The following is a 144179-nucleotide window of genomic DNA, read 5'->3' as shown; positions in this document are numbered from 1 at the left end:
AGCCTAGTCATGAATTTTTGTCTAATGATACTTTTGTTAGAACAAGAGGCTTCTACCAATTTGCATAGAGAGAAAGTATGGGAAAATATGAGGAAAGGTGTAATAAGTTAAGAACAAAGCATCTAGAAATGGAGGAGGTAGCCATGCAAAATCAAATAAAAGAGGAAATGATCAAAGAATTCCAAAATATAACCCCTAAAGAGGTGAGACAGATGGTAAAAGGATCTAATATTCTACTGCTACCCAATTGGGATATAGCAAATGCTCTAGCTTTTAGTTTTGTTTGTAATAAATTAAACATATAGGACCAAAATAAGAAAAAAATAAAAGGTGCCACCTTTAGTGAAGACCAAGTCTCCTTAGTCATTTGGTAATTAAGGAAAGGATCTAGGACTATCTCCTGATAGTTAGATGATAATAGATTAATGGGAAATATAATTGTGAAGAGAGTGGTAGTACAACCCATGTGGAGGCTACACATTTAAATGTTGGTACATCTCACCTAGCTTTGGCCATTGTAGAAAGAGATGAGAAGGAAAGGTTGGAGTTACAGGAAAAGTATGAGAAAGTTTGGGAGGCTTACAATAAAGAAGTTCAAAAAAGAATTGAACTTGAAAATAAAATGAGGGGATAGTCTTCTAGATGAAAGATCACATACCCTCGCCCACTAGTGGAGCCTTTTAAATCAACTCCCCTTATTGAGATTCCTGATGTACCATAGATGCTGCAGTACTATATAGCTGAAGATTTTGAAGAAAAGAAAAGTAAATTATGGGTATTACATGTAGAGTTGAATGTGTAGTATGAAGATAAACTAAGAAAGGCTCTGATTTATTTGGTTGAAAAAATTGGATGGCCATTATTCTATGATCAATTGTCAAAGGTAATAAACATATGGGAAGAAATGAAAGCAAGTGATGAGACTTTGAAACCCATTGTCAATAAGTGGAACAAGAGAAGAAAAGAGGTTACATTGTTGTGTTGCTCTATTATAAGATCTTCACATGACCACATTGAAATAACTTATGATGTTGCTAATGATATTCTAGGATTTGATGATAAAAGAGTTGAGCTACAAAGAAGAATTGTTAGCTACTTGGATAAGTTCAAAAGTAAGAAATTTGATTTATTCCCGCTTGCTTTGGATAAGAAGAATAAAGATGAATGGGCCAAAGAATTAGATGATTTATTTTGTTTGAGAATGAATAAATTCATTAATGAAATAGGACATGCATGGTGGACAACCAAAATAGAAGAAATGGTGAAACTCCAATTATTATTTGAATCTTTAAAACAAGATTTTGTTAATATTGATAATGAGGCTGAGTATGTGATTAAGAAACATAATGATATTCTACAATTAATTGGCCAGATGACACACTTTTTGACTAGTGGATGGAAAATATTGCTTCTAATGAGCAGTGGGAAGAAGTTGAAAGTGATGATGATAAGATGGATCAAGATGAAATGCAGATCATTGATGCATCTTCGATAGATTAGAGGAAAGAAGACAAAGAAGGGAAACCATATCAAATGGAAAGTATTATGGGCCAGATGGATGATGTGGTAGAAATAAACTAGGTATAACTATCACCTTGATAGTACATAATGATGCCAGTGGAAATGCCAGAGTTGAGGTAAATTTGTAGGAATCAGAGTCTGACACATGATTGGCAAACCTAATAGCTACATATGCCAAGGATTTAGAATAGCAAAAGGCTAATCATGCAATTTGTAACATCCAAAAATTTAACTGAACTGGAGGCTATCAAAAAGAATAGTATGATGAAAGGTTTTCTATTACAAACAATTTTGTCTTTTATGACCACAGAATATAAATATCTTTAGTCTTAAAGGACAACTATCATTTTGTCTATGCCTGAAGCTTGTTGCATCTCACCCTTTATAAGTGAGATTCTAGGGCTAGAGAAAGCGTCTGAATAGTTATATCACTTCTAGCTTCTTTTAAGTCTATCTTTAGGTCTATTTGGTCCAACACCTTGGTGTGAATATTATGATGGATTCCTCTACAATTGTTTGAGAATAAATTCTATCTTGTAGGATATTGTGCTTTCATCTCAATTCATCCTTATTTTGATGTCAATCGTGCCCAATTCTTGGAAGATATTAATACAAAATGGACTATCTCCACTAATGTTTTTGTTGAATCTTGTCTCCATTCTATTAACTAGTTATTTTGAAGTTGTACAAGCAAATCCTATCCAATTGAATGCAATTAAGTCAAATTTTATGTCAATTCACTATTGCTATCAATTCAATTGAACTAAATAAATGCTTTAGAGATATTGATAGGGTTTTCATGGTAATAGGAGGGATGTTTGTAAGTATGATTTTTATTAAGAACTATTGATGATATTGATTGTAAATCAATCAATCAGATCTAGGGATTGAATGAGCTTTGAATCCTAATAGATGAGGCATTGATCTATCAAATTCAGTCTACATATGAAGAAATCATAGGAAAGCATCAAGCTCAAATTCAAAATCAATTTTCACTTTGTTGTTTGAAAGATATCAATGTTGGTCAGCACTTGTTTGCAATTGATCTCTAAGCCTTAGTTAGCTACTATTGCTAAAAATATTTGTACATCTAAGAATAATTATGACCAACTCTACTTATAAGGGATGTGTATTATCTTAAAGTGTCATGGAATGAGCAAACTATCTCTGTGTCAAAAGGTTGGAGACAAGAATCAAAATGAAAATAAGAGATTCTTTTTCACTAGTATTTATTTCTTTGAACCATCCCTTAAGTATAGCAACCTTGGTTTTGTAGAGGCTAAAGAGTAGGAAATTTGTCTTGATTTCATTGCAATTAGGTCTAGATAAGAAACACATACAATTGTTTATAGGAAGTAGCTGATCCTTATATTATTTGTGTTTTCATTATCTTGTTATTGAGTATTTTGTTACTTAATAGTTGAAAAAACACCAACATAATCGAAGACATAGCCAGAGAAACATTACAAGTGGATCCTCAGATACACTAATATCCATGTCCACACACACGAAGAGCTCATTCCAATCATTGTCACTGCCAAAGTCAATAAGGAAAAATGAGAAAAGGGGAAGAAAGCAACACGATATTTCTCCCACTCTTTTTTTTTTTTGATATGAAATTGTAACTCATAATTGGCTTCTTACCATTTGTCATTTTTGAGAGGAAATGAACCAATTTAGCTACTTTTTGTAATGGTTCATCTCAAAATCCTATATGCATTGAATTGAGAGATTAATGAAAGGTTGGTTGATTTTTGGTGTTAGGTACTTCATGTGGTAGAGACAAATTGAATGTTTTTTGTATCACATATTTACTATTCTATTGCTTTTCTTAGTTAGAAGCATCTGTTTGATTTGAGTTGAATTAATGAATAAATAAAGTTTTTGTTCCCCTATTCAATGCCATAGACTAAAGATAATCATAGTATTGTTAGAGGTTAAAAGAGAATCTTTCCAATAGTTATTTCTTAAACTATTTCTTGCATTATAGAGTTTAGAGCATTTAGTTAGTGTGCAATTCATACAAATAGGTTTTATAACTACATCATCAAATTTTGCGGGTTCATAAGAGGTGTGGATTCAGAAATTTAGTTAGTTTTTACATCCAAATTCTACCTTGAGTTAGTTTCTATTTAGGCCTAACTTGGATTTCCTCTCTCATTTTGTGGTTGAGAAAATACCACATTTTAGAATTAGGGACAAACAAATTCAAGTGAGCTATACCTTCAAATTTAGAGGGAAATCAGCCACTTATTGCAACTTCCCAACTATTCTAATCAGTCATTATTCATGTATATTGGGAATTAAGAGAGTTAATTTAATAAGAAAAACCTTTTTACCAACAAGAACATTACCAAGTTTGTCTTCAGAACATGAGTTACAATAGTTGGGCTGAGTTTGTGAATTATGATGAAATTGGTATTGTAGCTGACTCCAGTAAGTTATGGTTTGGATTGCTATATATGTAATGCTTTGTATCATATCCAAATATATATATATATATATATATATATATATATATATATATATATATATATATATATATATATATATATATATATATATGAAAAAGAGATATGATGAGAAGAAGTATGAATTAGAGAAGGATACAAGAAGTATAAGAAACAACAAATATTTATTTATCATAGTTAGGTGATCATTACTGTACAAGGAATCTCAACTAGCAAATGAAATCCTTTAATAGGGTAGATTTAACAGTCTTTTGCTAAATATCCTAACCAAGTGCATACTTCATTGTATGTTTGTAAATCCATTAACAAGGTGGACCCCATAGTCCTTATTTATCCTAACATGCCAGATGACCAGAAGTGATCAATTGTAAGCCTTAATAGGTTAACATTATACTGTAGTATTAAATCTTGTGGTTATCATCCCCACCCTAGCTTTACTCTCTCTATTTGGAAGGTTTTTGGGTCACCATATCTTGTGTCAAAGTGTTATGAATGTTTATTTTCTTTCATTCTTTCATGAATACAATTAGATTAGAATATTATATGGAAGATTAGTTGGTAAAGTAAGATAAAGTTTTATTGGTCCCTGACTCACCTCTCCCATCTCAGTAACCTTTCCTACCTTATATTTCCAAGAAATATGTAGCTTAGAAATGTCTCAAAGCATTTCAAAACCTATTCCAATTTTTTTCCCACCCATCCTAATACTAAACAAAAATAATTAGTACCTTTATAAGGCCTACTATATCTTTTGATTCCAATCCTATATGGTGAAATTTAAAACATGTTGAAAATGTGTTTTTGGCATGTTCTTGTGTGTTCTTTTACTTCAAACATGTAGTTGATGACTTTTTTTGACCAAAATTTGATGAAATAAAAGTGGTTTCTTAAGAATGTTCTTAGCTTTCCATAAATGTAAGGTTTTTCAAATTATGAGTTCAATAAGTAATTAGTACTTATTTTCTAATGGAATTTGTATAAAGTGTTGACTAACACACTACCTTAAAAACAACTATAATTTTAAAATCATACAATATTTTTGAAATAAAAAGATGCATCCCATTCTATGTTTCTTCTACTATAAGGGAAAAAAATGTGGATTTTTGAATTAGTTAAGGTGGTCAGGCAATAGAGTTTTTTAATTCCAAAAATACTAAAGTAGAAAATTTATCAATAATTCTTTATTTAGAATAAAGATACCCAAAAAAATGTGTCACATCTAGGCACGAGTCTACATCTTATATCTAGAATATATTTTTAAAAATATTATCATTTGTTTTTTTATTAAGGTGGTTAGACATATATTTACTTCTTATTTTTGTCCTGAAAACTTTTTACTATTGCATTAAAATTCAAAACTCTGACCAATCAATTTTATTTTTTTTAGATAAGGCCTAGTAGTTTAGAAACTAAATTCAATTTCATAACAAGGATAAGTTTAGTGTAAAATATTCACCAAATGGCAAGTTTCACTCATCGAGGACCTTGAACTTGGCAAAAGAATTGCAATTTTGTGGCGATCATGTCACACACACTTTATGAAATTGGGTCCCATGGTTAAACCAATCACTAGTAATGATATTTCATAATCTTAATTTTTGTGATGACTTCTCTAATGTAATTTAATATTTCCACAAAATAGATTAAATGTTTTTGCCTATAATTTTTTAGGTGTGTCTTACTCGATGGTCATATTCACCAATATACGGTAAAAATTTAAGTAAGGTTGTAAGTAAACTACATAGAGTTGACAAGTGTCTCTATTTCAGAGACTTACTAAGGAAAATTTTATCCTTCCAATTTTTGGCCTGAAATAAATTCTACTATGGACAAGTGTCATTATTCTATGAACTTTCACTAAAATGTGTTGTTCTTTAATAGTTTAGCCCAAAATAAGATTTATACCATTGATTTAAGATCATTTAATGGTTATTAAAAAGGGTTATTGTATTTTGGATAATATAAAATAATGTTTCTAGGTATTTGTACTTTTGGTCATGATTTTCTAAAATAATTAAAGATTTAGTAGGGTTTTACAAAAATATTATATGATAGAAAATATTGCTAATAAAATTAAATTTTTTCTATTTTGAAAAGATAATAGCCAATAAAAGTTAATTTTTAGCCGCTAAAATAATGTTGGATTTTCCACAATTTTATAAATTTTTCCAAAGGGAGTTTCTTAAACTTATCTCTATTTTGTATAGATTCTTTTCTCTCAACTTTTTGATATCAACTTTATAACAAGTAGAAAATTGCATGTCAAGTTGAAATAACCTTGATTTTCTATTTTTTTATTACTACTTAAGAGCATAGTTTGGTTGACCATGATCTTGCGCATACACAACCAAACAACATAGGATATAAGGTAGAATTATGTTGACATTACAGTCAATTTTATTATTAGTGACACACACTTATTCAGACAGAAAGTATCTGCCAAGCTTATTGTAAAATTAATAGTATAAACCAAGCATTTTAGACACTATCAAGCTCTATAGTTGCTATCGAGTTTAAGGAATAGTATTTAGTTTGCCTTGACTAGTTTCGACCAAGATAAGATCATCACTGTAAACCAAGATTCTTAGTGTTTATCAAGTTTCTCAATGTAAATTAAGTTGTGTAGTGCTAACCAAGTTCACATTTATAGTGATGTGAATCTAATGTTGACCAAGACACTCAGTGTTAACCAAGTGATTCAGTTTATACTAAGCCCATAATGATAGCATTGACCAAGCTATGCAGTGTGAATCAAGTGATTCAGTTTATATGTCAAGTTTCATAGTATTCACCAAGTCACCACCAAGTTTAAATTACTTAGAAGTGATCAGTATGAACCAAGATTCTATGTCTACTAAAGGCATGACGATGTTGATAATTGAAGCAAATGTCGAGTATCAAAACCTCATCAAGCTAGTCTTTAGAAACCAAGTTCCTGTAATTGTGCCAACTTTCTGTATTTTTGTGTAAACTTATATTGTAGTTGACTTTGTTGAATTATAATTTGGATTGGTATATATGTAATCTATTGTATCATATCTAAAGACATGAAAAAAGAGATAAACATAATTGAAATTTGAAGAGCAAAACTGTGAAGTAAAAGGCTACAACAATATAAGGAGCAAAAAAGATTTATCTATAATAGTAAGGTGGTTATTGCACTAGAAGGAGTCTCTTTTAGCAAACCAAGTTTTAGATCAAAGATTAGACACTATTTCAGACTAGTAGGTGGATTAGTTATATCCTTTCATGAGATAGACTTAATAGTCTTTCGTAAATATCTTTATTGAGTGCATACTTCATTGTATTTTTGTAAATCCTTTTGCAAGGTAAACCTGGAAGTCCTTATTGCTCTTGATAGGGAAGATCATTAGTAGTGATCATTGTAAGCTTTAACAAGATAAATTTATACTGTGGTACTAAAGCTTATGGTTATCATCCCCACCCTAGTTTTACTTTCTGTTTGGAAGGTTTATGGCTCACCATATTCTATGTCAAAGTGTTATGAATGTTTTAATGTTTTTCATGTATCATGTATGCACTTAGTTCAGAATACATGTGAAGGATTAATTTCTAATTAAAGATTAAGTTTTAGTAATTACTAATTCACCCCTCCCCTCTTAGTAACTTAACCTATCATATATATTTCTAGCAATTGATATCAAAACTTTGTGGTTATCAGGAAAGAAGTTTAACAGCTTGAGCAAAGATCAGAGGCTACAGAGGTATTCAGACTTGACAAGGCTATTGACAATGAAAAGTTGGATCTAGAATTGGCTATTGGGAAACTCAAGAAAGAAAAGGAGAAACTCTCTAAATCCATGAGAAAAAGAAATAATCTTGCAGTACAAATGAATGACCAACTCTACATTGAAGAAAGAATTGAAGATATTCATTCGAAAAGCAATTCAAATAAAGAAAATGAATCAATCGAAGAACTATTAGAAAAGAATGGTAAAATTCAAGAAGCAAGAAAGTTGAGAAGAGAGAAAGAAATCTAGTCAATAAAATTGTGTGAAGACATGGAAGAGAAAAAAAAAAAAGAAGAGATAAAAGGAAAGAATAATGAAAATCAAAACCTATACCTTTAGTAGGCAGACCTCATTGATTAGCTCACCAATGAAGATGAAGAAATCATGAATATAAGATTAGAAAATGAAAGATTGAAGAAAGATCTAAACACTAAAAGAAAAACCAATGAGGGGATGATGAAATCTCAAGTAGGCATGGATCAGCTAAAAGAGCAAATCAAATACAAATAGAAAGGAAAAACAAAATTGGATAAACAAAAGAAGGCAAATCATCCAAGAAATGAGTTCAAAAGAATCAAAGCCCTACTTGTAGTCACTTTGGTAAGATAGGTCATAAATCAAACAAATGTTGGAGTAGTGGGAAAGCAAAATTCAATGAAAAATGCTAGAATTACAATCAGCATGGTGCTAGAGCTAATGAATGCAAAGAGAAACCTAAATTTAAAGGCAAATGTTACGAATGCAAGAAACATGGGCACAAATCTTTTGAATGCAAAACTAAGATATTGAACACAACAAAAAAAATTGTAAAAGCTATATTTGGTTGGGACTAAAACACTTGGTTTAGATGCTATTACTATGGAGAATTTTGATAGATTGGAATGAGCTATCTAAAATATCACACAAGGACAAGACACACTACCAAAAGATGTTTCATTTGTACAAAACTTGGTCATTTTTCCAAGAACTATATGAATACTAGAAGAATTGAAGATGAAAAGAAGGCAAAAGCTGGTAACATCAAAAAGTAAATGAGACATCAATGGATTCCAAAATATTCTGAGAATACCAATCCATGCAATGAAGAAAATGTCACTCAAGAATCAAGTGACTGAAGAATTTCCACATGATCTACCACAAGGGGAATTGGAACTAGGATTCAGAAGCATACATCTTATAGTAGCTCCAGACACTAGAATAAATAGATCCATATCAGTATTCGAGATGTAAAGGGATATCAAGCATTCAAGAAAATGTTAGTCATTACTGAGTAACAAGCTAAGTGAAAGATAGTCTATCATCTGTCAAGTAATCATACCAGAAATTTATGGTGATCAAAAAGAAAAATTTGATAAAGAGGAAAAATCAAATTCATTTGTCAATGCAATTTTCAAGAGCTATCTATGCAGAGTAATTTTTAGTCCATCTGAGTGATCCGAGTGAATTACTATTGAATATTTTTGCAAACCCTACCAAGAAAATGGCATCCTCTAGTATCAATACTAAGTAAGGGCTAGAGATGTTAGTTTAAGGTGTAGAATGGAAAGCACTAGACTTTAAGCTTAGTTCAGTCGTCACAAAAACCCTAGATCCAAGCAGAGTAGAATCACAAATTCAATCCAATGTACTATTAATTAATGATATTCTTTTAAATTCTCAATGTTTTATTCAAGATACTAGACGATTCATTGGGAAAATTATGTGTCAATGGGGTATTAAAACTATAACATCAACACCTTGAAGTAAAGGGTTTGACTCATATTCCTCACATGCCAAAAGACTTTAAAATAAAACATGGATAAGATTTGTCCTCAACCATGTGCATAATGGATAGTTGTACTTGGAAGAACCTATTGTGATAATGAAGAAAATGATTCATAGGATCATAGGTCTTCCAATGCTAACCAAGGCAAAAGTTTCTAAAACCCTAAGTCGAGTTGAGCTTGAAAAGAAAAGCCTTGGAAAATGAGATGGAAGGGGAATGAAAATCAGCTATGTCATAGATATAGAATTGAAGTTTAGTATACATGTGATTGCACATAAGATATATAGCTCAAGTAGACTCAACAGTGTATCATGTGAAGCCATGGATCTCACATACAAAGTGGTCAAGAACAACATGTCATTTGACCTAGCTAAGTTGTTGTTGAATCAGTTCTACAAGAACATGGAGAACATAAGAAATTCAAAGAATAATTTTTTTAATAATTTCAGCTCACTCTTAACTTGTCTATTTTTCTTTATGCAAAATTTCTTCCCATCAAAAGGTATAGTTGTGTGGAGAAAGGATGTGTATGTTCTATACCAAATTAATGAGTATATATCAAAAATGGGGGAAAACTATGTTAGTATTATGGTTAACTATTTTGATGCATTTAAGCACAAGATAAATAATAGGTCCATAATTCCTAAGAATCTTCTTGAAGATTACAAAATGATATTTGTTTCATGGTTGATTATGATAAAGTTTACATACAAGTAGTAAGAGAAGGAATTCTATGGGTTAATCGTCTAGGTTATGAAGTTAATATTGATAAAACTAAAGATATCATTGAAGCACTATTAAATGAGCCAATTTATCCAAAAGTCGCATATTTTGGCACATATGAGGAAGAAAAGGCAAGAATTGAACTTGAAATACAACTCCCTCAAGCAATTTACAAAGGAAAGAAGAGAATAGAAAAATTAAAATAAACCACTCTTCTGTTGGCTGAAGGAAAAGGAGATGACATTGAGGAAGATTATGCAGAAGATGAAGAATAATCAAAAGAAGAAGAGCCAGTGAAGAAGAAAGGTAAGGTTATTATAACCAAACCTTCAAAACCATCTACTATATTATTTGAAAGGAGCGCATCAAAAAAGAAACAAGGAGGAGATGTAATCTTCAAATAGCCACCACCCTCATTCCAAGAAAAGTTAAAAAAAAAAATTGACACTAAAGCCGATATGGAAAATTTCAAATCACTAAGGTATGAGATAAGAACTATAGAGGAGCAAGAATAAATTGAGACATGGTTATGTCTAAAATGGGCAAATGGAAATACTCTCTTGACCACTATTATCACTTAGGTTTGCACCCTTGTCCAAGGCCTATGCACGAGGAAAAACTAGTGAAACATGGAAACAACCTCCAAGCTGTGGGACTTGAACTGTGAGGTTGAGTCTTCCGAGAAGGCCGACTTCCTCTTACTATCAAGGTGCACCTATCTACATCTTGGAGAGGAAAAGTGAGAAGGAGAGTGCGAAAGAAAATCTACCTAGTCTAATCTAAGGAGGTGATGCACCAAAATAGAGTGTTTGGACTTCATTTCTGCCCATATATGCACTACAAAACAAGGATAGCATTCAAAGATGTACACACCCAAAATTATGTCAATCAATAACCACATACAGATTAGGAAACCAAACTGAATAACACAAGGAAAAGGATTTCTCTTATATATTATCCAATAGGCTGAAAAAAGATACAGTATGCAAGCCACAAATCTCAACAATACATCAATGAGAGGCAAAACAGATGCACATACACATTGATGGCTGAAGGAGATGATACAGAATGTTATATAGCTCAAAGACAGAGGGAATTTTACACTGCAGACCTATGAGTAGTAGTAGAGAAATCAAAAAAGGAGTCCCCTCACAAAAACTACAAAATCAGCCTTTATAGTTTAGGCATAACTGAGATTTTTTGCATTACATTTACTTCTCACCTACTGGCATTAACTTCTCACCCTAAAAATCCAATCAAAGATCTGGTGGCTTGAGTACCAAAAATTTGATATTCCTTTGAGAAAGAGCCTGGAGAAAATAGAATGGTGCCGACAAACATCCCCTGACATAGTAGATAGATCTGTAATGGTGATAGAATGTCCTTACACTTTTCATTCACTTCTGAGTCAGTGGCATTGATCATAGGATCGAAATCTCACAACAAAAAACCTGATTCATTATTTCTGGCTCATGAATCTGCAAGGTCAAAGCAAGTAAAATAGTTCCTTATGTACAAACTGGGCCACATGGGCCAATCGTTTCTCTTTATTTTGCCACCTCCTCAAGGTCCCATGCGCTGACCATTCCTTACATTGGACTGGGCGCTATGTTGCTATTGCTATCTCTAACCACAGTGGTCACCAACCTGACTGTGCCAGCTTTCCACCACCTAGCCGTAGCAACAAAATTAACTGCCATATTGACTGTGTTGATTGCACTGACTGTCAGTCGTTAGCCATCAACCCTGGTCTACAAGAAAAACACGTGTCAGCAAGATGCTATGTCACTATGGTAAAGATCGCACAACTTCACCATAGAGAGACAGTGCCTTTCATTGATCTGCCCTGATCTGACGATCGTGAAGACTCGTCATGCCACTGTGTCGTGCTTACCCTGGGCCCATGATATTTGGTGCCTACTCAAAAATGCACCACACTCAAATGACACCTGGCATACTTTGGTGAGACCTGGCCCTGCTGATCCATGTGGCAGATGGGCGTCATGTCGCTATGGTAAAGATCACACAACTTCACCATAGCGACATAGCGACATCCATCGCTCTGAATTGATTTGGTGGTTATGAACAACCCAAACTAGTTACTGTATTGGCTACATAAAAATATGGTCTGACCAAGACACGTGGCACCCAGGCACTATGTTGCTGTTGATATCTCCCGAGCAGTTCCTCATAGCGCGATGGCACCCATCATAGATCAATCTTAATCTAACAATCACGACCACCTCATACTTTGCACTTTTCTCCTCCACCATCAACACACTTGGCATCACCCCTGAGGTCTATGAGATAACATGGCCCCCCCTGACACATGTCACTGAGGTGCTATGTCACCATGGTAAAGATCGCACAGCTTCACCATAGCGAGATGGTGCCTGTTATTGATCAGAATTGATCTGAAGATGAGCAAGATAGATCATTTCCCTTAGTGCATCAATGAATAGGAACTGACCATGTACCAACTATTTAATGGGTATCTCTAACATCTGACAAAGCACATCTGAGGCTCATCGAACATATGGTGAGAGGGTGTTATGTCGCCATCTTATTCATCGTGCAACTTCTAAAAAGTGACATAGCACTGACTGTCGATCTGACTTTGATCTTATGGCCATGAAGACTTGCCTTGATCCTATTGATCACATTAGAAATCCTGGCCCCATAATACACGTGGCAACCCCACACTGGTCCATGTAGCATCATCCTAGCAACTTGTACTGCCTCGACTCATTGAGTAGCTCTTCCTTGCAAATGTGGCATGTTCTGATTTGCTAGCGTGGATCAAGGACCCTTCCAATTGGGCAAACAAAGTATGAAATAGGACCCAACCACTTGCTTGAAGCTCTCACTGTGGTGACTTATGTTGCCGCAAACCTTGCCCGCCAAACATTGGGACTCACTGTAGAACACCTTCCAATCGGCTGGGCGCTATGTCACTATCAGAAAACTTGTGAGTTTTTCGATGTTGACATGGCACCTTGCCGCCTTTTGAACTTTCTAGCCCATTAAAATTGACTGTACACCATAAAACTTTTTTCGTCAGGCACTATGTTGCTATGAAGATTTTACGGCCAACACACGATAGCGACATAGCGCCTACGGTGCCATGGAACATTTTTGACTCGCCAAAGAGTCTTGGATGACTTGTAAACTGGACCCACTAGACACGTGTCAATAGGGTGCAATGTCACTAACATAAATCTTGCACAACTTCACCATAGTGAGACAACGCAATTCGTAGATCTTCCTAAAATCTGATGGTAGAGAACTTGCAGGCCACAAAATATATCATAAGGTTTAAAAATTTGGTATTTTTTAATATTTCATGGGTATTTGACTATGGATATTTCAAAGGCAGGAATGGCAATATGAATTTTGAATTTTTGCAGGAAGATCAAAATACAACATTTCTGGTGACTTGCAGGGGGCATGAGCCTGCTCAATGTATGACTGATTGCCTGTAAAAAATCCATTGGGCTATGGAGTCAAAAAATGGGTCTGTGCATACTGTGAAACCCTAATCCCTCTGTGAGGAGATCAAAACATTGAAAACCATAGCTTTGCAACTGCAACTAGAAACAAAAAAAAAAACTTCCTCTGCAACCTGAGACACCTCAAAATCTACTACCTCACAGGGAGGCGGCTGTGCCTACGCACTTCTTGAAAAGAAGGAAACAATAGAAAAGAAACTAAACTACTTGTGTACATGGATTCCCAAATTTTTAGAAATAGGGCTTTAGATAGATCGCGTTGACTGGAATGGGCAAAACCTCTCCATTGGGCCGACTTAGCTGGAATGCATTAGCCTGTTTGCAACTGGCAATCAGATAGGGGTCACTCCATAGTGCATCAAATTTGAAATGTCTTCCTAGTTTTGCCCTATTTGCATTCCACTTTAGAACTAAGTCTCCTTCTCTAAAGGTTCTAACCCTGGTTTTCTTATCAAAACTCCTTTTCATCTTCTGCTAATGTATCTCTAGGGTTTGCATAGCCTTATTTCTCTTTTCTTCTAGTTCAATCAGCTCTACCATTCTTACTGACATGGCATTATCTTCAATCAATTCTAGCTGATGAGCCAATTCCAAGGATGCAAATTCCAATGAAATTGGGAGTCTGGCCTCCCTACCATATACCAGCACAAAAGGTGAATTCCTAATAGATCTCTTGGGTGTTATCCTATCAACCCATAGAGTAGTTCTTAATTTCTTATGCCAGACCCTTTGATTGTCTTCTATTGTCCTCTTCATGATTTTGATCAGATTCTTGTTGGAAGACTCGGCCAAACCATTACCCTAGGGATAGTAATTTGATGATGTGCTCAGGTAAATATTGTGATTCATTGCCCATGCACAAATTTGGGTTCCAACAAAAGACCTAGCATTTTTCGAGATGATAGTAGAAGGAGCACCAAACCTAGATATTATTCCATCAAGGAATTCAACAACTGATGGTTTTGTGGCATCCTTCAAGGCAACTGCCTCTGTCCACCTAGTGAAAAAATCAGTAGCAGCCAAAATCCATTTATGACCTACACTAGATGGAGGATTAATAGGGCCTATGAAATCCAACCCCCACTGGGTAAAGGGCTGATCCACCTGAATAGTATGAAGGGGGAGAGCTGCAAGCCTCTGTTTGCTTGAGAAGAAAGCACACTTCTCACATTTTCTCACATATCCATAACAATCATGAAATAGAGATGGCCAATACTAACCAGCCCTCATGATCTTCATGGCATTTTTTCTCGCAGAGAAATGGCCACCATCAGGGCCATCATGAAGTTCCTTAATCATCCTCTCAGCCTAATCCTCTTCAATGCATCTCAACAGGGTCCCATTAAAATCCCTCTTGAATAGGATACCATCAATTACAACATTGGGAATGGATTGTAGTCTATATTGTCTCCTTTTAGTTCTGTCCAATCCCTAAGGGTATCCATTCCCTGATAAGAAGCTCTTCATATCATTTATCTAGCTCCTTAGACCATTAGTATTTCTTACCTCCTATTGCTCTGTTATTACCATAGCAGCCTCTTCATCTGAATCCTAGCCTAATAACATTTCTTTGCACAACCCTTTCCTTCTTACTAGCTTGGTAATCTAAATATCAACATCATATTCCATTACCCTAGTGATCCATCCAGCTCTCTTTTCGCTGATATCCTTTCTTAATAGGAAGTCCTTTACACTGGCATGGGGCACCAACAAATGGATCTTATTATGGGATAAGAGGTGTTTGAATTTCTTCAAGGCTCTAATGACCGCAAGGGCCTCCTTCTAACCAAAGCTATACTTATCTTCATATTCCTTGAGCCCTTCACTAAAGAAGGCTATGGGCTGCTCCTCATCCTTGTCATTTGTTTGAGTCAAGACAACAAAGATACTTGACTCACCACCTAAAGTGTAGAGGATGAAATCTTTCTCAAAATTTGGGTTCATGAGAGTAGGGGCTAAGGCTATGGCTGCCTTGATCTCTTCAAAACTCTCCTTCCCTTCCTTGGTCCATGAGAAGACCATACCTTTCTTAAGCATAGCTGTGAGAGGTTTCACCATGGTAGCAAGATTAGGAATAAACCTTCTTACAAAATTTATTCTACCAAGGAAACTTTTCAGCCCCTTCTTGTGTTTCGGAAGAGGAAGGGCAGGTATTGCCTTTGTTCTTTCAAGATCAATGGTCAGCCCATCCTTAGATACAATGTGTCCCAATAATTTTCCTTGGCTTGTAGCAAAGACACACTTGGTTGGGTTAAGGGAAACCCCAAACTCTCTACATCTTAGAAATACCTATCTTAGATGATCAAGATGATCTTCTACATTTTTTGAGTATACAGTTATATCATCAAGGTATACTAAGACAAACTTGTCAATTAATTTTTTGAAGGCCATCTCCATTGCCTTCTAAAATGTGGCACCTGCATTTGTTAGTCCAAATGGCATCTTGCAATAAGCATAGGTGCTCCAATTAGTAGTAAATGTTGTCTTATGTCTATCAGATTCTTTAACCAGCACTTGGTTATAACCAGAAAACCCATCAAGAAAAGAGAATCTCCTTGACCCACTGACTCTGGACAAAATTTTCTCCATGGAAGGGAGAGGATGGTGATCTTTAAGAGAAGCCTGATTAAGGTCTCTAAAGTCCACATACAATCTAATTTCTCCATTCTTCTTCCTTACAGGGACAAGGCTAGCTACCCATGATGAGTGTTTGATAGGAAATATTATATTAGCCTCTATCAACTTGGATAGTTCTTTTCTCATTAGAGGTTCAATCTTAGGATTCACTGGCCTCTGTTTTTGCCTTACTGGTTTGGCCTGATCAGTTAAATCTATGGTATGCTGAAACAAACTTGGATCAAATCCTTTTAAGTCATCATATGTCTAGGAAAATACATCATTAAATTCTTGACATAGATGAAGGAAATTTTCTTGCTCAGTTTCAGAACATACGTTCCCCATATTCAGAGATTTTCCATCAGCAATTCTAACTGTGGCATGATCATCCTTTTTTGCAGCTAGATTCATTCCTTTGCCTCTTGTTTGATCATAAGGATTAAAGACACTCTCCAAGTTAATGAGACTCTTGGGCAACTTGTTAGAACTAAGATGAATGATTTGATCACCATACTAATCTTACAGTCTTGACTGGTTTCTATCTGAGAATTCTACTTCATTCTGCAAGAAACTCACAATTTGCTCATTAGAATCAAACACCTGCCAATGAGTTTTGTTGTCAGGGATGTCAGGCCCCACTACCACCTTTATTTGTTGCTTCTTTTCTTCCTCAAGATTCCCTAGTACATCATAAGCTACACCCACTACTGCAAGTCTATCAGCATGTTTATTTTCTTTCCTAGGAATGCTCTGAATATTAAATGCATTGAAGCCCTCAAGAAAATCCCAAACTTTGTGTTTGTAAGACTTGAGCAAGCCATTTTTGGTGATATTCTGGTTTCTTACTTGGTTAACCACCAACTCACTATCCCCATATACTCTCAAGGCTTGAATTCCTCTCTTTTGGGCAAGTAAGAGACCTTGAATCAAAGATTCATACTCGACCACATTATTGTTGCAACTGAATTAGAGCATAAAGGAGAAGTAGTATCTTATTTGTGTAGGAGAGATCAACATAACACCATCCCCTGATCCATTTCTATTCCTTGAGCCATCAAAGTACATACTCCATGTTCCATTCATATCATCATTAGTCCCAACAAGGTCAGGAACTTGAGTATCTTTCTCCATTATGCAATATGTACTGAGGCCTATCTCAAGAGTCTCTAACATAGGCTCAAACTAATATGCATTTTCCCACTCATCCAAGAAGAAATCAGAAATTTCTGCTATGGAAGTGGCAGGCTCATTTACTATGTCATTTTCATCCATCTCTAGAATAGGGCAATTCATGTTGATGGGATTGGGGGTGTAAGATTCAGCGTGATGAAGGGCTTGAGGTTCTACTCTAATTGAGGCGTTGGCTCCATATCTAGTCTTAAATGACATATATGACCAATTAGTAGACATGAATCCACCAATTTGAGTAGTGAAGTCTCTTAAAAGATAGATAGCAAAGTAGGGCTTGACTTCGGCAACCGATATATCTTGAATCACAGTGCAACCAGGGCATACATTTAGGGCCATCTCCACATTCCTAAGCATACCTATAGTTTTGACATTACTACCATCTAATTGTAACACATCCTTAACAATGGGCTCATATTTCATTCCTAAAGCATCAACAACACACCTAGGCATTAATGAGCTACTAGCCCCTGAATCTATCATGCAATTGTGGACTAATTTATCCCCTATAATTAGAGAAACATAGAATGGAGGAGGTCTAACCTTTTTATTTGTCTCCACATCCCTTGGTGGTTGTACTAGACTTGTGGCACTCTCCATGATAGATGGCTGATCCTTGGGTTCAATCTTCCCTAATTCTTGCTGCAACATCCTCTTCTGCATTGGTATGGTAGCAACAACATCCCACATAGAAATGTTCACATTGGTCTTCTTCATTTGTTCTACCACACTGAATGGTGTATTAGGAACTTTGGTAGAAACTTTGGGAGCTGCACTTATAAGAGGTTGAGATGGGGCAACATAAGGATCACTTATATCTTTCTTTCCAGAATCTTGCCTTTGCTACTATGAAGTACTTGGTTGTTCATTTTCTACTTGTATATGAGGTGTAGCACTTGAAATTGAGGCCTACATTGGAGAAGGAGGGGGATCATGTTCCATATCTCTCTTCTTACTTCTTGTGTTATGAGCAACAAAATCCTAGTTTACATTACAATGCTCCCCAATCTAATGATTCATGAAAGAGCAATCATCACGTCCTTGAATATATGAGGCCTCCTTGGGATGATCCTCCTTGTATGATTTCTTTGCTACAGGTTTTTGGTTAGTTAGGGCCAAATATGATTCTGCCTTCTGGCACATGCAATAGGTATAAGAGTAGTTGCAGGAAGGGCAAAAATCTTGATCTTGGGCCAAGTTATTTTGAGGGACTATAGCTCTGCTCTAATTTGAGCTTGAAGCAGAAGCATGACTATTTTTCCTACCCAGATCAAAAGAGCTATTCCACTGATTCGGAGGCCTACCACTATTTGGAGCTTGATATTGCAATTGGGGACGCTTGCCACCTTGAGCTTGCTGCCTTTCTAAGGCCACCACCTTGTTACTCATTTTTTGTATTATAGAAAAACTATTCTCTAATCTCTTCCCTTGGTCCTTCAACTCCCTCCCCTGCTCTTGCAATTTTTTATCCAGGTTCTTCTCTCTTTTATCTGTATTCAACACTAGAGCTTGGAGCATTTCTTTGAGTTCATCTATCCCATTTGAGGATGTGGAAGCTTGAGGGATTGGAGTAAGGGATTTTGATGTAGAAGTTGTAGGAAGAGGGGCCATTGCTGGTCGGTGGTTGGGAACATCAGGAAAGAAAGGCATAGGGGGCCTTGGAGCCAACTTTCCTCCTTGTATCAGGATGTTCTCAGCTTTTATGGCTATCTCATAAGCATTAGGCAAGGTATCTCCTCCCATAGTTTGGATTGTAGTGGCAATATCACTATTGAAGGCTCTAAGGTAATGCAAGAAGGCATTACCAGGGGTAGGTTTCATTGAAGTAGGTATTCTATCCCATGTCTTTTGAAATCTATAGTTAAAATCAGTCATACATTCATGGGGGGCCCTTTTTATAGTAGTCAACTACTCTAAAAGTGACAAATAGTCACTTTTATCCTCAAAATGTTTGCATAATCCTACTCCTAGTCCATACCAATTAGTTATAGAAGCATGAGTTAAGCCCCTATACCATTTTAATTCTTTTCCTTTTAAAGATGAGGCTAGAAGTCTAACAACAACATCATCCTCTGTGATACCATGAATATTACAGACATTTTCTACTTCTTGGATATGCTCTAAAGGGGAGATGGAAGTTTCACTAGTAAAATTAGGTATACTTTTGAGTGTAGATACTAGTATATCATGTCTTTGGGCTAACAATAGAGGACTTCCATCATTAAAGGTGGCAAAAGCATGAAATCTTGGCTGTGCCATGTAAACAAGTGTTCTATTGATAAGTGTTGATGGCAATCTAGGTTGAGTTCAAGCAGTAGGAGGAGTAGACAGAGATCTTACAGGTATATTAACTGTTATTACACCTCTAACTGGTGATAATGAAATTCTAGTCCTCCTTCTTCTAGGATTTGAAAGAGAAAGCTCTTGATATTGAAATTTACCTCTAGAAGACGCCCTTGTTTCAACTCTGGGCATGAATTGCTGCAACTTTGGCCTAGAACCAAATTTTTGACGTTCAGAGTCACCAAGTATTTTGAAGAATCAGCCTCTTGAAGGCTTGGATACTAAAGCTAGCACTAACTCTTCAACATTAATCTCTAAAACTCTTTCTTCTTGACACTAGTAGACTTTAAATTTGTTTGAAAAAGTGTCCCATCGGGCATGCCAAAAACTGTTGTCACTTAGGTTTGCACCCTTGTCCAAGGCCTATGCGCTAGGACAACCTAGTGAAACATGGAAACAACCTCCAAGTTGTGGGACTTGAACTATGAGGTTGAGTCTCTGGAGAGGGCCGGCTTCCTCTTACTATCAGGGTGCACCTATCTACTTCTTGGAGAGGAAAAGGGAGAAGGAGAGCACGAAAGCAAATCTACCTAATCTAATCTAAGGAGGTGATGCACCAAAATAGAGTGTTTGGACTTCATTTCTGCCCATATATGCACTACAAAACCAATATAACATTCAAAGACATACACACCCAGACTTATGTCAATCAATAACAACATATAGATTAAGAACCCAAACTGAGTAACACAAGGAAAAGGATTTTGCTTATATATTATCCAATAGGCCGAGAATAGATACAGTATGCAAGCCATAGATCTCAACAATACATCAATGAGAGGCAAAATGGATGCACATACACATTGATGGCTAAAGGAGATGATACATAATGTTATATAGGTCAGAGACAGAGGAAATTTTACACTGTAGACTTGCGAGCAGCAGCAGAGAAATCAGAAAAGGAGTCCCCTCACAAAAACTAAAAAAAATTCCTTTATAGTTTAGGCATAACTGAGATTTTTTGCATTACATTTACTTCTCACCTACTGGCATTAACTTCTCACCCTAAAAATCCAATCAAAGATCTAGTGGCTTGAATACCAAAAATCTGATATTCCTCTCAGAAAGAGCCTGGAGAAGATAGAACGGTGCTAGCCAACATCCACCAACATAGTAGATAGATCTGTAATGGTGATAGAATTTCCTTGCACTTTGCATTCACTTCTGAGTTAGTGGCATTGATCACAGGATCGAAATGTCATGGCAAAAAACTCGATTCATTGTTTCCAACTCATGAATTCTCAAGGTCAAAGCAAGTCAAACAGTTCCTTATGTACCAACTGGGTCATGTAGGCCAATCATCTCTCTTTAATTTTACACCTCTTAAAGGTCCCATGCACTGACCATTCCTTACATTGGACTGGGCAGTATGTCACTGTTGATATCTCTAACCGTGGTGGTCACCAACCTGACTGCGCCACCTTTCCACCACCTAGCCGTAGCATCAAAATTAACTGTCATGTTGACTGCATCGATTACCCTGACTGTTGACCATTAATTGCCAATCGTGGTTTGCCAATGAAACACATGTTAGCAAGATGCTATGTCGCTAAGGTAAAGATTGCACGACTTCACCATAGCGAGACAACACCTTCCATTGATCTGCCCTGATCTGACAATCGTGAAGACTCATCATGCCACTGTGCCATCCTTACCCTGGGCCCATCAGATCTAGTGCCATCTCAACAATGCACCACACTTGAATGAAACTTGGCATAATTTGGTGAGACCTGGCCCTACTGATCCACGTGGTGAATGGGTGTCATGTCGCTATGGTAAAGATCGCACAACTTCACCATAGCGACATAGTATCATCCATCGATTTGAACTAATCTTGTGGTTATGAGCGACCCAAACCCTTTACTACACTGGCTACATGAAAATATGGTCCCACTAGGACATGTGGCACCCAGGGGCTATGTTGCTGTTGATATCTCTTGAGTAGTTCCTCATAGTGCGATGGTGCCCATCGTAGATCAATCTTAATCTGACGATCATGACCACCTCATACTCTACACTTTGCTCCTCCACTATCAGCACACCTAGCATCACCCCTGAGGTCTACAAGATAAAATGGCCCCACCTGACACGTGTCACTGAGGTGCTATGTCACCATGGTAAAGAGTATGCAGCTTCACCATAGCGAGATGGCGCCTGTCGTTGATTAGAATCGATCTGACGGTGAGCAAGATAGATTATTTCCCTTAGTGCATCAATGAATAGGAACTGGCCACATACCAACTGTCTAACAGGTCCTCTCTAACATTTGACGGAGCACATCTGAGGCTCATCAAACATGTGGCGGGAGGGCATTATGTCACCATCATATTTGTTGTGCAACTTTTGAAAAGTGACATAGCGCTGACCATCGATCTGACTTTGATCCTACGGCCACGAAGAGTTGCCCTGATCCTACTAATCACATTAGAAACCCTAGCCCCATAATACACATGGCAACCCCACACTGGTCCACGTAGCATCATCCTGGCGACTTATACTGCCTTGACTCATTGAGTAGCTCTTCCTTGCAGATGTGGCATGTTCTAATTTGGTAGCGTGGATCAAGGACCCTTCCAACTAGGCAAATGAAGTATGAAATAGGACCCAACCACTTGCCTGAAGCTCTCACCGTGGTGACTTTCGTTGTTGCGAACCTTGCTTGCCGAACACTGGGACTCACCATAGAACACCTTCTGGCCGACTATTTTGCTATCGGAAAACTCATGAGTTTTTTGATGGTGACATGGTGCCTTGCCACCTTTTGAACTTTTCAGCCCATGAAAACTGACTGTCCACTGTAAAAAATTTTCCATTGGGCGCTATGTCGCTATGAAGATTTTTCGGCCAACACATGATAGCAACATAGCACCTACAATGCCGTGGAACTTTTTTGACCCACCAAAGAGTATTAGATGACTTGCAAACTGGACCCACCTGACTAGCATCAACAGGGTGCGATGTCACTAACATAAATCTCGCACAACTTCACCATAGCGAGACAGTGCCCTTCATAGATCTTCCTCAGATCTGATGGCAGAGAACTTGCGAGCCACAAAATATATCATAAGGTTTAAAAAGTTTGTATTTTTTAATATTTCACGGGTATTTGACTATGGATATTTCAAAGGTAGGAAAGGCAATATGAATTATCAATTTTGGTGGGAAGATCAAAATACAACAACCACCTTGTTCAATAGATTCTGAGTGAATTGATGGAGAGAGTTAAGACAAGATGGGAACAAGCCAAGAAAACTACTAAAGGCATATTTGAGTAGACACTGAGGAAACTCATGCCAAGTTTGAGTGATAAAGAAGTTAATGAGTCCATCAAGTAGAATGAACATAAACTTAGCTTGAAGTTTAACACTTGTCTGGTATTAATAATTGACATTGAACATGTTGTGAAGAATGCTACCAACACATGGAAAAAAAATTTTAATCTTCATAAGAAAAGTGATTTTGTGGTTAATGTCACTAAAAAGGATGATGATGATGATGGTGATGATGATGACAAAGAAGAAGAAAGTAATGATGAATAGGTAATACATTATGAAAATATTGATGATGGGGAACAAGAATAGGAAGCTAATGAGGAGAATCTACCTAAGATTCAAAACATTGAGGAGATAGACCTAGAGATGATTGCAACAATGGTCATAGCCTCACTTCCTCATTCTCTGGGTAAAGCATTGAATAATCAAATCTACCCTAAATGCATTCACACTAGTGTCTATGAAACAAGTAGAATCCTCATCAATTTCTCCTCCAAAAATGAGATTGACTCTTGGCTCTCTATTTACTTTAATAACCTTATCTCCTATGTGAAAAGTTGCATAAGGTAGATCACATTATAGGCTACCTCCCATAGTAGCACTCAATTGTCTAGAGAGTAACACTCCATAATGTGGAGGAATATCAACTACAAGGACTGACATAGTCAATTCTACCTTAGGGTATGCAACTAGCTTAAATGCTAATGCATTGATAGTACCTAAGATTGGCACTTCCCTAGAATCCATACCCCTCCATCTACCTTGCTTAGTATCTACTTTCAACCTTAGGATTTCCATCACTTTTAAGGGCATGATTATATTAGAGGCTCTTGAGTCGATCATGCATTTTTTTAAGGTTTTTTTTTTTAATAATCAGAATAAGAAATAATGGGTCAATATCTTCTATATAGGGTACTGATGAATCATCCAAAAATATTTGAGGAATTTGGGATATAATATCACTATATTCTATCACCACTGGGGTTTGCTGAATGACATTTTCCTCAACAATATTTCTATTATCTCATATCCCACCCAATCATGACAAGGCTTTACTCTTATGTTGATCAATTCTAAACAATTCATACAAAGGTACTTTGGTAGTTATTTGTGACAACATAGAAATCATATCAATCGGTTCAGACACAGTGGGCTTTATAATAATACTTGGAATAGAAGTCTTTTGAATATCAGGCACTATCACTTGCTTGACAATATCAGATGCTAACTTCTTCTCTTGCATAGTTGCTTTTATTGTCTCATTTGTTTGAAGTTGAACTTTCTTCTTGGGATCCAACTTCTTGATCTTGCTTTCTTTAATCTTGGTTGTCTCTACATTGTTCTTCTTATTGTCATCCTTCATTTTATGTGTAATGTTCTTTATGAATATACCAAAAGGTTTCCCAGCATCATTATTAAATGTTTTGTTTATCAAATTGTAATTAATATGAACTTGAGAAATCATCTCTATAATGATTCTATCAATCTCCTCTTTAGAAGGCATTATTAAATTTACATGGCCAACTTTAGAATATGTAACACATACCTAATCTTTATCATAACCTTCATTATCTGAGAACACTTGATGATGATTTAATTGGTAGGCAATTCTCTAATTTGCAATATCATTTTTAGATTCTTCCAAATCAGAATCTACATAGTCATCACACATGCTAGCCATATTGAAACTTACATCATAATGGCTTTTTTCTTCTTCCTCCTCCTCATTTCATGTATTTTAATCTGAAGCAAATGACTAAGCAACTGCACAATAATCTGAAGTGTGAGGCAATTGGCATATGATGCACCATGGTACATCATCATTCATATTAATAGAATTTTTTTAAAGAGGATCTGGGGTACATTTATCCTTTACGTTTTGGGTCTATTTTTAAATTTGTTTATTATCCTTCCATTTGGTGGTATATGGGTAATTTTGCATCCTATGTTGTCTATTGAAATGGTTTTTATTCACTGGGGCCTTCTCACCAACATTAAATTTATGTTTGTTGAAAGTTGTTGGGTTCATCTTTTTCAATAAGTCCAACACTTGACCTAGCATGGCTTCTTTAGGATTCTTAAGTACAAGAGCTTTATCAACATCCTTTTTATTGTTCTTTGGATTAAATAGCTTTGGTACATCTCTCATCCAAAGCTTACTAGATGCCTTTCTATTATTTTTAATGTTTAGTGAAGTCTTATAAGCATCCCTCAAAGTCTTAGGATCTTTATCCCTCAACTGATAATTCATCTTGCTATCAAAAACATTAAAATATGTTGTAAGGTAGACATCCTCATTCAATCTTGTAACTTGAAACAATTTGTACATTCCCTTTTGAAATCTTACATTAAAATCAACTATAGATTCATTAGGATTTTTCTTGATATTATTCAAATCATTTAACATAAACCTAACATTAGTATTGTCTCCATATTGTTCTTTAAAAAAAAAATCTAAATCACTCCATGAACTAATGTTGTCATCAAACAGTATTCTAAACCAATCCCTTGCATCCTCAATCAATGAGTAAACAAACAATTTCATCACTACATCTTCATGTTCAACTTCAAAATCATTTAGCATGTTTATGAAAACTCTCAAATGCACCTCACCAATAACAAAATTATTTTTTGAAAACTTGACAACTTTATCTCTTAGGTCAAATGATATTGGGTATGGAGAACCAAGAATACCTAGGAATGAAATCTATATATATTTCTCCATGTAAATGGTTTTATTTTGAAAGCCAAAAACATCTAAGATGCTTGCTATATTAGCTTGATTATGAACAACATTTTGAGATTGCTCAACTTGAGCACTAGGAATTTGACGGTTAATAGTAGATGATGAAGCAGGGGCAAACTATGACATAGTCTAGTTTGAAACTATTCGTCCACAAGTAGGTATAGAAGTTGTAGATTGGGTGGAAAAATTTGGCCATGAGGCTAAGGTAAAATTAGACTTTTTGAACTGAATCTTTCTTCTGGTTTTTGTGGCTTGAGCTTCATTTTCAACTTTTTCAAGCTCTTTGACAATATCTTCCTTCTCTTTCCTGGCCTTTTCTAGGTCTAGATCTAATTTGGACATGGAAAAATTTATAGGCTTACATGACACAACTTGAGGCTCATTTATTTTGATTCCTACATCTTTGTCTTTTCCTTTATCTATCTATTTCATAGTAGGTTCTACATGATCTATTTAGATAGGCTTGTAGAGTTGGATCAGAGATATGATAGGTTCCTACCCTTGGCTTAGCAATTTTTGTTGTTCTTGAACCTTGGATCGCAAGCTATCTATGTCTCCATAGAAACTAGTATGGAGGACAAAAGTCCTTTCTTCCAACTTTTTTTTTTTCCCCTTTAAGGTAGCCATCCTTCTAAGCAGGTTATCTCTTTCAACAATGGAGTTTAAGGTGGCTTGCTCTCTTTCTTTCTTTAAATGAACACATTTCGATTCTTCTTCTACAACCTACTTCTTTAAAACATTTATTTTTGAGTATATTTCTTTTAGATCTATAGAAGCGATCTCTCAATTAGCAGGATCATCCAAATCTATAAGGTTTGTCTCCATATATTGAACTGCTCTAGGAATAAAAGGATTCTTCATTGCACTATTATACCCCAACCTATGATTCATTTCACCTATCACATCTAGTCTATAAAATGCATCATCCATTGGACACATATTTTAATCTTGATAAGCCCTTTCATCTTTCAATGGGGTACTGAATACTCCTCCTAAGAATCTAGTGCTTTCTAATTCAGATCTTAATGAAGAAAATTCCCTCCCTACCATTGTTTGATATTAAGAGTTTACTAAAGTACTATCCCTTGGTTTCCAAGTGTGATTTACATTTGTTTCCTTTTTTTTATTATTCTTCCTTCCTCCTTGGGGTAAGTTAGTATACAATTGTATATTAGGATTGGCTCTTGCATAGGCTAATGCAATTTTCCTCTTGTTAGTCTTTTTCACTACTTATCAAATAAGCACTAGCTTCAAAACCTTAACTAAGTTGCCACCCTATTCTAGGGAAAAAATAACAATAAAATATCTTTTGGCTTCATGGGAAGGACACAAGATAATATGAAAATATCTAACACAGAGAGGAACCAATCACAAAAAATATAAGAATACAACTCTTACTTGATACATAAGACACTTCATAGGGGCTATATATGTCAGTGCACACCTGTGGTACTAGGGTTTTTCTCATTTATTTTTAAATTCTTAAGGCACTTAAACAAGTCCACTATAACCATGAGTAGTACTAAAGATATTTGACAAACAAGTATACACCAAGACCAAAGAAACTACAATACTTCTTACACACAAGCGTGAGTTAAGCAAATCCTCAGTAGAGTCACCATTTTGTTGGTGTTTTTGAACTATTAAGAAATAAAATACTTAATATCAAGATAATAAAGAATATAATAACCGAAGGATCAGTTGCTTCCTATAAATAGTTACTTGTTCTTCAAATCTTAACCCAACTTCAACAAAATCATAAGAGATCTTCTACTCTCTGCAAAACCAAGGCAAGTGCACCTCAGGGATGAAAGATTTTTCAAACTAATATTATATACATATTTCATTCATTTCATGATATTTCACAACAACACACATCCCTTATAGCAGATTTGGTCATAGTTCTTCTTAGATTTGAAACTAACTTTGGGCAATAGCAACTAAGTATAACACAAGGATTAGATGCAAACAAATATTGACCAGCATTGACGCTCTTCAAATAGTAAAGTTAAATTTATTTCAAATTTAAGCTTGATGCTTGCTCATGATCTTTCCATTTGTAGATTGAATCAATAGATCAATGTCTTATCCATTTGGATTCAGAGTCCATTCAATTTCTAGATCTAATTAACTACACTACAATCAATACTATCAACAATCTTCACTAAAAATCATGCAATATTATGGAATAACTTGGACCCCTTCTCTAGCCCTAGAATCTCACTTATATAGGTTGATATGCAACAAGTTTCAAGCATAGAGAACTGACAACTGTCCTTTAGAAAAAGGATATTTACATTTGTTACTACCATAAAAGATAAAATTTTGTGCAATAGAAAAAAAAAACTTTACATCATAACATTATCTTTTAGTGGGCCTATTTTCTATTACATTTTCAAATTCTATATATTCCATGATTTTCTCTTTATTATTCTAAATCCTCAGAATATGTAGCCATCTTGTTTTTCAATGGTGTGTTTGGCTCTAATCACTGCAAGGTCATTTCAACTCAAGCTTTGGACTTTCATCATCATGAACTATTAACACAACAGTTATTTTTTAGTCCCTGGTTGCCACATCGTTAGTTGGGACCATTGTGCTTTCCACTTGGGCTAGTTGTTCTACTTTGTCTTCTTGTGCATGCACTTATGTGTTATCTATTTGATCTTCATCAGGGTCCAAATCCACTCCCTTTGTTTACATTTGTTTTGAATAGAGAAAATTTTCCATCCATTTGTTGTAGATTGTATGATCCGGCCAATTAAAGCTTAAGATTTCTTGTTTCTTTTTAACCACTCAATCCCATAATTTATTTATTTCAACAAATTCCTTTATGAGGAAATTTTAAAATGGTTGCACTTTAACAAATTCTTCATTTTTCATTTATCGTAACACATGTCCTTCTTCATTACTAACTTCATTTATTCTTTTGCACAATAAACCATTTAATTTTTTTCCCCACTCCTTTTTTTTCTCTTATTATATCAATCTTTTTGAGTGCCTAGGGAAGGAGATCAAATTTCTCACCTAAATATTTTGAGAAAAAAATTATTATTCATTTTTGTATTGCCTTCCTCTTAATTTCAAAATTAGATAGATTACTAGTTATATCAAAGGTTTTTTCTATCTATTCACAAGATAAGTCAATAACTGAAATGCATAAATGGGTGATATCCTTATCTCTTCCATCCCATTTACTTATTATAGGTTTCAAAATCTCCTCAACGTCTTTGATTTCTCTCCACAAATCGAATATGTTTACTAATCATTCATAGAATGAAGGCCAATCAATCTTATCTACTAGATATAAGATTACTTTTCTATGTTTTTCTCTATATTGATAAATTAATTCATCTTGCAAGGCCCTTAGCTTAATTCATCTTGCAAGAGCTATTTTTCCAAACAAGGCAACTAATAGAATGACACCAACAGAAAGTGAAGAGTTGAATAGCAAAGTTCACAAGTTGTTGTAGAAGGGGTTGATTCGAGAGAGTCTAATTCCATGTGTAGTACTAGCTATATTATCACCAAAGAAGTATAGAGAATGGAGGATGTGCACAAATTCTTACATTATTAACAAGATCACAATTAGGTACAAATTTCCATTTCTAAGGATGGATGATATAATGGACTATTTGAGTGGAGTTGAGTATTTCACAAGGATAGATTTGAAGAGTGGGTACCATCAGATTCATATCAAAGAAGGTGATGAGCTGAAGATTTCTTTCAAGACCAAAGAAGGATTGTACGAGTGGTTAGTCATGCATTTTGGTCTAACCAATGCACTGAGCACTTTAATGAGGCTCATGAATGAGGTACCAAAGGATTTTTTTGGTGAGTTTGTCACTATTTACCTAGATGATATTTTGATCTTTAGTAAGACATTGGAGGAGCAATTGATCCATATTCGAAAGGTGTTTCATAAGTTGAGAGAAGAGAAGTTTTTGATAAACCTGAAAAGTGTAGTTTTGTAAAAGAGTTGGTGTACCTAGAATTTTTAGTCTCAAAAGAAGGTCTAAAACTAGATCCATAGAAATTGAAGGCTATCCTTGAATGGCCTACTCTAAGGAGTGCAATAGAGGTAATATCTTTTCATGGACTAATTAGTTTTTATTGAAAGTTCATGAGAGGTTTTAGCAGTAATTGTGGACCCTTGACTAAAAAAATGAGAGGGGATAGGAAAGAGTTTAGGTGGACTATAGGAACATATAATAGTTTTAAACTATTGAAATAGAAAGCTAGTGAGTAGCCTATTTTAGCACATCCTAATTTTAACAATGTGCTCCAAGTAGACTGTGATGCTAGTGGTACTACAATAGGAGCTATTATAAGCCAAAAAGTAGACATGTTTCTTACTTTAGTGAGAAACTGAATGATGCCAAACGAAAATATTTTTTTTATGATTAGGAATTTTATGCTATAGTTGAAGCATTAAAGAAGTGGGGACACCATCTTGTTTCAAAGGAGTTTGTTTTGTATACTGGTCATCAAGTTTTGCATTATTTAAATAGTCAAGGAAAATTGAACCATACGCATTTGAAGTGGGTTGACTTTTTGCAAAGTTGTACATTAGTTTTGAAACACAAGAGTGAGAAGTCTCATAGAGTTGTAGATGCTCTTAGGGTAAAAGCACAAACCCGTGTCACCCTTTTGTAAAGGAAAAAGCTAACAAAAGTATAGCTATTCATCTTCAATGACATAAAATTGGTAGTATTATTTAGAATTTGAAAATGAAGTAAACTAACAAAATGTGTAGAAATGGTTGAAGTTTAAGATTAGAATTTTTAATAATTATTTGGAATAAGAAATGATATATTTTCCTAATTTTTTTGAAAATTTTTTAGTTGTTGAAAAATGTTGAAAAATAGGGGTTTAGTTCCCACCACAAAACTATATGGAGATAAACTTATTTTCATTTGAACTTATACAATGTTATAGATGACACATATAGCTAGAACAATAAAAAAACATCTACTTTAGATCAATATTTTTTGTTTTGTAGTGATTCAAATTTCAACTTAGCTAAAATTGATAGTTTTCATCTCAACTAAAATCGATAGTTTTCATCTCCCAGCATATGTTTCAAAACAAATCTATTCTAACAAGAAGAAAAATTATACATTCTAAAAGAGACTCTCTCCTCTAGAAAATCATATAAATTTAATTTTTTTTTATATGATTTAATATTTTTTTGTTTCTCAAAATCAACATTGCTAACTTTGAGATCTATAAATAGTGTTTATATTTTACTAAAAATATATGATAAAAATAGTAAGAATTATTGAAACACCAATTTTTTGAAATAATTTTATTTCTTTAGTAATTGGATACAAACTAGTATAAAGCATGCATTTAATTGACATTTCAATTGGAAAAGTGTGAGACCATATATAACCTAGGTAGAATTAATTTATCTAGATCATATGTTTGAGAAAAATTGATCTTTGGATAGTAATACTCAAATTTAGTTGTTCTAAAAAGTCATCCTAATAGGTGAAACAACTTTGTACTTTTACCCCTTAGTAGAAGTCAACTTTTGCTAACAAAAATGCAGATAAAGGTGGTTGGGTTCAAGGAACTCACTACTTTGTATCCAAATGATCCCAATTTTTTTGAAGGATAGAAGGCTTGTACATAACCTATTACACTTGATAGGACAAAGTAGTTTGATTTCATGATCCAAGTTAGTATGTTAGTTAGAGGAATCTAGTTGTCCATTCCACAAAGTTTAATAAGAGAGAATCTCATCAAGGAGAAGCATAGTGGAGGATTAGCTGGACATTTTGGTAGAGATAATACCATTACTTTGGTTGCTAAGAATTATTGCTAGCCACAATTGTAGCAAGATGTGAAGAAGTTTGTGTAGAGTTTTAAACTATGTCAAATGGCGAAAAGAGTGAAGTAAAATGCAGGGTTGTATCAACTATTACTTATACCGAAGAATTCATGGGAGGATATTAGTATGGATTTTGTTCTTGGATTACCAAGGATATGAAATGGGCATGATTCCATTTTTGTGGTAGTTGATAGGTTTTCAAAGATGGTACATTTTATTCCTTGCAAGAAGACTAGTGAGGTTTTTCATGTAGGAGAATTTTTTTTCAGAGAAGCGGTGAGATGACATGGTATTCCAAAGAGTATAGTTTCAAATTGAGATACCATTTCTTATGTACATTGTGAAAGAAGTTGAAGATAGATTTGAAGTTCAGTTCATCACATCATCCACAAACTAATGGATAGACCAAAGTTGTTAATCGTAGTTTGGGAATCTTGTTCAGATTCTTGGTTGGAGATAAACAAAAAGAATGTGATATGATTGTACCATAGGCAAAATTTACATATAATAATTTTTTCAATAAGAGTATTGGTGAACCACCATTTGAGATTGTATATTAGAGTAGTCCCAGAAATGCTTTTGAATTGAGGCTATTGGATAAAGGTAAGATAAGTAGTTTTGAAGAAAAAGATTTTGCTAAACATTTGAAGAACATCCATGAGGAGTTGAGAAAGCACATCATAAAGATGAATACATATTAAAAGGCTAAGGCAGATGTGAAAATGTGGTATAAGGAATTTTATATTGGAGATGATGTCAGATTTGAGAAATGAGCATTTTTCAGTGGGTGTATATAATAAGTTGAACATGAAGAAGTTTGGACCATGCAAGATAGTGAATGGACATGATTTTGGAAATGGTTATGAAGTGGAGTTGCATACTGAACTGAATATTTTACTAGTATTCAATATTTTAGATTTAATAGAGTATTATGAAGGAGGTTATAAAGATGAATTTGCTAAGGCATAGAGGAGTATTATAGTAGCTAGTTTGGCTACAAAGGAGAGTGATGAGATACTAGATAGTCATGTTGGAAAAAGTAGCAGGAACAAAACTTATGAGAAATATCTGGTCAAATAGAAAGGGAGGCCAGTTGAGTATTCATCATGGAAAGAGATGGAGGAGGTTAACCATCCTGGTTTTCCTCTGAACACCTAAGATGTGACAAGGTCACTTCTTAAATTAGCCTAGGTGTTTGATGCAGAAGTATCCTAGGTGTAAGAGAAATCTTGCATCACCCAAAAATATTTTAATTTTAGTCTTTTCTAATTTAATAAGGACTAGTCAATATGGTGGTTACCATTTATGGGAACTTGCTATTTTTATTAAATTTTTCATATAAGCTCAAAATATTCTCATTTTCTATAAGAAGGTTCATTTTAGAGCTTTTAGCCTACCATAAATATCCCATGAGTTATTGTGGATTTTCGATAAAAAATTGAAGAAAATTCTTTAGGCTCAACACTGGAGGACTTAAAGTTCCTGGATGGGGTCCAAAAAACTTAGTGAAAGGGCACTAGCACCATTCCATGCCTATAGATCAGGAGTTGGTGTTCCTATAAAGTAGTTATAATAACCAATCAGAGTAACGATTCAAGAGTTATGGCCTTTCAAATTTGGGTTACCCAAAATTCCTAAAATAAATGTCAAAGATATATTTGACATGCTCTATATTTATTTTTAGGGTTTGTTGGCCCTAGGTATTTAGATTTATTGTCTAGAACCTTCTTGGGTAGCATAAAATTGCCTATTTAAGAAAGGCCTGAACATTAGCTAGGACAACTTTGGGTGATCATTTGTAGTTTTTCTTATAGATTATTGTAATGTAGGTACCCATGTGGGTTAGCATATTGTACTTGTGAGTTCTATAATACTACATTTGTGGTGCAAATAAGAAGTCCATATTCTATTCTTGCATTTGTTTTTATTTCTTTATTTCTATAATGAGTTTATGATATAAAGGGGAGAACCCTTCATCATAAATCAATTATACAACTAATATCACATTTAAGAACTTCAAATAATCTTTACCATGTGAGTAGTATAAACTAAAACCACAATAAGATACTCAGACACTATAACACTAGATATGTTAACTAGGAAAACCCTTGATCAAGGGGAAAACCTAGGTGAGGATGGTACCCACAAGATGATGTAATGATATAAATATTCCTTGTTAGAGGATAGACCCTCTAAGGATTCTATTAAAACATTTAGTACATATGACTCCCTATTAGGAGAATTTGAATGCCTATTATGAGAATCCAACCCTATTAGTAGTTGTGGAAGACATTTGGACCTACTACCAAAACATGTTCAAGGACAAGACCAATGAACCCACTATCTAAATGATCTATGTATTATTCCTTGCATCATAATAGGACTGAGATATACTTTGTTCTTTAATCCTTTTTCTATCAATCAGACATTTGCTCCTCCAGATCTTGTAACCAGATCTCAAATCTCACATCCAATCATCCCTTGGATCACTTACATGCATTCAGTAAGCACTCTTCTCTTTTTTTCACTTCATACTTCATGCAATAATAGATACACTACATCTCACTTTCTAATCAAGGAAAATATCTTTCATTTATACCATATGCTCATAATAATTCCTTGTGTCAACCTTTAGGCTTTCCCAATTAATTAAATTAAGATAACTAATTAATTACAATTACAATAGCACTGTCAACTTGCATTCTATGAAAAACTTCATAGGTGTGATACTAAGGCTTGTGTACTTGCTGATTTCATTAGCTAACTATCCTCTATCACTACTTCACTATGCATCTCTTTATTATATTATAGATGTAAGCTAGAAAACAAACATCAAGAACTACTCTCCCAGTATTATGTCTCTGAACTACTCTTAGTAAATCAAGTACAAATTTGGTATGTCTATGACTCACAACATGCACCCTTAACCATGTCATCAGGACACTTTCCCAAACATGTCCATGACTACACATGACTAGACAATCAAACCATTGTCTATACCATTAAGTTCAATGTCTAATGCTTAGCTAGTCTTTGTAGAAATAATGTTATGTTGACATCAATGGCAAACACAGTCATGAATGCAACATGTCAATACTCTCCAATGCTCAAGATACCCCCCAAAGTAGTATCATCTACATTCATGATAACAATATCCAATTTTGGCATTGATCGTGGCATAGATGAAAAACATCTAAGTTCCAAGAATACCAAGTAGTACTCTATTGTTTCTTCTGTCCTCATCTCATGCATGCTCTACCCCATGCTTTAGCAGATGTTATTCATCCATATTCTCTCCCATTGACTTTAATGTTGAAGGTTTTAATCTCAATGTATGATTGTAAATTACCAATTGTTAATTAGTTTCTCCAAGTCACCAACCAGCCTGAGTATCCAAAGACATTGTTCAATACTCACTACCAAATACCAAGAGTCCTTAATAACTCAGCATATACCAGATAATCCTTCATACAAGAAGCATCATTATTCAATCTAGTCAAATAATAATTCTCTATACCACTAGAATGATGTACTTTCTACATCAAGTACTCAGAAGTAGGAAGGGGCACAACCCCAAGAATACCTCTCAAGTACTCAAATGTATCTTTAGGAAAAGGCTTTGTAAAGATATTTGTAATGTAATCTTTAGTACTTACATACTCTAATCTGATCTTCTTTTATATTGCTTTATCTCTCAGCACATTATGCTTAATAAATATATCATTACTCTTAGAATGCAATGCAAGATTCTTAGAAATACTTATTGTAATTTTTTTTATCATAGTAAATGATAATAGGTTATTCAATCTAAATTTTGATATTCTTCAACATCTCCTTTATCCATGTAACTTGATTATGGTTATTTGTTGCTGCAACATACTCTTCCTCAGCAGTACTCTATGAGATATGGTTAGCATCATTATATGCACAGAATGTAAAATCAATCAATCTGTCATAGAAAATACCATAGTCAGATGTTGTAATTCCCTGCCAAAGGACCCAAAAGAATTAACCTAAATTTTGGCAAACATTTTTTTTTAAAAAAAACATGAAAGTAAAATCATTCATAACATTTGCGAAAACAATAGTAACATCCAACTGAAATTAAACATAACATAACATATTACATTCTTTTAAGATCCTTTAAAGTTGTATCACATCTAATCATAACTTATTCATCTAACATCACATCCTTATGAAATAAAAATGACACATCCAACATTCTTAAACCATATACAAGTGTCCTTTTTGTAACTACATTTCAGTTCAACTCAATCATCCACTATACATGATACAAGGTATGAAAGGCTTAATAGAATAAACATCTGTGTAGATAAACTACATCAACATCTAATATTAATCCATGATGCAATTAAAGTAAATGAAACCACATGTCATACATGATACATCATTACAAAAGATATAAACATTCATCATAAAAGATAACCATATATCACAAACATAAATAACTAAGTGCACAGTTCCTCCTAACCATTAATAGCATCATTAGACCATCGTGGATCCTAGCCATCCCTCCGTGCGTAACATTTCAAATTACCGAAAAGATCATCGATATTAACATAGTAGGAATGTCACTCCTAAATCATACTACATCATATGCAGAAAGTAAAGCATAGGATACCATCATCTAACATATGAAAATCATCAATATAAGAAACATACAAGTAAATACATCCATCATAAGATATATCATCTATCATAATGATCCAAGAATAGAATGAAGATAAATACCAGCCAAGAATGCATCAGCTATGGTGTCTCAAATGGATCTCAAATGATAAGAGTGGAAATGCAGTACCACCCGACCGCGTGGAACCTAATTGGTCCACTACCACCTTGCTAAAGAGATAATCTCAAGTCCCAACAAGATATCAAAATCACATAGCATAATACTCTTTAAGTCCATGAATCCTAAAAGTATACTAACTCAAAGGTTCCAAGCACAAAATCGACATCGAATTTCCAGAGGCATAATAATAAGTACACCACTAGAGGTACACAAAATCTATAGAGGAGACTCAGGCTACATACTAGGGAGTGTCATCACATGACTGCTTGAGTTACCCTGGACTGGTCTCCCACTAGACCCCAGACCCTCAAGCATTGAGTTACCCTAGACTGGTTACTCTGAACCTTGGACCCTCAACATGGCACGTGTGGAAACCAAGAAGCCCTCTCAAGAAGATGAGGCACTTCTCCCATCCTTAGTCTATACAAGCACTCAAGGCATGGGTGGTTCAAATATCTCTAACTTATCTTTTTAATGTGTTTCCCCCCCATAAATTTTAATTACTAGATTATCACTTATTACATAACTTGCATTAGGTTACCCTAGTACTGACCACTTTGGGCCCCAGACCCCTATGCAAGCCACTCCCATAGTCATGTACCTAGACAACCTCTCCTAGGCACATAAATCCATAGTTGTGTCCCATACCACAACACTCATAAAGATCAAACTTGGTTCCTTAACAAGACACCTGATAATAAGATGGTTCTCCCATCCAAGAACACATAAAAGCTCCACAAAATAAACCTCATAAATATAATCTCCAATATGAATCACAATATCCATTGGTTCTTATTAAGCAACCAAAAATATCTCAAAGCAATATTGATCAAAGACTCCAAAATGGTTGAGTCAAACATGTCACAAAATGACATCATCAAGAAATAAATCAACATTTTAGTCCCATCATGGCGACTGGAAAGTAATCCAAGGATAACTGATCAATGACTCAAAAATGATTAGCTCAAGTGTCTCATACACATACATCTCAGCTTCACACATGAAGACTGATGAACAATAACAATCAGTAAATACAAACATCTCATAGAGCATTCCATCACATATCCATGGTTGGGTTTATAAAGATTAGAATACGACATCATCATGACATCATAATCATAACCCCTGAGCCTCTCGTAGACGTCCTATAACTGGTCAACACTAGTCAACCCAAAACCCAAAATAAGAAACATAGAGAAAACATGATGCAAACACATGTTTTAGTTTATTAAAATCACATAGCTAAATAATGTGTAGAGCTTCATTTTTCATTTCAAATATAAATGTGTAAGGTTCTTCATTTGACCTACACATCAACCCGTTTGTTCCCCGATAGCATTATTCTTTCCATCATTAAAATAATATTCTAAGAATAGCTTAAGGGTAAATACTTTACTCATTAAACTGATCATCATTGACCTTTAATTAAATTTTTCTCTTTATTTAACAATGATCCATATTCTAATTGAATAAATCTTCTTAATGTTACTTCAACTTATTAAAAGGATCATTATTCATCTAAATTATAAGAGAGCCAATTACTAGTCTTCGAATAAGAAGATTATAACTTTATTAAAATGATCAATTTAATCAATCAATTAACATAAGTACACCATCCATGACCTATTAACATTCTAATAGTTCTCAATTAAATATTACTAAGTCTCACTATTAAAATATCTAAGGTCATTATTCAAGTCATGAGAGTACAACTTGTCAACTTTGATGTAATTACTTAACAACTTCACTAAAAGAATCAATATTAGCATATCAATTAAAAATTTATTACATAACTTAATTATTAATTAAATCTAATTAACTATAATTAATTTAATTAATAATTACATATCCATGACAACGTTCCAATTAATATCAGTTGACTAATAACTAACTATAATTTTGTAAGTTAAAAGTCAGCCATAATCTAGTACACAAATATTCATATTCATACTTCAACAATAATAACTTGTTAATATTTAATAACAAGCTATATTGGAAATCTTATTAATAAATCTATAGTGACCACATTCGTCACTCTGCAACAATGTTCCCATTTATAGTTTAATAATAACAAGTTATAATAAATCTCCAATACCAAGTATTATTATCTCAAATAAGTTTTCCCTAAGTACGTTGATTCAGTTAATTGATACTCCTCCAAATTATTAACCAATTCAATTTGATTAATATCTTTTACAGTACTTCAATCATTAACTAATCTCTTCTAGATTAACTCTGATCGTATTAATTGATAACTATTTAAACTATTTATACTATTATTTATTAATAGTTTGTTAGACCCAGCAAACATTAATAAATAATAAACTCATCAAAACTATTATTAATCGATCTAGAGAACTTTACATAAGCTTCATTAGCTAACTCTTAATACCATTAAGGTATATCAATAATTTAGTTAATAATATATAACGTATTAATAATACCATACTAAGTCAAATTATAACAATGTTATAACAATGACTTCATGTCAATTAAATCTTAATCCATTATCATTAAAGTCTCCTCATTTAAAAACGTAATATAAAATTACCATCTCTAAATTATTTAATATATATTAAATAGTATTTAATATACATTATAAAAAGTCCACTATATAAACTATATTAAAATCTCTTTTCTTTTAATTTTCTCTCATTTAAAATCCGTTTACTTAGATTAACTAATAATTAATTACACTTCTTCTACTATTAACTAATCTTAATTAAATTTGATTTAATTAGATTAGATAATAAATCATATAAAGCTAATGCATATTAATAAGATTCTAATAAGGAAATATTACAATAATATTTTTAATTCATTCCATGCTTTGATATATTATTTTTTATGGAGTTTAAGCATAAAGAACTCTTGGTTATGGGAAATGGAGAAATATCTGTCCTTGAATAAAATAGTCCCAGTACAAGGGCCATATCTTCCTAATGAACTGTTGGATCGGGCTGAAATTGAAATATGTTGGAGAGGGCCAAGTTGCGCCAATTCTAACTGGAGCGATTGAATAAATTTGATCACGATAAAAAGTTATGAATGACTGAGTTTGGGTCTATCCAAGGGGCAGCAACAGGACAATTTGTGATGAATTAAGAATTTCTTCTTAAAATAATTGTTCACTAAATTTAACCATAAAAGGGTTTGGTTATACGCATCTAAAAATATAATTGATAGAAAGATTATATCTAATCATTCAAATTTTCACCATAAAATTTCTATTTTAATTCCAAATCTTGTCTTTCTAATTTAATATAAATTTGAACCTAAAATCGATTCATATCTAATTATTTCTCCTTAATTGGATCTAGGGTTTTCTAATGATTTCTCTATTGATTTCTTTTGCAACCAAATAAATACATATCTAGATTCCAATTTCAAATTACAGATTCAATCATAGAGAAGTTTTAGACACATATAGTACACACGATGAAGACAGGAAGAGAAAGAGTGCAAATAAATTATGTGACTATCACGAGTGCACCTGGTCACTGATGCTAATTTTCCATGCCTCAAAAGTCCATAGATAATCCTTTCCTTCTCCAACATTTGCATTTTCTCCAAGATCCAAGCCAACCGAATCATCCAAGTGACAAGAAGTGCTAGAAGAAGCATGAAAGCATATAGAAGAATATGAGGATGTAAAAATATATGAGCATGTAGAAACATGTGAGCATGAAGAAGCATATGAGCATGAAGAAGAATATGAGCATGTAAGCTTGAAGCTTCCATTTTTAGCTTGAAGCTTGTAGCTTGTAGCTTTCATGAAGCTTGTCCAAACACACTAGGAGAGCCTCTATTTAAAGGCCTCTAAGATGCATCTAGAGTGTCTCTAGAAACAACTAGAAGATAAGCATGACAACCAAGCATGAGTCTTTTCCAACCTTCTAGATGAGTCTTAAGGTTGTAGACACCATGTGCTCAAATAAAATGCTAACTCCTAAGTGTAGACAAGTTATGCATTCTTAGAGTGCAAACCCCTGTGTTGTCTACATGACAACTCTCAAGAATTTGCCAACTCCTATGTGATGAAACATTAAAATAATGCACAATAATTAATTTAATATTTAATTTACTCTTTCTAGTTTAATTTATTTATTATTGAATCTCATGCACTAACTTTAATAATTCCACTTTTCAATCTTAATATATTTATATTTAAATCACATAAAATCTAGAATCTTTTAATAATTTTAAATATATTTTTCACTTTTAAAATTTCATTTCCCAAAACTTAATTACTAAAATATTTATTAGCTTTAATAATATTATTATTTAGTCATTTATTTAAAAATGAACTCCAAATATATTATTATTAAAATAAATATTGTCACGTTCCAAATTTAAACTTATAACTTTTATTTTCAAATCTAATTATTTTATTTAATTAATCTCCCAATTAATTAAATAAAATAAATATTAAAATATGATATTAATTTTTCATTAAATTAAACCATTAATTAAATCTTTTAATTAGGCTTAATTAATAGAAAATACATCATAGACTCTCAAGGATAAAATATGAAAATCCATCATAGCCAAAATACATACAAAATCAAACCAAGGGTTAATATCACGAATTACGTCATCCAACGTATTCAAAAGGTACTCAACTTAGATACTTGTCCTAATTTCCAATTAGAGAAAATGGCTTAAAGGGTTGAGATTTGGACTTGAGAATTATCTCCCCTCTCTTATCATTAAGATAATGGTGATAGGGTATGCTCATCCTGGCAATTCAGGGAAGTCGATACCCGGTACCTGCAACCTACATAAAAACCATGCATGTACAAGCACAATATATACTAAACAGGAAATGGTAGGAAGTGGTACATTGTGTAGATCCCGACTAGCAGGTGACTATGACTCCCTTCCTTAACCACATCAAATACGCCAAAGATAAGAAGAAACACAGACACCATACACATGCAAGTATGGGGTAAGTATCCATAAGAAAACACATGTGATGATTAACCATCTAACCAATCATCATCAATAACTGCAAATACTTAAAATAATCATCATACATACATGAAATGTAAAGTCTAAGTAATCTCATCATCATATCAATTGAATCCATAGCACAATATCTGATAATCTCATAACAATGTCACTAACCATCAACATAAAACTAACCTTAAAATAGTTCGACAATGACAACAAAAATGCAACCTAGGGGCAGGCACTATATCCACCCCCCTGAGATTAGGCTTACTCTCAAAAGCTGACAAGAATGAAAAAAACTAAGATACTCACTATGCGGGTCTCATTGAACCCTTTCCCTCCTATAGGGAAATATGATTCCACTAAGAACACTACAACACACATAGGGCAATATAATTATAGTTTAATGACAAACCGAAAACCACATTGATCTAACATTCACTCTTTTAACAACTACTACAATAGATCCCCTAATACATTCTAAACAAGAGTAACTTAATGCTCACAAAGATAATCAAAGACATACTACCTCAAATCATAGATGAAAGATACATGTTTTGCAACTAGAATGAGTTTCAATTTTTAGTTTTGCCTTCATTTAGGTTTTCACTAGAATTTTCAGTTTTGAAACCTAAGTGTTGAAGTATGAAAAATATGCAAGTAACAATTTTAAGTTCTATTTCAGTTCACCTAGTTTCAAGTTTTCAGTTTGAAAGAGATACACATGATAGTTCAAAGTTTTCACTTTGTTCAATTAATTAACAACTAGTGGCATTCCAATATACCCAGAGCTCCCAATGTTGAAACTCAGGCTCTGATAGATGTTCGTTTTAGATATCTAAATATTCTTTTCACTGCTAGAAAGTGATATTTGTTAGGACTAGCTTGAAATCTAGCTATAATCCCAACTACATTTTCTATATCTAGTCTGGTGTGAGTCAAATAATGCAAACCTCTAATCACTAAAATATACTTCTTCTACTCCAGTGTATGTGTCTCATCTTTCCTAGATAACTATTGACTAGTTATCATACATGTGCCAATAGGTTTACAACTTTCCAAACCAAACGTTTTCAACAAATCTTTTAAGTACTTAGCTTGTGAAATTAATATACCATCATTATTTTTCACAATCTAAAAACCTAGTAAAAACTTCATTTCTCCTATCATACTCATTTCAAATTCATTCTTCATCTCCTTAGCAAATTTATCACTAGCTTCATCTGCACACGTGGGATCAACTTTAGATATCAAACATATCTGCTCATTTACTTTGTTCCTTGTCATTACACTTTTATATTTACTTCCAATTATATTCTTAGATGGGTGACTCCTTATCAAAATCATATTAGGGGTAGGAGTTGACATCTCAACTCTTATCTCTTCTCTAGGTTCAAAACTCCATTCTCATCTATGCTCAAAAGTTAGCACATCATCCTGCAAGTTATTATTAGTCTTAAATAGAACTTTAGAATTCTTTCTAACAATTCTAGAGTTACTCTCTACTTGATATGTATTATAATATACCATCTTTTCTTTGGTTCTAAACTTCTCATCAATCCTTACATTTTCACATTAAGCTATTGTCTTAGTTCTATAGTTGAAATATCAATAAGTCTTACTTCTCAATGAATAGACAAGGAAAATACCTTAATCACTTCTTGGATCAAACTTAAAAATTTCATTATCTTTATTAATATAGATTTTGCTCCCAAATATCTAAAAATATTTGACTAATGGTGAATGTCCAATCATAAGGTGTGTTGTGCATACCTTTTCTAATATGTACTCTATTTAGAGTATATAGTGATGTATTGACTACTTCTCTCCAAAATATCTTACAAACATCATTCTCAAACAACATCAGTCTAGCTACCTCTACTACAGACTTATTTATTCTCTCAATAATCTCATTTTACACAGGTGTTCTAAGTTTAGATAGATGTCTTTTGATTCCATTTTCTTCATAAAATATGTTAAATTCTCTAGAGGTGGATTATCGCCCTCTATTAGATCTGAAACACTTAATCTTAATACCAGATTAATTCTCTCAACTCTATTCTTAAATATCGTAAACTTTTGAAAAGCTTCAAATTTCTCTTTAATAAATTCTATCCACATCATTCTAGTGAAATCATCAACAAAAATCATAAAATACCTTTCACCATAGAATTATCTTATTCTAGAAGGACCACTTAGATCTATGTGAACAATCTCCAACTTGTTTGTGGTAGTGAGCTTCTTTCTAGGGAATGATACTTTCTGCTACCTAGCCAAAATACATTCTTTACACACAACATTAGTAGGCTTAACAATATTAGGCAAGTCATTGATGGCAAAAGTGCCACTAACCTTCACAATATTATAGAAGTTTATGTGATAGAATCTTCTATAACACAACTGACTATAATCCTCTTTAGCTATCAAACATATCAACTTAGTGAAATTCAACTAAAATACATCACCTCTAGATCTAGTGCAAATTCCAATCATCTTAGCATCTTTGACTTTGATTATACAGGTCTTCTCAGTGAATTGTAACAAATAACCATTGTCCACCAACTATCCATTTCCAAAATAGACACCATCAATGTTAGTTTTACCATCAAGAGTAATGGATCTAAGTCCTATTATATGATAGGCTTCATTGTTAATAACTCTAACAATATTTCCATCATGATTCTTAAAATTAACAAATTTATTCTTATCACTACTCATGTGATGTGAACAACCACTATCAATTATCGAATTAGACTTTGTTTCTAGTTGGGTAACTAGAGCTCTTTCTTCTAAATTTATCTATCAAGATAATCCTCCTTGATAGCCACAAATCTTAATTCATCATCACCTTCACTTTGACCTTTTTCATCATATTCTTCATCTTCATTTGCATACAAACAATTTCTATCTCCATCTCTTCTAGGGTTAAACTTTACATTATACTTTCTCTCTTTTTTAGGACATTTAGATGCATATTGACAAAATTCACTATGAGTCCAACATTTAAATATTTTATTACCATCTCTTTCTATTCTCACTAGAAGGGTTATTCCTTCCTCAATCTTTTTATCTTTATTAGCACTAATGCTGCCATCAAAATCTCCATAGGTGCTTGCACTCCTCAAATTAGGTCAAATGTTTAGGGAATGAAAAGGTTTTTTTACTCTTCTAAGTTCTCTAGACTATCTTAGATCTTCTTCTAGATTGTAATCTTCCAAGAAATATTCCCTTTGTAAAATCCTTAGTGCAAGACGTCACTAGTTGAATCATCTAAGCTATCAGCTTGAACAGTGGTGTCAAACTTTTCAAGATCTTCCATATGACTTCATCATATTCCTTTGTTCCACCATGAGACTAAATACCTTCAACCATTTCTAATATTATGTTGATATAACTTCTTATTGATTCTTCTTCCATCATTCTAGCATCTTGAAATGTACATATCTAATCCTTTCATTTGATTCTTTTTCTATGATCATCACCTTCAAAAGTAGATTCTAATGCTTTCCAAAATTTCATGAGATGTTATAACTAGCTTTACCTAACTATATTCATTCATTGTCAAATATGTTAGTGGAGCATCCTTGCTCTCATGTTACACATGTATAGATATCTCTCTTCTTCACTACATCCCTCAAGCTTTTCTCCTTCAATGATTGTCTTTTGACTTTTTTTTGGGATCCAATATCTTGGTCGCATGCACAAAAGATTAGTCTTCATCTTCTCCTTTCAACTATCATAGTTGGTCCATTCAAGTCTTGGACTATCCTTCTACTAGAAGCATGAATGATGATGTTAATTATATGGGGGCATATTGTAGAAATATTATAAGATCATTATCATTATGATATGTTACATTCATGATGTTACAATGGTAAAGATTAAGTTGGTATAGATAGATCGTTGAGAACTAACCTTGGAAGCATAAGATATTAAGTATAGCAGAAGTTATGCAAGTTTTGGTGAAGACTATTTTATGATAGAGTTTACAAAAGAATGTTCTAGTAAATTTGTTATATCTCTTAGTAGATTTTTTACTTTGAGAAGCAAGGTAAAAGGTGTGTATAAGTCATGTTGGAGATGGCATGGCTAAGATGATGCAAACCATCCAATAAATAAGCCAATAAATGAAATACATGCTTATCCAATCAAAATATATTATATTTTTTCATTATATAGAGGCCTTTTATGAGGTAAATGAAGCATTATCCAACACAAAAACATCAATACTTCTCCATTCACATATCCTAATTTCTATATATGACTCCTTTATTCATAACTTTTAATCCTTAATATTTATTTCCAAAACTTTTGGATTAATTTTTCCAAATTATCTCTTTTAACTCATATCCAAATATTATATCCATCCAATAAAACAATTACATGTTATGGTCTTTGTATCGAGACCCATTTTCTTTGTCATAAACTAGAAACAAAATTGGTAACCCTTCTTCGGGCATCACATATCTTTCACAAAAAAAAACCAATTGATCCCAAACCAATTCTATATTGATTCTATATAAATTTAGTTTCATAATCTATAAGCCATTATTTTTTTCAATACACAAATCATTGTATAAACACAATTTTTTTCCTACAACACCATTGAAGGCATTTAAAAAATAGTTTTCACTCAAATCTTCATAAATTTCATAAATATTCATAGAAACATCTTATATAAAGAGGAAATGGAAGTTAATTCACATATCATTCCAATGAATCCATTTAGAGTTCTTTAACCATCCATATCTATCCATACCAAATTCTGCAACATGATTATTTGCAAGAGTTCTCAAATTTGAAAATAATAACTTTCACCAAAATGATCATAATTTCCTCAAAACTAAATGAAATCACTCCAAAAAAATAAAGAAGAAATATAATTCACATCACTATCTAAATGCATAGATTATAAATGGTTTCCAGCTGTGTGTGGCTATACAAAGCCTAAAGACCAAGATAAATCCAAAAAAACCAATCAAAATAGTAATAGTTCAAAAACACCAAAATTGCTCCAAAATGATTCTTTCTTCTTCTTCTTTTGATTAATTATTTTGGAAAAAAAATTTAAATTGTTTTATAGTATTTTTAATATTGAGAACTTCCCAACCAAATTTTGAATCAACTTGTTACATTATTTAACCCTTTTTTTGCACTTTGTGCAAAGTTTTAAAGTTGCAACATTTAAGAAACTTTAATATATGAGAAATTTTGACCTCAAAAATTTCTTCCAACCATAAAAACATGTGATAATGGAATATTAATCACTATTTACAATAATTTTACCCTTCCTTGGGTTTACAAACAAGTTTTGACCTCTTGACCAATTCATGACCTTACCAGTACAACTAGGGCAAATTACAACATTTATAACTTATGGCAAAATGGCTTCATATCCTTTTCATCTTGACATAAATAAAACATAAATTACTCAAATAGATTTAAATATCTCATATAATTAACCTTAACCTTATCATGTTCTTGTACTTTTGGTGCTCCTATACCATACTTCCAACCTTGAAAAGTTTCCAAGTCTCTTTGAAGCATGGAATCAATAACCTGCAAAAAAAATTAGAGAAAAAATCTTCACCTTTTTCTTCACTCAACTTATTTTCCTCTTCATACCTCTATCACCATCATATCTCCCTTTAAGGACACATGACTACCCTCAAAATCACCTTCTTAAGTACTCCTATCAGTGGAGCATTAATGGCTACAAATTCCACAATGCCTTATTAGTTACAGATCCACCTTTACCACACTACTTCAAACTCATCAAAACCAACTCTCCATGTGCCTCACCTAGGAGTTATCCTCTTTGGCTCTCTCCCTATTCTCTTGGCATCTATTAGACCTTCCAATGGCCGTTAATAGAACTTTCATATCTGCCAACTAAATAACTCAACACCTTATTTATGTGGCAAGATGGATGAGCACCTGCAACCAAAAAATCATCAATAAATGAAAACCAAATCTTCAAGGTCCTAGTGTGGTCTGCCTCCTTCAGTGTCCTATCCATAAACTCAAGATCTTCAAGCTCTAATACTAATTTGATGTTGAGAATATTACTACTCAACCAATAATTGGGATACATGCTGATCCCTTCAAATATAATAAATAATTTCATTATAGAGGCATCTCATGAGGCAAAACAAAGCATTTTCCAACACAAAAACATCAATTCTTCTCCATTCACATATCTTGATTTCTATATATGATTCCTTTATTCATAAGTTTTAATTCTTAACATTTCTTTCCAAACCCTTTTGTGTAATTGTTCCAAATTATCCCTTTTAATTCATACCCAAATCTTATACCCATCCAATAAACTAATTAGAAGTTATGGTCTTCATATCTAGACCAATTTTCTCTATCATAAACCAAAAGCAAAACTGGTTCCTAGGGCATCCCATATCTTTTACAATACAAAACCAATTTCAGATTTATACTATACTAATATAGTCTCATACTCTATAAGATATTAATTTTTCCAATAAATAAATCATTGTATGAGCACAAATCTTTTCTTGCAACACTGTTGAAGCGATTAAAAAACTAGTTTTCACTCAAATCTTCATAACTTTCACAAATCTTCATAAAACCATTTCATTAAAAAATTAAATGGAAGGTAATTCACATATATTTCAAATGAATACATTTAGATTTTGTTAACCATCCATATGTTTCCACACCAAAAGTTGCACATGAATGTTTGCAAGAGTTCTCAAATTTAAAAATAGTAATTTTTACCAAAATGATCATAATTTCCTCAAAACTGAATGAAATTGCTCCAAATCGAATAAAAAAGAAATATTATTCATACCACTATCCAAATATATATATATTATAGATTGTTTCTAGGCTGAACATGGCTATACAAGCCCTGAAAATCAACATAAATCCAAAAAAAATAAAATCAAAATAACAACAGTTGAAAACATCAAAATTGCTCCAAAATGATTCTTTCTTCTCCTTATTCTCGTTAATTGATTTTGAATAACTATTACAGTGCTTTTATAGGATTTTTTTATAGTCGAGAACTTCCCAACCAACTTTTGAGCCAACCTGTTACCTTTTTAAACTCTTTTCCAGCAATTTTTACAAAGTTTTAAAGTTGCAACATTGAAGAAACTTTTACATTTTAGAAACTTTGACCTCACAACTTTGTTCCAACCTTAAAAATATGTCATAATGGAATATTAATCACAATTTACAATAATTTTACCCTTCCTTGGGTTTACAAACAAATTTTGACCTCCTAACCAATTCATGACCTTACTAGGACAACTAGGGAAAATTGTCAACATTTATAATTTATGACAAAATTTCTTCATAGCCTATACATATTGACCCCAATACAAGATAAATGACTCAAAAATATTTAAATATCTCATATAAGGAATTTTAACCTTATCATGTTCTTGTACTTTAGGTTCTTCTACACCATAAGCTCACTCATCATAATATTATACATATGGAAATTTATTCAAGTTACACAGAGACTGATTGATGTTATCACTATGTATAACTTGTTCTTGATGAGGTCCTATATGAATTAATTGAGAAGGTGTAGTAGTAGACTCATGGAATTTTGTTTATGTATTTAGTATAAAGGAAGGACATTTTTTTATGTATGGATGAATGAATGATTGTATGAAGCACAAAGAGTGGAATAGAAGAGAAACAAGTTGATATGCAAGGATAAGAAGAGTAGAGTAAATTTGGAGAGAACTTCATTTCTAAGATTATATTTTGAGATTTAAGGTTTGATAATTGGATCCATGGTTCATAATCTAGTCTACAAGGTTTGATAGTTATTGGTCCAATTAATAGGATAGAGGAAAGAGGTTAAAGCATAGTACAAACAATTATTCTGCAAGTAGTAGATGAGAAGTCAATTAGATAGTGAAGTTAAGTAGTCTTGCCTTAGAAGCTATTTGGATAGTGCTTCCTTCTACCTTCTACAACTCCTAACATAGTCCATCCTTTAATAAGGAATATATGTCACTATATCTTTGTGGGTATCATACCCACTAGGGTTTTCCCTCCGATCAAGAGTTTCCCTAGTTAACAAATCTGGTGTAATTGTGTACGTGCATCTTCTTATGGTTGTTGTTTACTTTGGTTCCATGGTTAAGATTAATTAAGATTCATAAATTTTTATATTGGATAACTGATTCACCATCCACCCTCTCAATTATCATGGTGGACTTATTTCTAACAAATGGTATTAGAGCATCAAGTCCTTGAAGGATAAGCTTAACAACTTTGGGAGATTAGCAGTGAGTTATTTTAGAAAAGATATTCTTGAGTTTGATGGAGAAATTTTGACACTCATAAGATGGAGCTTGTTGGTGAGGGATCATAATTCTATACAAAATTTAGCATTGATTTTCTTATGAAAAAAGAGAATGAAGGTATGGAAAAATTTTCTTGATGAACATCTAAGGAGTTTGGTCTTTTTTTATCTACATGCCCTAAGAGAGTAAGGAAAACAAGAAAGAGTTCACTTTCTAATGAAGATGAAGAAATTAAAGAAAGTATGGAAACATTCTTGAATGATTGTGATAATGAACCTAAATTAGTTAAGAAAGAGGAAGTATTAGAAGTGATATATTTGGTAACTATTATTGATCCAAAGGCTAACCATGAAAATGTGGAAGTTATCATTAGCAATGAATTGAAAATGGGAATCAAATTGAAGAGAAAATATACAATCATAGAGAAGAAAAAGAGTTGAGTTGAAGACCCTTGAATAAAATGGCATTGCAAACTGAATAAACTGGTCAATGACATAAGTAGCAAGAGATATGTTAGTTGATAATGGTGTATCCAAGACATTTTGGAGAGAAGTTGTGAATACAATAGTCTACACTATGAACAGAGTGCAAGCCAGGAAAGACACAAACAAGACCCCTTAAGAACTATGGTTTGGCCACTCACTTATAGTTAAGTATTTCATAATTTTTGGCAACAAATGTTTTATCAAAAGAGATGATGATGGTGGTAAATTTGATGCTAGAAGTGATGAAGGTATGTTTCTTGATTATTCATTGGAAAGTAGAACTTATAAATGTTATAATTTGAGAATTAAGTCTGTTGTTGAAAGTGCAAATGTAAGAGTTGATGGAAAATATAGTATACAAGAAAGAATGTTGACAATAATTCTAATGACGAGAATATTATTGTTACTAAACCAAGGAATGATGAATTATTCTTTGAGACTAACAATGATTTGCAAAATTAAGTGGAGCTAAGGTAGGAACAAAGTTTAGAACCTAGAATAGAGCTAAGAGTTGAGATACCAACTCCTACTTCTGGTAAGAATATGACAAAGAATCCTCTGCTAGAGTAGATCACCGAGAACAAAGATAAAGGTGTAATGACAAGAAGTAGAATCAATGAAGAACTATGTCTAATATCTCAAGTTGAACCAAATAATGTGGATGAGGCATGTGAAGATGACTATTAGAAGCAAGCTATGAAAGAAGAATTGAATCATATAGTGAAGAATGAGAAATGGGAACTAGTCCCTAGACTAGCATACAAGAATGTTATACAAAATGGGTATTTAAGAACAAGATGAATGAACAAGGTGAAGTTGTAAATAAGAAAAAAGAATGGTATCTCAAGGTTACTTGCAACAAGAAGGAATAGACTATGATGAAACATATGCTCCTTTAGAAGGAATTAAAGTGGTAAGCTTATTCCTAGCCTATGCAGTACATAATAATTGAAAGTGTATTAGATGGATGTCAAGTGAAATTTTTTAATGGAGAACATGAAGAAGAGGTTTACATAGAATATCCTAAAGTTTTTCCTTTCACAACTGACATAGACATGGTATGTAGATTGAAGAAAGCATTGTATGGCTTAAAACAAGCACCCATAACTTGGTATGAAAGGTTAGACAAGAATTTGAAAAAACTTGGAATTACCAAAGGAGAAATATAGAAGGAATTTTAAATGAGTATGATAGGAGCGATGAAGTACTTCCTAGGATTATAAATTATGAAGGATAAAGAAGGAATCTTTATTTCTTAGAATAAGTATTTGAAAGATCTATTGAAATGGTTTATTTTGGAAACATGTATACTAGTTGGAACACCTATGATAACTGCATTGGTGAAAGCACAAACCTATGTCACCCTTTTACAAAGGAAATGGCTAATAAAAGTATAGTTGTTCACCTTCAATGACAAAAAATTGGTATTATTATTTAGAATTTGAAAATGAAGTAAACTAATGAAATGTGTAGAAATGGATGAAGTTTTGGACAATATTTTTTAATAATTATTTAGAATAAGAAATTATCTATTTTCTTATTTTTAAAGATAACTTGTAGTTGCTGAAAAATGCTAGAAATTAGGGGTCTAGTTTCCACCACAAAACTACATGGAAATAAATGTATTTCCATTTGATCTTAGATTATGTCATAGATAACATATGTAGCTAGAATAATCATAACTAAAAATTAGCTTTAGACCTATATTTTCTCTTTTATAATGATTCAAATTGATAGTTATTCAAATTGATAGTTTTCATCTCCCACCACATTTTTTTGAAAAAAATCTATTCCAACCAAAATAAAAATTATGGTTTCTAGAAGAGGACTCTCTCCTTTAGAATGTCATATAATTTTTTTAAAAATTAAATATGATTTCGTATTTTTTCTTTCTCAAAATTGACATCTTCTCAAGTGTTAAAATATGTACTTGTAGAATTTTTATATTATAATATACTATATCTATTTAAAACACTATGAACTCTATATGAGAATATTCTTGAGTTTGAGATCTATAAATTAGTGTTTATATGTTACTAAAAAAATATCATAACAAATAGTATGAGTTATAAAAATGTCAGTTTTCTAAAATAATTCTATTTCTTTAGTAATTGGATACTAACAAGTATAAAAAATGCATTTAATAGACATTTCCAATTAGAAAATTATCAGATCATATATAACTTAGCTAGAATAAATTTATCAAGATCATATGTTTGAACAAAATTACTTTTTAGATAGAAATACTCAAATTTAGTTGTTCTAATAAGTCAGCCTAAAAGTTGAGACAACTTTGTTCCTTTACCCACGTACAAGTTATCTACAAAGGATGAGACACATACTCTTGAGTAGAAGAAGTATAGATCTATGATTTGAGGATTGCAATATTTGACTCAAACAAGGTCATATATAAAATAATGCAGATAGAATTGTTGCAAGATTTCAAATTGATCCTAGAGAAGTACATTATGCAACAGTTAAAAGGATATTTAGATATCTGAGGGGATCACCAGAGTTTAGATTGTGATATGATAGATCTAATTATTTCAATTTATATTCTTATACTAATGATGATTGGGCAAGGACTATGGATGATAGAATGAGCACCAGTGGTGGAGAATTCATTTTTGGAGTAAGATTGGTTTGTTGTTTAACAAAGAAGCAAGATTGTATCTGACAAAGTATAGTAGTGACATTATATGTTGTAGCAGCAAATAATTGTTATCAAGTTGTTTGGATGAAGCAGATGTTGAAGGGTATAAGGATAGAATTTAATGTACCTATTGCAATACATTGTGATAACACAAGAATAGTGAATATGTCTAGGAGTTCAATGGTGCATTCTAAGATTAAGCACATGTCTATCAAATATCACATGTTGAGACAAAAAGTTGCAAAAAAGGAAATCAAATTGGATCATGTAAGCACCAAAGGGAATATTGGAGATATTTTGACCAAGCCTCTTCCCAAATAGACTTTTGAGTATTTGTGATGTATGCTAGGGGTTATGCCCCTACCTTCATCATAGTACATAATGCAAGAGTACATTAGTCTAGAGATATAGAGCACTATTGCTTATCTAGACTAAATGTTGATACTTCCTATATGGGGGACTATTTGATATGGATAGAGTCATCAAGGGCATTTAATGAATGATGATTTGAACATTGTCTTTGTACACTTGAGAAGGTTAGAGATAGTTGTTGCAGAGATTGAAGGTTTCTAAAACATTTGACAATGATGTCAATGGGGGAGGGATTAGAGATGAAAATAGTTTGACATGGAGTACATTGAGGAATAAAAATGGGGGAGAATGATTAATGAAGAGGATTTGAAGAGAAAGGATAACAATCTTTAACATGTTGGTATTCTCAGAACTAGATGTTTTTCATCTATGTTGCCATGAATGCGAAAGGGGGAGATTTTTGGAAGTATGAATTCTAATGATACTTCTATGGAGGAGTATTGTAGAAACATGATGAGATTATTATCATGATGATATGTTACATTCATGACTATGTTTTTCATTGATGTCAATGTAGTAGTTTTCTATGGTATATGAATTAAGAATGATTGTAAAGATCTGTTGGAAATATAAGAGGAGTAAAAAAGAGGGGATTAGTGAATTAGCTACTCCAAAATAAATCCCAAATCTCTTAGATGTCAATATAGAATAATTCTATGAAAACATAATTTAGTTGATGTTTAGTAAACAAGAAAATGTTACAACTTGGTAAACACTACAATTGCTCAGCAAACAATTAACATGAAAAATATTAGATGTAATCTATTATTATCATTACTTTAGCTTAGTTCCAAACATATAAAGGAAATATCATGAACACATTTGACACTAAGATTTAATGTTGAAACCCAATTTGGGAAAAAAAATCAATTGCAACTAGTTACTATTTTTCACTCTTCTAATGTCATCCCTATTAGTAGCTAACCCTATTAAAGGTTACAAAACACACTATTAGGCATGACCCTATTTCAGGATTTAATCACCCTATTAGGAGTGAACTTGTTAGAGATCTTTAGATAATTCAATAGCAATGCCACCTTGTTAGAGGATTTACAAATAGCTCTTAAGCCAACTCTGTTAAGAGATTTCGATCATTGCTATAATAATTAGAGAGTAAAAATGACATGATTTGACTAGATGCAACTAAATTGGCTATTATAGATCTCAATTCTAGCTTATACTTGATCTTTTTTTATTAAATATATCTTTTCTTCTCCACAAGGATATTCTTCTTATCCTTCTATTTCTCTTCTTCTTAACATCATCAAGTCTTCCATACTCTCAAACGCTTCTAAATCTTAACTTGACCTTATACTAATGTATTTCACATTGTCAAGTTGGCTAGAATACTCATCTTCTTAGCTGGCTAGAACTAATAAAAAAATTAATTGACCTCAATATGCTAAAACTAGAAAATCCTTTGTTAGTCAACCTTGCTTGGTAGACACTAACTTAGGAAAATTTTTCCTATGTTAACCAACTAAATTTTTGTCAACACTACGTACTAGAAAAGTTCCTTTGGTAGCCAAGTGAGCTCGATTAACAATGGTTCCAGCAAAAATTTCCTTTATTAACCTAGTGAGCTTTGTTAACACTCATCTTCTCCAAACTTTCCTTTAACACCTAAGTTAACTTGGAAGATACTACCTTCTAAGCTTGGAAAACTTAGGAAATCTTGGTAGACATAGAAAATTATCTTCAATACTCAAGTGAGCTTGAAACCCACTAATCGGTAATGATATGACATTTTGTGTAACATTGAAGATAATATACAGTTAACCCATTGTATCTAAAAATCTCCCTCTTTGGCATTGATGGTAACACAACATGTCCTAACACAATGAAATTTTTGAACTAGAAACGTATCTTGGAAATCTGATTGAAAAGATCGTTGTTGAAGATCAATGAGGGAGATTGTTGTAAAGAAGGAAGTTGGTTGATATAGAATGTTTTCAATCATTGTTTTGTCATTGATGTCTAACCTACTATTTGCTAGAATGAAAATTTATTATAAGATCCAAGTACTATAATTTAGTTCATTGATGAAGAGGATTTAATTAGCAAGATGTAACAAAAACACCTAAGGAAAAGGTTGAGTTATGATTTTGTAATGAAGTGCAAGGATTAGTTAAGACAATGATAAGATGGTGTATTTTAAGATACAGAGGTTGGCCATAGTTAGAAATTCTAGAGGAATAAGTTGTAACAAGGTTGACCTCAAAGCTTAACTATGTTCATCAGTGAGTGTGGAGCAAGCTAGTTGAAGCTGAGTAGATTTTTCAGTTAGAGTCAACCAAATGAAAACTCTAGTATGTGCCAAATGAACTTCAGGTATCAAGTGAAGTTCAAGTGTCGAGTGATATAAAAGGTGCCAAGTAAATGAAAAATTTAGTGGATGTCGAGTAAATTCATAGTGGGTGCCGAGCATCAGTAAAACATAGTCGATGCTAAGTAACACAATATGTGCAAAGCCCTAGAATTTTAATAGTGCCGAGCTGCAATATTATTAGAAAAGCCAAAGAATCACCAAACCTGATCTAAAAAATTTGTTCCATTAAATTTTGTGAACCAATTGGAGGATAAGGATGATAAGCTAGAGGAATAGAATTCTATGTAAACTATTTTTGAGTGAATTCAGGAGGATTCTTCATGATGTTTCTAGAAGAAACAAAATGTTGGTTAGACTCAATGAATCATACCTAATCCATTCAAACTAAAATTAAAGGATTGAAGAATAGAGTGGGAAAAGAAATTACAAACTTCTATTTAAGGAGTCATAGACCAAGAATCAAGAGTTGTTGGTGTGCTAAATTGTGAAGTGGCTGAAAGGTGTCAAGGAGAAGACATCAAGGAGAAGGAAGAACATAGCACAGAGAGAGATGATTACACTAGTACATTGAGCATGAAGACACCAGGAGACAAAGCTTGAGAGGAGAAAAAGTTGTCAAAGCTATAGAGACTAAAAGCTAGGCAAAGTGTTATGAGCTGAAGAGTGATCTGAGATCAGAAAAATAAGTTGTGAATTGTAATTAGATCAAAGCCCCTTATTATTACTCTCTAGCAATTGTATCAGTTAGGGTTAAATCCTATGGACTTAGGTTACTTTAAAAACCATTTATAAATACTTTAATAGGGTGATATTACAAGTGAATGATCTAAAGTCATCTAACTAGGCCCACTTGTAACAGGGTGGTTAAATCCTTTTACCAACTCACATTTAATAGTGTGTTGTAGCCTTCAATAGGGTAGACCTTTCATAGGGAATTATTTCAAAAGAGTGAGAATTGAGTAGCATTTTACTAGTGGTTTTTACCAAATTGAGTTTCCACATAGATTAGTATGTTATGTGTTGATCTTTCATGTGTTATTCTTGCATGATGATTCTCAGTAACTTGCTAAGTAGAAAAGTTTAAAGCTTGGATGAATGAATACGTTGATGGGAACACTTTGTTTGATGAAAAGTTTGAATTGGACATTTGGACCTTGAATATCCAATTCACCCCCCCTCTCAATTATTCTAAATCATATCTAACAACTGGTATAAGAGCTATCTACTAATTTAGTTTAAAGGTCCTAGAAGTAGGAAGATTACGATGTCTAAGAGAGAAGCTCCCAAGCTTAACAAAGACACCTTTGCTACATGGAAAAGCTTAATGAAGTTGCACCTTAGATCAATAGGTGATTATGAAAAAACCACAACTAGAGTTTAACATGTAGATCTAGCTAGACCCCTTTCCACAGATGATTTGAACAAAAGGAAACAACACAATCAGGAAATGCTGGAGATTGCATCTGCACTCAATTATGTTGAATTTGATGATATCAACGGATGTAATTCTACATTCAAGATGTGGAAAGCCCTATCAGATATCGATGGAGGATATCAAAATGTTCAAAGAGAAAAAAGAGAAAGCCTTAGAGGAAAGTTTGATGAAATGAAAATGGAGGAAGGTGAGAATGCTGCTCAATATGCTGCTAAAATGAAAGAAGTGGTAAGTGCAATAATGAGTTTGGGTGGTAAATTGCAAGATGATACTATCAATAGAAAATACTTAAGAACTCTACTCCCTATCTATGCTATTAGAATTTTAGCCTTTGATGAGTTAAGATGTATACCAAGAAATGCACTGACCTTTGAAGGGATAGTAGGAAGACTCATTGTATTTGAGTTGTCCAATTTTGACAATTACAAACCTAAAAATCTTGAATCTACATTCAAGTCCAAGCTGACACTAGGGAGGTGAAATCAAAGAAGAAGAGTAGAAAAGGAAAACATGCATCCAGTGAAAGTAGCACAGATGAGGAAGATGTCGAACAATTGGAAGCATTATTGGCCAGAAGATTTCACAGAGGCAGAGGTAAATTTAAAGGTAAGATGCCTTTCATTTGTTTTAATTGAAATGAAGTAGGACATATTGTTGCAAGGTGTACATGGAAGAAGAACTATAAAAGAAGGAAACAAGTACAAGAACAAAAGAGAAGATGATAGCAAAGATTACAAGGACAAAGGAAAAAGATGCTACATTGTTGAAGAAGATTTTGATTAGAATGATGATGAAGTAGTCTATGTGGCCATGAAGGATGAATCATATGAAGATGAGGCAGCAACATTGGTAACTTGTGTGAACAAGAATGATAAATGGATCATAAATAGTGGATACTCACAACACATGATAGGAGACAAAAGTAAGCTTATTATGTTTACTCAATATGATGGAAATAGTGTTAGATTTGGAAATGATGCTCCATGTCAAATGAAAGGAAAAGGTTCTATTAAACTTACAAAAAAAATCTCATGTGATGATGCATACTATGTTGAAGGATTGAACTATAATTTGCTGAGTGTGTTATAGTTAGGCAATGTAGGTTGCAAAGTAGAGTTTCGAAACAAAACTACCAAAATCTATGACACTGATGGAAATATGATAGGAAAAGCTGAAAAAATGAGGAGTAATTTGTTTTACCCAGATATGGAAGATGCAACCTATCTTGTTGTTAGACTTGATGATGTTTGGTTATGGAATAAAAGGTTGTTTCATGTTAACTTTGACGATCTGATTAGTATAAGAAATAAGAAGAAAGTTAGGGGATTTACAAAACTCAAGAAGCCTGAAAACACAATGTACAAACAATGTCAACTAAGAAAGATGACCAAGTCAAGCTTCAAAAGGAAAACTTACACTTCCAAAGAAGTATTAGAGCTAGTCCATATAGACTTATGTGGTCCAATAGAAGTACAAAGCTATCAAGGAGATAGGTATATAATGCTATTTGTGGATGACAACTCTAGGATGATGATTGTCATATTTCTAAAGAATTTTTTTGATGCATTTCCAATGTTCAATTGATATTTGGCCAGAGTAGAGAAGGAAATAGGAAAGAGTCTAAAGTGCCTAAGGTCAAACAAAGGAGGAGAGTTTACATCAATAGAATTTGAGACATTTTGCAATGATAAAGGAGTCAAGAGAAAAACATCAACACCAAGAATTCCACCTCTAAATGGTATTGCTGAGAGAAGGAATAGATCAATGATAGATTGTGCTAGAACATTAATGATGGAGAAGAATGTTGCACTCAAATACTAGAGAGAAGCTATAAGCACTGTTGTTTACACCCTAAATCAAGTCCAAGTCAAGAAAGGTACAAATGCAACACCTTTTAAACTATGGTATGGTCACTCATCCAATGTAAAACATTTCAAAGTATTTGGTTGTAAATGTTATATTCTTAAAGATAATAGAAATGAAAAGTTTGATGCAAAGAGTGATGAAGGCATATTCCTTGGATACTCTACTAGAAGTAAGGCATACAAGTGTTTAACTACTAACACTAACAAGATTGTAGAGAGTATAAATGTAAATTTTGATGAGCATGCAAAAGTCCAAGTTGATGAATTAAGGAAATTAGAAGATTATAGATCATTTGTATACTTCTATGAAGGAATACCAATTGAAGATGATGCTACCACTCAAGTTGGGAATTAAAAAAAAATCTCAATATCAGTTGACTCACAACTAGTGAATGTTGAGTTGCATTTAGAAGCCAAGTTCCAGAATGAAAACAATGCACATTTTGACTCTGAAAATAGTACATGTGGAAGAGATAATGAAATACCAAATAGTGATTTGCATAATGACTCTAAACCTGAAGAACCAAACATGGAAAGAAGGATAGAACCAAGACTAGCCAAGTGTGTGAGAAGACATTACCCTATAGAACAAATCATTGGTGACAAGGATGCTAGACCAATGACAAGGAATAGACTAAGGAGTGAATCATGTCTGACGAGCAAGATTGAACCTAAAATAGTGAAAGATGACTACAAGATGATGACTAGTATAAAGCTAGGAAAGATTAGATAGATTAGATTGAGAAAAACAAAACTTGGACCCTAGTTCCTAGACCAACTAATAAGAATGTAATTGGTACAAAGTGGGTGTTTAGGAACAAACTTGATGAGAATGAAGAGATCACAAGGAACAAAGCTAGACTAGTCTACAAAGGTTATGAACAAGAAGAATTATTGGATTATGGGGAAACATTTTCTCGTATTGCAAGAATGGAAGGAGTAAGAACACTACTTGCATATGCTTCTTACAAAGGTTTCAAATTCTATCAGATGGATGTAAAGTGTACTTTTCTGAATGGTATACTAGAAGAAGAAGTTTACATAGAACAACTAGTGGGATTTGTTGATGACAACAACAATGATATGGTCTACAAATTGCCCAAGGCATTCTATGGTTTGAAGCAAGCACCTAGAGCATGGTATGAGAGAGAAAATGACAAAAACAATGTATTTATTAAGGCATAAAAAGGTAAAAATATTTTGATATTTGAAATTTTTGTTGATGATATAATATTTGGAGGTAAAGATGTTCTATGCAAATATTTTGCTGATAAAATGAATCATGAGTTTGAGATGTCAATGTGTGGAGAAATCAATTTCTTTGTTGGATTGCAAGTACATTAATTGAAGCATGGCATATTTGTGACCCAATCAAAATACATCAAGGAGATACTCAAGATATTTGGATTAGAAGACTGAAAACTAGTTAGTACACCAATGGTAACAACACATAAGCTATCCAAGCATGATGAGTTTACTAAAGTGAATAAGGAAATGTATAGATCAATGATTGGAAAGTTGTAGTATGATGTACATAGTAGACTAAACATTGCATTAGCAGTTGAAATAGTGGCAAGATTTTTTGCAAATCCAAGAGAAAACCATCTTATGGCAGTAAAAAGAATACTAAGATACTTAAAAGGAATAGATGAGTTTGGCTTGTATTATAAAAGGAGTGAAAAGTTTGAGTTGACAGCCTACACTGATGTAGACTAGGGAGGTAATATTGATGACAAAAAGAGCGCTAGTGGAGGAGCACTTTTCTTAGGAAAAATATTGATTACTTGGACCAGCAAAAAGAAAAGTTGCACCTCACAATCCACATTAGAAGTTGAATATGTTGAACCTACTATCAATTGCACCAATATTGTATTGATCAAACATCTATTGCAAGGTATGAAGGAAGAGGTAATTGAACCTGTGATACTCTATTCTGATAACAGAAGTGCCATCAACATATTAAAGAATCCTATGATGCATGCCAAAATAAAGCATATTGCAATTAAGTATCACTATGTAAGAAAATTGGTCGAAGACAAGCAAGTGAGGATGGAATATGTTAGCTCAAAGGAACAGATTGCTGACATCTTCACTAAAGAATTACCTAAACATGCTTTTGAGTATCTTAAGGGTAAGTTAGGGGTGATACACCTAGCTAAGGTTGCTTAATTCATAGAAATATTTCCTTACATCAATTGAGTTGATTGTTGAAATGTTGTAAATTGATGCAAAAAAATTTACTTTAGGATTTTTGCCTAAAGTAAGCAAAGTGTTAAAGTTCCAAATCAGTTACAAGTAAGGTGATAGAGGGAGAAAGTGGAAGTTCTAGAAGATGCTATACTCACATGATAAGATGCTGAAATAATGTGTCTTTGGCATTATTTTCAAAGAGGGAGATATAGAAGAAACTAATCAAATCTATAGGATCAAATAGATAGAGGTAGAAACAATGTAAGAGGAAGTGAAGAGAAAAGAGAATAGAAAAAGAGAAGAAAACAATAGCTAAGAGGGAGAAGCAGAAGTAAAGTAATTAGGATAATAGATAACAGAAGGAGATGAGAAAACTTATGGTAACATATTTGAGTAAAGTAACTAGGATTAAAAAAAAGGGAGAAAGAGCTTATAAACATCATTTGAGGATAAAGAGATTAAGAGAAGAAACTAATCAATAGCATTGAATTGGATAGCGGGAGAAGTAGGAAGAAACTGATGAAATCTATAGGATCAAATGGATAGAGGGAGAAAGAATATAAGAGGAAGTGAATAGAAAAAGAGAAGGAAACAATAGCTAAGAGGGAGAAGCAGAAGTAAAGTAATCAAGATAATAGATCAGAGAAGGAGATGAGAAAACTTATGGTAACATATTTTTCTTTTTGGTATTTGACTTACTGTTTTAACCTAGTTAGCATGATTGATAACTTGGTTGAATAGTTTGGTCTAATGGTTGATCAATTTGGTTTTCCATCAATGCCAAAGATGGAGATTGTTGTAAATCTGATTGAAAAGATCATTGTTGAAGATAAACGAGGGAGATTTTTGTAAAAGAGGAAGTTGGTTGATAAAGAATATTTTCAATCATTATTTTGTCATTGATGTCAATCCTCCTATTTGTTGGAATGACAATTTCTTATAAGATCCAAGTATTATCACTTAGTTGATTGATGAAGAGGATTTAATCATCATGATGTAACAAAAGCACCTAAGGAAAAGATTGAGTTATGGTTTTGTAATGAAGTGCAAGGATCAGTTAAGATAATGATAAGATGATATATTTGAAGATATAGAGGTTGGTCATACTTAGAAACACTGGAGGAATAAGTTGTAATAAGGTTGATTTCAAACCTTATCTAAGTTCATTAGTGAGTGCCAAGCAAGCTAGTTGGTGCCAAGCATATTTTTCAGTTAGAGCTGAGCAAATGAAAAATCTAGTGTGTGTCGACTAAACTTCAAGTACTGAATGAAGTTCAGGTGTTGAGTGATAGAAAAGGTGTCAAGTAAATAAAAAACTTAGTGGATGTTGAGTAAATTCATAGTAGGTGCCAACCATTAGTAAAACACAATTGATGCCAACTAACACAGTATGTGCTAAGCACTAGAATTTCAATAGTGTCGAGCTACCACATTTTTGGAAAAGTCAAAGATTCACCTAATCTAAGCTGACAAAGTTGTTACACTAAATTTTTTGAACTAGTTGGAGGATAAGGATAATGAGTTGGAGACACAAAATTCTATGTAAACCATTTCTGAGATAATTCAAGAGGATTCATCATGATGCTTGTAGAAGAAACAAAATGTGGGTTAGATTCAATGAATCCTACCTTATCCATTCAAACTAAAATTAAAGGATGGAAGAATCGAGTGGGAAAAGTAATTCCAAACTTATATTTAAGGAGTCATAAACCAAGAAGCAAGAGTTGCTAGTGTGCCAAATTATGAAGTGGTTAAAAGGTGTCAAGGAGAAGACATCAAGGAGAAGGAAGAATAGAACACTGAGACTCTACTTTGGTAAGAGGTCAGAGGGAGATGATTGAAGTGGTACATTGAGCATGAAAACTGAAGGAGAAAAAGCTTGAGAGGATAAGGTATTAGAGCTACAGAGACTAAAAGTGTGGTAAATTGTTATGAGCTCAAGAGTGATCTGAGATCAACAAGAGAAGTTGTGAATTGTAACCAGATCCAAACCCCTTATTGTTACTCTCTAGCAATTGTATTAGTTAGGGTTAAATCTTATGGACTTAGGTTGTTTTAAAAACCATTTGTAAATCCTTTAATAGGGTGACACTCCAACTGAATGTTCTAAAGTCCTCTAACCAGGTCCACTTCTAACAGGGTGGTTAAATCCTTTAACCAAGTCACATCTAGCAGTGTGTTGTAGCCTTTAATAGGGTAGGCTTTTCATAGGACATCACTTCAAAAGAGTGAGAATTGAGTAGCATCTTACTGGTGGTTTTTCCCAAATTGGGTTTCCATGTAAATCATTGTGTTATGTGTTGACCTTTCATGTGTTATGCTTGGATGATGATTTACAGTAAGTTTCTAAGTAAAAAAGTTTAAAGCTTGGATAAATGAATAGTTTGATGAGCACACTTTGTTTAATAAAAAGTTTGAATTGGACATTTGGACCTTGAATAACTTAGTCAACACGCCCCCCTATCAATTATTCTAAAGCATATCTAACAACATATCCTTGGTTTCATTCTATTTCTCATTCATGAGAACTCTCTCTATCAATGTGAACTCATTTTGTTTTCAATTTCCCCCTTTATCAAAAAAATTATGTCTACAAAATCTTCTACCAAGTTTATTCTCTGTCTGAGAAAATTCTTCTCTTCCAATCGCCCTCTTCACTATGACAACAAACTTCTCCCTATTTACAACTAAAATTTCTTAGAGATATGATAGTATACTTCTCCCTCTTTGACAAAAAATGCCAAAGATAATACCTTTGTTAATATTAATGTACCTTAGGTACTGATTCATTTGTAATAAAATCTAGTGAATATTACACCAACTAGATGGTCTTCAACATGCTCTAGTTGATGGATCACTAAACTTTATTTAGTGAGCTTCAGATATGTGAATGACCCCTAACTTACCTCTTAGATACAAAAATGCATCCATAGGTAATGGCTTGTTGAATATGTGTGTAGTTTTCTCTATTGTATTTACATATTCAAATCTGACTTCTTTATCTTGCACTAATTCTCTCAAGAAATGATATTTTATAGCAATGTGCTTTTTTTTGGTATGCATCACTATATTATTTGATATATTGATTCCATTGGTGTTATCACAATATATCATTACTAGATCCTTGATCTTTATCTTCATTCCTAACATTAGTTGTTTGAACTAAATAATGTTAGAACAATAACTGCTATTGCCACATATTTTTCCTTTGTTATGAATTGAAAAATAAAAATTTCTTTCTTCATGTCCAAGACACTAGTCTTTTACTAAGAAAGAATGCTCAACCAATAGTGCTCTTCTTTTCATCAATGCTTCTTTTCTAGTTAGCATCTATAAATACTTTTAAGTCCAAATTGCCTCCTTGTTTGTACCATAAATCATGGTCTTCAATAAATTTAAGATATCTCATGATTCTTTGACTTTCATTAAGTGATATTCTTTATAATTTGCTAAGAATCTTGCCACCATACTAACAACTAATGCAATATAAGACCTTCTCTACACTACATACTGTAATTTTTCAATCACTAATCTATATGTGGTCTAATCTAACTCTTTGGAATCATCATTATTGGAAAGCTTGTGTCCAGTAGACATAGGGGTTGCAATTGGTCTTGAATCCTCTATTCCAAATTTCTTTAGTATTTCCTTGATGTACTTAGATTGAGTAATGTAGATACCATTTTTGTTCTACTGAATCTGTGGTCCAATAATTTTTTTTAATCTCACCAAACATAGACATTTCAAATTCTTTACTAATCTCTTCTAAAAATTCCTTGGACAAGTCATCATTTTTTGTGAATAAAGTATTATCAAGAAAAAAAATTTCTAGCACAATCTTCTTGTCTGGTTCATCTTTGATATATAGGATACTATTATCATTTCTTATTTGAGAACCAATCTATACCAAGTATTTATGTAGTCTTTCATACCAAGCTCTATGAGCTTGCTTGAGACCATATAATGCCTTGTGTAATTTGCAATCCATTTCTTTTTTGCTAGGATCTACAAAAACTTCTACTTGTTCAATGTAGATTTCCTCATCAAGAATTTCATTCAACAATGTAGATTTTACATCCATTTGATAAAATTTAAATCCCTTGTGGGTTGCATATTGTAGTAATGTTCTAACACCTTCTAATCTTGCAATAGAGGAAAAAAATTCACCATAATCAATACATTCTTCTTGGTAGTAGCGTTTACATACTAAACTTGCTTTTTTTTGGAAACTTTTCCATCTTAATTCAGCTTGTTTCTGAATACCCACTTTATGCCAATTACATTTTTATCCTTGGGTCTAGGAACAAGAGTCCAAGTTTTTCTCTTCTCTATTTTTTCCATTTCTTCATTCATTACTTCAATCCAATTTTCATTATCCAATGCATCTTTGACATTTCTAGGTTCAAATTGAGCAAGTAAACATGTAGCTTTCAATTTATTTCATGTAATCATTCCATCTGATTTGTCTCTATGATCTAATTAGTTCCATCATCCCTTATATCTTTCTAACATAGGTTCTTTGGATTTGGAATGAGTTTCACTAATTTCATTATGAATTTCACTATCAAGCTCAGGTCTCACTATCTATGATTCAGATCCATTAGAATCAGTTTGCTCTAGCTTAATAGCCTCTAACTGTGACTTGAGTCCTTCAGACTGTGACTTGGGTTGCACTATTTGTAACTCAGTAGCTGTTGGAGATTGTGGGGACTTGGGAGGTGAAGCCTCATTTCTTTTAGATAGGTTTCGTAGGGTATCAAGTTCATAGTTAACAAATCTTTTGTAATGCTTTGGCTCTTTGTTGTTTTCTTCTTCACACTTTTTTGCAAACTCATCAATTCTCACATGTACACTTTCTATGATTTTATGAGTAGATAAATTCAAACATTTATAAGCTTTACTTATACAACAGTATCCTAGAAATATACCTTCATTGCCTTTGACATCAATATTTTTCTTTTGTAGATTCTTTCAAGATATAACATTTGCTACCAAATATTTTAAAGTAACTTACATTAGGTTTGTAGCTATACTATAGTTCATAAGGAGATTGATTTGAATCTTTCTTTAGTTTTACTCTATTTAAGGTATGAACTAAAATGTTGATTGCTTTCTTCTAGTATTTGATTGCAACATTCTTTTCTATCATCAATGTCCTTGCACAATCCATCATGGATATGTTCCTTCATTCAACTATTCCATTCTGCTAAGTTGTACCAAGGGTTGATACTTGTCTTTTAATTCCTTTTTCAATGTATTGAATTCATTGAAGATGATTTCACCACCTCTATCTAATCTTAAACATTTTAATCTTTTTCTAGTTTCTTGTTCTACTCTTGCCAAGTACCCTTGAATTTTTAAAAGGCTTCTAATTTTTCTTTTAGATACATTGCAATCATCATTCTAGAATAAAAATCACCAAAAAGAATGAAAAACTTTTAACCATTGTAACTCTCTATTCCAATAGGTCCACATAAGTTAGTGTGAACAAGCTCTAATACTTTTTCAGAAACATAGCTTTTTCTTTTTGAAACTAGTCTTTCCCATCTTACCAATTTGGCAATTTTTGCATAAACCCATATTAGGTTTCATCAAACTAGGAATACCTCTTACCCTTCTATGGTTTCTTATCTTAACCAAACTATAAATGTTTACATGACCTAGTCTTTTGTGCCACAATAAAATTTCATCTACTTGAGCAATAAAACATGAATTTTCATCGAGATCAACATAGAATAGGTTACCTTTTATTTGTTTTCCAAATCTAACTAGATCTCCTTTTCCATCAAGTAGTTTGGCCTTCCCATTCATAAACTCTACCTTAAATCCAATGTTATTCAACTGTGTGATACTTAGTAGATTACACTTTATTCCTTCCACCTAATAAGCAATATCATAAACAAGTTCATTAGTTAAAAAGATATGTCCTCTTCCTTTTATGTTACAAGGTTCATTGTTCCCAAAACTTACACTACCACCATCATAATTTTCCATTTCTTCAAACTTTGATTTATCTCCAGTCATATGATATGAGTAGCTACTATCAATAATCCATGTATCATTTCATCTTTAACATGAGAGGTAAGTGCCATCTTATCTCCTTCATCATCTGATTCATATTTTACAACAATATATACCATTTCATCTTCTCTCTTGTCAGAATCCTTAGCCATAAAACAATATTTCTTACCTTTTTCCTTGTAGTCCTTTTAGTTCTTGGATTCCTTCTTGCCTTCGTACTCTTTACTTTACTTTTCATCTTTATATTCTCTTTTTGGGAACCTAGCAACAATGTGACCAACTTCTTCACAAGAAAAATTGATTAGAGGAATGTTACCTTTGTACTTTCCTCTACCTTTGGAATATTTTCTTACAAGTAGGGCTTCCACAATTTCAAGATCATTTTTAGAACTTTCTTTGATCTCTTCTTCACTTCTTGATTGATTAGTCTTTAATTTCTCAACCTTTTCTGTGAGTAAGAGTCTGGCTTCAAATGTAGAGTAAATATTTTTGGGACTAGGAAAATAATTATCATAGTTATCCAACTCAAAAGCTATCAATCTTCCAACTACAACATCCAAAGTTATTTCTTAATTTGGATCACATCTCATCTCTTGAATTTCAAACACTCCAATTACATAAATAGGAAGAAGAGTCCTGAGTACCATGCTTTCAACTATTTTTCATCAATGTCTCCTCCAAATGCTTTGATTGCACTCACACTTGATTTGATTCTTTCCACACATTTTGCAATGTTTTTATCTGCTCTTATTTTCATTTGATCAAATTGGCCTTCAAGACTTTCAAGTTTAGCTCTTCTTAAATTTTCATCTCCTCCATAAATGTCTTTCCATTTGGTCCACATTTCATTAGGTATTTTATAGTCCTTTACTTCACCAAATTTAGCATAACTAGGAGTAGATGCAATATCAATCATCATGATGTTACGATTCTTCTTTTTAGCAATATCTTCAACTGATAATGTTCTGGTGGGAGTCTTTTATTCAATATCAAGATTCTTACAACCTAAATCATTGATGGTTGCCAGATATAAGCTTATAAGTCTTTTCCATGTTTTAGAGTTGTCTTTGTTCAGCTTAGGAATCTCTCTCCTATAAGACATCTTGATCTTTAGCTTAGGTCCTTAAAACCTTCTCTGCAAGCACCAAAACAACTCTAATACCAATTGCTAGAAATATAAGAGGAAATGTTGTAACTTGATAAACACTGTAATTGTTATAACTTGGTAAACACTATAATTGCTCGACAAAATCTTAGCATGAAAAAATTTAGATGTAATCTATTATTATCATTACTTTAACTTAGTTGCAGACATATAAAGGAAATAGCATGAACACATTTGAAACCAAGATTTAATGTGGAAACCCAATTTGGGAAAAACCACCAATTGATTCTAGTTACTATTTTTTCACTCTTCTAAAGTGAGCCCTGTTAGGAGCCAACCTTGTTAAAGGTTACAAAAAGCACAATTAGATGTGACCCTATTAGAGGATTTAATTAGATTGTTAGGAGTGACCTTTTTAGAGGTCTTTAGACAATTCAATATAAATGCCACCTTGTTAGAGGATTTACAAATAATTGTTCAGCCAACTCTGTTAAGAGATTTAGATCACTGCTACAATGATTAGAGAGTAACAATGACATGATTTGATTAGATGTAACTAAATTGCTGATTACAGATCTCAATTTTGTCTTATACTTCATCCTTCTTGATGGAATATACCATTTCTACTCCATAGGGATATTTTACTTGTCCTTTAGATTCTCTTATTCATAACATCATCAAATCTTCCATACTCTCACACACTTCTAAATATCAACTTGACCTTATACTCATATCTTATGTATTTTCAAGTTAGCTAGAATACAACTTAGAATAATTAATATTCATCTTTTTAGTTAGCTACAACCAACAAACAAATCAATTGAACTCAATATGCCAAACCAAGAAAATCCTTTGTTAGTTGACCTTGCTTGGTAGACACTAACTCAAAAATAATTTTCCTATTAACTAGCTAAAACTCAATCAACACTACATACTTGCAAAGTTTCTTTGGTAACCAAGTGGGCTTGGTTAACACTCATATTCTACAAACTTTCCTTGGATGCCCAAGTTAACTTGGTAGATAGTCCCTTCTGAGCTTGGTTAACTTAGGAATGCTTGATAGACACAAATGAATTTATTCAATGCTCAAGTGATCTCGACACCTACTGATTAGTAATGATATGACATTTTGTGTAACATCAAAGATAGTTCACAATTAATCAATTGTATCCAAAAAGATCAAGTTGGTATGAATAGATCATTGAACATTCTCACTAAGAAAGATTAAGGGGAGATAGTACTAAGTTTCTAGTATATGTAGCTGACCATAGAAGCATAAGATATTAAGTCAAGAAAAAGTTATGCAAGTTTTGGTGAAGACTATTCTAGCATAGAGTTCAGAATAGTATGTTTTGGTAGACTTATTATATCTCTTAGCAGAGCTATTGCTCTGAAAATCAAGGTTAAAGGCATATATAAGTCATGTTGGAAATGACATGTCTAAGCTTGCTCATCATAATATTACATGTATAGAAAGTAATTCAAGTTACAAGGAAACTAATTAATGTTATTGCTAAGTATAAAGTATTCTTAATGGGGTCCTATAATAATTAATTGAGAAGGTGTAATAGATGACTCGGGGATTTGTTTTATGGATTTGGTATAAAGGAGAAAAATTGTATTTTTTATGTATGAATGAATTAATGATTGCATGAAGCATGAAGAGAAAACTGGAATAGAAGTAAGTTAATATTGGAGGATAAGCGGAGCAGAGCAAAGTTGGAGAGAACTTCCTTATTGAGGTTTTATTCTAAGATCTAAGGTTTGATATTTGGATCTAAGGTTCAAGACCTAGTCTACAAGGTTTGATAGTGTTTGATTTGGGTGACAAGAAAAAGGATATATGTTAAAGAATAGTATGAACAATTATTCTAAAAAGAATAGTTGAGAGATTAGTTGGACAGTGAAGTTTAGTAGTCTTGCCCCATAAGTTATTTGGACAATTGGTCCTTCTACCTTCTCCAACTCCTAATATGGTTGGAATCTCCTAATAGGGACTCTTAACAAGGTCCATCCTCTAACAAGCTATATATATATATATATATATATATATATATATATATATATATATATATATATATATATATATATATATATATATATATATATATATATATATATATATATATATAAGTAAACCTTTGTGGGCATCATTCCCACTTGGGGTTTTCCCTCTGATCAAGGGTTTCTCTAGTTAACAGATCTGGTGTAATTGTGTATGTGCATCTTTTTCTAGTTTCTATTTACTTTGGTTGCATGGTTAATATTAATTAAGGTTGATAAATATGTTAACTAGATAATTGAAAGTTGTTATGCTTATTCTTCAAGGACCTGATGCTCTAATACCAATTTCTAGAATATATAGTCCACTAATATAACTTGGGGGGGGTGGGGGGTGTGAATCAATTATCAAACTAATATCACAATTAAAAACTTTAAACAATCTTAACCATATGAGTAATATAAACTAAAACCACAAGAAGATATTCATACAAAATAACACGAGATCCATACACCAAGGAAACCCTTTATCAAAGGTAAAACCCCTTTACAGATGGTACCTGATGGTCTAAATTTTCACTTGCCTAAATTTTTTTTAAAATATATGAAAATCTAGAAAAACATTATGTTTATCCTTCTCTAGGGTTTCTGAAGTTCATGTGACTGTTATAACAAAAACCGTAAGGGAAAAATATTGTCTTTTAAGGGTGACTGGGTTCTTTAAGAATCAATTTTCAATTCAAAAAGAGATAAGTGGAAATTTCTTTATGTTATATCTTTATATCCCTAAGTTTTGAGCTAATACTAAATATATATTTCATGATCTCTTATGTATTTCAAGTTGCGATGTTGTATAGTCTATGATCGCAACATCTCTCCATTTTTATCACTAACCTTTTTTGAGGTTTCAAAGAGGAAAAGTAATCTATCTTTCAAATTAGCACAACTTCATAGTGGTTAATGATAACCTTAGTGTTTGAGGTGTGATTGAGAGAAACAATGAAGAGTGCAACATTGTAAGGGTAAAAGTACAAAGTTGTGTCACCTTTTAGGTTGACTTATTAGAATGATTAAATTTGAGTATTTCTATATAAAAATCAATTTTGTTAAAACATATTATCTAAATAAATTTATTCTAGCTAATTTATATATGGTCTCACACTTTTCCAATTGGAGATGGCTATTAAATGCATGTTTTATACTAGTTTGTATCCAATTACTAAAGAAATAAAATTATTTCAGAAAAGTGGAATTTCAATAACTCTTACCATTTTTATGATATTTTTTTAATAACATATAAACAGCATTTTATAGAGCTTACACTAAAGAATATTCTGATATAGAGCTTATAGTGTTTTTAATTAGATATATTATATTGTAAAATTCTATAAGCACATATTTTAACACTAAAAAATATGTCAGTTTTGAGAAAGAAAAAGATATTAAATCATATGAAAAACAATAAAAAAATTAAATGACATTCTAGAGGAGAGAGTCCTTTTCTAGAATGTATAATTTTTCTCTTGGTTAGAATAGATTTGTTTTGAAAAATGTGGTGGGAGATGAAAACTATCGATTTCAAGTGAGTTGAAATTTGAATCATTATAAAAGAGAAAATATAGGTCTAAAGCTATTTTTTATTTTTGATTTTTCTAGCTATATATGTTATCTATAACATAGAGTGAAATCAAAAGGAAATAAATTTATCTCCTTATAGTTTCATGGTGGGAACTTGACCCCCAAATTTTAGTGTTTTTTAGCAGCTAAATATTTATCTTTAAAAATTAGGAAAATATATCAATTCTTATTCTGAATAATTATTAAATATTATAATCCTAAATTTTATCCATTTCGACACATTTTATTAGTTTTCTTTATTTTCAAATTCAAAACCATAATACCAATTTTATGTCATTGAAGGTGAATAGTTATACTTTTGTGAGCCTTTTCCTTTACAAAAGGGTGACACAGGTTTGTCTTTTCACCTACAAGTCATTTTTGACTTAAGGAAATTCAAGTGGCGATGCTATGATAAATAGAAAAGGTTAATTTTAAATAGTCATTGCAAGATCATAAGTTAGAAAGCATTAAGGATATCTTAAGTTGTAACCATGTAAAATAGCACAACATCACAAGGGATCAGATAAAATGTGAAGATTAAGTTGTGAGATGCGAAAAGGTAGTAATGGTTAAGAGTTAACATCAAGTACATGTGAGTTAAGGAAATGTCAGGTTAATGAGTGAGGTTGTGAAACCTTGTAATTATGCCTTCATAGGGTCACTTTCTAAGTAGAAGATTTAGGCTGCAAAAAATTGATGAAAAGAAGATAGTCAAGTCAAAGCCCTACTCGCATGATTGCATGGTTAAGTCATGAAGGATACTTCTAGGTTGCGAAACCATGAAAGATGCCTAGTAGTTAGAAGAACTACTTATCACTAGATTACAAAGGTCTAAAGAAAAGTGATAAATTAAGCTGTGATGGAGTGATCAAGTGATCATGCAGCTAAGTTTTTATACTATCACAATTTTTATTGAGTTATTGAATGACTCAGAGTAAAGGTTGTCAAGTGGTGAATGCTATGGATTGCATCATCACAAGGTTTAACTATAGTTAGAAAATTGATGCTGTGAAATTACAAAAATAAGTTTAGAGTAATTAAGGTTAAAGACTAGCTCAAGATCACAAAGGTTTATTACATAAAAGTTATGATCAAATGTGTAAAGTTGTGGAAAGAGATAATGGTCGAAAAAAATAGAGATCACATCTTGGCATGTCAGAGTTAAGGTAAACAAATAATGATGTGAACATGCAAAAAAAGGAATTGTTGTAGTTAAATGTGCTTATTGCACTATCACAATGTTCCATATATAGTTAGAGAATTAAGTTGCGAGGTTGCAAGATGAAGAAAAATTTAAAGGGAAATGCTTGGTCCAAAATTGTATGATTAGAATGAAAATCTTGTATCATAGTTGTGAAGAAGTGATTGTAATAAAATGTGAAGCATTGTGGCATCAAAAGCATGAAAGATGTTAAGGAAAAATGATAGTGAAAGTACAAAATTTAGATAAAGAGCTCATTACCAAATCACAATAGTCAGAAAGGTAAACTAAAATGAAGTTGTGAAGAAGTGAATAAAGGAAATCAAATCATCCCAAGGTAGAATCAATAGTTAAAGAGAAAAGATGCAAGGTTGTGAAACATTAAAAAAGTAATCCTATTTGCATGGTCACAACTGTAGGATTTGAGCAAATATGCAAATCAAATCTATGAAACCCAAGAATTCTTGCATGTAGAAAACATGTCACGAAGAAGAAAAAAGACAAGAAGATGTAAGGGTTTGATTTGAAAACGTGAAAAATGTATATTCAAATGAAGAAGAGATTGAAGAGATTATCAAATACAAAGAGATCAATCCTTATAAAAGGAGATTGAAACTTGAAAAGAGTAACCTAATAAGCTACTAAAGGTAACCTAATAGTGAAAGCTATTTAATAATTATTAAATAATTATTAAATAGAGAAAGCTAAAAAATGCATAAAATGAAATTTTAAGAAGGGAGAAAAGGTAATTTAATAAATTAAATTAAATTATCCTTTTTCTGTAATACCCCCCCTTAAGATGAGCAAAAATGTAGTAAGAGCAAGGAAACTACAATGCTAAAAGAAAACTTGGGTGATGTAGGGGACTCCCCTTAATACCATAAAATCATAACAAAAAAAAAGAAACAACAACAAAAGTGAGAAACAAACTATGGACTTCTTATTATCACCACAAATGTGGAACTACAGAATTCTCAATTATAATATCCTAACCCAAATGGGTGCTTTGTTACAGTAATCTACAAGACAATGCTATGAACTATCACCCAAAGTTGTCCTAGATAATGTTTAGATATTTCTTAAATAAGTAGTTTTATGCCACCTAGGAAAGTTCTAGATGCTCAAACTTAATACCTAGGGATGACAGACCCTAAAAATACACATAGAGTCAGCCAAATACATCTTTGACAAATTATTTTACAAATTTTGTTAGCCCAACTTTTGAATGCCATAACTCACTAATTGTTGCTCTGATTGGCTACTATAACCACTTTTCAAAAATGCCAGCTCCTGATCTATAGGCTCGAAACTATGCAAGTTCCCTTCTATCATGTTTTTGGACCTCATCTAAGAACTCTAAGGCCTCCAATAGTGAGCCTCCAGATTTTTCTGCAAATGTTTTTTCCACCAAAAATATGAAATAACTTCTCTGATCCTTAAGCTAGAGCAATGAGATTTTTACGGTAGGATTATATCTCTAAAATGAACCTTCCAATAGAAAATGAGAACATTTTGAGCTCGTATGAAAAATTTAATAAAAATAGCAAGTTCCCATAAATAGTAACCACCCAGTCTACTAGTCCTTATTAAAATAGAAAAGGTTGAAAATAAAATATTTTTGGGTGATGCAAGATTGTCCTTACACATAGGATGCTCATGCATCAGACACCTAAGGTAATTTTGGAAGTGACCTCATCACATTTGATGTGTTTAGAGGAAAACCAAGAAGGTTGACCTCCTCCTTTGCTAGACATGATGAATCCTCAACTAGTCTCCCTTTCCATTTGACCAGATATTCCTCATAAGTTATGTTTTTGGTTCTTTTTCCAATACAACTATCTAGTATCTCCTCAATCTCCTGGGTAGCCGAACTAGCTAGTGGAATGCTCCACTATGCTTCTACAACTTCATCTCCATCACCTCCTTCATAATACTCTATCAAATCTAAAATATTAAATACTAGTGATGTATTCAATTTAGCAGGCAACTCCACTTCATACGCATTTCCAGATTCATGCCTTTTCACTATCTTGCATGCTCCAAACTTCTTCATCTTCAGCTTATTATATGTACCTACTATAAAATGCTCCTTTCTCCTTTTCACATCTACCTTAGCCTTATACTATGTATTCATCTTTATTATGTGCTCCCTCACCTCCTCATGGATGTTCTTCAAATGTTTAGTAAAATATACTGCTTCAACACTACTTATCTCTCCCTTATCCAAATTTCTTAATTCAAAAACATTTTTGGCACTACTCCCATATGTAATATGGAATGGTGATTTACTAGTACTCCTATTGATATAATTATTATACACAAATTCCCCCTGTGGTAAAATCATATCCCATCCTTTTGGTTTATCTCCAACCAAGCATCTCAACAAGTTTCCCAAACTGCAATTCACAACTTCTATCCATCCATCAGTCTATAGATGATGTGATGAATTGAATTTCAAATCTATCTTCAACTTCTTCCATAATGTATGCCATAAATACCCAACAAATTTGGTATCTCAATCTGAAACTATACTCTTTGGAAAACCATGTAATCTCACCACTTCTCTAAGAAACAACTTTGCTACATGAACAAAATCACTAGTCTTCTTGCAAGGGATAGAATGTGCCATCTTTGAAAACTTGTCAACCATCACAAAAATAGAATCATGCCTGTGCTCTGTCCATCGTAATCTAAGAACAAAATCCATGCTGACATCATCACACAGCTTCTCTGGTATAGGTAATGGCTAATACAACCCTATGTTTTTCTTCACTCCTTTCACTATCTAACATACTTGGCAACTTTGTACAAACTTTGTAACATCTTGCTGTAACCGTCGTGAGTAATTACTTTCAGCAACCAAAGCTATAGTTTTATCTCTACCAAAATGTCCAGCCAATCCTCCACTATTCTTCTCCTTGATGAGGTTCTACCTCATTGAACTTCTTGGAATGCACAATTGCCTTCCTTTGAACAACATATTATCTTGGATCATAAAATCCAACCACTTTTTCCTATCAAGTGTAACATTTTCTATACAAGCCTTCCATGCTTCACCAAAATAAGGATCATTAGGATACAATGTACTAAGTTCCTTGAACCCAACCACCTAAATCTGCATTTTTCTTAGCAAAAGTTGTCTTCTACTAAGAGCATCTAAAACTTTGTTAGACTTCCCACTTCTATGTTTCAAAAAAAATGTATAACTCTGCAAAAAACTCAATCCACTATAAATGCCTTTGGTTCAATTTTCCTTGACCATTCAAATATTGCAAATCTTGATGATCAGTATACAAAACAACTCCTTGGGAAGAAGATAATGTCTCCATTTCTTGAATTCTTGAACTATAGCATAAATTTCTTGATCATAAACATAATATTTTCTTTTTGCATCATTCAGCTTCTCATTGAAATAAGGAACTTGTCTACCTTCCTAGCTCAAAATAGCTCCTATTGCAATACCACTAGCATCACAGTCTACTTGAAACCCATTGTTAAAATCATGAAGTGCTAAAATAGGATGCTCAATAACTTTCTATTTCAATAGATTGAAACTCTTATTTTCTCCTATAGTCCACTTAAACTCTTTCCTATCTCCTCTCATTGTTTCATTCAAGGGTCCACAAATACTGCTAAAACTTCTTATGAAATTTTTGTAAAATGAAGCCAGTCCAAGAAAATCTTACCTCTACTGCACTCCTTGGAGTAGGCCATTCAAGGATAGCCTTCACTTTCTCTAGGTCCATTTTTAGACCTTCTCCTGAGACTACAAATCCCAAGTACACCAACTCCTTCTTTACAAAACTACACTTCTTCAAGTTTATCAACAACTTTTCTTCCCTCAACTTTTCAAACACCTTGTGAATATGAATCAAATTTTCCTCCAATGTCTTACTAAAGATCAATATATCCTCTAGGTAAACAATGACAAACTTACCTAGAAACTCCTTCAATGTCTCATTTGTGAGCCTCATGAAAGTGCTCGATGCATTGTTTAGCCCAAAAGGCATGACTGACCACTCATATAGTCCTTCCCTTGTCTTGAAAGTATTCTTCCACTCATCACCTTAACTAATACATATCTGATGGTGCCCACTCTTCAGATCTATCTTTGTGAAATACTGAGCTCCACTCAAATAGTGCATAATATTATCCATCTTCAACAAAGGAAATCTATACTTGATGGTGATCTTGTTGAAGGCATGAGAATCTATGTACATCCTCCATTCTCTATTCTTCTTTAGTTCTAACACTGCTAGTATAGCACATGGACATAGCCTCTCTCAAATCAACCCCTTCTGAAATAACTCATGAACTTGCTTATTCATCTCTTCATTTTCTATTGATGTCATTATGTGCACTTCCTTGTTTTTCCTAGAATGAAATCCATCTGGGGACTAATATTCCTCATTGGGGGCAATCCATCAAGTACATTATCTGATACAATATTAAAAAACTCTTCCAACATATCTACAACTTTTGTAGGTACCTCCTCTACTTCTTCTTTACTATCTTTAAGAATTATAGAAAAATATATATGCTCATGTTTCATACCTTTAAGAAACTATTTTCCATCAACAAAACATATTCTTATAGCACTACATACCTTTTCTTCTTTCTCCTTCAATGGCTTCAACTTATGTTTCACTCCATCCATAGTTAGAGTGTATGTATTTTCTCGCCCATCATGTACAACATGCCTATCAAACTATTATGGTCTACCCAACAACATATGACATATGTCCATAGGTATGATATCAGATAGTACCTCATCTTGGTAGCTTCCAATCGTGAACTTCATTAAGTACTGATCATTGACAATAACCTTGTGGTCATCTTGCACCCAAGCAATACGATATGGATGCAGGTGTTTATGTCTCTTCAGCTTCAACTTGGTGACCATTGTTTCTGACACTAGATTGCTAGTACCTCCACCATCAATGATCACATCACAACTCTTATCTTCACATTTGCACATTGTTTGAAAAAAACTCCTTTGATCAAGTTCATTCTCACCACTTAGTAGGACTCTTCTGTTAACTAGGGATTCACCTCTTTCAACATCTTTAGAATGTAAGGATTTGGCATCTTCATCAACATCTACAACTCTCACCTAACCTTTTATTCTTCAATTTATCCTTCCTTGGTACTAGGTACATTCAAATGCTCTATGCCATTCTTCTCCATAGTGAAAACATTTTCCATGTAATCCTCCTCTTCCAAATCCTTGTCCTTTATATCTTCATCTTTGATCTCTATTGTTGTAATCATGGAAATTATTGGAATTGTTTCCCCTTTGGTCCTGGTTGCTACTTCTAGCCTCATCCTTGTTCTTCTAGTCATCATTATGGCCTCCATAAGATCATCTGTTAGATCTTACACCATGACCTTTTCCACTATTCTTATTGTCAAACTTCTTTCTTAGTTTCTCCTTAACTCTTAGGGTAAATTAGTATGCCTCCTCAATACTACTCATTCAAACCAAACTTAGCTCATCCTAAATGCTTGGCCTTAACCAATTAGGATAATAGGAGACTTTCTCCTTATCAACTTCTACATGGCTAGTTCTAATGAGAACTCAATAGAACTCTTCACTATACTCTTGAATAGATTTTTTGGCTTGCTTCATTCCTTGCATCCTCTTTAATAGATAAAGCTCATAATATATAGGAATGAATTGTCACTTCATTTTAGCTATCATTAGATCCCATCTAGTGATTTTGTCCTTCCTCTTTCTATTTTGCTCCAACTGAACCTCTTACCACCAAATATTTGCATGTCCCTTAAGTTTTGCCTTCGCAAACTTGACCCTATTTGGATCCCCAATATCTTCAAACTCAATGTACTCCTCTAGTTCATTGATCCAATCAATTAGCTCTTTTGATCTAAGATTTCAAGAAAATTTGGGAACCTCGGACTTAGGTCTTTTTCCAATCTTGGAGATGGCCTTAAAAAGCCTCTCTTCCTTTGGATTTAGAATTGACTCTACTTTAGCATTTTCTTCTACTTTTTCCTCTTCCTCACTTTCATCTCTTATAGGAAGATTTATTCCTCTTTAAATTTTTTCTTCCATTTCTTGCATTTTCCTTTGGAGGGCTCAAAAACCCTCAAGTGTAACACCTACAGCTTTTCTACCACACTCTCTTCGTGGAGGCATTTTTGCACTTCTGCTAAAACCCTAGTGCAAACTACCTCACAACCAATGATCATTGTGCATGCTCAACCCAAACCATGGTCTTGGTGCAAACTATCTCACAATTGGTGTGTTGGTCTGATTTTTCACAATGCAAAAATTTTGGGAAATTTTTAGTGAAAAATCATTTGATTCTTTGTGTCTTGCAAATTAGGGTTTTGTTCCTTGTATTTTTCAAACCCTTAGACTGCCCTAGTTCATAGCTTGGTCTCAGTGTCTTTGAAATTCTATTAAATTCTCAAGGTTTGTCTTCAGAGAATTTCTCAAAAACCCTAGTCCCATGTCTTATTTTACCCTAGTTTTGAAAACCCTCGAAATACTTTTCAAAAAAAAAAAATTAAGATATATCATTCTACCCTAAGGTCCGGCTTATTCGAGCATGGTTTTATTAAAAGCTCGTTTAAAAATTTATTGACCATATTCTTTTTTGACTTGAATATTTTATTCAAAAAATCCTAATGGGATACAAATTTTGTGTAACCATTGATCTCATTCAAATCAATGGGTCCTACATTCCCACAATGTTGAGATGAAAGGCTTTTAACTAAAGTGGGCAAGTGGTTTTTAGACAAGTAGTAACATGGGATCGAGAAGCCCTAGTATATGCTACGGTATGCCAAGTTGTAAACTGATTGCTGACATATATTGCTAGTTGTGCTGTCAAGGAGCTTTCTCTACTAGAAATGATCAAAGTTTTATCAACCATAGATCCTTCAAAGATCAAGGCCTAGCACAAGCCTATAATAAAGAACTACTCGATAAACAAGGAATGTAGGAATGTGCCTTTGTGCCATGTGTCATAGTGGGGCTAGGATTGGGAAAGAAAATTGAGTCATGCCATGCTGTATGCTACATGTGCTTAGCTAGAAGTACTTTTTTTACGAGCATGAAAATTTTTAGAAGTTAATGCAGTAGTTAGATAGTTCAAAGCATGAGAGTTTAAAGCAATCATTTCATTGGCCCAAGTAGATGAAGTGATCGTAAAGTGTAGAAATTTTCTTACACCGTTGATCTTGTCTTGATCAACAAAGGGCACTTGCCCGCATTGAGAACTTGAATGAAGTTTAAATAAAGTGGGTATGCACCATGCAGACACGTGTCCATGGTGATGTCATTATTCCTAGCTCGAAAGGATTAAAGGATATAAGTAGTTTCACTATTGATCTTTCAAAGATCAATGGCTGGTGCAATCCCGCAGTATGGAGATGCTTGTTCAATAAGGAAAGTGGCAATGCACCAGCTTGACATGTGGAAAGAATGACATCAAGTACTCATTCACTCAGAAGGTGATATGTGACATGCTTGTGTAGAGGTTGTCAAAAGGCACAGACTCACATGGATACTTCTTATTGGTTAGAACGGTTGAATAGGCCTTAGTCAACTATAAATTTGTGTAGTCATTGATCTTTTCTTGATCAACGGTTGTCACTTACCCACTATTTTAAGATGCAAGAAATTTAATGAATGTAGTTAAGTGGTAATGCGACATGTGATCTTGCTCCTAAGAACATCAAGATTATTACTTTTTTGAATTAAAGTTGTCTGATCCGGTGAAATTGACGGATGAGATTTGAAATTCTGATGCAACTTGAGGATATTTGGTTGAGAGCTCATTTGTGTGATTTCAATGCTTGAATATAATTCATGATCTCACCATTTATTGAACCGCCAAATTGCGAAAGGCTATCAAAATATATAAATTTTTTGAAGCTAGGGCACAAAATTTCATAGAGAAATCCAATGAATTGTAGTACAAAATTTCATAGAGAAAAGGAGAATTTTGTGGGTAAGTACTTTCAAATTTCCTAAGTAGTAAGAATTTGGTGAGATAGATTTTTAATAATCTCAAAATGCCTCCACGTAAAGAATTTACTGGACAAACTGATTATTTGAAGTGCTCTGTGCATGATGACTTTCTGGAACAATTTCCTTTATCTGTACATGAAATAACAAAGGGGAGGGATTTGATTCCTAAACACCCTAGGGTAGCCATAGTAGAGGGTTTCTATGACAAGGCTAACTAGGTACAAGATTCCCAAGTATCCATGAGAGGTCTAGAGTTGTTTAGAAAATGGTTCTTAGAGCAAAAATTGGACACTCCTATGAGCAATGTGTGAGAATTTGACATTGGTAAACTAACAATCCCTACAATTTTCTTTGATAGTGATTTGTTGATGGATTTGGCCAAGAAATATGATCCAATTATGGGGTGGGTAAAGAACCATGCTGGAGTAAATCTTTCTAGGGTTTGTCATGAATTAATTAGAGAGTTTTTCAATCTTAACCCTAACCAAGTTGTGCATGAAACTATTGATATGGATGATTTTCAAGCGAGGTACGATGCACAAAGGGTTTACATAAGAATAGGGCCACTGTAGGAACATGCTGCTAAAATTGGTATTTTGCCTATAATTACAACTAGGACTGGCAAACAATTACTAAGGAGGCATTTTAACCTTAGGGCTCAGGCATTGTATTTTTGTATTTGCAAGATTTTTGGAATGGATGAAGTTGAGAAAATCCCAAGCTCAACTTTTCTCATAATGGCTCAAACTCTTCAATTTGGGATGAGCACTATTCTAGATTTTTCTATTTTCCTTGCACAAGAGATTCACAATGGTTTGATGGGGATAGCATGGGGAAAAGTGGATAAACCTTTATGTTGGTATTCATTACTCATGTATGTATGTTTGTATAAGGCATTTACCTTTTTCTCTAAGGAAATGGAATTGGAAATAAATAGGGATGGAGAAAGGAATCTAGTTCAGTTGTAAAGTGTGGATATGACCTCAAAAGCTATAGATGCTAGTTATGTCAGGTTTGAAAAATACTTTGCATCAAAGCTTAGGTTACTCTTGAGAGGAAACAACCCTAGGATTCCACAAGCACTACTAGAATTGGTTAGACCCAAGGACCATGCAGAAGGGCTACTTGTTAGTCATAACTGTGGGGATATAATCTGTTACAATGTTTCAATAGTAATAAAAGTATATGGCTTCTTGGGAAAGCCTCATGTTCTAACTTTACATGTGCCTTTGAAAATAGGGATAGTACAATTGTTATGGCAGATAGGCACTATTGATGAATGAGATCTACAAAAGAGGGCTACATTCTTTCCAATTGTTACTGTAGTGCATGATTTTGTTTTTGTGAAGAAAGGATGGAAGCATCTCAACTTATTACTATATAGATACAACATGGCAGAGTCCCATGCCAAATTTATTGATCTCAAAGGTTTCTATGATCTCTTAAGAGAGAGGATAAAGGTTGCTGGTATGGTACACTAGGTATACTAGTGTTGGTAAATAAATTTTTCCTTCCTTTTTTCTTAAGAATATGACTGTTAATGCTCAAATCATGAACAATATCTAGTTACAAAAGTTGAAAATTCGTTCTTTAATTATTGAATTTTCTTTGAATTGGTAGGTACAACTCCCTTATGGAATAAATATGAAATGAATTATGTTTGATCCTAAAACTAACATAGGGTATGCTCTTAACCCAAGAGCAGAAGAGGGTAAACTTAATCCAAGTAGGGAAAACTTTCTAGTCTATGAACCAAATGATAAAACTCACACATCTTCTGAATTCATACACTCAGCATTCAACTAATCTACAACAACTATTAACAGAAATGTAAATGGAATAATAATAAAAAAGGTCTAATGAGTCCTTCTTTTAATATTTCACAATACATCCTACTAGGTTTATTCACAACCTCAAAACAAAGGAATGAAACAATCCTTTCCTTCCTACTATAACTTAGTTTAAGAGAAATGATCAACTAATTAACAATTATCGCCTTACTGGAATAGGAAATAATTGGCATAAAATACTTTTCAATTGACTCTGCAACATCAAGTATCCTACACCAAAATTTGCTGACCTTTCATTTATCATTCAACTTCATACACATAGAGTTGAGATATGACTGTTACAATAGGAATTTTAATCAGTACGTCTTCTGAGGATGACAAATGACAACATGCCAATTTTTCATATTACAAAATTTCTAAAATTTGCAAAATTTACATTAGAAAATGAAAAGGGAGTGTCAACTAAATCACTTGAGCTTCTTTCCCTTTTTAGTTTTTTCTCTATATTATTTAGCAATTACTATAATTGAAATCATTTCTTCATGGTTAGGCACATGTACATTAGTGAATCTTAAGAGCCACTTAGAGTGCTCTCAAGCTAGGTCCTTCATTGCATTTAGCTGACTTGAAAATTCTCTAGCAGCCATGTATATGTATCTACCAAGTGTCTACAACTCTACCACTTCTTTTGACTACTTGAAGTCATTCCAAATAGATTACTCAAGTATGTGGAGAAGTTGGTTTTCATTACTTCTACCCCAATTAGAGCTTTCCCTTGAACACTAGTTTGTGGGTTAGTGTGTAATCCTCGCATGAGTTTGAATGCTTTGTCTTGAGTCTTACTCACTTTTTCCCCTATTTCTTTGAGTTCCTCTTTAGCCTCTCGAACCATCTCCAGCTTAAATTGCATACTTTGAAGCCATTCGAACAAAGGCTCAATCCCTTTCTTCAAAATATTTGCTTCAACTGCCTCTTTTGCCTTCATTTAGAATTTTTAGGAAAGAAATACATTCATCACATCTTGCTTTGTTTGTGGCCAAAGTGTTGTGATTAGATATGATATTATCCTTCTCAGTTTCCAATCGAAGGATAACATTTCCAATTTGATCAATTAGAGAAATTCCATATGTATTGAGTTTCTCAATCCATTCTCTTCTGATGTGGCCAAAATGCCTATCTTTCTGAAGCGATGAGATGAAAGTTTGCACTTCTTCTACTATGGGGTTCTTAGTAGTAGGCACACTAGTAATGGTTGCCAATGGAACAACTAATTGCCAAATAAATCTTTTCAATTCTTCAATCTCAGCCTTCATCTTGAGTTTTTACAATTTGAGGCTCTCTAGTTGTTCTTCTATCACTTCATTACTTGATCTCCATAAGCCCACCTTTGTATCATGTCTAGCCTCTCCAAGATCAATTGAATGTAGAGTGAAATCATCAGGTGTCATGTCCTCAATTCTCCCTAATTTGTTTGGCATTTCTACCTCCATTGTTAAGTGTCTTGTTTTTGGATCTTGCCCAAGTATTGATAAAGTCTTATGCTTCTTAGCTTTCACTATTGTAGATTCAGAGTGAACTTCTTGCGACATAGTATCCTTTGCAGGGATACTCTCCTCTTTCCTCTTTCTCTTCCTTTATAAGGTATCTTCTAGCTAGGACTCTGTACTAATCACATTAGAAGCAGCCCCAAGTGACTCTATACTGAACATTTTCTTCTTCACTAGAATCACTACCACTGTAGTTGCAGAAAAAAGATTCTTAGGATCTTGAAACAAAAGCTTAGATGAACTCGGGGCTTTCTCTTCCTCTTGAGTTTTCTTTGCAGCTTTGTCAGATTGAATGGACTCACTGCTACTGCTTTGTTCATCCCTAATCTCTACTATCTGAATGGGGGAACCTGTAGGCTTCAAAAGGAGAGCACTTGCAGATAGACTAGGGCTATGATGAGGAGATGGAGTTGGAGTAACATGAGGAGATGAGATTGGAGCAATAACATGAGAAGATGAGACTAGAGCAATAACATAAGGAGGTGAAACTGGAGTAGTAACACCATCTTTTGGCACTCCAGTCCACTTTTCTTCGGTGCTAGCTTGGGCTGCAATAACTGGTAGAGGATAGCCTTGGCAAGTTGGAGCTATTGAAATGTTCTTCTCCAGGGGTTGGTCACCTCCTCTTGCAAATTGAGCAGGTCTTTGAGCAACCGTAGTTGTAACACTAGGTGTGGAACTTTGAAAAGAAGTGGGAGTAGAAGCAGCTAGAGAAGGTTGAGTAGTCTTGCTCCTACTTTTTCCAATTTCTTGCTGTCCACTTGACTCATTTTTCAATTCTTTTGACAATGTGGGCCATCATAACATCAAGGTCTTCTTTCATATCAACATATGACTTAGAACTAATTGGAGTATTTCTCAATTTGGTCAAATATTTATTACTATACATATTTTTTCCATCATCCTCTAGCCCTTCCACATCTAAGTTAATGTCATATGTCTTTATTTGATCTACTATCAATCTAGCAAAAGCTCAATCTTGACTTTCTAACTCATCTTTACAATCTGCCCAATAATCTTCCATAGTAGTGACATGCTTGATCATGCTTCCAATTTGAAGCACCTCTAGCATACCCATTTGGGTCAAACATAGGCCTCGCCACTTCATATTCTTCTAATTTGAACTTGTTCTCAAATGCCTTGAGCATGTTTTTGACATCTAGTTGGGGCTCACAACTATAGGCCCCAACTTTTATGGGAAATTTGTATCCCTTTTTTGTCAAACTAGCACTTAGCATATTCACCTAGATTTCTTGTCTCATGATCTCAATGAGCATGATCATGTCATCTAGATATCTAGGTAGGTTCAGGGGAAATCCATCAAAAGCTACAAGATGTAAATATGAAAAGGATGAGAATTGAATGAAATAACTACCAAAATAATTGATGACCACCATTGCTTCTGGGCTGAATCTCCTCTTCAGACACCCTTGGAGTTCCCTAAAAAGCCTCATTGTAAATGCCTCATTAACTCTAATATACTCTGCATAACTATATTGTAATTGCAAGCATGGGTAAAACTCATAACTCTTTACATCATCTAGAAAATTCTCTATTCTAGGAAGGCCCAACCATAATTGTAGGGAAGCCAACATATATATCAAGAAAGAAGACATATAGAATGAATTGTAGAACTTAGCTGCACTGAGAGCCCTAGACAAATGTTCACTTACCTCATACACCTAGTCAACATATTGTGTATCCGAGAAAATGACTTGTACCAAAAAGAAATATTGTTCTACAAAATTAAGGGCTTCGACCTCACCTTTCAATCGATACAAAAGAACTAGAATGTCCATGATCTCAAGATTGAGATTAGTGCCAAAAAGGGTTTTAGGAACTTTACTTTTAGCTCTGCTTGACTTTTGGAACCAATAACTCATGATTTTTTTCACCACACCATTTTCTTCAGAGAGAATTCAGAGATAGCTCCTCCAATTGTTAATTTGGAGAACTCCTCTCTTTCTAGAATCCATAGACAATTGACCATTGAGATTAACACCTTTTGATCAGGTAGTAAGATTTGCTTCATATCTAGGTTATAGTGATTGATACATTCAATAATTAGCTCTGGGGCTTGTACTACTACGAGAAATCTTGTTGCTTCTACCAGCCCACTTCTTCATAGTTTCTCCATTATGGGATGGATTGGTTCCATCCTCAATCTTCTTTGGAAATATTTCATGTCAAAGAAATGGAGTGAAGTGTTTGTGATATTCTGCCATGTAGACTTGATTCCATCCAATCCATCAAATCCAGCAAATCTTGTTGCCATCTCGACTAATGTAGAGATAAATTTGAAATCTTAAAACTCAAAATAGGATAGGGAGTACAACTTTGTAACTGTGGGAATTTTTGAATTAATAGTCAACTCAATAGAATAATAGTTCAGATGAGTAAGTAGTAGTTTCAAAATCCATCATGTTCATCTCTATATAGAAACTTCAATCAACCTGTTAATCTTTAAAATCCACACTGCACAAATGAATTAAATGATAAATTTGTTAGATTAGTAAATGTGGAGGTTACAATGGCTATTATTATTGGCCCAAAAATTATTTTCTTTTATTATAGTTTTACTTTCCCATTTTTCACCAAGCTGTGGAGAATTGAAAATGGAGTACTTCGTGAATAAAAATCCGCTTAGCCAGATTTTGAATAGAATACCTTCCTCGATTTGATCAACATGCTTCCCTTATCTTTTTTATCCTCTTGTAATTGATTTGTCAAATAACCATGCTTGCAAGAGTGATTTTCTATTGGATGTGGAAAACTGCCTTCAAGGGTACAAACCCCACAAAGGAGAAGATGATTTCCACTTTTCCACTTTTGCCCTTGTTTTACCTTCTCTACCCTAACCACTTTACTTTAAGCCTTCAAAAAATATAAAACTAGCTTTGCAAGTGAAAGATGGGACCCACTAACCTGGTTTACTTTTTCACAAATGCCTTTCCAAAAAATTGACTTCTTGGTTCGAAACCCAACGAGCAAAAGTTGTTTTTTGAGTTTTTCATCGATGCCCTTTTTTATCATCTTAGTGAGTTTTGAAGGGTTCTCATAGTGAAATCATGGCAATACTTGAATGATCTATCCATAACATAATTTTCTTCTCTTCATTTAAACTCTCAAATCACATTTGTGAATCTTGGTGGAGTTTCACCTTCAGGGTGCGAAAACTCGCCAAGGAGAAGACAAAATTGGATTTTTTGCTAGCTCAGCTTTCTATATGTTCAAAAAAAAATGAGTTGTAAGTAAGTTCATCTGAAGTAACATAATTTAAGAATCTCCATTGAGCAAGGTCCTAAACTACCCCAAAGACTCATGATGATAAATAAAACCCACTCGACCATAGAATGCGAGAGAAGGGAAAAGATGAAAACCCATTGGAGATACTTATCACTTGAGGAAGAAAGGATCAACTGACTTGACTAAATTAAACACAATACAAGTTAATCTCCACTTTGCAAAATTGGTACATGGTTAAAAGTGGGGCAACAACTATCCTAAGGATGTTATTAGGAATATTTTCTCTGTACAAGAACAGGAATTGAGAAAATAAAAATGGATAGTATTCAGTAAGACTTTAGAATTCATTAATGCTTTTGACTCCAACTATGACTCCTTGAAAGATAAGAAATATTGGGGAGCCAAAATGAAAGTATTAATGAATAATTTTTCTATAATAATCCAAACCATGAATGAGAAGAAAGGCACATATGTTGAGGCATATCCAAACAAGGCTACAGAGGTACAAAGAAGGATAAGATTAGAAATGTGGTGGCTCTTGGCTAGTATACTTTGCAGAGAAGGGCAGGTTATGTGATGGTTCAAAGTGTGCAACATGCACCCCTTCATCAGAGGCCAAGACCAGAAAGTCCATTTGCAGCTAGTGCTCCAAAAAGGATAAAATTAGAGCAGGGATCTTCTTCTTCTCAAGTAGAACAATACTCCCCAAGCCAATCCCTAATCCAGATTGATGATGAAGCATCTTTAAGGGAGCATCTTAGAAAAATGGGTGGAGAAGGGGATGCAATTGTTACTTCTATAGACTTGGAGATTGGAGAGCCACAAGAACCTCCTACACCTTCCTTGGAGTTGACCATTGTTGATTACCAAGGTAAGGAAATTGATCCTATAGTTGCTCAAGCCACTAAGAGGTTTATCAATGATGAAAATTTTGTGTGAAGTCTAGAGCATTTGCACAATTTTTGTGGAGGCTAAAAATAGGCAATTTTGAGAAAGGTTGTGAAAAAATAAAGGAAAAACAACCTGGTAAATTTGATTCTACTATTAAGGAGGAGGTAAAGTCTAAATTTTTCAATGATTTTGCTCAATTTACCCCTTAAGCTAGAAGGAAAATAATTAGACAATCTAGAGTCCTTATTTTACTAGAATGGGATATAGTAAATTTCATGGTTTTTGATTCGATAAGGAAGAAAAAGGATGTCCAATTTAAAATCGAGGAAGAGGTACTACAAGTTCATAGAGGAGTCAAGTTTAGTGATGACCATCAAGTTCTTGTAATTTGGTCTATTGAGAAAAGGGATAAGACCAGGATGTACAAAATTTCTACTATAGAGCATACTAGTGCATTGATAGTATTCAGGGCTAGTGAGGATGGTAGTAAACAGATAATTGGAAAGGCCTCAGAAATGTTGAAATTTGGTAGTGTTGTATCTGGTCAGGAAGAAGAAATATTTTCCCAACTCAATGCTAGGTTTGAAGAAGTTTTGAAAGCATATGAGGAGAGGGGTATGCAAATACAGTCATTGGAGAGCAAATTATCTCAAATGGAAAAGGTACTTGGGAAGAGAAAAGTACAAGAATTTAGTATATCTAGAATTGCATATCCCCCAAGGCCACTTGTTGAACTTTTTAAATCAACTCCAATTGTTGAGGTACTAGACACCCCAAAAAGGCTATAGTTCTATACTGTAGAGGATTTTGAGGAAGTAAAGAATAAATTGTGTCCACTAAATGTGGAACTAAATAATCAATTTGAAGAGAAAATGAGGCAGGGTATAATGTATCTAGTAGATACAAAAGAATGGCCCACATTTTTTGATCAATCAGCAAGGATTTCAGCTATTAGGGATGAGTTGAAAAGAAATGAAGTTGTATTCAAACCCATTGTACAAAAGTGGATAGAAAGAAATGAAGATATCACTACTATGTGTATATCTATCATCCAGCTACCATATCATCAAATAGAAAAAATCTTTGACTTGTTGAATAAATTGCAAGGATTTGATGATAAGAAAATTTCTTTTCAAAAAAGATTAATTATTTGTTTTTCCAAGTATATTGCAGAAAAGTTTGATTTATTCCCTTGTGCATTAAAGACTATTGATAAAGTGAAGGAAAAAGAGGAATGGAAGAGGGAGTTGGATGAGACTTTTTGTGAAAGGATAAATAAAGTTATAAATGAAATTGGACACTTGTTATGGACTATTACAAATTAGGAGTTGGTTAATGTGTAAATATTCGATAACTCCATTAGAAAAGAATTGGTTGATATAAAAGCAATCGGAAATTTTTTGATAATAGTACAAAGAGATGTCCTCAATTTTGATTGGCCTGATGATATTGCCTATAATGAGTGGAAAGATAAATTTATGTCAGAAGAGCAGATGCTACAAGATGATGAAATAGAAGATGAGGAGGAGGAAGAAGGTGCCAAAGTAAAAGTTACCCTTACAATAAATGACAAAGACAAGGAAAATCCTCAGATTAAAGTAAGTATGCAGGTAATTAGAGATGACTCATTGCTTTCAAACTTGATGGCCACTTATTTTGAGGAATTAGAATAACCAAAGATTTAGATGGTAACACTTTTATTTGTTCAAGTAGAATAATAGAAAAGGGACCCACAAAGGAATGTTTAATGTATTAGCCTTTTTGTTATTTGCGTTTTGTCTTTTTGTTACAAGTGGATGTAAATATCCTTTTGAGGGATACCTATCAATCACATTTGCCCTTTTCTTGTTGCAACTCATGTCTATATAAATGAGTTTTCAAGGCAATGTGATGGTCCTAAAATTTTGTATATTTTGTTTGTCTCAAGAAAAGTATAGATACTCAGTCCAATAATATGTAGTTGTTTTGAGTTTGTTTCCAATTGTACTCTCTAATAACATATTGAAATGACAAAAAAAGCAAATTGTTCTGGGCTTTCAATTTATATTGGTCATTGTATTAGTCATTTGAAAGGATAATACAAAGGGGTATTTACACTATATTTGTGTCATCAATTTTTGTCTCAATTTTATGGGTTTGTCTACTTTGAAGTCATTTAAATAAGGTTTAACTTGGCTGAATGCAGTCTGGATGGTTTGTATGTTGATTTCACTATTGCTTTTAATTCAAGGAATTATATAAATGCTTCAATGAATCAACAAGGTTATGAGTTTACAAAAAGGATACTTCATAAGAATGGAAATGGGTGATTACAATTGATTAATTCATTTACAAGTTATTTGAATTAGATCTCCTGCCAATAGTTAATTTTCTGCCAAATGGATAAGACACTGGTCACGTAAGTCAGAAGTGAGCAAGGGTGAATTTTACTGCTACATATCAAAATCAATTTAAAAAAATTTAAAAACATTTCATTCCATTTTATTTTAAGTTACAAATGTTGGTTACCACTTGTTTGCATATTATTTTCTGAGTCTTAGATAGCCGCTAATTCCAGGAATACTTGTAAACTAATAGGAGATTTATAACCAGATCTTCTTATAGGAGATGCATATACATTTGAGAGCTTTCAGAAAAAATTGATAAACTGTATATGTGCCTGAGGATAGAAGAAGAGAATCAGAATAAAACTAAGATAATCTAATACCACAGTTTGCATTAGAATTATCCCTAGGTATACTCACCTTGGTTTAGTAGAGCCTAAAGAGTACAAAACAATTATTGGTTTTGTTGAAGTTGGGTCAAAGTGGTTTATTCATGTAATTGCTACTAGGAATTGGCTAATCCTTAGATTGTTTGAGTAATGTCACTATGATATTGAGCATTTTGTTGCTCAGTAGTTTCAAATCTTAAGAATTTTCAAAAACATGCACTTGGAAATTTCAACTGGGAAATGTGTCAAAAAGAAATTTTTGGCAACCAGAAAGACATAAGAAAGTATGTAGATGGATTCGTCATGACTTAAGAACTGGCACACTTCAAGGATTTCTAGGACACAACATGATGGTATAATCCATTTAGTCTTACCAATCACAAAATCAAAGTTATAATGTGCCGAACAGGGGTACGGATCAATTTGGATACCTTAGTCATAACAAAACAATATAAATAGGGTTTTTAATCATGTTAGCAAATTGACCAAATGGATTTATCATGATCTCAAAATTGGAACATATGAAGAGTCTATCCCCTGGAAGACAATGAAAAAATAATTTCTTTATTTGGGTCAACTGGTTCAAAGATATCATTGGTCGAATAGGGCTTCCCAGAATTGTGAACAACTACACATGCTCAAAATAGTAAATGACCAACTTTAAGGGGCTCAAAACCTAGTCAAATGGATTCAAAATGACTTGAAACTTGTAAAATAGGCTCTCTAATATGCATACTAAATATCCCAAAAGTAGGAGGTCATGAAACATTCCTGGGTAAAAGATATTCAAATGAAAACTGGGTCTCTAATCGCTATTTGACATGGGCAGAATTGCAAATTTTGACACTACATCAAAATGGGACTTCGCAGAATGATTCGGGATGGCAAAATAACATTGTGGATCACATGCATATATCAAATGAAAGGTGTTAATTCACTCAAACACCATCTAGGCCTCAAACCGATAACCAACTACATATGCATAAAAGGCACTTTAGGGCATTGATTCTTGAAAATTTTCAATATGTGACTCAAAATTGACCATGCAATTTTTAGTCCCAACAGTGGCTTTGTTTGGGGATGCATGTCCCTTGCTAGCATGGCAAGGATTCAGATTTCTGGTAGAAGCAAACCATTCCCAAAAACTTCAAAACTTCTCTCGAACAGCTTTATTGAAAGCAAGGAAACAACTACAACTATGATGTACAAAAAATGACGTAGAGCCACCAAACTTTCTCACAACCTTTACATCTATAATAAATCTGATTTTCATCTGAACATGCATGAGGTAAACTGAAAATACTTTTCCTATTAGTTTCACCAATTAGATAAGCATCATGAAACTCAACACTTAGTAAAATTGAATCTTCATTCTTACTTCCATAATGCATATAAAAACTTGCTTCATTCTCAGTTGTTCACTCATTATGAAAGTACTGATCAACATGCTCAAACATATAAGACTGAAATTATAACTCTTTTTTATTAGAAAAATCATTCATGCTATCATTCTTGAATATGAAGGCTTCATACTCAAATTGAGGAAAAGGATCATACATACCTTCAAATTCTATATCCTTATGCATAACAAGATAGTATTTAGATGAGCAATTAGACTTATATTCACACATGTCATCCATATTAGAATTTGAATCTAATCCATAATCTTCAAATGATTCTTCACAGTTAACAAAAAGATTAGTTTTCTCATTAGAAAGTTCATCATAAAAATCATTACAAGGTGCATGCTGATTTTCATTAACAACCTTGTCAAATACCTCGTTCTCAATCTCATGAGATACAATCTCATAAACACTTTCACCATCACACTCAAAAGAACAATTTGATTCCTTATAGTAGTACAATAAATTTTCATCTTTAAGATCCTCCTTAACTGAATCTGAACCATCCATGTCTTCTTCGAACAAGGGGTTAATAACTCCATGTAGTGATCCTTGTTGAACATCTTGAAAAAACACAGGTTGATCATCATCAGGATTTTCATCATATAAAGCATTATCAAACACCTTAAAACCATTACTTGCATGAGAACAATCACTTTCATTATTGCTCTCTTCTTCCCAGTCTGTATCTGATTGACATGAAGATGAACATATGCTTTCATGATCCTCTTCTTGACTTGAGCAAAAAATCTCATCATCAGCTTCATATCATGCCTCTTGATTATGCATTGGATCAATAACTTCACCCTCATTTGACACATCAGTTCTAGCCTCTTCAGTCTTATGCTAAGATGAATTATTTTCAACTTTATGACTAGTTATGTTTTCAACATGAAGCAATTCAACATTAGGAGAAGAGACCATTGAATTTATATCTTGCAATTATAATTTGTCAAATGAATCAATTCTATCATCTACTATTGTAATACTAGAAACATGTGGATTACATTCAACAAGAAAAAACTTATCTCTTCCTTGAAATGAAGAAACCCCATCTACACATGTTTTTAATTCTAAAAATTCAACAAGATCTTTTACAATAATAGGGGTATGCCTTCTTGTAAATCCATACTTTAGATTGCATTCAATATCCATTGCAATTTCACAGGCCTGATATAGACTTTGTGGTTGTTTATCCCTTAGTAAGAAACCCATCTTCTTGCTCAAAGCACCCAAATAAATAACCAAACAAATTTGATCATGGGTCCTACAATTTTCAGGGATATCCATTAATGTCTTATAAAATCTACTATTAAATCTTCAGATCAATTCATCTTGTTCAATTTGAATTTCCATCAATCAATCCAACATTAATTTTACATCTACCCACCCATCAAATTGTTCAATGAAGGATGAACTTAACTCATCCCCTGAAGAAATTGAGGTTACAAGCAGGCATGAGAACCAATCTCTTTCATCTACTTTCAGAATTTGCACAAACAACCTCATCCATAGATCTTAATGACACACGTCATAGTCATACATCAAGTCCAAAAAAATTGGACATGCTTCTTTGCTGATTGGGATTGGTTTCTATCAAACTTTGACAAGGACCTTCTATTTTCATCAGGGATTTTATTTGGGAAACTAGGTATGCCTTCATAAAAAAATGGCACATATCCTTTGATATTCATAGATCTATAATTTTGACTAACTGGATGCATCCTAGGTGAAGGGAAATTTGACATTTCTTCAAACTTAAAACTCATTCACCAATAAAAGCTTTGATTCACAACTTGTAACAGATTTGGAAATACCTTCTACCCATTTTAGCTTCAAGCATACTTTGAAATATAAAACTCTTTATGGATCTACCTCTCATAGAGTATGTTGAACTATACTAAACCAATTCGCCTATTTAATGCTATAAACCATTTGATGGAGAAACTTTGGAAATCTTACTTTCATGTAAATGAAAACACATGAAAATGGAAATGCCTTTCAACACAGACACCTGCAACTACTTCAATGCTGCAAATAATAGCAGATTCAAATCTTATCAAGATTTAGTAACTTGTACACTACATCTCATCTAATTCTTTCACCCACTGTTAAGAACTTGAAATGAATTCTTGATATTTGCTTCCCAACTATTGTTTCCTTAAAAATACCTTCACATTCATGAAGCACTGGTGCAGAGATTTAACTTTGAGTCGCCACTCACTTAGTGAGAAAAGATTTACCAACTTGCAAAACAAAACAAGTTAGTCCAAAATTTAGAACTAGTATTCAAAAACTTTATTCAACAACACTTAGGAATTTCATACTCTTGGCAACGTGAAAGAACCTTGACAAAAACTCTAAATTCTGATAGCAACATATCAAAATTTCAGGTGACTTTGATACTACAAATTATCCAATTCAATCAACTACTATTGTCAATGAATAAGAACATTGGGGAACATTAAACTTCAGCAAGGAAAATAAGGAACACCTCTTACTATATATTTTTTGCATCCAATCTATTTCATGCCAGAGATTTTGATTTTTTCTGTATGCAATTGCCCAGCAAAGTTGCCATTTTGTTGGCTCCTAATTTAACAGATTTTAAACAACCAAGTATGCAAGGCAAGAATGAATTTATGGGAAGCTATCTCCAATAATGGACACAATTTACCAAGAACTTGGGCCAACTATAAGGCTACACTCCTACACTTCAGGCTCTACAAAACCTAGGCGGGTGAACCTCTTAGGATCCAATTATGTGAATAGTGCAATGAGCATAATTAGAATCTAGAATAGTAGACAAAAACCCTAATTCTTCTATACTTAACCAAGAAATCAAAAGCATGAAATAGCTATGAACATAACTCATGAAAATGGAAAGCTAAATGTGGGTTAAAATTTGAATAGCTTTCAACATAAAAGGGAAAATTGATTTAATATGTTGATAATAGCAAGACCCAGGTATGAGAAACAAAACCTAATGATCCTATCTCTAATCAGTGCCTTATCTATTAGGCAATTAAATGAATTACAACCATACACCTTCTGGAAATCTTTGACATAAGTTATACATCAAGATCCCTAATCTATCTTTCACCTTGTGAACATAAATCTACTACATAATGAATCTCATACTCAAACAATCCTTTCATGAAATCTGCAAACCCTATGACAAACATCAAGCAAATAAATGGCTCTTTGTTCCACCAGCAAGATATTTCAATCACATACATTTCTAAATGAAATGCAACCCAATTTATGGTCTTTGATCACAAACTAGAAAAGATTACAGATCCACAAGCAGGAGACATGATTCAAACTGAATTTAAATCCCTTTACTACTCGTTATTTGTTTTCCTTGAAACCAAATACATGAAAGATGTACATAAATAACTCACAAATCACCTAACAGATAAGAACTATCTTCATAAAACATAAATTGTTGTTCAACACAAGAGAAATGTTGGGTGTGTGGCTTTCACAGCCTGAGCAGAGCTCCTAGAACTAGAAATTGAAAACTGACCAACAACCTTTCTCAGAGGAAAAGAAAGAATATATATGAAGAGGGTGATTCTCGAATTGAATTTACAATGGCATATGTCTACATGAAATTCCCTCTCTTTGCCATGAAAAGGCTTTTTCTAATCTCTCTCCTCAACTACTGATCATATCCCAATTTGTTTTTCCTTTCAAAAAGAAAAAAACCTCAACAAAAGACAAAATTTTCTAATTGATTATGGATGTGTCAATTTATCAAATTGAACCCAAAACATCACAAATACTCAAGATAACTTGATACAAGAGTTACTAAATACTTTTATGATATTTTTCCACTGAATTCTGCAACTGGTGACTTAAAACACCTGATAAAACATTTAGATCAATTTTTGAGAGAAACCCTACTATAGCATGAACCGATGGCATTCTATGCTAAAATAAATTTCATATTCAAATAGTTCATCTCTTCCTGGTTTTGACGATATATAACATCTCTATATTAGCCTCTTGGGAACCCCTTAAAGTCTATCTAAAAACCACTCCCCTGGTATGAAACTCTAGTTTGCATACCTTTAAATTTTAAAATTTGAAAAATTTAAATAAATCTAAAGTTTTAACTTTAGGTTAAAACTCCTTATTGTATTTAAAAAACCTGATATGCATTCATTTGAAAAAATAATAAAATATTATTTTTTATGATTTCCAAATTTTTCCCTATCCTTTGAATTTAGGGTCAAACCTTTGTTGACAAAGCACCACTTGTCATTCCATGATTGGTTGACTGCTACCACAAGTGCTACTTGTCATTTTTTGATTGGATTAGAACATTCATATGCTTCATCATCATCTAAGTGGGGTCTACTGACATGTGTCAACATCCTGCTTACCCACTTTGCCTAACCATCGAGCACTTCAATCTTGCGGGGATGCACACATCATTGGATTCTCCACATGGAAAAATCCTATGAATCCATTTGAAACTACCCCTTTGGCACCACCTTATGGCATGCATGACCTTCTTGCCACATGTCAAAATTGTGCATTCCTACAATATTTATCTCTCGGGCATTTTGGTTTTGCAGATATGCGCCCACCTCTAGATCATGACACTTGACGTGATCTCAATGCACCTAGGTCTAAACTTGCCACATTAGCGTGGTCATTGGTTTGTCTAAAATTTGATTGCAAACTGCTAGCTGGCCGATCATGGCCCCACCTTGCACTTGCTTGCCTTTCAAAAGCCTTTTACTTGATACACAATGCCTTTCGTCTAAGATAGTATTTAAACATTAAAAGTTTACTATGCATAGACAATGTGGGATAATGTTCCTACTGTTCCTACTCCTTTTCTTTGAAGGCATCTTCTTTGTCTTAATCATGGTGACTTCTTTTATGAGTGAGACTCTCTACAAGTTCAGGGATCCTTTCATATTGCCGCCCAGTGGCTTCTTCCAAGATTTATTTGGCATCACTTCTCTTTGTCTAAGATTCCTTTTAACCTGCAACTTTGTCTCAACATGTGCTGCTTCTTCCAATGCCATGGAACTATCCTTTGCCTTTGGCATGGATGTAAAACCTTGTTCTTTTTTTATGCTGGTAGATTTCTTTGTTTTTTACTGCTTCTCCCAAACAATTTGTTTATTTTCCAAATAGTCCATCATTATTTGTTTGCGGCTAGTTGTCTCTTTTGAATCAAACTTTCAATATTGCCATAATCCTTTTACACATGATGATATATTTAATTTTATCATTTAACCATAGAGGATATATACATGTGTAAATATTATCGCTGCATCTTTGTTTTGTGTTTCTCTTTTTAAAATCTATGAAGATCATGTGCCCTGCTATTAACTTCACCTTTGCTGATGTTATCATCTTCATTCATATTACACTCTGCATCATCTGAAGAATAGGCATTTAGACTCCCTTGAGCTTGGTAATTTAATAGCAACAATGTAATTACCACTCTTAATTTATTAACAACCAATGTAGCCACTTGATTTTAATCAATTCTGAAAATTGTGAATTTGTGTCTGGACGCCTACCAGCTAGCCTTAAAAATTGACTCAAACAAGTAACTAGGCCATAAAAATCAGCATGAGTGTTCAATCCTACATGCTCTACCATACTAAAAATTCTCAACCCATGATGAATTCCCAGTCAAAAGATTTTAATTGCCAAACATCCATACTTCAATTATCCTACAGGCAAACAATATTAGAAAACATAAACTAGGCTCAGTTTCGGCATTATAAAATTGGGTTATTGATCACTTGGGGTTCTGGAAACTAGGATATAGGTTCTTTTCCATGAAGAGAATATAATTCTTTGGTTTGGGCTCATGATGAATCACATGAAGCATTTGGTAAATTTTCAAAAACATGCAGTCGAAAATTTCAACTGGGAAATGTGTCAAAAAGTAATTTTTGGCAAACGAAAGACATAAGAAAGTATGCAGATGGATTTTTCATGACTTAAGAACTGGCATACTTCAAGGATTTTTAGGACACAACATGATGGTATAATCTATTTAGGCTTACAAATCACAAGATCAAAGTTATAATGTGTTGAACAGGGGTACAGATCAATCTGGATACCTTAGCCATAACAAAACCATAACAAAACAATGTAAACTAGGTCTTTTATCATGTTAGCAAATTGACCAAATGGATTCATCATGATCTCAAAATTGGAACATATGAAGTGTCTGACCTTGGAACACAATGTAAAAATAATTTATTTATTTGCATCAACTGGGTGAAAGATATCATTGGTCGAACAAGGCTTCCCAGATCTGTGAACAACTACACAAATGCACAAAACAATAAATGATCAACTTTAAGGGGTTCAAAACATAGTTAAATGGATTTGAAATGACTTGAAACTTGGAACATAGGTTCTTTGATATGCATAATAACCATCCCCAAAGTGGTAGGTCATGAAACATTACTGTGTAAAAGATATTCAAATGCAAGTTGGGTCTCTGATCGTTATTTGATGCTTAGGCATAATTGCAAATTTTCACACTAGCTCAAAATGGGACTTCACAAAATGATTCGGGATGGAAAAATAAAATTTTGGATCACATGCATATATCAAATGAAAGGTGCTGAGTCACCCAAACACCATCTAAGCCTCAAACTGACAACCAACTACATATGCATAAAAGGCACTTTAGGGCATTGATTCTTCAAAATTTTCAATATGTGACTCAATTGACCATGCAATTTTTAGTCCCAACAGGTATGTTGACATTAATGAAAAATATAGTGATGAATACAATATATCAATACTCTGGAATGCTCAATATACTACCCAAATTATTACCATCAAAATTAATGCTTGCAAATACTACTAGCATATGTTGCACATAGAGGATTCAAAATATATCAGATGGATGTAAAATAAACTTTCTTAAATGGAATCTAGGAGGAAAAAGTATACATTGAATAATCTAATGATTTCATTGATCCAAAAAAAAGAGACATGGTATGCAAAATACACAAAGCACTTTATGGATTGAAACAAGCTCCAACAATAGAATATGAAAGGTTGCATGTATATCTCATAAGAATTTCTTTTGAAAGAAAAAATGATAATAGCAATTTGTGTATAAAGGAAGGATCACAATACTAGATATTTCTAGTAGAAGTATCTATGGATGAAATCATATTTGGAGAATAGGAGATGTTATGGAAATCATTTGTTGAATAAGTGAGGAAAGAATTTGAAATATCTATGGTTCAAGAGATAAAATTATTTGTTGGCCTACAAGTTCATCAGATAAAGGATGACATATACCTCAATCAGTCAAAGTATATCAATGAAATGTTGAAAGAATTTTGAATGGAAGATTCAAAACTAGTTACAATACCTATGTCTACTAGACATAAAATGTTAAAGAATGATGGGTCAAATGAGGTAAATCAGCCTACCTATAGATCAATTATTGGGAAAATTCAATATCTAGTATGAACTAGACCTTATATTACATTAGTAGTCAACATAGTTGCAAGGATTTCATCAAATCCTAAAGAAAATCACATGATAGAAGTAAAATAGAGTCTAAGGTACCTGAAAGGGACTAAAGAATATGGTTTACATTATAAGAATGGAGGAAACCTTGAGTTAAGAACCTTTACTAATATAGATTGGGTAGGAGGCATTGATGATAGGTAAAGCACTAGTAGAGGGAAATTCTTTATTGGAAAGAGATTAATATCTTAGACAAGAAAGAAGTAAAATTGTATATCTCAGTAAATAACAGAGGAAGAATATGTTTGTTTGATAGTTAACTATTATAACATAATATGGATCAACAAATTGTTGTCCGAAATGAGAGGGGAAATAAATGAACTGGTGGTTATCTATTCTGATAAAACCAGTGCAATAAATATATCCAAAATCTCTAAGATGCACACAAAGAAAAAATGCAATGCAATCAAGTATCATAGCCTAAGAGAATTAATTCAAGACAAATAGGTCATATTCCTTAATATGTGAACATTAAGGAGAGAATAGAAGACATATTCACTAAGGCATTACCTAAGGATGTATTTATGTATCTAAGAGGTAAAATATGGGTTATTCCCCTATTTGATTCTCACTAATACATAAGATGGTGACACATCAACCAAGTTTCATTGAAGATCTATCAAAAGGATTTAGATTGTCACACTTCAGGTGTGAAATTTAGAACATATTGCATATGAATCAATACAAAAGGTACATAGTAAATTCAAAGTATGAATCCTTTAGAATTTGATGTCAAAGAGGGAGATTGTTTTTATCTCAAGAGGGAAAGTATGTATAATTAGAATATACAGAAAAGAGGGAGAATAATGAAAAAAGTATAAAGCAAAGTAATAATAGATGTAAGATAGAGAATTTATCGGGATGTTGCTAAGATAAATCCAGGGTGAATCATAGAGGGAGTTCATATGGATAAGAATCATAATAGAACCAAGCATATTATCTAATTACTCATTATTTTATAATTGTATGATTAACATTTTTTATTTCCATCAATGTCAAAGAGGGATATTGTTGGATACAATTCTTTAAATTATATGTTGTCATTTATGTTACACAAACGTCAGTATTACCCAAGAACATTATAATGTTAACCAAGTTGTCAGACATCAAAGAAATGACAGTATTAACTAAGTTGTTGGGTGTCAAAGGAAACATAGTTTTATCAAGTGGTTGATAAAAAAATAAAATCATAGTGCTAATCAAGTGGTAGGGCATCAAAGGAATCATAATGTTAACTGAGTGGTTGATCCCAGTATTAAGTGAGTATCAGTAGATTACTCTTTTTAATCATTTGACTAATTGAAGTTGACTAGTTGGATGTTTAATGACTATTTGGAAAGGCATTCAAGCCAACTTGGTAAAGCTTATGATATATAAGAGTGATCAAGAAGTGTAAGTGTGAATGATGTTGAATGAGATGGATATGTGATCAAAGAAAAATGAAGTGCAATGAAGTGTGGAAGATAAGAAAAAAAGATTACTTTGATCATCTAGGATCAAAATGTCAAGCCAAATAGATATCTATATTAGAAAGAGAAGTTTCTTCCTAAATCTAGTCCAATACTATTACCTTATAACTATTGTAATAGTGAAATCCCCTAATAGAGTTGACTTAAGTGTTAGATTGTAAATCCTCTAGCAAGGTGATATTTTTAGATTGAAGTGTTTGAAGACCTCTAACAAGCCACTCCTAACAAGGTGAACTAAATACTATATTAGGGTCATACTTAATAGTATGTATTGTAAATTTTAACAGGATTAGCTCCTAACAAGGCTCACTTCAGAATAGTGAAAAATATTATAACTAGTTTGGTGGTGGTTTTTCCAAACTCGGTTTCCCTGTTATATATTGGTACCATTCATGTTCATGTTATTTTCTTTATGATTTATATTTCTAGAAATAAGTTACTAAAGGTTAAAATATATTTATATTCATAAGACCACTTTGTTAACTAAGTTACATAATGAACTTAGGTTAACTTCTTAGTAATGTGGTGAGTAAGATATCTTGAGTGTTGTCATCTATGGAAAAATATATTCAACATTTCATTTCTTCATTTAGAGTTTGAATATTAGCTAAGTGTTTGATATTTTGCAAAAATACAGAGACAAATATAATGTACATAGACTTTGAATTATCTTGTGCGCATTTGATGATAGCTTAATGACAATATGACATAGATTATAGTTGAAATACCATTATGGGTATTTGATAGAGCAAAACAAAGAATAGTAGAGAATTGAGTTATACAACTTAAGGAATTATTTTGGTGAAAAAATAATAATTAATTCATGATGAGATGACATGTTAGATATTAATCCATAATTTATTTTATATTATGTCAAGTGTGTGAAGACATGAAGGCCAACTGGGAAGAGAATTACTAATTTGCTAAGTATTAGTAGAAATCTTATATTGTGCAAAGAATGTGGAAGTGATATGATATGTGAACTATTTATACACATAGCCTAAAACATATATGAGCCTTATGTGATACGAGATTGGATGTATGATTAGGGAAAGTGTGAATTACCACTGTTAGAAGTTATCATATGTAGATCTACTCTTGCAAAGAACTTTATTGTATAAATGCATATTAGGGCAGTGAGTTCTTCTTGTATACATTGTATTTGATCTACCAACTCCTGATAGGGTTGAAGTAACTACTAATAGGGCTAAGGCTTCTAAGAAGGCCTAACCATCTAAAAAGGACTCAAGTTACTATGTGTACTTTATTAACTCGTAACCAGGTCAATATCTTGGATAAGATCATTTTGTTTAGTGAATCATCTTGTGGGTATCATCTCCACTAGGATTATCCCTTGGCCAAGGTTTCCCTAGTTAAAAAATAATGGTGTTATGAGTTCTCTATGTTTATGGTTATATTTACTATTCAACATTATTTGATTACTTTCATATACAAGTTATAAAGTAATTAACAATATTTAGTTGTACACAAAAGTTTGTAGAATATTGATTCACACCCCTTGCCATTCTTTATATTTCTAACAATTGGTAATAGAGCATAGTTACTCTAAAGAAGTTTAACAACATGAGTAAGGTCCTTACTGATATGGGATAGATAAAGAGAAACCTTGAGGAAGCTCTTGAATAGATTGACCTTATTACAGAGGAAAGATATAACCTAACAGATAGGTATGAAGATGAAAATGTTTACACTTGTAAACTAAAAGATAAGATTGATGATCTGAAATATGTTATGGAATCAATTGTGTACACTATTGAAAACGATGAAGTAGGAAATCTCAAGTAAGAGAATGAGATCTTGGAGTATGAATTGAAAATTGTTGAACTTAAGTTGAGTCTTAAGAAAGATGGTAGTATGAGTGAACCTGACTTGAAATATGACAATGCACACCTTAGATCCTAGTTGAGTCAAGGAACATCTAAATTAGCTTCTATTAAGATTGAGCATGATAAATTAGGAAAGTAAAATGTCATTGTGAAAGGAGAATTTACACATGATAAGCAATAGTTAGAGAATCTTTAATCCATTAGTGAGACGATTGATGAACAAATATTTCACCAAAGACATTCTTATGATAAGATAGGACTTTGATATCTTATTGGCAAGAAATCAAACAAGAAATTTGAAATTAGAAAATAACTAGATCTAGTTGTTGAATCCTCTAAAGAATTTGATTTGAGTAAGGTAGAATCAAGCACAACTAATAAAGTGTGAAAAGAGATTGAATTAGTTGATTTGTTAGTAAAACATGATGAATATAAGAAAATAGTGCAAAGTGATAAACCTAAGAAATATGAACCACCCAAGGAAGTGAGACAATATTTTAGAGGTAGATGTTTCATATGTAATGATGTTGGTCATATGAAAAGAGATTGCTTAGGTAAGTCTTTTAAACCTATTACTAATTTATATTGTTATAATTAGCAGGGTTATGTACATAGAATAAAGTAGATCTAATGATGGAGAGAGATCTTATGGAGAAGAGAAAAATTTTCTATGTTAGTTGAGTAACAATCCTTGATGCATTGTAAGGAACTGTAGAGTACATGATTGTCAGAATGGTACCAATTAGAGAAGAAATGCACCTGTGTGTCAGTTATGTAATAACTTTGGATACAAAATAAGATATTTTAGAATGGACAAAAGAAAATTCAATAAGAATCCTAATAATAGAAGGAAGTAAAACAAAAATGATAGAAGGAATGGAAATGGTAGTGATAATAGTTAAAATGTAGCAATAAAGGAACATGATGAATTTAAGGAAGAATATTATATAGTTTTGGAGGAACAATATTATGATGCACCGGATGAAAAATTGAAGTCAACAATCATTTGTGACTTATCCTATCTGAATTGAGCAATTATAGATGTAACAAAGCATCAGTTGGTAGAACCAATTGTAGTGAAAGGATTAGAATATGATCTGAGGAATATTTGAGAAAGAAAATAAAGTTACTAGTAAACAAAGATAGGTTCCAAATTTGCGGTAGCTATACATTTAATGTGAAGTGCAATTTGAAATGATTTAAGGATAGCAAACAAGATTGTGAGTACCATTTTATCATGTGAAGTGTCTAGAGAGAATTGAAGAGTGATATGACATTAATTTGGAGTGGGAAAAGAATTTATTGTAGCATGAAGTTACAAAAGCCCTAAATGTGACTTTTAATGTATTTTATGGAACTCAAATGATGTTCTTAGTGCATATAGTTAGAGATACAATGGATAGATAGTCAGTTTATGCTATTAATGAAAAGGCCAAGATATGTATTCAAGAATCATCCATTTTCTTCTCTTGTGGATGATGAGTTAGGCACATTTTTTCAAGTCCCGAGGAATGTGCTTCATGTAGAAGATATTGAAAGTTACATCCACTATAATATTGAGATTATATGAGATGAGGGTATACACAAGGAATTAAGAGTCAAGTTTAATAATGCTAACCTCGAACTCTAAGTATGCACACCTAAAACGAGTTGAACCTAGTGAAGTATATATGTTATATTTAGTTCGATAATTATGATTGCACTTGAATCTTTCTTGATAGGGTACATGATAAAATGTTTTGGTTAGGAGATGATCATGTTGCAATTGATAATGACCTAATTCAAAAGGTCACAATAATAACTAATATGGGTTGCAATCCTATAAATGAAAAGAATGTAAGGAATATAGTTGAAACAAACCTAACAACTAGACTTGATGGAAGAAGCATAAAGATTGATACAATTTAGGATAAAGGAGTAAATTAATTTAGTAAGATGTTAGGATAAAAGTTTAACCATGGTCCAAGGGTTAACTTAGCACTAGCTAGGTTCTTGCATGCCACATATGTAATGGTTGTTGAGGAAAGGAAAGTGAATCTCAATGAGATAGTCAGATGATAGGTGCTAGATGATATTAAAAAATCAAAGAAGACCAAGAAAGTAGTATTCATATTTCAGTCCTTATTGACTTGTTTGTTTATCTATGCAACAAAGAATTTCCCAAGGATGAAAAGTTGGGAGAGCAATGAGTACACAATAAAGTTAGTAACTTGATGCTCTAGATCAGAGTTGAAGACTATCAGAGATAATGACATTGATGGAATGATAAATAATTTCATAACAAAAATGAAATGTAGGTACAAAATACCTCCCTCCATGTTGAAGAAGTATAAGGATGATATATGTTTCATGGTGGAAACTGATAACACCTACATGGAAGCTATAGAACCAAGGGTATAGTTCATAGAGCCCATGGCTTATGAGATGAGTACAAAACTTATTGAAGTGTATGCACAGATGATACTATAGTTAGAAAGTGATACTGAGTTCCCTAGATGAGGTACCTAAGATGAGAAAGTAAGAGAAGTTCATTCTAAACTTCACAAAAGTTAAAGAAAAAAGTGTTTTGAATCCATCCTTAATGATGCAGGCATGACTTGAGAAGAATTGAATGAAGTTAAAGGCATAGCACTAGTGATGAAGGAAAATACCTTTAGTAGGCGAAACCATTACCAAATAGAGTGTGCATGTACCATATGTAGTAGTTGCACAAGTGCAAAAGGTAAGAACAATAAGTAATCAAGAAAGGAGGCAGTTAGAGGTGGAAACACCTATTTTGTAGAGAAAGACATAAATATTGGTGAAGGTTAAGCAAGAACCAACACCATCAACCAAGAAAAGGGTCAAGAAAACCACTAATAGACTAGGAAAGAGAAGGAAGAAATTGCAATTCAGTGATTCTAAGGATTCTAGGGATGAAGCCGAGGATAGACCAATAGAGAAAGTTGTGCAAAAGGGCATGTCACCAGTAGGAAAGAAAGAATGGAAGCCAAATGTAGAAAACCTTAACATGAAAATCATTAATGATGAAAATTTCATACAATTAAATAAGTATTATATTTTATACAATAATATGGATAGATGGTAACTAGAAAATTCCATAATGAGGAATATGATTTTGTAAAATAAGTTATTTGATAGCATTCAGAATAAGATTCCAAAGGACCTATATGATAGGTTATTAAATAGAAAGAAAAGAGAAAGTAAAGAGGATAGTAAGTTAAGAGAGACTATGGTCAATAAGTTATGTGAAGTTAACTCTAAGGATGACTTAGACAAAATTTTGAATGGTATTGAGCCCTTGCTAAGGAAAAAAGGATGAAAAATTCTTCTAATGCGAGGCAACTATGAGAATGTGAAAAAGGAAATAGAGGAAGCCAATATGAAATACATGACCTTAGTTCATAAAGCAACTGAGGTGAGTGCATAGTCCAAACCTTAGAGCCTAACTTATGTACAAGAAAGTACACTTTCTAGTGATGAGGAAGAAGTAGAAGAGACACATCAAGCACTCTCACTTCTGCACATTACTATGGGTACTGAATTGATACAAGTGGATAGTACTCACATAACTATCAATGCAAAGGAGAATCCTTTTCTAGAATTTGCTAATCCATTGTTGGTATTATCACAATATACAACAACTTTGAAGATTATAATGAAAAAATGGAAAAGAAGAAACAAACTTAGGAGAAGAGAAAAGAAGAGGAAAAGAGGAGACAAGAAGAAAATAGAATGCAAGAGAAGAAGAAAGATAAAAAGAGGTTTAAAAAGGAAAAGAGGATAGAAGAGGAAAAGAAAGAGAAAGAATAAAAGGAAATAAAGAAGAAACAAGAGGAAGAGGAAAGGAAGAAAGTAGAAGAAAATTTAAAGAAAGAAGTTGGGAGACTGGAAGAAGAGAGGAAGAAGGTAGAGGAAGACATGAAGAGTGTCGGACCAAAAGTAGTTACACTCATTCTAGTAGTAATTGTAGTAGAAGCATTAGCAATAGTAGAAGTACCATATAATGTGTTGGTGTTTGAATACATTAAAGGTTTCCAATTACCTCAATGAGAATATGACACATCTAGGGGTAGCTAATTCCCATCTTCAACACATCATTTCAGACACTAGGCCAACTATAAGGCTAGACCCTTGTTCACTTTAGGCTCTGCAAGACCTAGGTGGGTTAACCTTGAGGTTCTGATGTATGGTACAAATGCAATTTAAACATAAATTTGAACCTATTTACTATAGATGAAAACCCATTTTATCTCCTAATAACTCATGCAATAACATAGATCTATAGTAGCTAAATGAAAATATATGAAATTAATAACTGAGTGAGGGTTAGTTCCTTTTAGGCCACTACAAAACATGAAAATTGAATTGATTTTTGATTAAATGATTTGTGCAAATGAACTCCATATCAGCTTGCATCTGATTTAGTGATCAGTGCCTTATTCATTGAAACATAGAGTCATTACCAACAGGATGACCTAACTTATTTGCCTTACAATTAAGTTTGTCAACTGAAATCCCCAAATCCCATTCTTACAAAATATCCCCTTCATACACCCAAAAACCCTATCAAAAAACTCAAGCATTTACTTAACTCGTTGAGTCAAAAGCAACAATAGATCTAACATACAACTCATCCAAGTTTCCTTAAATTTGATAAACCTTATTCATTCAATCACAAAGTTAATAGCATATGAAGAATCAAGAGACAAAATAAGAAAACCTAGACAATTAGTGTAAATCCTCTTTTATATTCGTCCTTGGAAAGACTGAATAGATAAACTAGTAAAACTAAATGAATCTTTAGATAATTCACATGATCTAGCATCAATTCCCATTATCTTAGAGTAACAATACATGAAATGAACTCAAAAACTGCACAAGAGTGTATATGTGGTCTTCACTAGTAGAGCACACCATAATAGACAAGAAGTAAAACCATCAACAATATTGGTTTCATAGTAGAATACTAGTAGACTGCTAGTATGACAAAAAAATGCCAACCTCTACAATGGATGAAAGAAAGAAAGATATAGGAACAAGTGAATTCCTGAATCTGTTATGCAACTAACATCTATCCACTTGGAATTCCATCCCCTGCAATTGAATAACCTCTCTCTACCTTCTCCCATCAAATGCCAATCATATCCTTTCTATTTTTCCTTTTTGAATGCGAAATATCTCAGCAAAAGACAAAGATCTGCTAACAAAACTCAAATATGTGTCAACTGATCAATTTTAGCCAAAACACCACAAATACTCAAAATAACTTGATATAGGAGTCATTGAATTCTTTTAAGACATTTTTCCTACTGAATTCTATAATTTACGCCTCAAAATAACTGATAAAATACATAAATCAATCTGGCAAATAAAACCTTATATACCATGTACTAGTAGAATTCTATGCAAAAACAACTTCATATTCAAAAAAATTAGTTTCTTTCAATTCTAGAAATAAATAACATCACTATATTTGCTTACCAGGAACCTCTAAAAAGCCATTTTGAAAGTCATCCCTCTACCAAAGCTCTGTGGCTTGCAACCTTTAAAAAAAAATAAAGTTTGACTTTAGAATAAGTACCCTTTCGATTTAAAAGCCTTTGTATGTGCACCCATTTTGAAAATTAAAATTAAAAAATGACATTTTAAAAACTCTAATTATCCCTTTATGTCTCTATTGGCCACTTCAACAATGCCACATATCATCATTCTATTTGTTTGGAGGTCCACCTCATGCTGATGACAACATTCGTAACTTCACCACTGGCTTGGGCCCACTTCCATGTGGTGCTTAGGCATTTTCTCGCATTCCTTAGCCATTGTGCAACTTGGTATTGTTGGAATGCACCAACAACAAGATGCACCACATGGTGCAATCCTATGTGTCACTGCCACATCATCACGTGCACACCTTTTTCTAAAATTTCTATCCTTCTAACCAACCATGGGCCCCACTCACATGCCATGACTTCCAAAAACCCATTGTCTTATAAACACTATGAGTGTGGAGTACTTTTGTATTTAAATAACTAGAATACCCCTTACCCGAGAAATATGGGATAATTCTTTTAAATAATTTCTTCACTACCCCTGCAGCTTCGTTCTTCAACATGGGCATTATGCCAATAATGAACCAGGCCACTAATTCCATTGTCTTTGAATCTCACTTGAAGCTTTTTCTAATCTCTAGCAAAAAATCCATAATGTGGGTCTCAGATTCCCATTTGAAAAAATTATAGTCACCGGTCACTTGAATCAAATCATTTATGCAACTAAAATCATCCTCTCCAATTACTTCAACACTAAAAATGGTATTTTTATTTCCTGGAGGAAGGCTGCAATGATATGAGCTTCTCTTCCCACTGCTTTCTAAACACTTACTCTTTTAAAACAATACAAATGAAAATCCCATACTAAATCAAATACAATTTGATTATTTACTGCATGCAATACATTATTAGCTATAAAAACTACCCACAAATATTGGAAAACTTAAACCATCCAAGTACCATTAAAATTTATTTGTGGTCATATACTTGCAGATTTGTTTTAGTCACTTAACAACACATGACAAAATGATATAAACCTGACAGCTTGGGCAAAGAAATCCACTGACCATGACCATACTTTCACCAAAACAATGACCACCATGCATACAATTTTCTATTTCATCTACAAATTTGGCCTCTAGTTCCATCTTTTTGGCTACATTAATAGACATCCAACATAAGCATTATAGCAGCAAAAATCTTTGTAGTTGTCTTAACTTCTCAATCAACTACATGTTTTCCCTCTATTTTTGAAGCAATCTCAACTACTATTGTAAGACTGAAAATTCAAAATTCATAATGCTTTCATAGTCTCTAATCACCTCTTCAGAAAGGCCCTCTTATGTTAGCCATTTTCTCAATGTTCTTGTTGAAATTGCTATTTCCTAAGATTGGAAAACTAAATGAGTTAGCCCAACTACTATGGAATGACTCTTTTGTGGCACACAATGCACCCATCCATGCTTGTCTATCTTCTCTTCTCTCTACACAAAGATATGATTTCTTTATTCTAGTAAAAATATAGAATTTCCTTTCATATCATTTACTCACTTTGGAGGAAGAAATCATAAGGGAAACTATTAATCTACCACCTCCCAAAAACATAACAGTTGTCATTGAGCCAGATTCAACATCATCACCCATTTCTTTAATGTATTTATCTTTTTTATTCTTCTTCTTATCACAATAATTTAATGATCATAGTCATTAAAACATCTTTAGAGCTATTTTAGTTCCCAATAGCTTATCAATCTAGCAGAATTAGTCAGGCCCCAAAGTGGGTCCATCTAAAAAAAAAAATTTGTTTTAAACAATTGATCCATCAAATTGATCCATTTGGACATCTCAGACTGATAGGATTCAAATTTGATCATCAATTCATTATTTAAAACTCACTTTTAATCAATTCTACAATGTGTGAATTTGTGTCTGTAGGCCTATCAGCTATAGTTAAAAATTGATTCAATTAAGTAATCGGACCATGAAAATCGACACGAGCTTTCAATCCTACATGATCTACCATATTGCAAATTTTCAGCCCATGATGAATTCCCAGTCAAAAGACTTTAATTTTTGAACATCCATACTTTTACTATCTTGCAAGCAAACAATGTTTAAAAACATAAACTAGGCTCGAGTTCGGCATTATAAACTTGGTTATTGATCACTTGGGATTTTGAAAACTAGGGTGTAGGTTCTTTTCCATTCAAAGGATAAGAATCGATAATTAGGGGTTATGAAAACTAATAGGATGAATTTGGTGAATTTCTGAAAACAAGCACTTGGAAATTCTAAATTGGGAAATGTCCCAAAAAGTAATTTTTTGGGAAACAGACGGGCACAAGACAGTATGGAAATGGATTCATCATGACTTGAGAATTGGCATACTTCAAGGATTTTTAGGACACAACATGATGGTATGACCCTTTTAGGCTAACCAATCACAAGATCAAAGTTATAACGTTCTGAATAGGGGTACAGATCAATTAGGATACCTTGGTCGTAACAAAAGAATGTAAATTGGGTTTTTAATCATGTTAGCAAACTGATCAAATGGATTTGAAATGATCTCAAAATTGGAAAATATGAAGCTTCTGACCCTTGGAACACAATGCAAAAAGAATTTCTTCATTTGGGTCAACTAGATCAAAGATATAATTGGTTGAATAGGGCTTCCCATAATTGTGAATAACTACACAAATGCACAAAATAGTAAATGACCAACTTTGAGGGGTTCGAAACCTAGTCAAATGGATTCAAAATGTACTAAAAATTATAAAAAAAGTGCTTTGATATGCATACTAAACATCTGCAAAGTGGCAGGTCATGAGACATTCCAGGGCAAAATTTATTCAAAGATAAACTGGGCTACTATACGCATTTTGACATGGGCAGAATTGCGAATTTTGACACTAGCTCAAAATGGGACTTCACCGAATGAGTTAGGATGAAAAAATAACATTGTGGATCACATGCATATGTCAAATGAAAGGTGTTAAGCCATGCAAACACCATCTAGGCCTCAAACTAACAATTGCCTACATGTGCATAAAAAGTGTTTATAAGGCTTAATTTGCTAATCGTACTCAAAATTGAGGCTGCAATTGTGAGTGCCAATTGTGGCTCTATCAGGGGATGCATGTCCCTTGTGGGCATGGCAAGGATTTTGATCTCTAGAAGAAGCAGACCACACACCTGAACTTCAAAAACTCCTCTTGAACAACTTTATTGAAAGCAAGAAAACTACTCCTATGTACAAACAATGGCCTCGGGCCACCGAAATTTCTCACAAACTTTTACATTTGTCAAATACCTAATTCTCATTATCATTTTCTTTAGGAAAATGAAAACTTTCATATACATCAATTTCACCACATACATGAAATCCTCTCATCAATAGATTAGGTGAAACAAAATCATTCTCATAGTGCATATAAAAACTTGAATTACTTTCTTCATCTTGTTCACTACGGAAATATGAATCAGTGTGATCACCACAATTGATATCAAAGAGAAACTGATCATCACTAATTGACTCATGAACACCTTCAACCAAAAACACAAAAGTTTGGTATTCTACTTCATTTAACGAGTCATACGAATAAAATTGTAACTCACCTTGTGCATCCTAATATAAAGGGAACGTAAAATATGATTTCTCCTCATTTGCAAAATTAGTACTCCATAAATCAGACTAAATATATGTTGTATTTTTTTCACATTCCAACAAATGATTATATACCAAATCACAAGAATCATCATGAAATTGCCTTGTCACAATATGCTAATCCATATCAATTTTTTCCTCAAATAACTCACTAGAATAAACCGCTTCATTAGTATTACTTTCCTTATCACATGAGCAATCTGAATGTATCTTGGCCTTTTGAAAGCAAGAGAACAATGAACCAATAATAGACTTTATCTCTAGATTTTCATTCTCAACATAGAAGTCATCATGTGTATTGATATACAGATTACCATCACATACACCTCCAAAACTTGACAGAGCATATTCTGAAACTATATCTTCTTCAACATCAAATTTAGGGGAAATGAATTCACCATATGAAAAGGAAAAATGTGGCAAATCACAAGCATCCTTGGATAAATTAGCATACCTTTCAAAATCATGAGCCAAAAAATCTAAAATCTCATCATAACTTAACAAAACTTCATTACTAGTTTCTTTTCCTTGGCTGTGATTATTATTTGGATAGCTTGACACATTTATAATAGTAGGCTCATTAGTAATACATCATGAAGAATTAGAACTCTGGTCATTCCATACATCTTCTTCTCTAGACAATAACTCAACATCTCGTATCGTAACACATTCACATTCATCACTAGAACAAATAATAATATTGTTGTTACACTTTTCCTCTTCCTTATACTCATCATCATAAAAATATGAATCCACATTATGCATGTTATCAAACTGCTGATTACTATCCTTTGATTCATAAAGTTGAGACTCTTCATATTCAATACCACTTTCAACAAACTTATTGCATTCATTATCATTTGCACCATATTCATTTTTACTATCATTAGACTCATTAGCATTCAAATTACTTTCAATTTCTATGATAAAATCTTGGAATTCAATAATCTTCTCTGAACTTGATTTGGCTGAACAATCAACTGAATGTGGCATAAAAAATTGTGAGAGTACCATTGGCCATGAAGACTTCTCAGGTCTTAAGGACTCATCAAGACTCATAACCATTGATTTAAGCTTCATTTAATTTTGAAATCCATTAAGACCCTTAATATTACCAATTGTATTTCTTATGCCAATGATGTTCTTATTATGAATTTCTCTTTTCAGCTAGGCAATATTTCAATGAATACTTTCAAGAGCTGGTACATCATTTTCAGCCCTAGACTCAGAATCCATCTCTTGAAATTTTAAAACTCCTACCTCTATTTTCTTAGTGCTGAAACTACTAGATGGAGGAAACCATTTTGTTCATTCAACTTTCATGAAAGGAAAATACATGAAAATTAAAATACCTTTTATGTGTTTCAATATGAAACCTCTGATTTGGTGATTGGCATAGGTGTAAATATGAAATCCTTCACACCACTAATAGGATCCTTATAGAGTCACCACCTCCTTGAAGAGGAGAATGAAATAATAGCAGTGATTCACCTTATGAAATCAATTACATTAGTAGATACAAACAACCACATAAACTATCATTCAAAAAACTTATAATTTCTCTTTCCCAACAAACTAGATCTACCCACAAATACTGAAAGCCTCTGATATTACAATAACTTGTGCATTAGTATCAAGATTTAGATCAGAGTCGCCACTCACACTTAGTGAGAAAAGATTTGAAACAATTTACCACTTGTACATTCTGAACTAAACTTTTAAAATGGAAAAACTTGCAGATCACTAATTTGTAGTAGATCTATACAACCTTCTACCAAATATATCTCTTCAAACACACTTCAAAATTTTATACAAGAAATTGAAACTTATTCTCATGAAGTGTATAAAACCCATCACACTATTCTCCTCCTCTTAGTGTTGAAACTCACTTGATGGAGAATACACTTTTCACAATTAATTTTCATGAAAAGAAAATAAAGAAAAATGAGAATACCTCAAGATATGGATGGCTAAATGTTCTCTACCTACCATTTACAACAGCAGACCCAAAATCTTATCAAATCCTTACTAAACCTTTTGAATCAACACACCACAAATCTTACCAACCTTTTGAATGTTTCAATATCTTTGAATCTATTCTTCTCCTGCAACAACTAATCACATTTCATGTATAGAATTGCACTGGTACAAATGTTAATTTTGATTTGCCACTCACATTAAGTGAGACATGAATTGCATTAGTCTTGAAGATACCATAGACTGATTTGAAGCAACAACTTATAGAAGACCACTCTTCGAATTTATCTTGAATTTGAAACTTCTCCACAAAGTTGAAACATAACTTTCTTGACTTTGAAATCATAGCAGGACTTTGAAAACAACAACCAGCTGAAATGACTGAAGATAAACACCTTTTAGCAATATAATTTGTATTCAACTTCAAAGTCGTTGCTGCAAACAAATAAAACTTGACTAGGGAACATGAAATTCAGGAAGGCTATGAAAAACACCTCAAAACCCCATTTCTATAGCAAAATTTTTCTAATGTATTCAATTGTCTTTAAATTCTGAAGGTTTTTCTATCAAACAGATTCAAAAAAGTTCCATAGCATAGTCATCATTTTGCTGGTGTTTGAAAACATTGAAGGTTCTCAATTACCTCGATGAGAATATGACACATATAGGGGTAGCTAATTCCCATCTTCAACACATCATTTCAAACATCATGCCAACTATAAGGTGTGTTGCATAAAAATGTAACTAAGGAAATAACACGAAGCAACTAATGCACATTCCTACATTATCATGCAAAACCTCAAAATATGAAAGAAGACATGTAAATGAACAACAAAATAGCACTATGCAAACCTCATGAAACCATCAAGTAATTGATGATTTTACATTGTTGTGGGATGTGGTTGCTCACAAGTCCAGCAGCATAATAATAAGGTAGATAGTGCTTTTTTGAAATGAGGATATGGCTCTTCTTTTATAGAAAAATGGATGCAATGGACGGCTAAGATTGAATGCAAGATGGATGGCTAGGATCTCTCAGGATCAATGAGGTGTCCATGAGGTGGAGGCCATGTAGACTCCATGTGGATTAGGGTTTTGAACATTGAAAGGGGGAAATATGCTCACACATGTGTGAGCAACCTTTGATGTGACATGTCAATGACAGGTGTAAGAGGTGTGTAAGATCATGTTTCCTCACACATGTGTGAGACAACTTTGAAAGTGATGGGTCAATGACATGTGTAAGAGGGTTGGAGGCTCAAGGTTTCTCACACGTGTGAGACACCTTGGTTCACATGTGAAGGGGGACAAGGTTGTAAGTGTGTAAGAGTCACATGTCACATGTGACTAGGGTTTGCTAATCCTTTGATTAGGATTGTGCAAATGATTAGTGATGTGATGAGATGAGGAACTAAGATTAATTAGTGGATAAGTAGATTGACCTAGGTTAGAAGGATGGGTTAGGTTAGGAAAGTGAGGTTAGGCGAGGGATAAAGTTAGGAGCCATGTGCTCAAATAGAATTAAATTTAATATTTAATTCCAAAAGGGATTAGGCAAGGATTAATTAAGTAAACAAAGTACTTAATTAAAGGGGATGGGTTAGGAATTAAATAAACCTTAGTTTGTTTAAATCAAGAAAATGTGAACATAATTAAATAAATGTAAAATTTATTTAATTAAAGGTAAGGGAATTAAATAAATAATAAATATTTATTTAATTGGTCAAGACATGTGATTTGGACGATTTTAGGTGTCTAAATTTTGCCCCTCTTTGATATAGCGTTAGTAATGTTATATCAAAGAAGAATAAAATATAGTGGCTGGAAGGATAACACTAGTAGCATGATGCCCCAGTCATGGAAGGATGAGGAAGGATGACGAGGATGGAAGGGTATGCCACCTCGAGAGGACATGCAGGTTAGGAGAACATGAATGTTCTCTTGAAATGCAAGGAAGATGGAAGGAAGTTATGCTGCAATGGTGTGAACAACCTAGGTTTGATATTGTTCTTAACACTATGCACCAAGGTATGAGGAACCAAGATGACAATATGTCTAGTACATGATAAAAAGGGGTCTAATACAACCATATGCCTTATGAAACCATGATCTGGAAGATCATGATTCCTGGGACAGTAGGATGCAAAGACCATGATACATGCAAAAATACTAATGCAGACAAGTAACAAGTAACCATGCACAAAAGAACAAAAGAAAACCACCATTTTGCCCCTAGTCAAGCTGAAAACCCATGAATGGACTAATTGATGATGATTGATTAAGGATGGCAAGGCTAATGCTAAACACAATGCACATCCAAAGATTGGGAAGGATTCATCCCATGATAATGATGTTTGAATATAATAAATGGATTATCAGCTAATCGGATCAAATTGATGAATCGATTAGGGATTGATGTTCAAGATTGCAAGATTAGATTGATTGAATTAGTATTGATTGCATAGTTGATATATTTTTTTTATTTTTTTATTTTATGGTGGATAGAAGAATGAACGTGGATGAGATTGGAAGAATAGATATTGATGAGATGAAGAGTGATGAGAGTAGAATAGATTTGATTTGAAAGAATTAGAAGAATTGAAAATTGATTGAATTAGAAGATAAATGAATTTGATTGAAGTGGAAGAATTAGAACTGAATGTGAGATAGAATGGATAGAAATGAATTGATCGAATGAATGTGAGATAGAATGAATAGAATGAAACCAATGACAAGGGAGGGTCAAGGTATGGTGAATGGGCGAAAAGCCATGTGAGGTGGTGGATGAAAGGAATAGTGAAAGGCTATGAGGGGCCAAATGATATGGTGTTGGAAAGTGCAAAACCAAGGACCATGCTTCAAAGGAGTCCAAATGCCCCATACCAAGGATAGGAAAATGGATGAAAATATGGTGGGAAAGGATGCATGAAAATGGAAGGAGATATGGTGGGAAAGGAGGCATGAAAATGTGAAAATGGTGCAAAGGCTTAGCGTATGGAGGAAGAGAAGGCCTGTGCTCTTCCAAAGCATGTATGAACATTTTGATATTGTGCCTCTAGTATTGAGCATGAGCATGGACATGAAAGTGCAATGAATAACGAAAATGTGAGGGATGGTATGAAAAAGGGATAATGATATGAAGAGTATGGATGAAATGTACGATATGAAGTGGATGAAATGGAGGGGATAACCAAGATCAAGGATATATGAAAGAAGGATGGAAGTACGTATGAGTATGGATGGAAAATGGATGAAATGAACATGGCAAGGACTATGGGATGCAAGAGAGGGATATCATGTCAAGATCAAATATATGAAAGTGGATGGAAAGATGTAAGAAAATATGTGGAGAAGGAGAAAGGGACATGGAAAGTGCATATGGATGGATGAAAGGAAAATAAAAGTCAAGATCAAAGATGGAAAAGGATAATGAATGGTGGATGGAAGCATGGAAGGTATGTAAGGGAAAATGGTATGGATGGAGCTTGCCCCCAGTGTAGAGTGCAAGTGGAAGAAGAAAAGTGAAGGGATGGATAAATGGAAGGGGAAGGCAATGGATACATGATAGGAAAATGAAGGGAGGACTCAAGAATCTAGATATATGGATGGTATCCCTTGAATTTTTATTATTCCTTTTTTCTTTTTTATTTTCAAGGAATTTTGATTATTTGCTCATAGATGTTGATAGGGTAGTGAACAGAGGAAAATGGCTTATGAAAAAGTTTGGATTAAGGGATTGGAGTGGGTGGGAGGAAGATATGGTTGATGGATGCTAGGTTGGAAGACTTGTGAGAGAAGGGATGGAGGAGGCGAAAAGATCATCATTGGCACACACCTTGAAGGGTGATGGAAAGGAGGAAATTGTGGAGGATATGTAGGAGAAAGTGTAGATTTTGGGATATAGGGACCCAAAAAAGATGAAGGAGATGATGGGTTTGGGATGGTGGATTTGGGTATATAAGGACCCAAAATGGATGTTGAAGCCTTTGGATTAGTAGAATTAGATGCCATTTTGAATCTTTCTTTGAGATTCATTGCTACATTAAGTAGCTTTGGTATCCACAAAATTTTTGCATTTTTGGTTTTTAGCCTTTTGATTTTGTTTTGGATCAAATTTTTCTTTTCTTGGACATGTCGTTTAGAGGGGACATGTTTATCCTTTGGTTTTTGTGGGATTTTAGCTGTATTCACTTTTTCTTTGGCATCCATTTTGCTCCCATTGGCTATGAGAGGGGTGCATGAAGGAGAGCGTATGGATTGTGAACATTGGAAAGAATTCAAGGATGTTTTCCTTTGTTGATCTTGACTAGAACCATGAGGGGATAAAGTGGAAGACATGAATACGGTGGATGGATGTACATAGGGACCCAAAATGGAAGGAAGGGAGGAAGCATTTGATGATGGAACATAAGGACCTAGAATGGATGGAAGATAATGAGCTATAATGGACTTGGAACATGAATGATGGGAAGCTATAGGTTTGGATGGAGGAATTGTGGGGTTGGAAGAAGTGGAAGGTGTACCAACATCTTGAGACATTATTTCTTCAATGCGATAGTTATCATTTGAAACACAAGATGCGAGTCCAGGTATATGGGATACATGACTGGACTGGATACGTATGATAGGGTCATGTGGAGGATTAGGATCACAAGGGGGATCACAAGGGATAATAGGATCTTGGGATGGGGTGGGATCATGAAAGGAGAATGCAAAGGTGCTTTGATCTTGACTTAGAAGAGGCTTAGGTAGTGGAATGAGTGGATCATGAGATGGAATAGGACCATTGAATGGAGTGGAGGGAATGGAACCACGAGATGTGGTGATTTGATCTTGACATGGAGGGATATGAGTGGATGGAGTGGAAGGACAATCTGCATGAAGTGGAGGATTGACAGAGGCTAACTCATGAGATGAAATGGAGGGAGGAATGTGCATGGTACATGGAATGTCTTGATCTTGGTTAGGAAGGGAATCATGAGATGGACTAGGGGGGATAAATGGATCTTGAGGGATAGGGGAAGGATGGGATGGAGAAATGCTCAGATCTAGAGGAGAAGAGGCATCTATAATATCATGCTTTGGAGGAAGGTCATGAGATGGAACTGGGGGTTATCACTGTGGGTGATTGGCTCTCTTCATTTTGTATTTTACACTTAGCCAAGAATGATGAGAAATACCCCTTATGAGGTGGGGATGATGTGGATTTTGGAGGATGACGATCATGTGACGATTGAACTATGGGGAGGGGATTACATGAAGGGTTGGTGATGGATCAGACATGAGGACTAGGATCTTTGAAACATGGGTGAAGAGGACACATAGCATGGAAGGAGGCCTCTTCCTATTGGCTTGCCAAAAGATAATTCTTCAATTGTTCCATTTCCATGGCAAGGTCATTTGTGTTTGAGGAATTGTGTGAGGTAGGAATGGAAGTGGATGGAGTTGAAGGATGATGAGGTGGATTTCTCTTGTCAAAGGTAGAAGAATAATGAACATGAGATGGATTAGAGTTGGATATGAAGTGTGGAGGATGGATTTGATATGTAGGTTGAACAGGAGGTAGAAATTCATACTGTCTTTGAAGATTGTCGACCATTTGATTAAGCGAACTCAGATCCATAGATGTTAGATGAAGAATGATGAAAGATTTGATGATGGAGGAAATATGAACTTGGGACTAGGAGCGAATGTTGGACTTTGTGTTGATTCGAATTGGATTAGACTTGACTTGATATTGATTTGATTGAATTTGATTTGATATTGATATTGATTTGATGTTGATTTGATATTGATTGGATTGGATGAGGGTTTGATTTGATTTGATAAAAACCCTATCAGATTGTGAACAAGTGAATGTGAGATTTGAATTAATGTCCAATGTTGATGACAATGCTCCTATGTCCAAAGTGGAAGATGTGATGCAAAGTTGAATTAGAAGAAGATTTGAATGAAATTAGGAAGATTGAGTGTGGAGGAATATGTAAATGGATTGAATTAGAAATTGATTAGAAAGGAATGAATTTGACAAGGGATTGGAATAGAAGAATGATGATGTGGAGGATTGAAATGCATAACGAGATTGGCGTAAGAAATGGTATCTAGATGATGATGAAACATGACTAGGATGAAGGTTAGGAAGTAGATTGAATGATGAGGAAGATAAGGAAATGATGTGGACGAAGAGCGATGATCAAAGAATGATTTGAATGATGAAGACAAGATGTGTGAGGGTGATGAATTTGATGGAGAGAAGATGTGACGTGGAAGTGATGTGGACAACTTGACTAAGGGGATTTGAACCAAGACTTGTTTTTGTTGTTTTTAAAATTGTTTTTGATTTTTTGAACTTTTATGATATTTTGGATTTTTGAAGTTTTATGATATTTATGGGTTTTTATGTTTTATGATTTTTTTGGATTTTTATGTTTTAAGATGCAAAATATATACAATGAAATATGTACAAGGCAAGTGTGTTTCAAAAACTCAAGAACGTCAAACACACCAACAAACCTATAAGGTTGCAACTAGGCTGTACAAGGATCAACTAGAGGGTGTCCTCGATATACGCAAGGTACGCGAGGCCCAAATCTGTAGATGAAAGAAGATACTGCAACATAGTCCAGGGGAGATGGTAACCCAAATCTCCTCCTTCACTTCCCAAAGGTATAAAGTTCTTTGGGGCTTGAAACTTTAGGTTATGTAATCTATTTGAAAACACACATGTTTAAAGCATACAATGTTCTTTCTAATTTGAAATAGTGCCAGCGTAAATTAAAATGCGAATTCATCAACAAGAAAGGAAATCAAGCATGTACAGAAGCAAGATTGCTGAAAATGAAATCAATTTCCCTTAAGGCATTCAATATTGTGTGAGTTCATTTTAAGCACCAATTCAAAATGTTTGCTAGTCTAAGCATACATGTCCATTCCCTTAAGGCATTCAAGATTGAATTTGATTGTTTTAGCATTTAACCATGCATTCAAAGAGGAATTTCTATGCATACAAGTTCATTCCAAAAAATAAATTAAGGCAAAATCTGCAAGAAATATGATTAGTGATAAGATATCTTTGCAAAAACATAAGTTAGTGCATCAAAAATGTGGGAAAAATGTCAAACAACCCTGCAATGAAAGAGTTAGCACAAAGTTTTGTCTTTGATAGAAAAAATAGAGATCTAAATAGCATCAAAATTTCATGAAACTGATATCAATGGAACAGGCTCGGAATCAGCTTTTTGGTGATATTTCATTTTCCAGAAATAGAGCTGGTATGCTCAAGTTATGAGTAAAACTATGAAGGTTGCTCCTTATGGTCTAAAAGTGTATGTGGACTGCTGATGCAGCGCTGATGTCAGCGACCTGCGAAGAAAAATTTGACAGTTAGGTGCACGTCGAGCAAATTTTTTTTTGTTTTTTCAACATTTTTGAGACCACAAGGATACATAGAAATTTACATTGTACATGAAAGAGGAAATTTTATTTTATTTTATTTAAATAAAGGTTTGTAAAAAAAATAAAATACAATAATACTACTTAAAATTTTAATCTAAGTATATTTTTAAAGATAATAATAATAATATATATAAATAAAAAAATAAAAAATAAAATTAAAAAAAAATTAAAAAAAATTAAAAATAAAATGGAAGGGGGCCGAAAGGGTTTTAGAGGTTGGGTGGAGGAGGAGTGGGAGGTGTAGAGGAGTGGGGAGTGCAGGGTTTCACTAGAGTGGGGAGGAGGTGTTGGTTGCGGTTCTTTGCATAGCGGAGCAGCGGTGGGGAAAACGATGGTAGGGAGTGAATGCAACAGGCTGAATAGGAGGTAGCAGGCCGAGGCAAAAGGGGGGCAGAGCAATGAGGGCAGCATGGTTAGAGGGGCCACCACGGGTAGGAACAGGTGGCAGTGCTACGGGGAGTGCAAGGAGGAGCGGGTCGTGATGGTTGTGATAGACGGGAGACTGTGAGCCAGTAGTTGCTGCAGAGGAACCAGGTGATCGCGTCAGCCAACGGCAGAGGGGGAAGACGATCATGGAGATAGGAGGTTGTTAGCAGAGTCGGAGAATGAGTCACTAGCGAGAGGGTGAACGCAAGCGGAGGAGAGAAGTGGCGGGGCCTCGGGAGATGGGTGGCGGTGAGGACAAAGCAGCCACCACGGGGAGGTTGCAGGGGTCGTAGTAGGCATTGGGGAGGTGGGAGTGATGGGAGAAGGGGGAGTAAGGGGGCCGCAGTAGTGGCTGCACCGCTCGCAGGCACCACCATGAGGAAGTGGGGTGCAGGGGCGGCGCTCGCTGGCACCGCCGCTGGTGGCACCGCGGGTGGCCGACCCTACCAAAGGGTTTAAATTTATTTTTTTTTAATTTTAAATTTTTTTTTTTAAATTTTTTTTTTAGTTTATGTTTTTAATTTTTATTTTTGATTTATATTAAAAAGAAACTGAAAAAAAAAAACTTTTTACATATATAAATGAAAATTTAAATTATAACTCATCCCATATTTATATATATATATATATATATATATATATATATATATAATATTTATTATTATTATTATTATTATTTTAAAATACAAATGACTTTAAATGGTTTTTGAAAATAAAAAACGCACAAATGCATTAAAATAAAATGATCCCCCTTTTTTTTTTTCAAACAATTTATGTATTAACAAAAAGAGGAGTATTTTTTTTTTAAATTTTCCTAATAACGAAGAGGATATTCAATGTATATGTACCCTAAAACTTGAAAACAAACAAATAAGCAAAATATAAAGTGTTTTATGTCAAAAAACTTCCCTTAGGTCCTCTAAATGCAATGATGGGCTTCTTGACTCGATTAGAGGCTCTTCATAAGATTTGATGTCCAAGTGCTTCCTCAACCTCACAAAATACTCAAAAACACATTAAATGATTAGTTTAAACCCATGAAGTGGGTCCCACCAGACGTGCCAAAATGTGTTGCATAAAAATGTAACTAAGGAAATAATACTTAGCAACTAATGCACATTCCTACATTATCATGCAAAACCTCAAAATATGAAAGAAGACATGTAAATGAACAACAAAATAGCACTATGCAAACCTCATGAAACCATCAAGTGATTGATGATTTCACATTGTTGTGGGATGTGGTTGCTCACAAGTCTAGAAACATAACAATAAAGTATATAGTGCTTTTTTGAAATGAGGAGATGGCTCTTCTTTTATAGAAAAATGGATGCAATGGACGGCTAAGATTGAATGCAAGATGGATGGCTAGGATCTCTCAAGATCAATGAGGTGTCCATGAGGTGGAGGCCAAGTAGACTCCATGTGGATTAGGGTTTTGACCATTCAAAGGGGGAAAGATGCTCACACATGTGTGAGAAACTTTTGATGTGACATGCCAATGATAGGTGTAAGAGGTGTGTAAGATCATGTTTCCTCACACATGTGTGAGACACCTTTGAAAGTGATGGGTCAATGACATGTGTAAGAGGGTTGGAGGCTCAAGGTTTCTCACACATGTGTGAGACACCTTGGTTTACATGTGAAAGGGGACAAGGAAGTAAGTGTGTAAGAGTCACATGTCACATGTGACTAGGGAAATGCTAATCCTTTGATTACTGTTGTGCAAATGATTAGTGATGTGATGAGATGAGGAACTAAGATTAATTAGTGGATAAGTAGATTGACCTAGGTTAGAAGGATGGGTTAGGTTAGGAAAGTTAGGTTAGGTGAGGGTTAAAGTTAGGAGCCATGTGCTCAAATAGGATTAAATTTCATATTTAATTCCAAGAGGGATTAGGAAAGGATTAATTAAGTAAACAAAGTACTTAAGTAAAGGGGATGGGTTAGGATTTAAATAAACCTTAGTTTGTTTAAATCAAGAAAATGTGAACATAATTATATAAATGTAAAATTTATTCAATTAAAGATAAGGGAATTAGATAAATAATAAATATTTATTTAATTGGTCAAAACATGTGATTTGGACAATTTTAGGTGTCTACATAAGGCTTGACCCTTCTTCACTTCAGGTTCTACAAGACCTAGGTGTGTTAACCTTGAGGTTCTGATTTATCATACTAGTGAAATTTAAACATAAATTTGAATGTATTTACTGCAAATGTAAACCCATTTTATCTCCTAATAACTCATGCAATAACATAGATCTATAGTAGCTAAATACAAATCTATGAAATTCATAAGCTGAGCGAGGGTTAATTCCTTTCAGCCAATTACAAAACATGAAAACTAAATTGATTTTTGATTAAATGATTTGTGCAAATGAATTCCATATAAACTTGCATCTGATTTAGTGATCAGTGCCTTATCCATTGAAACATAGAGTCATTACTAGTAGGATGACCTAACTTATTTGCGTTAAAATTAAGTTTGTCAACTGAAAACCCCAAATCCCATTCTTACGAAATATCCCCTTCATACACCCAAAAACCCTATTAGGACACTCAATCATTTACTTAACTCCTTGAGTCAAAAGCAACAATAGATTTGACACAAAACTCATTCAAGCTACCTGAAATTGAAGAAACCTTATTCATTCAATCACAAAGTCAATAACATATGAAGAATTAGGAGACAGAATAAGAAAACCCAAATAATTATTGTAAATCCAGTTTTATATTCATCCTCTGAAAGACTGAATACATAGACTAGTAAAACTAAATGAATCTCTAGATAATTCACATGATCTAGCATCAATTCCCATTATCTCAGAGTAACAATACATGAAATGAATTGAAAATCTGCACAAGAGCGGATGTGTGGTTTTCAATACTAGAGCACAGCTCAATAGATAGGAAGCAAAACTATCAACAATCTTGGTTTCATAGTACAACACTAGAACCTTGTTGGTATCATAGAGAAAATTTCCAACCCTTACAATGAATGAAAGAAAGGGTGATATAGGAAGAAGTGAATTCCTAGATCTATTATGCAACTAACATCCGTCCACTTGGAATTCCATTCCTTGCAATTGAGTAACCTCTCTCTACCTTCTCCCATGAACTGGTAGTCATATCTATTCTATTTTGCCTTTCCAAATGCAAAATATCTCACCAAAAGACAAGGATCTTCTAATTAAACTCAGATATGTGTCAAGTAACCAAATTTAGCCAAAACACCACAAATATTCAAAATAACTTGATACAAGATTCATTGAATGCTTTAAGATGTTTTTCCACTAAATTCTACAATTGATGACTTAAATCACTTGATAAAATATGTAAATCAATCTAAGAGATAAAACCTCCTATAATATGTATCAGTTGTATTTTGTGCAATACTAACTGCATATTCATAAAATTTAGTTTCTCCTAGTTCTGGCGATACATAACATCACTATATTTGCTTACCAGGAACCTCCAAAAAGCCATTTTGAAAATCATCCCTTTGCCAAAGCTCTGTGACTTGCAACCTTTTAGAAATTTGTTTTTTTTTTAAATCTCTAAAGTTTGACTTAAGAATAAATGCCCTTTTGATTTAAAAGACTTTGTATGTGCACCCATTTTAAAAAAATATTTTGAAAATTAAAATTAAAAAATGACATTTTATAAACTTTAACTTTCCCTTTATGTCTCTATTGGCCACTTTAGCAATCCCACATGTCATCATTCTATTCGTTTAGAAATCCATCTCATTTGAATGACATCATCCACCACTGCACCACTCGCCTAGGCCTAATGCCATGTGGTGCCAAGGCACTTACCCACATTCCTTATTCATTGTGGAACTTATTATTACAAGAATGCACCAAGCACAGGATGCACCAAATGGCGCAATCTTGTGTGTCATTGCTACATCATCAGGTGTGCACCTTTTTCTAAAATTTCTTTCCTTCTAGCCAACCATGGACCCCACTCACACACCACAGCTTCCAAAAACCCACTATCTTATAGACATTATGAGTGTGGAGTGCTTTTGTATTTAAATAACTAAAATACCCCTTACATGGGCAATATGGGCTAATTCTTTAAAATTGTTTCTTCACTGCCCCTCTAGCTTCTTTCTTCAATGTGGGCATTCTACCAATCATGAACTAGGTCATTGACCTCATTGTCTATGAATCTCCATTGAAGCTTTTTCTAATCTCTGGAAAAAAATTCGTACTGTGGGTTTCAAATTTTCATGTGAAAAAATTACAGTCACAGGTCACTTGAATCAAATCACTTATGCAATTGAGATCATCCTCTACAATTTCTTCTGTGCTAAAAATGGTACTTTTATTTACTGAAGGAAGGCTGCAACCATACGAGTTTTTCTTCCTACTACTTTCTAAACACTTATGCTTTTAAAATAATACACACCAAACTCCCATACTAAATCAAACACAATTTGATTATTTATTGCATGTAATACATTATTAGCTATAAAAACTGCCCACATATATTGGCAAACTTAAACCATCCAAGTACCATTAAAATTTAATTGTGGTCATATACTTTCTAATTTTTTTTAGTCACTTAACAATACATGATAAAACAATATAAACCTATAAGCTTGGGCAAAGAAATCCATCAACCACAGCCATACTTTCACCAGAATAGTTACCACCATGCATACAATTTTGTCTTTCATCTACAAATCTGGCCTCTAGTTCTATGCTTTTTGACTACAGTAATCGACATCCAACATAAACATTATAGTAGCAAAAATCTCTGTAGTTGTCTAAACTTCTCAATCAACTGCATGTTCCCCCCCCTCCTTTTTTGTTTTAAACAACTGATCCATCAAATTGATCCATTTGGACATATCATATTGATAGGATTCAAATTTGATCATTGATTCATTATTTAAAACTCACTTTTAATCAATTCTACAATTGGTGAATTTTTGTCTCGAGGCCTGCTAGCTGGCCGTAAAAATTGATTCAATCAAGTAACCAGACCACAAAAATTGGCATGATTTTTCAATCCTACACACTCTACCATACTACAAATTCTTAGCCCATGATGAATTCCCAGTCAAAATATTTTAATTTCCAAACATCCATACTTCAACTATCCTGCAGGCAAACAATCTTAAAAAACATAAACTGGGCTTGCGTTCGGCATTATAAATTGGTCTATTGATCACTTGGTGTTCTAAAAACCAGGGTGTAGGTTCTTTGCCATTCAAAGGGTAATAATCCATAATTAGGGGTTATGAGAAATAACAAGAAGAGTTTGGAAAATTTTTGAAAACAAGCACTTGGAAATTTTAAACTAGGAAACGTGCCAAAAAGTAAGTTTTGGGAAACATACAGGCATAAGAAAGTATGCAGATGGATTCTTCATGACTTGAGAATTGGCATACTTAAAGGATATTTAGGACACAACACAATGGTACTATTAATTTAGGCTAACCAATCACAAGATCAAATTTTTGATGTTCTGAATAGGGGTACAGAACAATTATGATAGCTTAGTCATTACAAAACAACATAAACTAGGTTTGTAATCATGTTAGCAAACTGATCAAATGGATTCAAAATGATCTCAAAATTGGAACATATGAAGTGTATGACCCCTAGAACATAATTCAAAAATAATTTGTACATTTGGGTCAACTAGGTCAAAGATATAATTGGTCGAACAAGGCTTCCCATAATTGTGAATAACTACATATGCACAAAACAGTAAATGACCAACTTTGAGGGGTTTGACAACTAGTCAAATGGATTTGAAATATACTAAAAATTAGAACACATGTTCTTTGATACATATAATAAACATCCCCAAAGTGGCAAGTCATGAAAGATTCCTAGGCAAAAGATATTCAAAGACAAACTGGGCTACTATACGCATTTTGACGCACAGGCAAAATTATGAATTTTGAGACTAGCTCAAAATGGGACTTCACCGAATGAGTTAGGATGAAAAAATAAAAGTGTGGATAACATGAATATATCAAATGAAAGGTGTTGGGCCACTCAAACATCATCTAGGCCTCAAGCTGGCAACTTGCTACATATGCATAAAAAGTGTTTATAGGGCTTAATTTCTCAATGGTATTCAAAATTGGGGCTATAATTTTAAGCACCAACATAATGATGATGAGACTAATGAGTTGTTTGAGAAATTTTCTCCAAAAAAAAAAAATGTGTGAAGTCTATGGAGAAGACACTAACTAAATTCTTCGACAAAATACAAACATAGTTGATACAGATATAGCTAATCTAGACTTGTTGTACAAAAAAAGTAATTGATGAAGACCTTTGATGAGGAATTCAAAGCATTATCTAAAGTAGCTACAATGCAAGCATAGGCCAAGCATGATGTAATAGTTTTTAACACAGTGTGTACAAATGCGAGAAATTACTTAAAGGAACTTGATGTAAGCATCAAAGATTTAAGGAAATATATTTATGAATGTAATATGTTGTAAGGATAGTGGAAATTGTCATACAAGACCTGATCGATTTTTAGAGTCAAATAAAAGGTAAGTTGAGTGATCTTTACACACTCACTGGAAAATTATAGCTCTCAGAGACCAGTATTGAGGACTATGGAACATAAGTGGAGAAGATACATAATGTAATCAAAGGTTTCAAGTTTGTTAAAGAAAATACAACACAAACTTTCTCTACTCTTAGTGAAATCCCATTACCAAATATTAACATTTGGTAGAGGCAAATGGAGGAATACCTTGTAGCAAAGGCTTCCTATGATAAGTTTATGTATATTAACTTGAGTGTAGTTGAAGTGGCATCTTATGCATTATGTGCAATAATCTATATCTCTAGTACAACAAAGAAAAACTAAAAGGAGGAAGGAGATAGACTAAAACTTGTAGATGTAGATAGTTTTTCTAGTGTATCAAGTTGATCAGTACCAACCCACAAAGTTTTTCTATATAGTATTTAACACCTTTGTCATTGATGTCAGAGGTGGAGTAATATGTAAGGAAAATTATATATATGGGAAAGGAGTACTAATATGTAAATTGTATGATTGAATATGTAATGGGGAGTGAAATTATGTATAGGTATGAGGAGTGATACTGAATGCAATGATCTATCAAAACATGAATAGAATTGTTATGTTCTAAAGGTAGTTTTTTATGGTTCTTTTTACTTGGTTTTCTTAAGTATGACATCATTTTGGGACTCAACAAAATTTCTCATGTGTTTCCATGAATGTAAAAGGGGGGATTATTGGAAATATGTTCAGTAAGATGTCTTGATTGTTGTCATTTATTGTAACATATATTTGTCATTTCATTTATGCATTTATAGTTAGAAAATTGTCTATGTGATAGATAGTTTGCATTGACACAAAGAAACATATGATGTGTATGGATGAGAAACTTCAAATTAACTTATGCATAGTTGAGGATAGCTTTATGTATGGATATTATGAAACAAGTTATAGGTGAAACACCAATACACATATTTGATAGAGTGGAATACAACATAATAAAGAATTAGTTTTATGGCTTAAGGAATTATTTTCCTAACAAACTAATTACTAAGTCATGACGAGCCAAATTTTTGGATATTAATCCATAAGTTATTCAATATTATATCAAATCTGAAGACATGAAGGCCAAATGATCAAAGAATTACTAATTTGTGAAGTATAAGTAGATCTCTTATCTTGGGAAAAGCATGTGGATGTGATATGATATGTGAACTATTTGTATGGATATCTTGGAAGTTATATGATCCTTATGTGATGCAAGATATTATGTATGATTAGAGAAATTGCAAATTATAGTAGTCATAAATTATTGTATATATATCTACACTTGTGAAGAACTTTATTGTATAAACACACGTTAGGGTAGTGGGCTAATCATGCATACATTGTATTTGATCTTCAAACTCCTAATAGGGTTGAGGCTTCTAACAAGGCCTAGTCCTCTAAAATGGAATTCAGACACTATATATACTACATAGAACCCTAGTAGGGTTAATATCCTTAACATGATCCTTTTGTTTAGTGAATCATCTTGTGGGTATCCTCCCCACTAGGGTTTCCCTAGTTGAAAAATAATGGTGTTATGAGTTCTCTATGTGTATGGTTATATTTACTATTTAGCATTACTGGTTTACTTTCATATGCAACTTATAAAGTAATTAACATTATTTAGTTTTGGGAAAAACTATGTAGAATACTGATTCACCCCCCACATAATATTATCTAATTCTAGTATAACTAAGCTAGATTAAGAATAGCATCATTAGTGAAAATTTTGATAGAATATCTATGGACAGAGAAATTTTTTTTTTTGGTAACTAATTCAGCCCTCTCCTCTTAGTTGCTCTCTTTATTTTCTACACCTAGAAGATTATTTTTAATATAAAAAAGTTCTTTATGATAGGATGGAATCTATTAGGAGCCAATACAATACAAATTATTCATATGAGTCCCTATTAGGAAACTTTGACTCCTTTTTAGGATATTTGAACTCTATTAAGATTTGTGCCAACCCTGTTAGGAGTTTAAACTAGGACAACTGAACTCATTGTCCAAATAGCCTCAGATTCTCTTCATTACACAATCCTTAGGATAATTTTTCCAAGTTATTGAACTAATTCAACCAAAACTTATTTTCTATTGTTGTTTCTTTAAATCTAACAATATATCCTCAACATCTAATCTCGACTCTGATCAAATAAAACTTTGCATCCAAGTTTGCATAAAAAGAAATTTGATCTCATGACGGTGTCTCCCTAATCCATGTTGTCTATTAGTGTCAAATATTTTTTTCATTTTCAAGGTAATATTATTCATTCATCACTATGGTTGAGTCATCCCATATAGGCCTAGCGAAGGAATATAGACTTGTACATATTCCAAGTAATGTGTTAAGTAGTAGTTACTATCGATCAAGATAATAGTTACTGCTACTCCAATAATTATTGAGGTTAACATAGATAATATTAATAATTGAGTTAGTCATATTTAATACTGAGTGGAGACTAGTATAGAGGCAAATCTACTCAATTCATTCTAAGCATATATAATTTGGAGGGACAACATAAAGAAATAGTGTATGCCAATTTTCTAGTTTGAGGTAAGTGTTGAGTAACTTAGTTAAAAATTTGTTTTTGGAATGACACCAAATCCCATGTTAACCATTTCTCTAGAGATGGAAGTGTTATGTAGTAGTAGGATTGATTCCAAATCATTTATTTGGATTTAGAAGGTCCACCCAATTATTTATTAAGAAGGTGTTGGTGTTTCAAAACATCATGTTTCAAAAATCTAATGATGAGAATACAATACATTAAGGGGTAGCTAATTTCCATCTACAACATCCCCATTCAAATATTAGGGCCAACTATAAGCCAATACCCCTATTCTTCTCCAGGCTCTACAAAACCTAGGTGGGTGAACCTTAGATTCTTCATATGGTACTAGTGTTAGTGCATATAATTGAAACTATATAGAAAATAATACCCTTAATACTCTAAAACTTATGCAAATAAAATAGACATGATATATGAGCTAGATAAGCTAAGCAAGGGAAACTCTTTTTAGCTCCTAAATAGAAAGGGAAAAGGATTTGATAATAATTTGATTTCAAAATAACCCCAACATGAATAGCATAGAATTTTGATCCTATAGCTTATCAATGCCTTAACCATTGTACAGTTCCACAAATCACTAACATACATCCTTGGAAATCATTAAGACATTTCTTGTATCAAGGCTTTTTGATCTATCCATTCACCTTGTGAATTAGACATCTAATCAATTTTGAATCTCATACTCAACCAATCACTTCATGAAATTTGAAACCCTATGATGAAAAACCAAGAATTTACATGACTCCTTGAATCACAAGAAAAATAGATCAACAGATAAAACCTAAAATAGATTGCAACTACAAAATATGCACCTTGTACATATATCAGAGAAGATCACAAACAACATGAAAATGAGACAAGAAATCAGAGAAAAGATTAACTTGCTTGCTATATTTTTATTCATTTCCTTGAAAAAAATACAATAAGATGCACGAAAATGAATCATGGATTTTTTGAATAAAATAGAAATATCTATATTCTCATTACTTGTTCATTACATGAGAGAAATATTGAAGAATGATGGAAACCCAACTAAGGTTGCACAAAGAAATTTGGACCCAACCCTAAAGAAAGAGAAGAAAAGAGAATATAGAGATAGGATGAATTTTTAGATTAGATTAGATGCTATCATTTCTCCACTTAAAACTTTTCCACATGCAAATGTAAAACTTCTCTCTACCTTCTCTCTATAGGTGAAAATCAAATCTTTTCTTTGTTACTGAACAATGCTTTGAAAATATCTTAAGACTGATAGAAACATGTAACTTGAAAGATACTAAATCTAATTTTAAACTAGGGCCAAAAATAATTTCCAAATGACTTCTAGAGGTAAAAAGAAAGGTTTTAGAGTCATTTTCCTCCAAATCAAGAGTCAACAAACTTTATGCTTGCTTTTCTAACTGATTTTGATGCTCAATGATAAAAGTCATGCATTCTGCTCAGAACACCCCCATTTTAAAAATCTTCTTAAAACTTGTATCACTAAACACCTGTGTATTTCTTGATTCTACATTTGGATAACTTGTCATCTCTTGGTTCCAATGGTATGTTGTACTGTATATTTTTGATTAAAAAATTCCCTCTAGCATGCATTTAACAATTCAGTCACCAACTCCATGAAAAAACATTTAATTTTTTTTTTTAAAATATCCTATAGTCAAAACTATATACAAATCTTTAAAATATTTAATTTTCTCATATGAAAGGATTTGCACATGAAAGATTGACAAAAAATAATCAATAAATTTTAATTTTTTTAATTTCATATTTTAGACCTTTTTTTGAATCTAGGCCAATCCTCCTTGTTGACAAACACATGGCACCTCCTCATTAGACAAATTTTACATAGTAATCACTACCTAGCTAGATGTCTTTCCATGTGTCATCTCATCATGCCTTCATAGCTCTTAACTTAACACTTCCTTAACCCATGCAACCAGGCAAAACCAAGCATTTCACAACTTCGGAATCAATCAAGATGAACCACAATTTACTCATGCAAAATTGTGAAATATACTATTTCGCATGGTCACATCACATATTCTACTTAAAATTAATTTCTAGTAACACTATGACATGGTTATCTCTCACTATTTGGCACCATCATGCAATTACCACTTAACTGCCCGATTTCCATTGTAAAGTCGTGATCTGCTTCATCTCACACTATCATCATAGTTTTCCAACTTAGCATTTACTATCAATGAAACTACAACACCATTACATTGATGTTTTCATACCATCTTTTAGTTTCATCCTAAATATGTGGTTTTCACCACAAAGCTATGATTTTGTGATACTTGTCACTATTGGCAATATCCTCCTATTTGCTTTCTTGTTGTAGTTTTGTTCAAAATTCCATTTGATGATGTCATTTCCAGTTGTATGTCCCTAGTAGGGCCCTCAATATGAGCCCTGCACTTCAAAAGCACATGTATCTCTTAGACACTTAATGATAGTATAGAAAGGTATTTAAACATTTAAAATTGACTCTGGCCACTCAATGTGGGATGAACAATCCTTGGTTTGTTACCTCCCTTTTTTCCTACGAGATGCATTCAAGCCTTCAAACTCATGACACTTTTTTTACTCCATTACTAAATACTCTCCAAACACTCCTAGGAAATAATGCACGCATTAACAAGTTTATAGGAATGACCTTTTTAAAGTTTCTTCCATCACAAATGTTGTTTCCTAGCCAACAACCATTTTCTTGCCCATCAACACCAATTCCATATGGCAGTTTCTTGTCTGCAACATTTATTTGGCATAATCTTTTTAGAATGATAAATTTAGTTTCAATTGCACATGACCCATGCTAGAGAAATATGCAATGTCTAAAAAGATACATGACTACTCCTTGCATAAGTTGAAACTGCCACCAACCATATAAGATCCTCCTCAACAAAAAATAGAAGTGTTGTTCTTGAGTTCATCCATCTAAATTTGAGCTTGTCCCACTTGTTCCTCCCTCCATTTTGTTGAGCTTTCTATTTTACAACACCATGGGTGTTTTTCTCTATGTAATGGCATCAAATAGTCATGACTCTTCTCACAAGCATCTTTTACTCAAATGAAAATGGCACCGCTCATTCACCTTGAGAAATCAATACATTGCCCTATATTATTGAGAAACTCAGGGCACTTTCTAGTCTTGGATGGGCAAATGAAAAAAAAAATCCCACAAGTGGTGTCAGGATAATGTTCTAATCTCTTCTTCATGGGCCCTACCTTCTTTATCTGCTTGGTTGGTCTTGTAGCAATAGATGTAGTTATTGGTGTGGACATAGGTACAAATGTGGATGTAGGCTATGAGAGCTTTGGCTTGAGTTTATTCTTGGTTGGACCACCAAAAGTCATACACTCCACATATTTTCTCACCTATTTCAATACAACTAGCTTCTCTCGATCATCAAATTCCTTGCACAATTTCTTCACAACAAGGCATTCATCCTTGAAGGAAACTTGGATATCAAGGTCCTCACTAGCAATGTGATTGCCAATACATGGAAAGTGCAATGTCCCCTCCGCTTCACCTATTGAAGGTTCCTTAATCTCCCTACTCCATGCAACTATAAGATTGGTATCATGGCTAGGGAAGACCTCCCCCTTTGAATAAAACCCATCAAGCCAGCTTCTTGATCTCTACTTTTGAAAAATATTCAAGATAAACCTAGTTATAAATGAAAGCTCATTTTCAGTAGATGACAACTTTTTGAAACAATAATGGTGTGGATTTATTCATTTAATAAGAAAGTGTAATAATTATTATTAATCAGAGGGCTCCATAATGCCCATCCATCCATTCATCTTAAAATAGTTGTAATAAGACTCCTCTACTATGATAAAAATCAAATGCATTTATAAGTTCCTAAAAATATTTTCTAGCATCATCTTCCTTGAGCTATTTTATTTAAAAGCTCTCCACGAGTGACATGCTTAAGAAAAAGACATATTTATCTTGTTGGTCATAACCTCAACAAGTTGTATAATGTTAGGATGTTTAACTAGCCTCTCATTGTGGAAATCTCTCTCTTAATCTTTTAAGCACCTTCAATTCTTAATATCTAATTATTCTGCTGGAATTAGTTGAGTCCCAAAGTGGGTTGAGCTAAAAAAAATCTAACTTCAAAACTTGACTCCTGAAATCCACTGAATTGAATTTTTTGAACTGAATAAAATCAATTCAAAACATTTCTTGATCATATTTAACTCAATTTTTAGCCTTTTGCAAACTATTAATTTAATGCCAAGAGGTCCTCTGACTGGCCTTAAAAATTGACTAAAACAGATAAATAGGCCTTAAAAACTAACATGTTGATTCTTTATTCCACATTCTTGCATCCTTTGAAATGTCACCTCATAATGATTCCTCAGTCAAAAGATATTTTCTATCAAAGTTCCCTTTGTGAAACTACTTGCAAGCAAACATATCAGAAAAAAAAAAAAATGTGTTCCATTTTGGCTTCAAAAATAGGCCAGATAGACACTTGGGGGCACAATAACTAGGGAATTGGTTCAATGTCATGAGGAATGTATAAATCTATGATTAGGGCTCATGATGACAAATATGGCACATTTGGTGAATGCTCAAAGTGGGGTACTTGGATTTGTAGAACTAGAAATCTTGGTAGAATAACAATTTTTAGAAATGGAAATGACTTGGGAAAGTGTACAGAGGGATTCATCGAGACTTGCAAACTAGAAAATATAAATAATTTTTAGAGTAGAACATAGTGCTACACTCCATTTGGCTCAAAAAATGAGGGATCCAATGTTATGACATCTCCAACAAGGGTACTAACCAATCTATATTTCTTGACACTAGTAAAAGATCGTAAATTGCATTTGAAATTGTGATCGAAAATTGATCAAATGGATTTTTCATAGGATCAAATTTGAAACATAATAATTGTCTAACCTATAGAATGAAATGTATAAGGTATTTTCTAATTTTGGTCAACTATTCCAAAGTTGCAACTGGTCTGATGCAGGACCATCCAGAGGTCTAAGGGCAATCCTGTGTCACCCAAAAAATGTACTTAGACTTAGTTTCTGTTTCATGTGTTTTCATTTTTGGATACCCATTTGGGTCAAATAAAGGTTCCAAATCTCACAGTTCCACTATCAGTGTGTTAGAAAATCCCAAAAAAAATAGGAGCATGTAATTGGGCCATCATTTTGGTAAACTAGAAGGTGTGAATTGGCCAGATGAATGTAATTGTGATTTAGAGCATTCCAGAAAAAGAATGAGGTCAAAAGGCCCCATAGTTTGAAAGTTATTGCAATTTTTTGGGTTTTGGAGACCTCCTAAGGATGTTTCAAAGTCATGATAAGGGCATTAAATGACCTCAAAAAGGGCCAAAAATGGCAGATGAGCAAAGCTGGTCCATAGGGCTATAGAGCACTTTGAGAGCTTTCTGAAAATGTAAACGGTTCATCAATTGGAGCTACGGTTCAAAAGTTATGCCTCACGAAAGTTTGGTTACCATTTCTGGATTCTTCTAGATTTGCGTTGACTTCTAACACAGCTTCTGGAACCTTCTATTTGGTTGGTGGATGCCTACTAGCACTCTCTAGAATGTACTCCTAGTCCTTAACCCTCTAGGGTCTATTTAAGGAGATTTATGGCACTGTAAAAGGTAGTTCGGAGTGGAGTTTGAGAGGAGGTACTGAAAGGAGAAATTATCTCCAGATTTATGCTATTGTTAGCCCTTAGGGCATGTTTTGAAGTTTATTTTCTCTGTACTATTTGTACTAGCTTATTTTCTTAGTTAATATAATTTCCCTTTTTTGTTGTGTCCATTATGTTCTTGGGTTGTGTCCCCATCAAGTGGTATCAGAGCGGGTTTTCCTGAATGTGTAGACAGAGTGCCAACTATGAGGCAGTTTGCACCAGGACTGTGTGATTGTGGGTTTGAGTTAGAAGATGCCTCCATGAAGAGAGTGTGGTGGAAGGGCCAGAGCTATTAATCTTGAGGAGGTTAGAGCCCTCCAAAGGTAGGTATGGGCATTGCAAGAGGAGCTTCGTAGAGGAGCAAATGTTGCCGCTGGTGACGATAGTGAGGATGACAATGAAGAAGAAGTTATGGGACCAAAAGGGGAATTTGATGGGGAATTTTTAAATCATGCAGAGGAAAGGCTTTTTAGGACCATTACTAAGTTTGGGAAAAGACCCACAATTGAAGTGGGTGTATTTTCAGGAAATCTGAAACCAGATGAGTTGATCGATTGGATCAATGAACTGGAAGAATACTTTGAGTATGAGGATATCAGGGACCCAGATAGGGTTAAGTTTGCAAAGGCCAAACTGAAAGGCCTAGCCAAAATTTGGTGGCAAGAGGTTCAATTGGAAAGAAAGAAGCAGTTCATTCCTGTGGACTACGAGCTTGATTTGTTTAAGAAGATGCATGGGTTAAAGCAAGTAGGCAGATTAGTCCAAGAATATATAGAGGAATTTTACTGACTCTTGATTAGAGCAAGGCATGCAAAAGCAAATAAGGAGAAGGTTGCTCGTTATATCAGTGGGTTGCGACCTAGCATCTAGGAGGAATTAAGTTTGGTAAGAATGACCAGCATTGAAGAGGCATACCAATTTTCCCTATGAGTTGAAGAGAAGTTGAATAAAAGGTTTGAAGGAAGACAAAGAGGGCATGGTCAAGGAGGTAGGGGAAGCATTAGATCATCTGGAGGCCGCAATGAAACCCAAAAGAAAAATGAAGATGTGGGTACTAGTAGGAACCAGAGGAATGAGGGTTTCAACCACTCCCATGATCAAGACTTTCGAAATCAAAGAGGAAGAGGCAGAGGATGTGAACAAGGAAGAGGAGGCTTCCATGGTACCTGTTTCCATTACAATGAAGAAGGTCATCATGCCTTTGAATGCCCTCAACGACAAGGAAGGACAGATAGGAGAGCTGAGGGCCAAGCTAGGGTTGCTCATGTGGATGATGATGCATAATCATCACATTCAGAGGATGTAGAATGAGGAGACACCTTGGTAAATGAAGGATTCCTACTAAGTGGTGAGATTGAACCAGGACAATGGAGGAGTTTGTTCCATACTAGATGCAAGTGTGAGGATAAATGTTGTGATGTGATCATTGATGGTGGTAGCATTGATAACTTGGTATTAGAAGAGATGGTCTCTAAGTTGAAGCTCAAGAGGGAGAAACATCCCTAGCCCTATCGGATTGCTTGGGTAAAAGATGATCATAAGGTCCTGGTAAGTGAATAATGTTTAGTGAAATTCAAAATTGGGAGTTACCATGATGAAGTTCTCTATGATGTTATTTTGATGGATGTTTGCCATCCATTGTTGGGTAGACCATGGTAGTTTGATAGACATGCAGTACATGATGGACATGCAAACACATACTCTCTGACAAAGGATGGAGTTCACCACAAATTGAAGCCCATGAAAAAGGAAGGTGAAAAGGTATGTAGCAGTGCTAGGATTTGTCTTGTTGATGAAAGGAAGTTTTTAGATGGCATGAAACATCAACATATGTGCTATGCTTTGATTCCTAGGAAAGATAAAGAAGGTAGTAGTGAAATACCACTTGAAGTTTTAATTTACTAGGGGATTTTCGAGATATTATCTCTGATAATGTTCCATATGGATTGCCACCAATAAGGAAAATTAGTCATTAGATAGATCTGATTCCAAGAGCTAGTTTACCTAACAAGGCTGCTCACAAGATGACTCCTACTAAAACAGAGGAGCTAAATAGACAAGTTTAGGAGCTATTGAGGAAGGGCTTGATTCGAGAGAGCCTGAGTCCATGTGCAGTACCTACATTACTCGCACCAAAGAAGTATGGAGAGTGGAGGATGTGTACAGATTCTCGAGCTATAAATAGGATAACCATCAAGTACCAGTTTCCTTTGCCAAGGATGGATGAGCTTATGGACTACTTGAGTAGAGCTCAATACTTCACAAAGATAGATCTGAAGAGTGGTTATCACCAGATATAGATTCGAGAAGGAGATGAGTGGAAAATAGCCTTCAAGACCAAGGAGGTTCTTTATGAGTGGTTAGTCATGCCCTTTGGATTGACGAACGCCCCAAGCACCTTCATGCGGCTCATGAATGAGGTACTTAAGAAGTTCTTGGGAAAATTTGTTATTGTTTATTTGGATGATATTTTAATTTTTAGCAAGACTTTGGAAGAACATTTACTGCATATGCGTAGTGTCCTTGAAAGGCTAAGGGAAGAGAAACTATTAATTAATTTGAAGAAGTGTATCTTTGCAAAAAGGGAGTTAGTCTATTTGGGGTTTGTTATATCACCCGAAGGTCTCAAAATGGATCTGGAGAAGGTAAAAGCCATCTTGGAATGGCCTACTCCAAGGTTTGCTACTGGGGTAAGATCATTTCATGGTCTGGTTAGTTTTTACAGGAAGTTTATGAAAAATTTCAGTGGCATATGTGCACCCCTAACTAATACAATAAGAGGGGATAGAAAAGAGTTCAAATGGACTACAACAACTGCAAGAAGTTTTGAATTTCTGAAGACGAAGGTAACAGAATAGCCTGTGTTGGCACTTCCAAAATTTACAAAGGTTTTCTAGGTGGATTGTGATGCTAGTGGCAGTGCTATTGGGGCTATATTAAGCCAAGAAGGTAACCCTATTGCATATTTTAGTGAAAAATTGAATGATGCAAAGAAGAAGTATTCTATTTATGATCAAGAGTTCTATGCAATAGTTCAGGCCTTAAAGAAATGGAGGCATTATTTATTGCCAAAGGAATTTTTTTTTTATACTAATCATCAGGCATTACAGTACCTAAATAGCCAAGGTAAATTGAATCAGAGGCATATGAAGTGGGTAGAGTTCTTGCAGAGTTATACATTTGTGTTGAAGCATAGAAGTGGAAAATCTTACAGGGTTGCAAATGCACTAAGTAGGAGACAATTGTTGCTTACAGTAATGCAAGTTGAAGTAGTTGGGTTTGATGAACTCAAGAATTTGTACCTCGAGGATCCTAATTTTGCTGAAGCATGGAAAGCTTGTAAAGAACCTGTTGCTGTAGATAGAACCAAGTGGTTAGACTATTTGATTCAGGATGGCATGTTGTTCAAAGGTAGTCAATTGTGCATTCCAAGGAGTTCTATGAGGGAAAATCTAATTAAGGAGAAACATAGTGGAGGGATGGCAGGACATTTTGGTCAAGATAAGACCATTTCCATTCTTAGAGAACATTATCTTTGGCCTTAAATTTCACAGGATGTGAAGAAGTTTGTACAGAGTTGCTAGGTTTGTCAAGTTACCAAGGGGTTTAGTCACAATACTAGCCTATATTAGCCATTGCCTGTTCCATCAAGGCCATGGGAGGAAATAAGTATGGATTTTGTTCTTAGATTTCCAAGGACACAAAGGGGTAATGACTTAGTATTCGTGGTGGTTGATAGGTTCTCCAAAATGGCACATTTCATTCCATGCCACAAAACTCATGATGCTGTCCATATTGCAGACTTGCTTTTCAAAGAGGTGGTAAGACTACATGGTCTTCCAAGGAGTATAGTTTCAGACATAGATACTAAATTTGTGTGGTATTTCTGGAGGACATTGTGGAAGAAGTTGAGAACAAACCTAAAATTCAGTTCCACGCATCACCCACAGACTGACGACCAAACAGAAGTGGTAAATAGAAGTCTAGGCAATTTGTTGAGATGTTTAGTTGGGGATAAGCCCAAGGGATGGGATTTGATTCTACCACAAGCAGAGTTTTCTTACAATAACTCTATAAATAGGAGTACTGGAAAATCACCATTCCAAATTGTATATGGGAATAGCCCAAGGACTGCACCAAAATTTAGGAAGATAAAATAAGGGGAGATGACAAGTGTTGAAGCTAAGAAATTTGCTGAACATATCAAGCATCTACATGAGGAGGTTCAACCACACATTACCAAGATGAATCAAGAGTATAAAGCTAGGGCTGATCAAAGGAGAAGACATAAGGAATTCCAAGTAGGAGATTTAGTCATGGTGCACTTATGAAAAGAAATATTTCTAGTCGGTACTTACAACAAGTTGAAAATGAAGAAATTTGGCCCCTGCAAAATTTTGAAGAAACATGACTCAGGAAATGCATATGAAGTGGAGCTGCCAAATGGTATTCAGATTTCTCCCATTTTCAACATTGCAGATTTAACAGAGTATCATGATGATGGTGCAGATGAGGAGTTGGTGTTAGAGCCATGTCTAATTCCTGCTTCTAGGAAGGAGGAGATAGAAGACATTCTAGATCATTGTGTGGGTAGGAGTACTAGAAATAGGTAGTATGAAGAGTATTTGGTCAAATAGAAAGGACAACCGATCGAGGACTCAACTTGGATTTCAGCAGCTGAGGTTTCCCATTTGCGATTTCCTCTACCATTCATAAAGTGATAGGGTCACTTTTCAATCTACCACGGGTGTTTGATGCAGGAGCATCCAGAGGTCTAAGGGAAATCCTATGTCACCCAAAAAATTTACTTAGACTTAGTTTCTATTTCATGTGTTTTCATTTTTGGATACCCATTTGGATCAAATAAGGGTTCCAACTCTCATAGTTCCACTATCAGTGTGTTAGAAAATCCCAAAAAAATAGGAGCATGTAATTGGGCCATCATTTTGCTAAACTAGAAGTTTTGAATTGGCTAGATGAATGTAATTGTGATTTAGAGCATTCCAAAAAAAGAATCAGGTCAAAAGGCCCCACAGTTTGAAAGTTATTGTAGTTTTTCAAGTTTTGGAGACCTCTTAAGAATGCTTCAAAGTTAGGATAGGGGCATTAAATGACCCCAAAAAGGGTCAAAAAATGGGGGATGAGTGAAGTTGGTCCATAGGGCTATAGAGCGCTTTGAGAGCTTTCCGAAAATGTGAACGGTTCATCGATCGGAGCTACGGTTCAAAAGTTATACCTACCAGAAGTTCGATTACCAATTCTGGATTCTTCTAGATTTGCGCTGACTTCTAATGCAGCTTCTAGAACCTTCTATTTGGTCGGTGGATGCCTACTAGCACTCTCTAGAATGTACTCCTAGTCCTTAACCCTCCGGGGTCTATTTAAGGAGATTTATGGTATTGTAAAAGGCAGTTCGGAGTGGAGTTTGAGAGGAGGTACTGAAAGGAGAAATTATCTCTAGATTTATGCTATTGTAAGCCCTTAGGGCATGTTTTGAGGTTTATTTTCTCTGTACTGTTTGTACTAGCTTATTTTCTCAGTTAATATAATTTCCCTTTTTTTTTGTGTCCATTATGTTCTTGGGTTGTGTCTCCATCATGGTCTAACACGGCCTCCCAAATTTCTAAACAATACACATCAATATGACAACAATAAAAAACCGACTTTGAGGGATTCAAAACCTAGACAAAACATATTGAAATGAATCAAAACTAAAACATAGGATCTTAGATATGAAAAATCAATACACCAAAAGTGGAGAGTCATGAAACATTACTAGGTATAGGATATTCAATTGCAAACTAGGCTTTATGTCATTGTTTGACACTTAGGAAAAAATGTAGATCTACACATTGCTCACAATGAAACTTCACAGAATGACTCAAAATGATATTTTATTAGTATGTGATGCATGCAAATACTTAATGCAAGGTGTTAGAAACATAAAACACCTCTTAGGCCCCAAAAGGATAGTATGGTACACATGCATTAAATGCACTTATAGGAGCTCAAATTTATTCTAAAGTTTTAGAATAGTACTCAAATCAGTAATGCAAATTTGAGTCCCAATAGGAGAGTCTATGAACTAATTTAGTATTGATGAGATATATGTGCATGAATGGGTTAAGAGAAAATTTTAGAAGGTTAATTAGTGTGTAGAGAATGAGTAGTATAGTGAGGAATTTTTTAGAAGAGAGGAAGGAGATATACCATATTAAGGTTATATTTTATTGCATAGAGGAGATGCGTTAGCAAACATTAAAGTTCTAAGAAAAGGATCAGGTATTGAACATTGTAAAAGTTATTTTAGGTTTTAAATCTTTTAATAGACTAGCTTTAACATGTGTTTTTAAATCTCATCATAGAGTCCTCACTTCATTCTAATGTAAAAATCTTTTAATCAAGGTAGAACCTAGCAATTTTTTTAGCCTTTAATATTGAAAACCACTGATAGGGTAGATAATAAAAAGTGATCAATTATTGTAGCCTTAACAACCACAACTTTATTATTGTAGTAGTGAATATTTTGTGGGTGCTATCCCCACTATAGTTTTTCTTTCACATTGGAGGGCTTTTGCAATACCAAATTTCTATGTTAATGTGTTATGTGTTAATGAGTTTATATTTATGTAGTTAGATGATAGGTTTCATACTATGTTAATATGAATGGTTGCATTGATATCACATCATTATTTAAATTTAGGTTTTTATGTGGTGATATCAAATATGTTTCATGTACCTCCCCCTCTCAGAATCACACTTTCTATCA

The sequence above is a fragment of the Cupressus sempervirens genome, chromosome 9 (assembly GCF_028749045.1).
Source record: "Cupressus sempervirens isolate cs-2001-9-10 chromosome 9, ASM2874904v1, whole genome shotgun sequence".
Classification (NCBI taxonomy): Eukaryota; Viridiplantae; Streptophyta; class Pinopsida; order Cupressales; family Cupressaceae; genus Cupressus; species Cupressus sempervirens.
This window is presented reverse-complemented; position numbering follows the sequence as displayed.